Raw genomic sequence first — 117,983 nt, 5'->3', positions numbered from 1 at the left:
TGTTGAAGAAGCTTTGCGAAGGGGTGGGAATTCAACAAGTGTTTGCATCCGTCGAGCACCCTCAGACGAATGGCCAGGTGGAGTCAGCCAATCGGGTGTTGCTGAGAGGATTGAAGAGAAGGCTCGAGAAAGCCAAGGGAAGCTGGGCTGAGGAGGTACCCCGTATAGTCTGGGCGTACCACACCACCGAGCAGTCAGGGACCCATGAGACCCCGTTCAGCTTGGTCTATGGGTGTGATGCCATGATTCCAGTAGAGATCCAGGAGAGCTCGCCGAGATTCCAGAACTTCGTAGAGGAAGACTCGAATGAAGAGAGAAGGCTGAACCTGGATCTACTGGATGAAGTCAGGGAAGGGGCGAGATTGAAGGCTGAAGCGGTGAAGAGAAGGATTGAACGAAGATACAACTCGAAGGTGATGATGAGACAGTTTAGAGAAGGCGACCTGGTGATGAGGAAAGCCCACCAGTATGAGATGGAGAATAAATTGTCACCTAAGTGGACCGGACCGTTCAGAATAACCGAGGCGCTCGGGAACGGCGCCTACCACTTAGAGACATTGGAAGGAGGGGCGATTCCTCGCACCTGGAACGCCACGCACCTAAAGGTGTATTACAGTTGAGAATTTTGTAAGTAAAGATAAACACAAAGTTACATTACAATGTCTCTGTTAAAACAGTTTGAAGGGGGCACTCTTTTTTCCCTAAGGAGGGTTTTTAATGAGGCTACCCAATAAAAGAAGAGTTTTCGAAGTTCGAAGGTGTTTTAGATTGCATGATTGTTGTTTTCAGAAAGTTTTGAAGAAAGACCTTGTCACTTATACGTGATTTAAGGCAAGTAAAGATATATTACATGCTTTCTAAAAAAGTTTTAAAGTCCTCATCGTTTTTCGGCGATTGGAGGCACCAGTTAAAGTTTTAAAGTCCTCATCGTTTTTCGGCGATTGGAGGCACCAGTTAAAGTTTTAAATTCCTCATCATCTTTCGGCGATCGGAGGCACCAAGTAAAAGACCTCAACGCCCTCGCGCGTTCTGAGGCGAGATAAAGACCTCCTCGCCGTCGAGCGAGTGCAGGCGAGGAAGAGTAAAAAGTCCTCAGTGTTTCTGGGGGCGAGAAGATGTAACCCCTGGGGCAATGTAGAGGCACGATTTAAAGACCTTCTCGCCTATGAGCGGGTTCAGGCAAGATAAAATCCTTCTCGTCTCGAACGAGTTCAAGTATGGTGTAAAGGGTGGAAGAAGTTTGAAGGGTGGCTAAGGTAGGTTCGAAGAGAACGCCTAGTCACCCGGTCTTTCGTTCTGAAGTTCAGGAAGGTAGAGAAGGATCCGAAAGGCGTCTCTACCCCCAGATAAGGGAACAGTGGCCAAGGCATGAAGTTAGAAAGAAGCTGATATCACCAAGAGTCTTTGGCGACCAGGAAAAGTTCAAACAGTGGCGAGAAAGTTAAAGACCCGTTTTGATGAAGCAGATCGGGTGAAGCAATGTTTTAAGCCAGTAGTTGAGTTAAAGTTTGTTGCTTGAAGAGTAATTTTACGCTAAGGTTAATTGTCCTGAGATTACGAGTTATTAAAGCGATTGTTATTTGAAGTCGAAGTGGTTCGAAGCAGTTAAGTATATGAGCGTGCTTGCGGAATCGCTAAGTTAAATTCTTTGAAGTAAATCATGCAAGAAAGGTTAAGGGCAGACAAAGAGGTTACAAGAAGAATTGCAAAGGTAATTTCATTGAGTAAAGTATCAGCTCAAAACTACATATACAAGAAAATACGAGTTTATTTCAGAATTATATACAAGGGAAAGACACGAAGGTAGCAGATGAAGAGAATTGATTAGTCTTCAGCGGGAACCACTTTTCCATCCACTACCTCGTTATCAAGAGACACCATGCTGAGGTCCAGGTTGGGGAACAAGCAGGCGAATTGTTCCCGTGCAGCTTCGAATCCAGCAGCCAGAATTTGAGCAGAATTCAGCTTAAGTTCTTCAATTTGCTTCTGAAGTTCCTCAATCCGTTTCTTGAGCCAGTTGCTGCACCTTATGGCGGAGATCAGTGGCCTCCTTGCGCGCCAACCTGAGCTCGGTGCTCATTGCGTCTTCTACTCGGGAGTGTTCAATCTCCGCGAGTGTCAGATTGGCAGACAACTTCTCCACTTCAACTCTGATGGTGCTATTCTCAGTTTTAAGGGTGAAGAGGTCGTCTTGAAGCCTCCTGGTGGAGCTCTCCACAGCTCTGGTTATGATGGCGGGGATGTCTTCTGCTATCGTCTTCAGCTTAACAGATAAAGGCTCCCACATCCTCGTGACCTCAAGAGGGAGGTTTGCTGCTTGTAGAGGCACTGTGTGGGCCTGTTGTTGGTTTTCGTCGCCACCTTCTTTAGCTGGTTCTTCAGCAGGCACTTCTGGACGTGGTGACGACATCGGGGATTCGGGGATTCGGTGATCAGAATTGGAGAGGTATGGGCGACCTCATCCCCGATTGGAGCGACATCTGCAGCTAAGGCATTTGAAGGAGAACCCCCTCCAGTTGATACGTATGGCGTGGAGGCGCTCGGGGGGTCCTCCATGAAGTTTTGCTCGGGGGCCTCAACCGCAGGTGGCGCAGTGGCCAGCGGGATCGCTTGGACTGGTGAAACAGGAGCTTGTGGGGGTGGCGATGATGGGGGAGGAGCAGGCGTGGATGGTGGCGTTGACGTGGAAAGAGGGGGTGGTGCAGGTGGTGAAGAAGGTGCCACCCTCTTCCTCTTCGTGACAAGGCCATCTTCAGTGGCCTCGTCGTCCTCCACTTCCTCCTCGTGGATGACTTGAGGAGCTTTCCTCTTAGGCATTTTGAGGACAAGCTTTTTGCGATGCGCGGCGGGTTGGACGTCGGAGGGAGCTGGGCCCTTAGGTGGCGATCGGCCCTGTGCGACGGCGATCTCCACCACCGAATTCGGTACTGTTTGAGAGCCCGTTGCCAACCCGTGGGTTCGGGCGAGCGCCCTCAGTTCAGCGAGCATACCCTTGCCCAACATGTTATCTGCATAGAACGAAAATGCATGGGTTAACTCAGAGAGAAAATAAGTGCATAAGGCAGTATGCAGCAAAGCAGATGATCGGTGCAGAAAAATAAAACCAAAGTCTTGCGCATAACGCACAAGACGCCCAGAAACAGTTAAACAGAAGCAGTATTAAAACAACAGTTTAAATGTTCTAACCTATTCGAATTTCGAGTTGGTCCTCGTAGAATTCGAAGCAGATCAGGGTGGTGGTGAGGAAGGTGATGTTGGCATCCGCCACCCTTTTCCAAAAGAGGCAGAGATCTATGTCCAACGCTCCCATGCTATCAGGACTTCTGGGTCTCCTAAAGCAGCTTTTGGACTCTTTCTTCCCCTTGTCCACCCAGTACAAGGGGAAGCCGTCGAGTAGGGAGGCGTCCTTGTCGTTAGGGCGCACTTGGACGAACTTCCCTTTCCAGTCTTTATAGGATTGCTGGAAGATGGCGAAGATCGACCTCCCAGCAATCCCATTCAAGCTTACCCACAGGCGGTCTCCTGGGTGCTTGGCTTCAAAAAGGAACAGGAATACGTCCACTGATGCGGGCAACCCCAGATGGTCGCACATCACTTGGAACGCTCGCACAAACGTCCAGCTGTTGGGATGGAGCTGGGCGGCGGCGATGTTGAGCTCGGTAAGGAGCTCCCTTTCGAAACGGGTGAAAGGGAACTTGAGCTTCACCTTCTTGAATAAGGTTGTGTAGACGAAGCAGAAGGGCCCGTCATTGCTCGCCTTATCGTCAGCACAAACCGGCAGCTCGGGGGGGCAAGGCAGCACGGTCTTCTTCTCGTCGTGCTCCTTGTGGAATGTTTGATGAGGCTCGTCCCCCTTTGTCAGCCGCAAAACTGCCCCAGCAGTGTTCACAGAAGATGTTTCCCTCAAGAGGGTCGAGTTGGCCCAGGGGTACAGGGTTTTGAAGTCTGGTGGGGGAACGGAGGCTCCTCCGGTGGCAGACGGAGCAGCCTGGGCCGGGTTAGGGCGGGAAGGTGCAGGCCTTTCATCCTGAGAAGATGAGGCACCGCGCGCTCGCGGTGCGTTGTGTGCTTGTGAGGAGGGGTTTCGTGATGAAGGAGGTGGATTCGGGGTGATCTTGGAGCGAGTCATGGTGGAAGCTGCAAAGGAAGAAGAAAGGAAAGGGTAATCAGGACTCGCAGGGGCTGACGCTAATTATGAACGAAGGGTGAACAAACGAACGAACGGAGGTTCGTTGCAACAGAGACAAAGCCCTAAGTTACGAAGAAGGAGAAATAGCGAAAACAACCCACAACGTATGCACCAGACAGTTAAAGGATGATGCGAATCGGTTAAAATGCAGTAAAAACCAGCAGAAAAAGGAAAGGAAGTACCTTTTTATGATCAGGAAGGCGATGAAGAATGTTGGTGATTCGGGAAGTTGAAGAACGTCGAGAGCTTTTTTTCGCAGAAGAAGGTTGGAGCGTTCGAGAATACGAAGAGAAGTGATGGAACAGTAGGAACGAAAATGGGTTTAAGGGTTTTTCGAAATGGGTTTGGGAAGCGCAAACGTTAACTGAAGGTAACCGTTGATGAAGCCACGTGTCGAGCGATAGGTGAGGGGTTTGGTGGAGCGTCAGAGAAGCAGAAGGTACAACCGCTTGAAATTCCGCGCCAGTGCCACGTAGATCGGTATTGGCGTGACTCTTTTAGTCTTTTCGCTGGACAAGTCTACGCTTAAGACTGGGGGGCTTGTGTACCGCCCTGGTAGTCGGAAGTGACGACGTGGCACCAAGCTACAGTGTAGGCGTGTTGACAAGGCGCCAGATCCGCAGAAGGGAAGGAAGTCGGGGGGGCTCATGTAGTCGCCAGTTATTAAGTTGGCGTGCTCCGATCTCCAGCATGCCAGGCGATCGCCCAGTTGAAGATGAAGTCGCCAGATGTGAACTCAGGCGACCAAGTGATTAGAGATCGCCAGAGCAAGCACATCGCCGAAGATGAAGGTGGTGCAGATTATGAAGGCGGCCGGCGAGACCACAGGGAAGGTGTATGAAGGCACCCTAACTCGCCAATTCCAGTAGAGATCGCACTCCCAAGTTAGCTATGCACTGAGTAACACCATGCATAAGTAACTTAGCCAAATAAGAGATAGAAGCAACGTCCAAGTCAAGGAGGCTCCAGATGATGGCACGTGTACAGTTGGATGCGAGCCACGTGTCTAAGTCTGTAACTGCCAGGAGAGAGAAAGTGACCAGGTATATAAGAGTTCTCAACGAACTTTCGAGGTACGCGCACGTTCAGATTATACTCTTTACGTTTGCGAGTTCTTGAGCACACTATGAGAGAGAACATTGCACGGCTCCTTGAGATTTCTTGAGCGTTCTTGCTCTCAGTATTTGGTGGTTCGGTCACTGACTTGGGCGTTGGAGTGCGATCGGCCGCAGCGGCGCCGCTCTGTTCTTTTGCAGGTTCTTGAGGTGGATCTTGAAGAAGGACGGAGGTTCGAAGCGGTGCACACGTCGATCCTTTGACGAGGCAGGTTCCAGCGTCCCGGTCAACAGGCAGGATCACACCCGAACATAATGGTATTGCAGAATGTAAACACCAGCATATTCTTAATGTAATGCATGCTTTGCTTTTTCAAGCTAATTTACCTCCTATTTTTTGGCATTTCGTTGTTTTACATGTTGTTCTTCTCATCAATTGTATTCCCACTCCTTTGCTGCAAAACATGACCCCTTATGAAAAATTAAATGGTATTTTGTATGATATCTCATCTTTACGTGTTTTTGGTTGTCTTTGCTACTCTAGCACTATTACTTCTCACAGAAAGAAACTAGATGATAGGGTTGTATCTGGTATTTTTCTTGGCTTTCAACCACACACTAAAGGTTATCTTTTTCTTAATCTTCAAAATCATAAAATTGAGATCTCCAGACATACTGTTTTCTATGAACATCACTTTCCTTATAAAATGAAAGATCATCAATGAGGGTCCCAACAATTTATCTTTGCATGTTCCTCAATCTTATGTTTCCACCTATGATTTTTTCTCTGACAATAACAACACTGCCACTGAGACCATGATTCCCGCTGAAAATGCGGGACATAACTCGCCACGGAGGTCCACTCAGGTTAGGAGAACTCCTACCTACCTTGCAGATTTTCATACTGACATGTCATCTGCACATACTGTAAGTTTTAAATACCCTGTTAATAATTTTGGGTCCTATCATGCTCTATCTTCTAATTTTCAACATACTATTGCTTCTTTTTCTTCTTTAACTGAACCCCAAAATTATGAGGATGCTTCCAAACATGACTGCTGGAAAGAAGCAATGGCAGAAGAACTTACTGCTCTCTCTGCAAACAACACTTGGATATTGGTACCCCTTCCCTTGGGAAAGAAAGCCATTGGTTGTCGTTGGGTGTACAAGGTAAAGCATAGATCAAACGGTACAATTGAACGCTACAAGGCACGTCTCGTTGCAAAAGCCTATGCGCAACTTGAAGGGCTAGACTTTCTCGATACTTTTGCTCCAATTACAAAGCTAACCACCTTGCGCCTGCTTCTCGCCCTTGCTGCATCACACAAATGGTTCCTCCTGGATGTTAACAACGCTTTTCTACATGAAGACCTTCTTGAAGAGGTATACATGAAGCCACCTCCTGGAATTGATGTCCCTAATCCACACATTGTTTGCAAACTGCAACGTTCGCTCTATGGACTACGCCAAGCAAATCGGCAATGGTACGCCAAACTATCTAATTTCTTACTTACTAATGGTTATGTTTTGTCTGCTGCTGATCATTCGTTATTTATAAAAACGTACACTCACATAACTGCTCTTCTTGTGTATGTTGACAACATTGTCCTTACTGGAAATAATTCTGAGGAAATTACTCACATCACTACACTGCTGCATCAACATCTCAAAATCAAAAATCTGGGTGACCTAACTTTCTTTATGGGACTTGAAGTAGCCTGCAGCAGTACTGGTATTCACCTTTCACAACGAAAGTATACCATGGACCTCCTACATGAGACAAGGATGCTTGACTGTGCACTTGTCCTAACACCCATGGTTCATTCTTCGCAGCTTTCAAGTACTCAAGGTGATCTCCTAGCTGCTACAGAATCCTCCTCATACCGATGACTAATAGGAAGACTCATCTAATTGACCAATACCAGACCGGACATTGCTTTTAGCATGAACAAACTGAGTCAATTTGTTTCAGCACCTACAACAATTCACCGTCATGCCGCTTTTCGCATTCTTCGATATCTCAAGAATGCACCTGGTCATGGTCTATTTCTGTCAGCAACAAACACTCTTCAACTCAAAGCATATAGTGACTTAGATTGGGCCACTTGCCCTGAGACAAGAAAATCTATAACCAGCTTCTCTATTTTTCTTGGTGAATCACTCATTTCCTAGAAATCCAAGAAGCAACAAACGATCTCCAAAAGCTCTTCAGAAGCCGAATATAGAGCGTTAGCTGCAACCACTTGTGAGATCCAATGGTTAACCTACTTATTACAAGACCTCCATATTCATTTCACCCAGTTTGTCATCCTTTATTGTGACAACTAGTCTGCAATACATATTGCATCCAATCAGGTTTTCCACGAACGAACCAAACATATAGAGATCGATTGTCACCTTGTTCGGGACAAACTCAATGTTGGACTCATCAAAATACTCCCCATCTCTTCCTCAATGCAAACTGTCGACATCCTCACAAAGTCTATCCCTCCTCTACCTTCAAAGTTCTTCAATCCAAACTGGGAATGAAGAACCTGTACTCCCAGCTTGAGGGGGGTGATAAAATATAATTTCTTGTATTTTTCTTTTTGGCCCAGTTTGGATATTTCTTGTTTGGGCTATCCAACACGGTTTGTATTTCCTTTTTATACCCCTTTGTAACATACTTCACATGCATAATAATAATACATTTTTCTTCTTCTCTTTCCTTTCACGCTTCTTTTCTGTTATTCGGCTATTGGGGTTTTTCTTTTCTGGTTCCCCTGTTCTCCCTTTTCAATGAAGTGTTGCATATTTTTTTCATCTCTTTTCTCACTTTCTCAGGCGCCTACCCTATTAATTGCTCTTCACTTTAAAGAGGTTCAAAACTTGTCTCAAATAATCCAGAAGCTTCAACCAAGTTATTGACAATGTGTCACGTTGAGACCACGGTAACAGCGAGTGTTTATGCTTCTTCACAACTTTCAGATATAGAAAATTATCAATATTGTATAAGATAATTAATAGATGTATATAATGAACTATGCAAAAAGGTGACATGTTTAGTTATAAAAACTTGTCAGCCAGATACTATAGTTGTTAAGATCATTGAATCAATTAATTGTAGCGAATAACTAATAGGAAACTAGATACCTATAGAACACGCTCTGAGATTTCAATCTCAAATATATAATATGAAGAAGAGAGCTTGAAGCTACCTCAGTGCAACTGTTTACTGCATGTTCTGCAATGGCTTTCGCAAAAGATAAGCGAGTTCCAACTGTGCTTAGGATGTTTTTATCCTTAATCTGACCCTGTAAATTATAGTATCAATGCCTAATTCTTAGTATATGCTTTTAGAATTGTACAATCTAAAAGTTATCTTTTGCATGAAAGAAGAAAAGACTTCTAAATTTGAAAGTCATTTTTCATAAAAAAAAACTTTTGAACTACTAATTTGAGAATCTTTCAGATTGTAAAATCTGAAAGTTAAATTTAACTTGTAATCTGAAAATTTCTAAATTACACAATTCATAACTTTTTTTATAAAAAAAAAATACTTGTTAATTATATAATCTAAAGTATCTTTCAAATTATTTTTTCTTGAGTTTATCTATAACACAACACATTTTCTTGAGTTTATCACACAACACATACACTACAAAAAAATCATGAAATAAAAACTAATTTTTAGAAACAAAAAATAATTAGTTGCTATAGTGACTAAATTAGACAGTAACAAAATTTTAGTTTCTAAATTAATTTATATTATTGTTAAATGGTTTCTAAATTGGTATCTAATTAACAACCAAGGTTTTTGTTGATTCTAAATTTGATAGCAATTAGTAACCAATTTAGAAATCATTTAAGAATAATATAAATTAATTTAGAAAATAAAATTTTTTTAGTCTCTAAAATAATCTCTAATTTAGTTACTATAACAACTAATTAATTTTTTTCTTTAAAAATTAATTTTTATTTCATAATTTTTGATTGAAAATGATAACTTAAGGGTAAAGGAGCGAGAGCAATGAATGCAATAGTTGAAGGCAACAAGGAAAGAGTTTGATATTTTAATCACCCTATATAGGAATGTGGAAATATGGGGTACAAAAAGCAATCACCTTAAATTTAAATTTAGTGTACTCTTTTCTCTTTAAATTCAACGGCACAAGCCGAAGCACCTTGTTAATTTTTTATTAAATATTTTTTTGAGAGTTTTTCTTTTTCCTTTTATTTCTTTTAAGTCTCGTATATTAAACATTGTCAAAGTTGAACACTAAATTTAATAGTTAAAAGTATTTTTTAATTTATTTATCAAATTGTTGATTTTAGGTTATTCACATGTATTGATCTTCTTTTTCATTTCTTTTTTCTTTTTCTTACATTTAAATTTTTTTTCTCTATCTTTCTTTTTTTGCCTTTTTCTTTCTTTTACTCCAATACCAAAATGGGGTGACACTTCGTATTTTAGATTTAGTTAAATGTGAACAAGAAGAAAACCCATGTTTAGAAGATTTTTTTTTTCTTCATATATGTTTTTTTTTTATCAGCATTTCTTCATATATGTTGGTGTTAATATGAAGAAATATTTTCTCATTGTTCTGTAAGATTGGATCTACATTAGTCTTAATGTGATTAGAATAAATTGAAAAATAAAGAAAGAAATTTTATAGTTGAAAAGAAATTTTATGTTCTTGTAGTATCATGCCTTCTATCAAACATGTTTTTTTTTCTTTCATCCATTTTACATGTTTTTTTTTCAATATCTTTTATAGCATATAGGGAGTGTTGATCACCGTTAATCGTGCTTAATATAGCTTCTTTTTTATCATGGCGATAAAGGCGATAAAAAAATTAAAGATAAAACAATTATTCAGCTAGAGTGTTTTTTTATGCTGAGTTAAACCGAAACCAAAATTCTAATATCAGAAGGCAGCCCAAATTTTTTTGAATTACTACATCGTTTTGTTTATTGAACCTTATATATTTATAAAAAAAATCGGATTACTACAAATTTTTTATTTATGATAAATTTTGAACTTGTTTTATTAATATTATTTTTTGTCTTTGTCATTATTTAATAATATGACATTAGTAGTTCAATAACGACTCACGTTATTCATAGTGCATACAACAATTGTGTTTACTTCTTTTTTTTATTGACTTGGGGAGGTAACCACTGAAACAGAGACAACATTGTTTTTAATAATATCAGTCAATGTTACAAACCAGGATAGATTTTGTCGGTTGGGAACACTGCCTCTATTAGCCACAAAGCTAAACACTTACGACAAGGAAGCTTCTGAGATGCAAATTGACAGCAATTAACTACAGCTTGTTCTTGAACATCAACAAACTCATCAAGCAGATGGCAAAGGATTCTATTGTTGATTACCTATGTAAAATCCACCTAAATTCAATGGAGTAATACACAAAATAATTATACAGAAAATTTAACTCCTTCATCGTCAGTTGAAGTTCCTTTAAAGACCACAAGCTTTCCTTTCTGTTCTAATAGTTTCAGTGCACGATTCAAAATAGTTCGATCAATTCCATGAAGATCTGCCGAATATAAGAAACAATGAGAACAAACTTCAGTCAAAATAATTGCAAAGCCCAGCAGGTAAGAAATAACTACAATATATTAAGAAAAAAGAGTATGCCAAGATTGAGGAACAATATTCCTTCTTACACACAATGAGGATGAAAGGTATGGCACACACATAACATCACAGAAAAAATAATGAAAGACATGAATTTTATTTTATTTTTATCAGCAAGACATGAATTTTATTTTATTTTATTTTTATCAGCAAGACATGAATTTACTAGATTCGACACCTTGGAACAGTCTCAAAAGTATTGCATTAGATTACATCAAATTACAGGTTTTCTGAACAAATTTACACTGTTCTCGGTTATCAAGACATGCCCCTTTGACTCCACATTTCAATACTATCAACACAGATTTGCATCACCATCAACTACCAAGACACATCGCTTGACTTCTATCAAGACTTGACATAAAGATTCCCACTTGGATTGGATCCACCATCAGTTCCAATATAATCAGTCAACAAAATCATACCATTAACTTTGATACACACAAAATAATATCACAAAGAAAAAACAGAAAATGACATGATTTCAATTATGCGTCACCTCTTGCCTTCGTCCACGAAATTGTCTCAAAAGTATTCATTATATTACATCACATTACAAGTTTTCTGGACAAACTTGAGAAACTCTTCCCACTACAAATTTTCTGGGCAACCTGAGAAACCGCCCCCATTACAAAACCAACCCCTTTTGATTTAGGGTGGTGACCGCTCTCTCTTTGTTGTGTGTACCTTCTTCATTCACATGATCTATTTATATAACAAAGGTTCATGACTTCCTTCATAAATAACACTTAGTGGACCTTATCTATCCCACCTCTTCATCTATGTCTCATTATGATAATGGGATTTTCAAGAGTCAAGATACATTCACCATCCACTTTCTTGATAATGGTTCTTGGCTTTTAACTTTCTTGTATTAAAGTTAGGAAAATTTGGATTGATTTTCACAACAATCCCTCCCCCTCTAAGCTGTATAACATTTGCAAGCAAAAACTCAGCTTTTAACACGACCAATTCCATTTTATTCACCTGGGATTAAATGATTACGTAAAATCATCTCCATTGATTTATATTTAGTATTAACCAATTATATAATTCTTTTCATTTTCCAATTACTTTTTTCCTTGTTTTTGAACTTTCTGAGATTAAAACAAAATGAAGAGGTATCATCTTCCTCTTCTCTGAATTTGTCTGCACTCCCATTCTCAAGCATATTGGTCCAAGAATGCAACAACCACAGAAACCACTCTCTCCATTCCGAACAAAAACTATACTATGATATTTCACAATATTGACTGTTACAGTTGTAATAATTCATTCATAATCAACTATAAGATCATGTAAAAACCAAAGAGTTGGACCATATCTATTGAGATATTTTAGGAAGTTTCAAATTTTATTCTTATTAGTTTTAATTCTGTATTTCTTGGTTTTAATTATGCATATTTTGTTGTATCTTGTTTTTATTTCTAGCATAACAGTCCCACAATCTGAGGGATTATGTTTATTAGAGTAGGCGCTGTTTATTTCAGGAAATACCCAACTCCTGTATGTATATATCCAATGTATGTAATGAAAAATAATAAGAAAGAATTTATTCTCTTTCAAACTTGAGAATATCAGTACAAAGTCAAAAACTTCACTGCTATTACTTTGCCAACCTTTAGAATTTACAGGTTCCAATTGAAAAAACAATCATGAAACAGAAAATTGTACCAAAATTTATCAACTGGGATTCATTTGGCATAATAAACTAGATAAGGGTTGTTCAAGCACCATATATCTTTAGATATTAGAAGACATATTATGGTGGTTTACAAGAGTTCTGATTCTGAAGGGAACAATTCTAGTTTATGAGTTTTTTTAACCTCCTTAAATAGAGGAAGCTACATCCAAGGACACTATTTTCTGATTTAACAAACATCTACAGCCGTCTAAAAACACAATTCAGACTAAGAAGACAATATGTCCTTCGTTTTGTGTTTTAAAATTTTTGTTTTTCTTTTAGTTTCAACAACTTAAAAAAATATTTAAAAATAAAAATAAAAAACCATTAAGATTCAAGTTAAATCAAAGGTTGTTATTTGTTCCGTGGTCTAAACCTTTGCTTCAGTAATATCCCTATTGGTCTGAGGTTCAAGACAAGATACTTCCTTCAATCACCAGAAAGAAACTTAAATCAAAGGTTAAGACTAAATTGAATCTAAATACAGGTATAGAAATATTTATTCAAATTTCCATATATCCCTTAACTACCAGAACCACATAAATATTCAAACTGTCCGATTCAACCAGATTGATTGGAAACAAATTGAAAAGCAACAATATTATTAAAAGATACCTACCAAAAGAACAACTATTATTAAGTCCTAGAAATATACTCAACACAAGAGACAATTTGCATTGAAGCAGCATAATCATCGAACTTGTCCCATTTCTAATTATAGCTCACTACAGGAGCGTTAACAAATTACCTGTTCCCTGAGACTCGGTCCCTGATCGTATTTCTTCAATCGTGACAACACCATCTTCCAGCCCATTGTCTTTTGCCTAATCAAATATTAAATCAAATTCAATAACAAGGTAATAAGTATTACTTGCAGGCAGTGATTATCAAACTAGAAATTTAAACTTACAAATTGTATTAAAATGTCAGCCCAATCTTGAATCCGATGCCAGAGAATAAGACATTTCCTGTGTCCTTTATCCATCCATTCTGCACGGCCTGTCAAAACAGAATACACAGTTGAGACATTTTCTCTGAGCCATTACAAGAAAATAAATCCATGGACAGAAATGAAGCATACCTTCAGAAACTAACGCAGAAAGGAAAGCTTCTCTGGCCTCATGAGTAAGAGACCCTGTAAGATGAAAAATCTGAAAACAATCATACAACAAAAGCGTGGAAACAAGAAAGACCAAATACTAAAGGAACATTAATTATGGGACTTGCTGCCAACTTCACATAAATGACACAAAAGCAGGATTTTGAGCTTACTTTCAATTACATGATTGGTAAATAGAGGAAATTCTTCTTCAAGGGCAATTACAAATGTCTTTTGTGTTTTACAATAATCCAAAATAAGCTCTTTCCAGAGTTGTATCTGCTTCTCTCTTGTGTCTCTTACTGGCTGCAAACTGAAAGGTAGAACACCGGCATAATCAACAACTAGTTAGCCAGCCTTACTATCAACATTCTTATCAATAAACACTAAGCACTGAGCAATGAATATGGCAAATAAAGAGGCAAAACAATGGAACTACACAACAATAATATAATATCACAAGCAAACCGAAAGCATATCCATTACAAGCAGTAAACACGACACAGCAACTAAAAAACAATTAAGCTTTCTTCAGATAATTAAAAAAAAAATGCAAAGCATAAAATGCAAAAGACGATGATAAAAAGGTAATTTACGTGAAGTATGGTGGGTAATTGAAGAAATGTGGCAGTTTGAACTCTCCCAATTTCTGCATCTTTCAAGTGCTTCAATGCTATACACAGAGATTAACGATCTTCTCAGATTAAACAATTTTCTGCTGATTACTTGCAGAAACATAACAAAATATCGTACCGTGCACGGGGATACTGTTGATTTCTTGGGTTGTCGGGGCAAAAACCGCGAAGGAAGCTCAACGTGGATGCGAAGTGAATAAATGAAGGCAAAGTTCAATTCTGTGAACCCTAACAAGATCACGACGGAGGAAGAAGACCACCGATGAAGAAACAAATCGGGTCGCATGAAACGACTCCGTTTCGTAGATTGTGCATGTTTGTTAAATTAAATAATTTTTTTAATGTCTTCACCAACAAAATATTAATTCGTAAATTCTAATTTGATATTATTTAATTAGAATTTAAATTTCACGAGCAAATAGATATTTATGTTGTCTTTTAAAAAAATACTTATATGGTCAACTAATATCAATATTCTAATTTAAAATTTATCATATGATAATTTGTAATTGAATTATAGTTATATTGATAGTATATTTTAACTAAGTTTTTCGATTATTACATTTATATAGTATGAATAGATTCTAATTTTTGTACAATTATACTTTAACTAATTATAGATAATTGATATATAATTTTATTTTTTATAAAAAAAATTATTATATATAAAACATTAAAATTAGAAAAAATAATATAATGCAAAGGATTTATGTGATAAGTCAGACCATTTCAACCTTTTTGACAAAATATGAGTGAGGCGTGTGAAATGTGAGCATATATATTTTGCCACCCTTAATTCTCATTATTTGTAGGAAATAAATAAAGTGAAAACAATATAAAAAATAAAAAAGTGGTGAAAGTTAGCTTTTTGCACCTCATCTAGTTCTAAAATAAATATTTATCTTATCTTATATTTATTATTGGCTATAGAATAATACCAATACTCCCATTTATTTTTAAATAAAACATCTACTCCCATCTATTCCTAATCAACGAAACCCATCTCCTTTTTTTTAATAACTTTACACTCACTTCTTTTATTTATTTTTTTAAAATAATATATTATTGAACAAAACTTTAATAAAATTAAAGAAATTGAAATTGTTTTAAAATATAAAACTTTAAGGAATTTCTATAAGCAAAAAATTTGAATGATTAAATTGTGGGAAATTACATTATTAATTTTTTTATATGAAATTAACGTTTGATAATTTTAAAATACATATTATTTTTAATGTAATTAAAATAAAGGAGTACTCATATTCCTTAATCTATCTTTATTTATTTTTCTTTCAATATATTTTTTATAGGTGATTGATGCTCTGAATATATTTTTAAAGTGGTTAAAAAATTTTGTGTGGTAGAAACAAATATGAGATATGTAAATTTTGCTAGAATCTCGATAATAGTGAATTGTTATTGGGAATTGCTTCCGGCACCATAGACAAAAATACTCTTAAAAAAATTAGGTACATATAAAATTAAATTCTGAACCCCTTTTTCGGAACACAATAATCTCTTGCAGATAAATTTTTTCAGAATGTATTATTTTCAATTCTGGATTTTGATTTTTTGTTTCCAGATTTTTATATCCGGAACACAATAATCTCTTCCAGATCTACTTTTCCAGAATGTATTATTTTCAATTCCGAATTTTCATTTCCAGAATGAAGGGTATTTTCAGAATTTTTTAAATTGTGTTGGTGCACATTCAAAAGTGTTGGGTTTAGGAAGCAATTGTCATTGTTATTTCAATAAAGGTCTTCTAAGGATCCATAATCCATTAGAATGACATCATAAGAAAATCATTAAATAGAAATCAATTTTAGATATAAAAAAATAATTAATTTATATATTGACTAAATTAGATATTATTTTAAAGATTAAAAAAAATTAAAATCTAAATAATTTCACTAGTACAAAATATTTCATTAACGACACTCTTTAAAGACGGTTTGGAGAAAACCGTTGTAAAAAACAAAGCGGTGGCAATTTTGTAATTTTTTTAACTTTTTTTACACTTTTAACGACGGTTCGCCCCAGAACCGTCGTTAAAAGTGGCCGCCGAAGATACAACGACGGTTCACTCCCAGAACCGTAGTTGAAACTAAGACATTTAAAGACGGTTCTCTAAGAACCGTCGTTAAAACCTACTATAAAACCCAAAACCCCTCTTATTCTGTTTCACTTACATCCATCCTCATACTTTCTCGCTACTTTGCCAAGAATCGTCCCACTGCACTCGACCGACCGTCCACTACTTCCTGCCGACTGCGTCATGACCGACCGCTACACCCGACCGGCCGACCTCTGTCGCGCAACCCCACCACCATCCCGACCGATCACCGTACTGCGCGACTGACTGACCCATGCCGCGTCGACCCCTGCGCGCAACCCCACCGTCGCCGCGCAACCCCACCGTCGCCGCGCGACCGATCCTGCCGCCGTGCGCACCCTAAGACTACCAAACCTGTCGCCGCGCAAACCCTAAGACGACCGACCCCTACGCCGACCGCCTGTCTTACCGAACGACCGACCACCGACCTGCCATACCGCGCACCCGCCCGCGACTGCCGACCGACCGACGCAGCTACGCACGTCCGTGACCACCGTCTTGCGACGTACACCTTGCCGCAACCGCTTGTCGTGACCGCCGATCCATTTGAGGTTAGTATATTGTAGTTAAAACCTTGGTAACTAATTATATATCAATTTAGAAACTATTTATCAATAATAAAAACTAATTTAGAAACTAATACTTTTTTTTAGTTTCTAACATAGTATTTAATATAGTCAATATAGCAACTAATTATTTTTAATATCTGAAATTAGTTTCTATTTAATAAGTTTCTAGTAGTAACATAACACTCAAGAGACGATGATGGCTTAATATTTCAAGAACAAGGTGATGTGGTTTTGACCAACAGTTATCTCCTATAATCGTATTGGAACCACGACTAATGATCGATCTCTTGAAATTCGAAATGTTAAATATCAAAATTATAAATAAATATAATAATAAATTAATAAACTTGATATTATAATTTATAAATTAAGATTATGTATTTATATTAAAATAATTGCTCTCGATAATAGTTATTTTTATTTTTATTATATAATTTATTATTGAGTGAGAATACAACGCTTTTGTTTCTAGATTTTTTTTATTTTTAATTAAGCTTTAATAAATATATTACTTTTAAATGAAACGAGGAAGATAAGATTGGGGTTTCTAAGGCTATTTCGATAATTAAAGATTTAACTTGTCTAGTGGGAAATTCGTCTAAAGCTTCAATGAAGAATGATATGTTGGACTTCAACGTGATTAAGTTTTTCGGTATTAAGACTCGTAGTGGTAAAGTTCTTCGTCCTCTTCCTATTAGATGGGAATTTCCTTCACCAGGCTGGGTCAAAATTAATACTGATGGGGCTGCTAGGGGGTATCCTAGTCTTGCTACTTGTGGAGGTATTTTTCGTGGGAGTATGGGAGAATTTATTGGTGCTTTTTCAGCGTTTCTTGAAGTTCAAACTGCTTTGGTTGCTGAGTTTTATGGAGTTATACATGCTATGGAGGAAGCTCAAAAAATAGGACTTACTAATGTCTGGCTTGAATGTGATTCTGCCTTGGTTTGTGCTGCGTTTACTGCTAGGACTAATGTTCCGTGGATGCTTCAGAATCGATGGAATACTTGTCTTAATTTTTGTGAGACAATCAGGTTTAGGGTAACTCATATTTTTCGTGAAGGGAATGCATGTGCTGATAAGTTGGCTAATTTAGGATTTATTCATAGAGAATCTTTTCATTGGTATAATAGACTCCCAGCTAGTCTGTTCTTAGAATTCTTTATGAATAAGTATAATCTACCTATGTATCGTTTGTGTTAACATATGGGTTTTGGTCTAGTCCCCCCATATTTTTGTATTTTCTTTCTTTTTTCTTTTTTTAATAATATTTTTTCATGTGATGGCAGATGATTGTTGTTACTTGAGGTGTCAGCTTAGCTGAGATGTCAAGTTGCATAGTGATGCCTAACACGAAAACTTTATAAAAAAAAAATGAAACGAGGAATATGCGCATAATTTTATTAAATTTATGGGAGAGATGAATTCCTTTTTATTAAATATATTAGAAAAGTGAATGTCTATTTAAAAATCAGAAAAGAAATGAATCCCATTTATTATTATTATTATTATTATTATTATTATTATTATTATTATTATTATTATTATTATTATTATTATTATTATTATTAGAGGGTGTATGTTTATTTTAAATTTTAAATATATAAGGAACGTAGATGTTTATTTTTAAATTAAAAATGTAAGTACCATATATGTCTTGAGAGGATATATGTGTAGTTTTCTCTAAAAACAATGGAGAAAGTGTTTTTATTTTTCAAATCAAATAAAGAAGTATAAAGAAATAGAGATTGATTTTCCATCCCTTTGTCTCTTTAGGTAGTGTTTGGTCCAAGTATCTCTCAAAAGTGAAGACAAACCTTATTAATGATTTCTCCCTTAAGAAAAATTATTCAACTAGTATCAAGGTTTCATTTTTGTCTTTAATTAGGTTTACACAGTAATAGTGATGATAAGATAAAAGGTAGGTAGGAGCTACAAAACCTAACCTAAAAACTAAAATTTATTGTTGTTTGCTACAGATAAAGCCAGAAAAGTGAAAACAAGCAAATAAAGCCTATAGAATTGGTCATTTGTTTCCTACTAGTAAACCCTAAACAGCATATATATATATATGCAACAGGTTCAATCCTGCTATCTGCAAATACAACACCCCTACCCCATCCCTTCATTGGAAGAAAACAAAAAGGAAAAAACAGAAATAAAAGTGATTCTGCTAACCAACTAAAGAACATGCTATGCAATCTACCAAAACCACATAAGAAAGTATGAGAGGTAGCAGTTGTTCCTTTTGATATATATATATATATAGCTTGTCATTACAAATTATAAAAAGTACTTGGTTTATGGGATTTAATCTTGTAATATTATGCTTAAATATACTTTAACCATTAAAAAATATTTTCTTTTAATTAATCATGAATTCTAACAAAACTAATGTGTTTTAATTCCTCATTAGAAGACTGAAAGTACATTAGTTTTTGTAATGTTTAACAAAACTAATGTGTTTTAATTCCTCATTTAAGTTTTTAAAACAACTCAATGTTGCTTTTTTACTTGACTTAAGGGTAAATCAAACATGACCTGATGTTGTAAAAAGCAAAAAACATAACATAGGATATTTATTTAGATAATGATATGTTGAGATCAGTTAAAAAATATTGTACAATAGTTGTTTTTTACTATTAAATTATCAAATAAATTTTATTCTATTATTTTTCTGATAAAACTAAAGATGTACTTAAACAATCTCACAGGCCTATCCTAAGTTAATTTAATGCATTAAAGAGAACTACTTCCTAACTCCCATCTATAATTAACAATTAAAAGTTGTGGAAAGTGGTTTAGTAAACTAAATTAATATTCCTCAGGGCCCACTCCCATGTGGGGTGAAATGTTTTCAACTTGAACTTGGAATCTATTGGTTAGGGTGAAAAAGTTAGGGTTTTCACTTCTTTTTCTCATTTTAAATTTGTTTTTTCTAACTCTAATTATCAAATAGGGTTTATACTTGGAGGTTTATCTAAACATTTATTTTGAGAAGTTTATGGTTCAAACTTTGAACATGTTATTACTTCTTTACATGATAATGAAATGTTTGGAACTCACCTTGCAATTGCATACTTAACAAAGAAAACAAAGCTTGGAATATATGCAGTCCTAAATGACTAAGAATTCACATGGTCTGTGAAACCTTTCCATGCACGTGAGTTCATAGTATATATATATATATATATACACACACACACACATTTAGTAACATTAAAAATATTATTACTAAAATATGAAAAATGTTACCAATATAATTTACTATCACTTTATAAAATATTAAGTGTACTTTATATTACTAATTACTTTTAGTAATATTTATATAAACGTTACTAAAGATTTTAGTGATATTTTTTTTAATAGAAATGCAATACTTTTTAAATGTTACTAAAATTTTATAGTAATATTATTTAATAAAAAAGTAATATTATAATTTTTTTAATGTAAGGCTGTATTTTTAAAAATAATACAAAACACTTTTAATAACATTTTTTTAGTAATAAAAACAATATTATAAACATGTTACTAATGTAAATATTTTATAACATTTAAAAAATGTTGCTAAATTGTTTATTTTAACATAAAATATTTTTAATAAATTATGTAAATAAATTTTCGTTTAATAAACAAAAATTATGTCCATTGATACTAATTTTCATCACAACCTAAACTAACAATATAAAAAATAAATAAATTTTTAAGGTTAATAGTGTAATTTAATATATTTAGTTAAATTTTAATATTTTTAAAATTAATTTAAGAAGCATAATAAAAGGAATCGATTAACTATTATAAATAATTTGTGTGTGATTTTATACCCAAAGTAACTCTAACCTTTAACTAATAAAAGTTGAAATAACTCCAATCAATAAATACACAACAATCATAATGTCTCGAAATAAAATGTTAACATTAATAATCATAACACTACAAGAAAATAATTAAATAAAAACAAATTTAAAGAATAATAATAATTAATTATCATATTAACTAAATTAAATACTAGTTTAAAAACTAAAAAATATTTAATATTTAAATTATTTTCTATTATTGATAAATAATTTTTAAATTGATAATTAAATATTAGTTTATAAACTAATTTAGATACCAATAAATTGTTTAGTCTCTAAAATAGTACTAATTTAGTTAATATAACAATTAATTATAATTTTTTTTCTAAAACTAGTTTCTGTTTTTATTAATAGTGTATATAAAATTGTAACTCATAAAAATAACAAAGACATTATTGTAATAGAGGGAAATCACAAAAATAATATATATATATATATATATATATATATATCACTTTTAATCTAGATATTAACCATGTGCCATTTGTCTATTTTTTTATTAAAAAAATTGTCTCAAGAATTTACATAATTAAATATTTCAATAAAATGAAAATCGCATAAAAAGACTAGATGTGACGATGAAAAATACAAACAATAGTCTACATTCATTTTAATTTTATGATTATAAAATAATATATTTAAATTTATGAAGTTTCAACAGCGACGTCTATGGAAAAAAAACTCTATTGTCAAAACTATTAATAGTTGTTCTTTATTTGTTGTCACCATTCTCACTACTATTAATTTAAAAAACAGAGCATGTTCAAATAGAATGAATTATATTGATTTTTATCTTGTTTTAGAATCTTGTTAACTTAATGTATACAATAAAAGAATTATATAACTCTTTCATCTTATCTTATGTTGTATTTTATTGTTCTTATCATCATCCATATTTTTACTATTTTCATCATTCAAACTCTACTAAACATTTTAATTGTCCTATGTTTGTTTATTCAACATACTTTACAATAATCATAATTTTAAATTTACCTCATTTGATTTACAAGTTATTTAGCATAAATACTAATACAGACACTGATATAACATGAACACGTAGATACGTCTAATCTCTAAAATGTATGACACGTAGACACGAATCTATATATTATATAATTATGAATTATATAAATTAACAATAAAATTTTATGTCCACATGTATGTTTCAGTTCTTTCATGATTGTTAAAAAGGATTTGTTCTTCATTTTTATAATCATAATAAAAATTTATACAATAAATTTCAGTTATTTTAGAAAATTAATGTGTTTTTTCTTTTTAAAATTGTATTAAAACTGTGTTAGAATTGTTAAAAATCTAACATGTACCGGTGAGGGTCGTACTTTTGATGACATGTCTCAGTTCCCATCACTGGGCCGAACGAGGTAAAGGCCCACGTCCGTGGGACTGTTCGACAGCACAAGTCTAATTACGCTCAATCAAGGTCTACGAAGTTAATTCGCGATTAAGAGCTAAGTAATACAGTCTTAAACGTGGTCCAACTCCTTAACCCGTCCTAATAAGAAAAGCCCATCACAGGTAATATAAATAACACATATTCCAAGAATCAGATACGTCATCATATATAGTGCTTTGAGAACCGAGTTTTGCTGACTTAAGTGTCGAAGTGCCTTTTGTAGGTACCCTCCGAGTCTAGATTATGAGAAGACCGAGAGTCAAGGCTAAGAAGGAAGAGCGAGGAGTTTGCAAAGAAAATAGCTAAAGGTCGATAGATGGAAATAGAATAATCCTCTCAATAGTTCTCTAGGCCCTAACCCTCATACGAGAACATAACAAATATTTTTTGAATTAGACACTTCACTGATATGTGTCATACAGATGTCATACGAATGTCAATATTTGATTCGTGTGTCCAACACGAATACACCATTTAAGAAACATATTTGAGTTTCATAGTTTACAAGATACAAATTGCACTCACTTATAAATTTTCCATAGTAATTCTTTTTTGCAGTTTTTTTTATGAATTATAAATATTTCTTTGACTTTGGAGAAGGCATGAGAAAGATTGAAGGAGATTAATTACATTTGAAATATTCAAAGGAGGAAAATAATAGAAAACGATGAACACTTGTGTTTTTTTTCCTATCCTCGGTTTCTCTAATTATAAATATACAAGTAAAGCGTTTATTTAGCATAAACAATGTTCGAGAAGGTTATGGAAATTAACATAATTATGCACCCTTAGTTGGAGTAAATCAATAATCACGCGTTAAATATGATGATTACGTTGAGATTAAAGTGAAAAGACTTTTACATTGTGCACTGTTACGAAGCATGGCCATAGTTCAAAGACAAGCTTTCTCAACTTTGAAGCGTGCAATATTTTTCTAAATCATCCACTTTCTAATAAAAACAAATCCACTTTCTTCCATCATTCTATACTTTAGTTTCATCATCTTTGACTTTGCTTTAGTCTAAAGAAGAAAGACACAAAAATAAATAGACTTAATCTTTTATGATTATTAATTTTGCAATTTAAATATTAAACATTGACCTTTTATACCCTTTATATATTAATATTAAACACTTTTTTAATGTATTTAGTATAAAATAGTGTATTTTTAACACATTTCACAAAAACACAGATATTCAAACTTAAAAAAATAGGAAGGACAATGTTTCATTTTAAAGAGTTTTTGCTGTAAGTGTTCGTGAGACCAAATGTTACAATTCATATGGTTAAGATACACTATTTTTATGTCAATGTTCAAATTTTTAAAAAAAATATAAAAACGACAAAGTATGCTTGGTTTTAATGATTCTGTCTATCTGTTGAATGAAGTGTTTATTACTATACTAAATGTTATATTTTAAACTTGTGATCTTGATTCAAATATCAATTTATCAAACAACTATTATTATATAAAAAATTATAGTTCACATAATTAAAATATAACTCTTTCTATTTGATAATAAAAGCATAATAATAAATCAAAATATCATAATTCAATTTAACATAGGATAGAACAAACAATTGATTCACCCTATTATTAATCCCTTGCTAATTTAGGGTTTAGCAACTTACCTTGTTGTTGAAAGTTAAAATATTTAATTTTTTTTATTATATCTTTTAAATGATAAAAACATAATAGTATAATTTATGTCATCATTTATTGTAATTATTAATTATAATAAAATTATTTACCATATAAATATAATATTTCTCATAATTTATTTAATTAAAAAAATTCCTCATTTTAACCCTAACTCGCTAAAAAAAATTTAAGATTAAGTTTAAAAATTAAATACATGATTACAATTCCTCATTTCCGTAGATTCCCTATTTTCCAATTAATTAAGCTTCTATTATATTAATTCAATTACAATTATTTCTTGAGTGTATTATAGATTTGGCATGATTTTTCAATTAATTTGTAGTTGATACATTTTGATTGGTATAAAAACATTATTTATTTATTTATATTTTTTATTGATCATGATAAGAATCCTATAAGGTTACGTGGCACAAATACTTTAATTTTGACATTGTCAAAAAATTCAAAGTTTGAAACATCAATAAATGAAGTGTGGAAAATCCAATCATACTCACACCACACACGATTTGTGACGCGTGCATCATACACGCCTACTCAAGCGTTTTAAAATTACTTATACTTAAGGGTTTTATTCTTCATATAAGGTTTAACATGTAATATTTAGTGTAAATTAGAACTGATTCTAAATAATATTTTCATATAATGTTAAAAACTACTATTAAAATTAATATTTATTATACATAATAATTTTTTAAAAATATATAATTAGTTAAAAAATATTTATGAATTAAAAGTAACCATGCTTGATTAATTTTAAAAAGTTGATTTTTTTTAATTTATAAAGAAACTTACATAAATTTGTGGATATCTTAATAGATTTGGTTAACTGAATCAGATCTAAATCTTAATCTAACTTATAGGTTGTCGTATATTATAAAAATGAGCAGAACTCCAAGAAATTGGATGAATTAAAAATTAGAATAATTTATGCTACAAAACAAGAGTTTGATGGATAAAAATATCTGTGTGATGCAATGACAGTGAGTGAGGAATAGGCGCGTGGGGAATGTAGATTCTGACAATAGCCCCACGAGTTCGTTGTCTTCCTCATCACAACACGACCAGTTTTTTTTGTTTTAATTAAGAACCAACATCATATCTTATACATTCACACATCTTCATTCAAATACTCAAATTTACTTAATTATCCCCTTTTCATTTTATAAGTATAAATCAATATTTAAGCCATGTTTATGAATTTTTATTTAGTAAATGTATAATTATTATATAAGTGGAGAGACATAAGATGGTATAATACAAGAACACATACATAGATACTGAAAATCCATTATTTTTTATTCCAATATTATTATTTTAGTAATTTTTATATTATTTAAAACTGTGACATAAGATTTTACAGAAGTCTTTAGATTGTGAAAGTGTGATTTTTGAGATAGAAGATAGAGTGAGATTATTAGCATTTGGCAATGGGGGTGGTAAGTGGGACCCAGTGATTTTTCACCCTCATCTTGTTGTGCTTCTGCTTCTACTACTTCTACTGCTTCAGCTTCTACTTCTTACTTTCTGAGCCTCACCTTTCCCTTTCTCTCTTTTCCTCCTTTCCTTCAACAATGGTGGTGGTGGCTTTTGGGAAAGCTCTGTCTTTTGGCTCTTGGAGCTCAAAAGCGAGAGCACCTTAGATTTAAAGATCGGATTCTCTTTCATTGTGTCCCTTTTCTCAGGTACATTCTCATCGTCCCTTCTTTCTCTCTCTAAGCTCTCCCCCACCTCCTTTCTCTCACTATAAAGTTTGAAAGTGATGTTTTTTTCACCTTCTCTTTTTTGGCTTTTCTTTTTATTTATCCATGCCTGAAAATTCCAGCATTTGAGTCTGTTTCTAAATTGGTTTTCTTCGGGGGGCATTTATTAGCAAGTGGTTTGACTCTAGAGAGTTTTTCAACACTCCGAAGAACATAAAACTTGTGACCCGTTCTTCCCTCTTCTTTTCCTACTAACTTCTAAGCCTGATAAAGTTGAACGGTTTACACGTTCGGTTCTTGTTTTTTTCTCTATTTTTGACTGTATATATATTTCACTTTTTCATGTGTTTTTGTCTGTTGTCATGCTGAGATAACATAAGTTGAATTTGATTTAACTTCATTTCATTTTATCTTTGTTTAGCATACTTTCCTTTTTCGTTTTTTGTAATACAAATGAAACCGTTCAACTATGAAGGCGTTCACGTTTCAACGTTTGATTGCGGCTGCTTGAAGGGCCATGCCTGTGACTCATTCTATATTTGCCAAAATAAAACTCCTAAAACCCCTTCATACTGTAACATAATTCAACCTCTTCTTTTTTCCTCAAGATATATGCTGTTTTCTATGTAGTTACAAGGATCTTGGGTCTGTTGTTTTAGTGAGTAACTTACAGTAATATCTGATGCTGAAGATTAAGGAACTTACGGTTTGAAGTTTAAGGGGCGTTTGAGTTTGTGAATACGAAGAATATGGATCAAAATAGAGGAGAGAGCTGGAGGGAATTAGTGAAGAAGATGCTTCCTCCTGGTGCTTCCATTCCTGTTGATGCTTCTAATCTTGATTACTCAATAGCCATGGAATATGTTGGTCCACCAGTTTCATATGAATTGCCAAGAGTTGAGCCTCTTGATGGAAACTCAAGAGCAATTCCCACTGCTGAGCCACTCTCTGGATCACAGAGATCAAATACCCATGTGGGGTCTATGGTGATTGAACCAATCCCTCTGCCAGTGTCTCGTATTGCCGGTGTAACAAGTTCTCCTAATCAAAGTCCGAGGGTGTCAGGAAGCTCAGATTCTGTGGTTTCTGTCTTACAAAACCCAGATCTTTCTTCCGCTTCACCTTCGGCTTCACCTGCTTCAGTACATAATCCTCCACAGCCGGTGGTTAATGAAGTGAAGAGGGCACCGGTTGTCACTTTTAATACCGTTGATAGATCTCAGAGAAAAGAGGTGGAGGTTGTGAAGCCGGTTTATTCTGAATATGTTGGAGTTTTGAAGGAAAGGAAGAAGAAGAAAATAAGAGTTTGTTATAGGTGTGGAAAAGGGAAGTGGGAAACTAAGGAGTCTTGCATAGTGTGTAATGCCAAGTATTGCAGCAACTGTGTGCTAAGGGCAATGGGATCAATGCCTGAAGGGCGCAAATGTGTAACATGCATTGGTCAACCAATTGATGAATCAAAGCGTCTGAAACTGGGTAAATATTCAAGGGTGTTGTCCCGATTGTTAAGTCCTCTAGAAGTCAAGCAAATTATGAAAGCAGAGAAAGAATGTTCTGCTAATCAGCTTCGGCCGGAGCAGCTTATCGTCAATGGGTTGCCCCTGAAGCCAGATGAGATGGCAGAACTACTTGGATGTTTGTTACCTCCACGGAAGCTGAAACCTGGTAGATATTGGTATGACAAAGAGTCTGGTCTCTGGGGAAAGGTGATGGATTCATGCTTTATTACTGAAAATATTTATGCTTCCATTTTCCCTTGTACGGATTATTATTTGTCCGTTTGGTATCGGATGGAGTATCAGAATTTATATTTTCAAATTCACAGGTTATCTGAAACTATATGTCATATTTCCATTTTTCCAAGCATTTGTAGAAGTTTTGTTTTTAAATTCATCAGGTTAACTTATCAAAGTACTATATTTCAATTGGTCATTGGATAACGGGAATTAACTTCTGTCTTTATTCATTTAATAGGAAGGAGAAAAACCTGACAGAATCATAAGTTCAAACTTGAATTTCACTGGGAAACTTAGCCTCAATGCTAGTAATGGAAACACCGAGGTTTACATGAATGGTCGAGAGATCACAAAACTTGAACTGAGGGTACTCAGGGTAAGTGTTTATCTACTAAATTTTAACCACTTATAATTACTAAAGTTATCTGCAATGCCAAAGGTGAAAGTGAAAATGAAAACACTGGGGTGTCCCACCAGATTGTTCAAGATACGAACAACTGGCTGCACCTGTTTCCCAAAGCTGAGATGATTTTGGAAATGATAAAATATTCTTACATAATACCTGAGAAAAGATTTAGCCATAAGACTTTTCTAATCTTTGGATGATCCATAAGGACAATAGTAAGATATTCACAACCAGGCTGTAAATGTGTCATGAGGATCCCTTTTAATCTTTGGATGATCCGTATCATTATCATGGGATTATGGTATTACTAGAATCAATGGATTAACCTTTTTCTTTGATTTTTCAGCTGGCAAATGTGCAGTGTCCTCGTGATACACACTTTTGGGTTTATGATGATGGTCGTTATGAGGAGGAAGGTCAAAATAATATCAGAGGAAACATTTGGGAGAAGGTACTTGCCAACTAAATATTTTTTTGTGGGAACATCTCACGCTCGTAGGAGCATGCAGAATATGAATGAAAGACCTGTTTACATTTTCCTTGACAGGCCTCAACAAGATTCATATGTGCCTTATTCTCTCTACCCTTTCCCCATGGTCAGCCTCATGGGCTAAAGGATGAAACTAGTCACTATACCACAGTACCTATTTATCTGGAACAGAAAAAAACTCAGAAGCTTCTTCTTCTTGGAATTCAAGGATCCGGTACTAGCACTATATTTAAGCAGGTATGGCTTTTATTCCAATGTTTTGACCCATGTCTGAGATAAGGAATTGAGTTGTTTCAAATCAACAGTAGCAAAGATGCATGAGAACTTGATTGATAAATTTACTTTTCTTCTAGTAATGTTTTTTCTTTCCTCCCTTCTCCCCACTTTCTTGAATTCTTTTATTGGTGGATGAAAAGGTGGGATAGAGTTGATATGAGACTGAGTAGAAGATTTTGTAATCTCTTCATTTACTCTAATGGAATTAAAATAAAAACATATTTTTGGGTCCTAGTGCTTGTTACTGATTTTCTAGTAACTTAATTCTCCTGTGGCTCTCTTGCAATTGCTGAGCAGGCCAAGTTTATGTATGGGAACAAGTTTTCCGCTGAGGAGCTGCAGGATGTCAAACTGATGATCCAGAGTAACATGTATAAATATCTTAGTATTTTACTTGACGGGAGGGAGCGCTTTGAAGAGGAGGCTGTTTCTAGAATGAATGAACAAGGTTCTCCTGGTCAAACTATGGAAACAAGTAATAATTCATTCCATGATAATTTAGTTTTCAAGTTCCCACTTCATGTGTTTGCTGTTTTTCTAACAGGAAACAGGGTATGAAAAATACATTCATTTAATACCTTATCATCAACTGCATCTAGTAGAACCTATACGCTTCATTTGTTCTTGAACCAGTTAAGCTCTCTGAATTTCTTAGGCTCCCTAACCCTGAGCGTGGATGAAGGAACTTCTGTCTCTTCTTCCTGGCTTGGTTCATTAGATTGATAGGATACAGTATTTCTAAATTTTAGTTATTTTTTTATTGAAACCTGAATTTTTTTATCATTGTTTGTGCTATATTTTGGGGAAATATAGGGTAGCTAGGTAAGTTGAGCAACTGAAATTCTGTGTGAACCTTTTTTCTTAATCTCGATTTCCAAGTACACTTTCTATGTGATCAAATTATCATTTTTCTATGAAAAGGGAAATCCAAAATTAATAAGTTTCTAGAACTATTATTTAAGAACTTAGTGCAACAGCATTTTGTGGGGATGAACAAAATTTACCTTAATACCAAAAACCTCCGTTGCTAAAAGCTAGTGAAGACATTAAATTTTAAATGTATTATATGTGGAACAGCCAATCGAATGGGGTATGACTTACTACCCCATGTTTAAATTTTTTTAAGTATACCATAATGTTACAAACTAGTTCATAAAATGTGTTGCACAATTGATAATTTTGTTAATTGTAATATTTACTTTTCTAAATAAACTGTAAAGTGTTTCTGCTTATTAAGGCAGACAGCACATCTGCTGTGGTTCTTTTTACCCCTGATTTTCCAGATATTAAATCAGACTAGTTGAATTTCTGGCTCTTGGTAGTTAACACAATGTTTGCAGAAAATACTATTTAGCTGCTGCAAATGTACTGTTTCTGAATATAGATCTGAATGAAAGTTGAATCACATAGCCAACTTTTATGTTAGTCCTGTAATGGCATCATAATGCTTCCAGTATATAACCTGATTTTGATCTCTATTCAGGTAGCAACGGTGAAGGTAATACTAGTGAATGCATCTATTCCCTCAACCCAAGGCTAAAACATTTCTCTGACTGGCTCCTGGACATTATAGCCACTGGGGATTTGGATGCCTTCTTCCCTGCGGCCACACGTGAATATGCACCATTAGTTGAAGAAGTATGGAAGGATCCTGCCATACAAGAAACCTTCAAAAGAAAAGATGAACTTCACTTTCTTCCAGAAGTTGCTGAGTACTTCTTAAGCCGGGTAATTGCATAAATGTCATCCTTGAAATTGAGCTCTTTTGTTCTGTTAAAGTTATCTGATGTTTACCAAATCTTCCCTCAGCCATCTGTTCTTTTTCCTGCCATTTTTTTACTAATTTTATGTTCTGAGAGGTGTAATATTCCCAACATTTTTTATCCGTATAACGAAATATGCTATTGGTTTGCTGATTGTGTCTTCACCTATGATCTCAGTGCAATATCGATCTTGTTTGCAATTTTTATATTAGAATTTGTTGAAAGGAAAATTGTGGACCATATGAAGGTTTTAAGCCGTGTGTACTTGGGTTTGCTTTTTAGGAGCAAAATGGAAAGGTTATAATGGAGAGGAAATAAGGGACATATTCTGACTTGTTTCCTACCCTTACTAAGCAACATGATTTTTCCTCCTCATCACCGTAGTCATCTTGAAATTATGGTCTATTTTATGTGAATATTTTTTAGTCATTATTTTTTCCTGATTATTAACATCTATAGATGCTATTATAAATTAAGTCCATTGTATATGTACGATAAGTACAAATGGTTATTACTTTGCTAGCACGGTTTGCTTTTCAGCTTCAGGAAACTTTATGGTATTAGTATGTATAGATAGATAATGTACTCTTGTTTCCTTCAGGCTGTGGAGATATCTAGTAATGAATACGAACCTTCTGAAAGGGACATAGTATATGCAGAAGGGGTCACTCAGGGAAATGGTTTGGCTTTCATGGAGTTTTCACTTGATGACCGTGTTCCAAAGTCGGACACTTATTCAGATAACCTTGATGCTCAGCTGCCACCACTGACCAAGTAAGCTATGCTCATTCTCTTTGAATTCCTGTCAAGGGATGTATAGAATATAACAACAAAGTATTGTCTCATTTAGTGAGATCAGGCACATAAATCATACATTGTCATTCAGTCAGTTAAAGAGTTCTAGTGATGTTATTTATATTTATATTTATATTTATCGTAGGATCACTGAGTGATATTTAGAATGATGTCAGAAAAGTTGTTTACTCATGACATTGTTTGATCCATGTAGCTGACTCCAACCAATTGTAACATACTTTGTTGTTGTTGTTGCGGTCACCCTTCATACACCTCACACACAAAAAGAACAGAAAGTAAACTCAGACTATAATAAACCCTTCTTTTATGTCTTAGGTATCAACTCATAAGAGTAAATGCCAAGGGCCTTAATGAGGGCTGCAAGTGGGTTGAAATGTTTGAAGACGTTCGAGCTGTGGTCTTTTGCGTTTCCCTAAGTGACTATGATCAGTTGTGGCTTTCCCCAGACAGTAATGGCAGTGGAACACTTGTTCAAAACAAGATGGTACAAAGCAAGGAGCTTTTCGAGACCATGGTAAGACACCCTTGCTTCAAAGACACCCCTTTGGTTCTGGTCCTTAACAAGTATGATATCTTTGAGGAAAAGATTAGCAGGGTGTCCCTAGATACATGTGAATGGTTCAGTGATTTTTGTCCCGTGCGTGCACACCATAATAACCAGTCACTGGCCCATCAGGCCTACTTCTATGTTGCTATGAAATTCAAGGACCTTTATGCATCCCTCACGGGGAAAAAACTCTTTGTGGCACAAGCCAGGGCAAGGGAACGAGTAACTGTTGATGAGGCATTCAAGTACATAAAAGAGGTCCTCAAATGGGATGAAGAGAAGGAGGAAAATTTCTATGGTCCACCTGAAGATTCATTTTACAGCACAACAGACATAAGCTCCTCTCCCTTTGTCAGACAAGAGTGAATGAGTGTGCATAAAAAATTTCTTATTTGGCTATTGAAAAAGGGTGGAAAATGTGACATGCTGGCCAGCTTGTGCTCTGGTATTTACATATTCTGAAATGTTAAGTGAAAGTTATTGATGGTTGTGGTAGAGTTCTTTAAAGCTGAACCTTTGTAGTGTTTATCTGCATGCTTACTTTTTTCTTTGCATGTGGTGGCGCTGTTAATTGGTTCTCGTGCCTTCAGACTTTATGGAGCATTTACTTTAGCAGTAGTAGAGAATGTAGAATGGAAAACCAAGATAAAGAAAAGTGAAAAAAGAAACTAAGGTAATAAAAATATGTTGACAGCTTTAGGATTATTGAATTGTCTCAGACTGAATTTGCATTTAAAAGTCTTATTATGTATAGCATATGGCAGAAAACCAGAACAAAAAACAAGTGAAAAATTGTAACAAAAGCATTCAATCGAAGTAAGATTGTTGAAAGATTCCTAGTCTAATTAAATCAATATCAAATCAATGTACACGGCTGTATGGATTTTCTTCTACCAAATTTTGCTTCTCACGTGATGTAACAATTCTGTGCCACAGTGGAAGAAATTCCAAAAAGTGAAGTATACGCCAAAACTGTAAGCAATTATTGTTGTTTCTGTGAATGTTGGAGATAATTTTTCCCCGGTCAGATTCTTTGCCCCGAAAATTACGTCAATCAATTGACATTTTCACCACTACAAACACACACAAACGAGTACAAGACTGTTCTCAAGTCTAAAAGTTTCATATGCAAATGGCCTATTTACGGTATGTTTTGGAATTCACTACAAAAAAAAATGTTTAATGTGAGAAATTTGATCCAATTAAGTAACGGTTGGTATGTATCAAAAAGATTTATCATACAAGTACAACTCAATTTAGTGATGTATAAGTTTCAAAAAGCATAGTTATAAATGTAGAATTGAAAATCTTTTTGAACTAGGATAATCAGCATGTTACACCAAAACTCAAAAGATGAAACTCTTTAAACTTTACCCCCAGTGTGCTAAAGTTAAAGGATGCAGTAAAATTAAGTCGTAACAGAGTTGTCACATGTTTATAGCAGCTGCCATTCTCCAGAGGGTTTGTCCTTTGCATATGGTGCACCTCTGCTGCTGTTTGTGTGTCAGCATTATTGTTCTTTCATAGACTTGGTTTGCTAAATACTGAGATGCCCATGTGATATTAAACGTATCATCATTGTATATGACTATGAGCATAATAACATGCAGTCTAGTCATGTACAAAAACTGACCCATTCTTTGTTTGAGACCATTATATTCATTCTGCTCATTCCACCTACCTACCAGTCTCAACCCTGTCTCTACTCTCCTTAACTTAACCACTGCATTTAATTTACAATCCAATTGAAACAGCAATCTTTCTTCAGATCATCTCCCATCAATGCTCTGCTCAAACAATTACTACAAAAAAAATTCTTAGTAGAACTTTTCCTGTAAATTTTCTATAAAAAAATTTGTAAGAAATGAGTTTCTTATGATTTTTTTCCATAGAATTTTATGCAGAAAAGTCCTGCCAAGTGTGAAAGATTTTATCTATTTTAGCCCTCCAAAAAAAATTGCATCTAGTTACATTCTCTAAAAGTTAGTTTCATTTGTAGCAACTACTTTTGCAGATGGAGTTGGAAGTGACATTTCTTTTTGAAGAGCTAGAAAGATAGGCACAAGAAAGAAGAGCTAGAAAGATGTGTACATGACAAGCTCAAAAGTAATAATATTATTACCACAACTGAACTGCACTTTGTAAAATAAAAGTGCATTACAATATTTCTTTTGTGAATATATATTTCTTTAGTTCACCTTAATTATTTTCATCTCTCTTTCTAAAAACCATTTTTTAGATGTTATTCTCTAATAAAATTGTGAATAGGTCAAACAACAAAAAATCAACACTAAAAAACCACCCTGAAAACACTTCAAAAAATATACTTGTCTTTTAAATCCCATGCAATGGGATAAAGACTTGTAAATCCATTTAATAACAATTCAAACCTACCCAAAACCAAATGATTCAAACATAGTTCAGCAATAACGAAATCGAATCATTTATCAATTCATTAGAAAATTAAGATAATAATAAAAAAAAAGTATTGCTCTCATAATGAAAAGCACTTCGAACAAAAATTCAACTTGACGAAGTGACCAACCAGTAACGTTGTTGCTATCAAAAAACAAGAAGGGAGCGAAGAAATAAAATAACTATGTCTATTCCTTTTTGTTTCTTCACAGAAATTGGACCACAAATTAACGATAAGAATTTTTTTATTATAATAATAGCAATCAGTTATGTTATAATATGGTTATTTATTACCATACTTATGTGTTATAATGAAATATATTATTATCGTATTTTACAATATAATAATATAATTAATTATTGTTGCATTTTAGACCTAATCTATTGTGACAAACTGATATATTTGACATCATAAATTACCTTTTTACATGAATATATCAGATATTTGTATTTATAAAATATATTATATATTAAAGTAAAAGAAAGAGTACGGTAAATCTCTTGTATATATTGAACACATGGCAATTGCTTCCTGCATCCAATCAATTTTAACTCGCACCTAACGAAAATTTTAAAACTTCATTCTTTCCTTTTCACACATTTGCTGATTTCAATATCTGGAAGTCATTTTTATACATTCCGCATTTCAAAATCTGAAAGGTGATTTTCATATTTCATTTAAGCTTCCGGATGGTCATATCCGGAAGCGAGTTATGAGTTCTGGATTTTCATATCCGGAATGGTGTGTTGTAAATGGTGTTGAAGATTGAGATCCGAAACTAATTTATGTTTGCTTACGGATCTTGATATCCAGAAGGTCATTTATGCTGTCCAAATAAGCTTCTGGATGGTGAAATCCGGAAGTGACATATTAGTTCTGGATTTGTATATCCAGAACTTTGTAATTTGACTTACAGATATAAATATCCAGAAGGCAAAAATTTAAAATCATTAAGGATAAAATGGACATTTCACGGGAGTACGTTGGGTGCAAATCTGAATTGATAAGGTGCAGGGAGAATCAACCTGAACACATACGGTTATGTTTATATAGGAAAAGAAACATAGGGCTAAGCCCATTACATAAATATGAAATATGTAACAATATCTATAATATCTCATAGTATCTAATAATATCTAACATTCTCCCTTAAGTTGGTGCATATAGATTATATGTACCCAACTTGTTACAAATGTAATCAATCACATGCCTTGTAAGGGTTTAGTAAAAAATATATGCTAATTGATTATTTGACTTAACAAACTCAGTCTCGATATCTCCTGATATAATCTTTTCTCGAATGAAATGACAATCAATCTCAATATGTTTGGTCCTTTCATGAAAAAACTGGATTTGAGCTAATATGAAGAACAACTTGATTATCACATATAAGTGTCATTTGAGTGACCTCTCCAAATTGCAATTCTTTAAGTAACTGTTTAAGCCAAATAAGCTCACAAGTAGCCGAGACCATAACTCTATATTATGCTTTTGCACTATATCTTGTCACAACACTTTGTTTCTTGCTCTTCCAAGAGATCAAGTTATCACCAATGGAGACACAATAACCGGAAGTTGATCTTCTATCAGATGAAGATCCTGCCCAATCAACATCTGAATAACAAACGAATTTAGTATGATTATTATGACTATATAACAAACCTTTTCCTAAAGAGCCTTTAATGTACTTCACTATATGAATGAATGCATTCCAATGATCTTCACATGGAGAATTAAGAAATTGACTCACCACACTGACTGCAAAGGAAATATCAGGACGAATAACAGTGAGATAGTTCAATTTTCTATCTAATCTCTTGTACTTCTCATGATCTAAAAGAGGCTCCCCTAATTGGGTAGAAGCTTGACATTGGGATCCATGAGAGTATCAAAAAATTTCGAATTTATCAACCCAATTTCCTCCAAAATATCCAATGCTTATTTTCTTTGAGAGATAACAATACCAGTACTGGATTGTGCTACCTCAATCCCCAAGAAATATCTGAGTTTGCCAAGATTTTTTATATGAAAGTGTTGACAAAGATGTTGTTTTACTTGTGAGATGCCATGGTGATCACTTCCTACAAGAACAATGTCATCAACATATACTACAAGATAGATACACCCAGCACTCGAGTGACGATAAAAAACTGAATGATCTGCTTCACTGCGAGTCATACCAAATTGTTGAACAACATTGCTAAATTTTCCAAACCAAGCCCTAGGAGACTGCTTGAGGCAATATAAGGATTTGCGAAGACGACATACCAATCCAGAAGGCTTCCCCTGAGCAACAAAACCGAGAGGTTGCTTCATATAAATTTTTTCCTGCAAATCCCCATTAAGAAAAGCATTTTTAACATCCAGTTGATAAATAGGCCATTGTTGAAGAGCAGCCATAACTATGAATAAGCGAACAAAAGCCATCTTTGCCACTGGAGAAAAAGTATCACCATAGTCTAAACAAAAAAATTGGGTATAACCTTTAGCCACAAGACGAGCTTTGAGACGATCAATAGTACCACCAGGACCAACTTTGATAGCAAAAATTCACCTACAACCAACAACAAATTTTCTAGATGGTAAAGGAACAAGTTCCCAAGTTCCATTATTCTGAAGCGCATTCATTTAATCAAGCATGGCCTGACGCCAACCAGGATGAGCTAAAGCATCACCTACAAATTTTGGAATGGATACAGAAGAAATAGACGAAAGGCAAGTATAAAAGGGTTGAGATAGTCTATGCTAACTCAAAGCAGTATAATGAGGAAAGGGATTACGGGTAGAACGTATACCTTTACGAATAGCAATAGGAAGATCAGGTTCAACTGATGGACGATGAGACGTTTGACAACAACTATACACCTTAAGAGTTGGTGGCGGTGGTGAATCGTTAGGTGCACTAAGCACAACATGAAGAATATTAACTTGATTAGATGAAGACATAGAAGGAGAATGACAAGACTTAAAGTAAAGGGAAGTTTCATTGAAGGTGACATCTGCTTAAATAAAATAATGGTTTAAAGAAGGTGAGAAACATTTATATCCTTTTTATGATCTAGTGAACCCTAAAAAGATACATTTGTGTGACTTAGGAGATAATTTATCAAGACCAGGATTAAAATTATGAACAAAGCATGTGAACCCAAAAACTTTAGGAGGTAAGTAGTGGAAAGGGTCATGTGGAAATAAAATAGAATGAGGAATTTTGTCATCTAAAACTGAAGATGACATGCGATTAATGAGATAACATGCACTAAGAACAACATCACCCAAAAAACGTTGAGGAACATCACCATGACTTAAAATAGTACGAGTTGTTTCAACAAGATGTTTATTCTTGCGCTCAACTACCCCATTTTGTTGAGGTGTATAAGCACATGAAGTTTGATGAGGAATATCATGAGAAGTCATAAAATTTTTAAAAGAATGAGAAAGATACTCACGTCCATTATCACTGCGCAAAATTCGAATGAAAATCTCAAATTGATTTTTAATTTCTAACATTATATATTATTACCCGACTCTACTTTTATTTAAAAAGAAAAATCATTCCACAATCATTCTCATTTTATATAGCACAGACACATATAGCACACACTGATATGGATACTAATACATACGACACGGACACAGAGATACGTATAATCTCTAAAATATAGGACACGAGACACACACACATATATATATATATATTATAATTATTAATTGACAATAGTACACAAGTATGTTTCAGATTTTTTTTTTGAAGTAGAAAGATGTTTTTCATGACTGATTCAAAATGATTTGTTCCTTATTTTTATAATTATAATAAAGTTTATACAATAAGTTTGAGTTTTTAGAAAATTAATATATTTCTCCTTTTTAAAATTATGTTAAAATCGTATTAGAATTGTTAGAAATCAAACCAATATTTTTTGAATTGGACACTTTACCGATGTGTCCTACGAGTGTCGTATAAATGTTGATTGACACGAACACGTCATTTAAGAAAAGTGTTTCTCATTTCTACAAATTTCCAGTGAAAACTTTTAATTACCCTTTTTCTCAATGTATCCATCTTCATTTCCTCTATTTGCGTTCTCTACTATCGATTTAATTGATATTTTCTTACGGTTCACAGTTCTGATTGGACTAATAAATGTAAAACTCGTACTTGTTTTTCATTGACGAATATTGTTTTTCATACAAATGACCACTACTTATTCACACCGAAAAGCACTTCAACCAAATTTTTCCAATTAGAAATGCTAGTAACACACTAAAACATACTCTTCATACTATGATAGTAAGAATAGACACAACTTTAATTTCTAATAAATTTTAACCTACAAGGAAAAGGTATTTCAACAAAAGTGTTAAAACATTTAGCATCTCTGTCACCATTCCTGTCATTTGATTAATTTATTGCTGAAAACAGCCTCGCACAAATAAAAGAAGCTGGAACAACAGACAGAAGATTCAGCTCACAACAAGTACCACCCAGATCAAAGTGGATGAAAATTTGAACAAAAGAGCGAAGGTGAATGTTTGGGACTGTTCAATGAAAACTACTTCAAAAAGTTAATAAAAATGGCCGTATCAAAGAAAATTCCAGATACATAGTCTGTCATTACTCTAATGCGTAAAAACAGCCATGGTGGAAATGAGTTACCATGTCTGTAAGTTTGCAAGCATAGATCCAACAATTTCTAAACCGTACAAGGGGCTACTCTTTCCAGCAATCACTCAGAAAGCAGCACGCAAACCCAGATGAAGCATACAAAGTTGGCCCCATGTCACTTGGAAGTCTCCTCATCTTTTGTCGCCTTAGGATGTGTTCTTTTAACCTAAGAAATTTTTACAAAGGACAGAAAACAAATAAAAGAAAGATTAACGATCCTGATCCTGTTAGATCAGGTGTTGTGGATCAACTCGATCCCATAAGGATTGGATCTATTGAATGCTGAGAACTCTTGGTTGCACTTAGGATACGTGCACTGTGCCCTCAACTTGATCAATTATACCCTCAATTAGATGAATCAGCAAATAAAGAAATTCACAAGCTTCAAATTTTAAAACGTGATTTGCCGAAACTTCTATATGGTAATAATGAAGTTCTCAAATGCAGAGTTCATTGTTGTGATAAACATTCAGTGAAAGGAGCAAAGTAAGTATTTCTAAACCACATTAATTAACAAGACCCCTGCTTAATCACTGAAAAGGTGTAGAAATACAAGTAAAAACAGCATATTTGTTTCAATGGAAAAAAAATATCTCACGTCTAAAGCTTCAGGGGGTAATGAAAGGACAAAGAAAGCAAAACTAAAAAAAGTTAACACCACTAATTGCACTCAACCAAAAAAGCATTTCAACTTTGAACCAGGGCAAACCCTTTAGACTTTAATATGGCAAATAATCAGCTCAAGATTCCAGCATTAGAGAAATAATGCATTCAGTGCAAAATTCCCAAAAATTTATAAACCCTAGTAAAAGATGCAAATGCTCAACAAAATTTTAACCGAGTACACTTAGCACTTTATGTCAACTGAACTAAGCAAATCAACTATCTGACTTGTCTCTTTCTATCCTACTTCTTACAAAAGGATGTAGTTCATTTCCAGGTGATAAAACAGAGTTAATTGCAATGAAAAACTACAGAGAAATATCTCATAAAAAAGCCAAAATCAAAACAGACAGGCATGCTTTAAATAAAATCAAGCATCAAAAGCTATTCTGAACATCTTTGATCAGACAGGTCATACCGGTAACTTAAGACAAATCTGCCACAAGATGGGAGGTCCTTTTCGGCATAGCAAAAATACATTGGTGTTGCTTATGTATCAATTTTAGTACCTAAAGCAAAAAAAAATCAACTATTTATCTTATTTTATCATAATTCTTCAAGTGAGTAAAAGGCCATGTCAACAAGTCAAGACTCAAGAATTTAAAGAAAGATCAGTTAGATCACAGTTTATATCTCCATTCCAACACAGAATATAAGCTGAAAACACTATGGTCATACTATGATTAAATGTCAAGCCTTGGTAGAAAATAATATAAACTCTTCCTTCTTCCCCTCCCCTACTGATTTTGTTTAAGCGAATATACAATTTGAATAATTCAGAAAGAATTGCCTAATTCAAAATGTTTTGGCAGCCATTGCCATGCTATACTTGTAGATAAATAGCACAGTCCGAGATCTGCCATATCACCCAGGAGAATTTTTTTTGTCTTTTTTCAAAATGACATTTTGGGCTGTAGCTTGCCCATTTTCAAACAACCCAAAAGCCTAATTACCTAAACCCTGCGCACAACCCTCAAATTACTGTCAAAACTCGAGAGAACCCTAGTGAAACCTTTCTTAATCAGGTCTGAAATAAGCAATTTAGTTGTTTCAAATCAACAGTAGCAAAGATGTATCATGTATGAGAACTTGATTGATTATTTACTTTTCTTCTAATAATTTTTTTTTCTCTTCTCCCTTCTCCCCACTATCTTGAATTCTTTTATTGTTAGATGGAAGGGTGGGATGGAGTTGATATGCGACTGAGACAAAAATATTTTGTAGTCTCTTCATTTACTCTAATGGAACAAGTCTACTTTATGAAGTTTTATAACCTCCTTAAATAGAGGAAGCCACATCCAAGGACACTGATCCTGCCGGTTGACCTAGCGTAAGAACGATGCCTCATCACGATCTTTCCGCACCAGCTTTGACACCACGTGCTCTTCAAGTCCACTCCACAGATTGTCTCTCTTAGAACCTGAAAACACAAGATGGCGCCTCTGCGGCCGGTGGCGCTCCGATGCTCAAGTCAGTAACAAGAACACCCAAAAACTGAGAGAAAACTATGCTCTGTAGAACCGTACTAAAGTGCACTCAACCCAAAACAATGAGCCGTAATGAACGTACCTCTGCCGATTCTGTTAAGTTTACCTTTATACCTAGGTTTTTTCTCTCTCCAGGCAGTTACGCTTTGGACGCGTGGCTCGCATCCAACCCTACACGTGTCATCATCTGGGTTGGGATAACAGGTCGTACCCAACCCTACACGTGTCATCATCTGAGCTAGGATAACTTGAGCGTCATTTCTGTGTAGCATCCAACCCTACACGTGTCGTCATCTGGGTTGGGGTAACTGGTAGTACCCAACCCTACACGTGTCATCATCTGGGCGGGGGTAAATTGAGCGTCTTTTCTGTGTAGTAACCAGTCGCGCGGCCAAGTCTCCTATTCAAGGAGTAATCTAGCACGTAATACGCTCTGGAACACCACCCGACAAGGCGAGTATCGGATACAACAAAGTACACCATCTCTGTGATATCGCTTATCGCAAGTGCCACCCTCCTTATTGCTACGCCATGCATGTTCCAGCTGAGGAAACCTTGCCACCAACGAATGTCCACTTTGGGAATTCTGTCGCTGATGAGCAAGTTGTTCCCTCCAACCCACTCGACCTTCACGCCCCATGTTGGCGTAACAATCATCTTACTGAACTCACACGCTTGAACTTACTCTTCTGAGCCTCCAACAGCTTTAACTAAGTTTACTGGGAGATCCGGCGATGTGCTCCTTGTGGCGATGTCAGACCAGCTGATCTTCCATTATCTAACACGTCGATGACACACAAACCCGGCGACAACCGACTATGTACACTGCGGAACGCCACTTCTACGAACGGCGACTATGCTCACTTCTGAACCATTCGTCTTTCTCTTGCCCACGTGTTCTGCTGAGCACGCTCTACATAGTCACTTGCTAGACACGTCATCACACCCAATGACCTGGTCGGTACAGACACCATTTTCTGATTTAACAAACATCCACAGCAGTAGAAAAACACAATTCACACTAAGAAAACATTATGTCTTCTGCTTAGTGGTTTTTTTTTTTAGTTTCAACAACTTAAAAAATTATTTAAAAATTAAAAAAATTAAAAAACCATTAAGATTCAATTTAAATCAAAGGTTGTTTATTTGTTCAGTGGTCCTTTGCATCAGCAATACCCCTATTGGTCTGAGGTTCAAGACAAGATACTTCCTTCAATTCAATCACCAGAACAAAACTTAAATCAAAGGTTAAGACTATTTTACCGTTAGCCAACATAATATTTCATTATAGGTAACTAACAGTGAAATATTAAGAAGACAAAACCAAATCATAAAACTGAAACTAACTAAACTGGTTTTAGATTATGAAAATATCAAAGCATAAAATCAGTAAACCACCACATGTGTGACCTTCCGTTTTAGTTGTTTTTATATCTGTTCCATTGCTTGCACACTTTCCAATCACCCTTAAGAAAGATAAAAATAGAACATAGACTTCTTTAAATACTATTTCAAAAGCAAAAAAAATATAAAGATAAATGAAGAATTGCTGAATTCTTTTACCACAGCTCATATCCAAAAATCCTTTTTGGCATACTGCTTCTCTGGCAAGATTGCTTTCATATTCTAAATTGAATCTAAATACAGGTAAAGAAATATTTATTCAAATTTCCATCTACCCCTCAACTACCAGAACCACATAAATATTCAAAAGGTCCGATTCAACCAAATTGATTGGAAACAAAATTGAAAAGCAACAATACTATTAAAAAATACCTACCAAAAGAACGACTATTATAAGTCCTAGAAATATACTCAAACACAAGAGACAATTTGCATTGAAGAAGCATAATCATCAAGCTTGTCCTATCTCTAATTCTAGCTAACTGAATAACCTATAAGTGTTAACAAATTACCTGTTCCATAAGACTCAGTCCCTCTTTGTATTTCTTCAATCGTGACAATACCATCTTCCAGCCCATTGTCTTTTGCCTAATGAAATATTAAGGCAAACTCAATGGCAAGGTAATAAATACTAATTGCAGGCAGTGATTATCAAACTAGCAATTTAAACCTACAAATTTGTTAAAATGTCAGCCCAATCTTGAATCTGATGTCAGAGAATAAGATATTTCCTGTGTCCTTTGTCCATCCATTCTGCATGGCCTGTTAAATCAGAATATACAGTAGAGACATTTTTCTCTGAGCCATTACAAGAAAATAAATCCTTAGAGAGAAATGAAGCATACCTTCAGGAACTAACACTGAAAGGAAAGCTTCTCTAGCTTCATGAGTAAGAGACCCTGCAAGATAAAAAATCTGAAAACAATCATACATCAAAAGCGTGGAAACAAGCAAGACCAAATACTAAAGGAACATTTATGACACAAAAGCAGGATTTTGAGCTTACTTTCAATTACAAGATTTGTAAATAGAGGAAATTCTTCTTCAAGTGCAATTACAAATGTCTTCTGTATTTTACAACAATCCAAAATAAGCGGAAAATTTATCGTTGTGGTGTAATTTCTCGAAAAAATTACTAGAATAAGCAAATTACAAAATTAGGTAAGTCATACTTGAAAAGCACGACTACGATACACACGACTTTATTTCATATAAAAATAAAGTCAAGCACGACTACCCAATTTGTAATTTTCCTAAGATTTACTTATTTTGTTAATTTTTTTAAGATATTATACTAAAATGGTATTTCCAAAATAAGCTCTTTCCATAGTTGCATCTACTTCTCTCTTGTGTTTCTTAGTGGCTGCGAACTGAAAGCTAGAAGCCAAGGTCACTAGCATAATCCACTACTTGCTAAAGACAGCCTTAGTATCAACATTCTGATCAATAAACACTAAGCACTAAACAATGAATTTGGCAAATAAAGAGGTAAACAATGGAATCACACAACAATAATACAATATCAAAAGCAATCCCAAAACATATCCAATACAAGCAGGTCCAGCAACTAAAAAACAGTTAAGCTCTCTTCAGATAATTTAAAAAACAAAAACAAACGCAAAGCATAAAAATGAAAAATACGATGGTAAAAAGGTAACTTACGGGAAGTATGGTTGGTAATTGAAGAAATGTGACAGTTTGAACTCTCTCAATTTCCGCATTTTTCGAGTGCTTCAATGCTATACACAGATATAAACGATCTTCTCAGAAGCTTAAATAATTTTCTGCTGATTACTTGCAGACACGTAACAGAATGTCATACCTTGAACGTGATACTGTTGATTTCTAGGGTTATACGGACAAAAACTGTGAAGGAATATCGACATGGATGCGAAGTGAAAATGAAGGGAAACTTCAATTCTGCGAAACCTAAAAGGATCACGACAGAGGAAGAAGACCACCGATGAAGAAGCAAATTGTGTCGCGATTGTGAACGTGTTCACCAACAAAAAAATTCAATTCGTAAATTGTAGTTTGATATTATTTTATTAGAATTTAAATTTCATGAGTAAATAAATTATCTTAACACAGGTAAAATTGATAACGTGATACTAAAAATGGTTTAAAAAATCTTTTTATTAATAGCTATAAATTAAGATAGATAAATAATTTTTATAATTTTATTTTAGGTAATTTTTGTTGTTGTTGTTGTTATTATTAATAGTTAGTTAGTTAAATTTAAGAAAGAAAGTTACAAAAATTAAAGGATAAAATGGTAAGAATTTAATTACACTACAAAAGTAGTTAAAAAATTGATTATTAATATTATAAATAATAATATATACCTCAATGACAGTGCATTGTAAAAAATACTATATAGCAAATGCATTCCAGTTAAATTCTATCATGTATTATTTATTTGAAATAGAGGAGATTGAATCTATTAATAGGAAATTAAATTAAAATATAAATTTTTCTGAAAACTTTCAATTTTAGAAATGATTTTAGAGATTATTTAGAAAAATATTTAAAGATGTCTAATCATAAAATATGAGAATCTATTTCATTCTTGAAAATCAATGGTGTTATGTATAAGTTGTTTGTGGGATGGGAGTCCAAATATTGAAAATAGTACAATGAAAAATGTGCTCTTCATTCAGTTGCCTTGTGTTTCTGAAAACCAAGAACTTCTGTGACTGTCTTCTATAGCCAAAAGAAAACAAAAGTTACTCTCAAAATTTATCAATTCTCTTAAAACCATTATTCTTGACATGCTTGATAGCAACATAATTGGTAAAAAAGAGATGCTCAAGATGCCAGTGTCCAATATTATATCAATTAGTTGTCTATTTACAACAATATGACCATAATAAATGAATATTTGTGTTAAAATAGTATTATCATATTTTCAACAAATATTTTTTTGAATTTTTACACTTCATCTATACTAAGTCGTAAGTGTCACACATATACATTGTTTAAGAGATGTATCCGACTTGATAGTATGAATTTTTTATGTAATACAAGGAAAAAATACTAGTCCTATAAGAAGTCTTTATGCATAAATGTAATGAAATTCACCAATAATCTTTACATGAGCAAGTTCCATCTTTAAAATGGTGGAAGCGATTACGGTCTCTTACAGAAATTTCCCGTTCATAGATCATGGAAATGAACTTAGTGTAAGTATGACAGTCACTACACATCCTAAGATTTCTTGATATTCTTACGGGAGATCCTTCAGATGTCTGTATTAGAGCAAAAGCAATTGCCAACTTCTGACTATGATATTTCAGTCTCTGTCTCTTTTCTTCTTCATCTACATCAAGCAACACCTGTGATGTGTCTGGTGCATAGCCTTCAAATTTCAACTGCCATTCCATCTGGTGAATCATATCATAGATGGTGTCACATTGTGGTTGAGACTTGTCCTGTGAGACAAACTTGTGGACCTTCCTATTTGCTTCAACCAAACTAAAGCCAGGTGTTTGCACCAAATGTTTTTCAGCCATTTCTGTCCTGATCCTGGCCACATCAGTCCATTTTTGAGCCCTTGCATACATACTTGCTAGCACCAAATAGTCCCCAGGGTTGTGTTGATTCAACTTGAAAACATTCTCAGCTGCTACCTCCCCTATCTCCAAGTTAAGGTGAACCTTACAAGCACTAAGAAGGCTCCTCCAAATCACATCATTAGGCTTAATTTGCATGCCTTTTATGAGGTCACAGGCTTCCTTCAGCATCCCAGCTCTCCCCATAAGATCCACCATGCAACCATAGTGCTGAATTGTTGGTTTGATCTTATGCACAAGTTGCATGCTGTTGAAACATTGAAGACCCTCATTGACAAGACCAGCATGACTGCAAGCACTTAATACACCCACATAAACAACATCATCAGGTGCCAAACCTTCCTCCACCATTTCAGAGAAAACTCTTAGAGCTTCCCTTCCACGCCCGTGAAAGGCGAGCCCTGAGATCATGACAGTGTAAGAGTATCTGTTTTTCACAGCCATACTTTGGAACACACAAAGCCCTTTCTCAAGGCTCCCACATTTTACATACATATCAATTAGAGAAGTTTTGACAACAACATTGAGCTCACTAATGTTCCGCAACAAGATCCCATGTATGCACCTTCCAAGATTAGGAGACCCCAAATGAGTGCAAGCAGAAAGTGCGGTAACTAGAATGCTCTCTTCAGCCCTATGGCGTCCCTCACTGCTCATGTCTCCAAGAAGCATCAAGCAGTCTTGCCACAGTTCCACTCTAGCGTGAGCACCAATGATGGAACTCCATGAAGCCACACTCTTTTCATCCATTTGCTCAAACAAGGCACAAGCATGATTTATTTCCCCACACTTCCCGTACATGCTGATCAAGCCATTCTGCACAAAGGTATCATCCTCGAGACCAGCCTTGAAAACTTGACCATGAATTTGCACTCCCTCCTTGAGAGCACCTAATAGAGAACATGCTTTGAGTACAAACGGGTAGGTGAAGTTGTCATGTTCAATTCCTTTTTCAAGCATCTCAACATAAAGCAACAAAGCTTTTTCTAGATTCATGTTATTCACATTTCCTCTAATCATGGTATTGTACTCAAAGCTACCAGGTTCCTCAATTTGCCTGAAGATTGAGCAAGCATACTCCATGCTGCCCCATCTGGATAGAGCACAAGTGGCAACAAGATTGCTGCCACAGAAAGAATCCAAGAAAAGGCCCAATTTTAGAATTTGGGCATGAACTTGCTTGAATTCTTCCATGCTCTTGCATCTCTTGAGCAAAGACAACCATCCCTGCTCATTGAACTTTGCATTCAATTCAGAGTTTTGGGGTGGATTATTTGGAAGTGACAAAAGATGGGATTGGCAAAGAACAGATGTCCCACTCATCCTTCCATCCACACCATGTTAAACCAGCAAGCTAAGCTAAACATAAAAGAGTATGCAACGCATTATCTAGTCAATAAGATACAAATTACAATTGTCGAAATTAAATTTTCAATACAAGTAAGAATTTGACTCAAAATCTGAATACAGAAACTGGAGAGAGATGGTTATGCACCAGAAAAGGATGAACTTTATGTTCCATTATGCAAGGAAGATGGCTGCAGAGCGTTTGACAAGTGTGTATATGTATGAAACTGGGGTGTGATTATCCCATTTACTGAAATGGCATGGGGAAGAACTGTGATGAGCATTGGTGTGGTTTCGGCCTTTTGCGGCGTGACAGAGAAAAAAAATTCTTCTTTTTTTTTCAGAGGGTTTTTCAGAAGAAGTAAAAAAATGGTAATTTTCATAGGATTTGAATGTGATCCATGAAATTTGAGACAGCATTTGCGGCCACAAAAAAAAGAAAGTTGCATTATGGAACATGGCATTTCTGGATAGGATAATGTTTGGGCCCACCAGATTCTCCTTGCAAGTTCAAAGGCCTCTCATATCTCACCATGTGTATGCTTGGATTTAGTTGGGTAATTACTTTCCAACCCTTGAAAACTATAAATTTATTTTCTTAATTAATTCAACTGTTGTGATTTACTTTGTCTTCCTGGGACTGTTTCCTAATGTGATCCATAAGGACAACAGTAAAATATTCACAACCAGACTGTAAATGTGGTTTGAGGAACCCTTTCAATCTTTGGATCATTATCATGTTATCATGGGATTATGGTATTATTAGAATCATTGGATTAACCTTTTTCTTTGATTTTTCAGCTGGCAAATGTGCAGTGTCCACACTTTTGGGTTATGATGATGGTCTTTATGAGGAGGAAGGTCAAAATAATATCAGAGGAAAAATTTGGGAGAAGACAGAATATGAATGAAAAAACTGTTTACATTTTCCTTGAAAGGCCTGAACAAGATTCATATGTGCCTTATTCTCTCTACCCTTTCTCTGTGATCAGCCTCATGGGCTAAAGGATGCAACTAGTCACTATACCACAGTTCCTATTCATCTGGAACAGAAAAAAACACTCAGAAACTTCTTCTTGGAATTCATTAGGTAACTAAGATAATAAAAAGAAGAAGTATTGCTCTCATAATGAAAAGCACTTCCAACAAAAATTAAACTTGATGAAGTCAGTAACTAGATCCTACAGATTTTACAGTTTGGTCAACTACCTAGTTACAATTAATTGTTCCCAGTGAACCGGTAGAACTCAACGCTGTTGCTATCAAAGAAGCAGAAGGGAGGGAAGAAATAAAATAGTTATGTCTATCCTTTTTATTTCTTCACAAAAATTGGACCATAAATTAACGGTAACAAAGAAAATGTTGTATTACAATATAATTTATTATTATATTATTTCATAACAATCAATTATGATATAATATGATTATTTATTATTATATTTATTTGATACAGTAAATTATATTATTATTGTATTTTACAATATAATCAATTATATTATAATATAATTACTTACTCTTGCATTTTAGACATAATCTATGTAATACTGACATGAAAATCCGTACGATCTTCAAAATATAAGACACGAATTTATATATTATATAATTATGAATTATATAAATTGATAATAAATATTCATTAATGATGTTTCAGATAATTGACAATGAATTATATAAGTATGTTTCAGATTTTTTTACAACAAGAAGATGTTTTCCATTACTGATTCAAAATAATTTGTTTCTTATTTTTATAATCATAATAAAAATTTATACAATAAATTTGAGTTTTTAAAAAATTATTGTATTTATTTTTTTAAAATTGTGTTTACCATTGATACTTCATTTAACAAAAAAGTATCTAGCCTCATAGGACATAATCAATTGTGACATGATATATTTAATATCATAATTTACTTTTATATATGCCTATATCAAATATTGTATTTATAGAATATATATTATTGTCAAACCTTATTTTTTTTTAAAAAGAAAAATCATTCCTATATTCACTCTCATTTCTACACAAATTTCCACTGACTTTTAATTATCTGTTTCTCATTGCGTCCATTATCATTTCCTCCATTTGCCTTCTCTATTATCGATTTAATTGAAATTTTCTTACTGTTCACATTTTTTTATTGGACTTGTCAATGTAATAATAGTATTTGAAAAGAAATAAAAAATCCACTACAAATTCATTCTTTCTTTGAAGAGTATTTTTTTTTCATACATATGACCAAATTATTCACACCGCAAAGCAGTTAAACCAATTCTTTGTTCAACAGAGTGTTAAAACATTTAGTATTTCTGTCACCATTCGTGTCATTTGATCAATTTATTGCTGTTACAAGAAAACAGCCTCGCACAAATAACAGAAGTTGGAATAACAGACAAAAGATTCAGCTCATGGCAAGTACCACCCACATCAAAGTGGATGAAAAATTGGGCAAAAGAACGAAGGTGGAATGCTTGGGACTGTTCAATGAAAATTACTTCTAACAGTCGATAAAAATGGCCGTATCAAAGAAAATTCCAGATACATAGTCTGCAATAACTCTAATGAGTAAAAACAGCCAGGGTTGAAATGAGCTACCATGTCTGTAAGTTTGCAAGCATAGAACCAACAATTTCTAAGTGAAGTACAAGGGGCAGCTCTTTCCAGCAATCACTCAGAAAGCAGCAGGCAAACCCAAATGAAGCATACAAAGTTGGCCCCATGTCACTTGGAAGTCTCCTCATCTTTTGTCGCCTTAGGATGTGTTCTCTTTAACCTAAGAAATTGTTACAAAGGACAGAAAACAAATAAAAGAAAATTCACGATCCGATTAGATCAGGTGTTTCAGCCTCGATGGACAACAATGCAGTGTGTACTTTCCCTGTCCAACTGTCAAGTCGATCCCGTAAGGATTTGATCTGTTGAATACCCAGAACTCTTGGTTGCACCCAGGAAACATGCACTGTGCCCTCAACTTCATCAATTATACCCTCAATTAGATGAACCTGCAAATAAAGAAATTCACTTTCAAGCTTTAAATTTTAAAACGTTATTTGCCAAAACCTCTATGATAATAATGAAGTTCTCAGATGCAGAAGTTCAACTAAAGAAACTTCCATAAACAAGTACATAATGCTATAAATATTCAGAATGAAGTTGTCTTCTGTACTTGTAATAAACATTCAGTAAATAGCAAAGTATTTCTAAACCACTGCCGCAATATTCAACAAAAGCATCTGCTTAATCACTGGAAAGGTATAGAAATACAACTAAAAACAACATATTTATTGAATGGAAAAAAAGAGCCCACGTCTAAAGCAGCTTCAGGAGGTAACAACAGGACAAAATGAAAGCAAGAGTAAAGTTAACACAACACCAGTTCAAAAAAACAGTTCAACTTTGAATATAGGGTAAACCCTTTGGGCTTTAATATGGAAAATAATCGGCTCAAAATTCGAGATCAGATAAATAAAGCATTTAGTAACATTCCCAATTAAACCCCTAGTAAAAGATGCAAATGCTCAAAAAAATTTAACCAAATACATTTCTTATTAATGAATGTAGTTAATTTTCAGGTGATAAAAATAGAGTTAATTGCCAATGAAAACTACAAAGAATTATATAATAGGAAATCGAAGTCAAAACAGATTATTTGCACTGCAACCTACTATCAACAATATAGCAAGAAGTTACACATGCCTTAAATGAAACCAAGCATCAAAAGCTCTTCTAAACATGTTTGCACAGACAGGTCATACCCACTCACTTTGAGCATAGCAAAAAGATATCACTAGGTGTTGCTCATGTATCACAGTAAATAACTAAAACTAAAACATAATCAGCTATACATTTTATAAGTAATAATCAATACAACATAAATTCTTCAACTGAGTAGGGACATGTCAACAATATAGCAAGAAGTTACGCATGCCTTAAATGAAACCAAGCATCAAAAGCTCTTCTGAACATGTTTGCACAGACAGGTCATACCACTCACTTTGAGCATAGCAAAAAGATATCACTAGGTGTTGCTTATGTATCACAGTTAATAACTAAAACTCAAAAATAATCAGCTATACATTTTATAAGTAATAATCAACACAACATAAATTCTTCAACTGAGTAGAGACATGTCAACAATATAGCAAGAAGTTACGCAAGCCTTAAATGAAACCAAGCATCAAAAGCTCTTCTGAACATCTTTGCCCAGACAGGTCATACCACTCACTTTGAGCATAGCAAAAAGATATGACTAGGTGTTGCTTATGTATCACAGTTAATAACTAAAACTCAAAAGTAATCAGCTATAAATTTTATAAGTAATACTCAACACTATAAATTCTTCAACTGAGTAGGGACATGTCAGCAGCAAAAGTCAAGAATTTAAAAAATAAAAAAACAGTTAGATTACAGTTTATACCTCCCTTCCCAGACAGAATATAAGCTTAAAACACTGTGATTAATTGTCATTACAGGTCAAGCCTTTGTAGAAAATAATATAAACTAAGAAAAATGAGAAGAAACAAAAACACATCATAAGCTATTTCACATTTACAGAAATGCTTGGGTTGAAGTGCACTACTTGAAATGGTAAAGAAAATCAAACATTTTCTACATTGTTTTCCTTAGAACTTCCAAACAACTTACAGATAAGCTCTTCATTAGGAGATGTTCCACATTCTCTATAGAAAGTTTTGTCCGCTCAGCAATTACACTCAAGGGAATAGTTCGGTCTTCTGAAGGCCGACTGCAGTTTGAGTTGGAATAAAAATAAATAAGGATATTAAATACAACTCAACAGGTGACAACAGTGACAATCGAATTAAACTACACACCTGAATATAATCTCCATCAGACAGAGAATGTTGATCTTTTCCAACAACTTCTTTTCATTTTGAACCAGTGCTGGTTGGGCTCTTAAAGCAGCATTATGCACCCGACACAATTCTTGATATCGTTCTAAATCACCAGAATTGAACGCCTGCAGAATATAGTAAAGCCATTCCACTTTTGTCCCTAGAAGGCTCTTGATCTGTTTAACATATTATACGCTGTGTGAACCAACAAAGTAAAAAGATGGATGAAAGAAAGAAATTTAAAAAATATAGGTGCCCAAAATATTTTGATGTAATTACTCACTATAGGATGGGCAAGTAGCTCTCCAAAGTTGTAGATGTTGTCCCCAAGAAGGGCAGAGAGGGACAAATCAAATGCTAAATCCTAACAAATAAAAAATAGCACATTAATTCATATAAAACCTGCAGACAAATAGAAACAAAGCATAAATGAGTGCTTTAACCTATCCTTATTCCTTATAGAACATTATGCACCTAACCTAATAGTATTTATAAAACTCTGATGAAGTTTCCATTTTACTTAAAAAAATGTATCAACCTATCTTCAAACTCCTCCACATTAATCTTTCTTAGGATAACACAATAAAATTTGCAATGTCGTGACGAAGCAGCCAAATAAAAGTAAAATAAACTCAAATTTTAATATCAGCTACCTTTAATTACCACAGGACATTACCAAGTCAATACAAAGTGTACTTTAGCTACACCATACTCTCAATTTCCTAATGTAAGTCCTAAAGTGCAGGCCAATACAGGAGGAAAGCCTCAACATAAAATTGGACTCTGGCTGCCAAAATATTTGTGTCAATATATATATAAAGTAACTCTAAGCAAAATGTGATTCAAGAGAATAAAAATCAAGTGAAAATACAATTTGCATAATTCCAAATGAATTGCCATAGCAGCAACACTCACAATCAGTGTCGCCAAATTCAAAAAGATTTGGCAGCCATTGCCATCTGCTATTTGTAGATAAGGAGCTTGATGGATAGCAAAAGGAAGCAAGTTGAAAATGGAGCGGGTCAAGCTGGAACATCATCTCAAAGAGTTTCGATAAAGGAAAGGGAGGAGCTTCTGAAACTAGAAAGGGATTTTAGTTGAAGAATCGAAAAAAATAGTAGTGAAGAGGAAGAATTAGAAGAAGGATTACCAAATATTAATTTTGAAATGTTAGGAGAGGAAGCCGAAGGAGATGCCTCTTTGGATGATGAGGGGAATGATTATATAGGGTTAGAAGAGGGGATGGGGATGAGGATTTGTTTTGCAATGAGTCATTTTGTCTTAGTATTTGCCCTGTTGCTATGTTATGAAAATCATGAGATTGAGACTTAAGATGAATGTTATGAATTTTAGTTTTATTTTGTTTTTAATATATTTGTCACTCTTGCTGTTTTTTTTTTAATTTGTATGTGTGTGTATAAATATATAAACACATAGTCCGCCATGGCTTCTGCCATGAGCCGCTCAGCCAACCGCACTCTATTTATATGGTGGATTTTTTGGCTTTCTGCCTCCTCTAGCAATACATAACACAAATTGACTCAAAAGTAACCAGTGTAAGTAAATAGCCATAATTTGAGGCAACAGAAGAGGAAATTTGCAACAATTGTGATAACACACCAGCTTGAATGATTCTGATAGAGACTCCACCGATGTGTATGCCAGATAGAGAAGGGCACTTTTGTAGAACTCTGCAAATTCTTGGCGCGTCTTGTGAAATTGAGACGATACCCAGAAATAGTTAGCATATACAGATGGATCAATATCTGTCATGCTGTCAAGTGTAGTCTTCCCATCTTCTAGGAGTTTCTTGCTTTCCTTCTGGTCACCTTGCTCAAGCTTGAATATTGCTATTTGCATCTTAATGTAGAGGATAGGTTCTTCTATGCGCTGCTCTCTAGTGGCCTCCAACTTCTCAATGACTCCTCCAAGATAAGCAACAGCAGCTTCCTTTTCAGAATACTGCCGAGAAACTATAACAGCAAAATGCGCAAGCTTCAGAAGGTTGATTTTAGTCTCGAAGTCTGTGATGAAATTGTGATATAATTGAATCAACGCATCACCAGCCTGAAAATTTAAGCAATAACCATTTATAAAACAAAAGAAAATTATAAATTATAATAAGACTACAGACACACCAGAAAATTAGTACTGTTCAATAAAAGTAAACTTGATCTTACCATCTGGCTGCTTCCAGCCAAGAATGTGATATAAAAGTTAGACAGGTTAATGACCTAAAGATTTGAGAGAAAGATCCTTACTCAAAATAAACCTACCGAGCATGCAAGGAGAATTCCCATTTCAACATCTTGATAGAGGTCAACAAAATAAGATTGTATCCAGTTTAATTACCTAATCCATTAATCCAAATTTAGCAGGGCTTGCTTGATCTTTGAAATGAAACATCCACATTTCGTTAAATGTGGCTAAAGTACCATCCAAACGACACTGGCTCTGATATTCATGTTCCTTGTCTTACCAGGTCGATAAAAATCATCACTCACCACTCTCCTCCAAATCTAAATAACTAAAACCGTAAACTCCAAATCAGGTCCCCAAAAAATCAGTTTCCAGCAGAACCCTAATTTCACAAATCCCACAACTCGAAGATTTCAATCCTATAACAAGCCCGTCCACATACACCGCCCAACATCATTGATCCCTAACGAAATCCAAACGCAATCCCTGTGAAAAAGGTTCCCATCTTTCCACAGTTCCAAACACAACAACTAACAGCAGCACAATCACCCTCTTGAGACCACATCACCCCCTCACTCCCTAATCAAGCTCACACCAATAACTACACAAAAACAAATTAAACCTAAACCTAACAATTTCTGAAACAAAACAAAACAAACCGAGCTACAGTACAGCTTTCCATCAATTGCGAGTGCAGAGAGCGAAATAAAAAAGTGAAGTTAAGAAGAAAAGTGGAACCTGAAAAACAGCGAGTGCAACAAACTGCTCGAGCTTGAGGGTGAGTTGATGCCAGAGCTTCTTCTGGTACAGATCCGCGAGCGAATTGTACCATTCGGCGAGTTCAGGATGCGCGTTGCGCAGCGATTCCAGGTATTGCAGAGCAGCCATTAAGATTGACGAAAGAGAGAAACCCAAAATACGAAATAAAGAAAGTTTTATACTGTGCCCTCTTATTTCTTCTCTATTTATACCCTTCTTCTTTATTTTTAAATTTAACAGTTACCTTGCTTTTTCCTCTCTTACTTCTTCTCAAAGAAATGCATCTTGTAACCTTAGGAACAAGTTAGGCTTAATTTATGAAAGAGACAATTTCTTTTTGTACTCCCATCTTTCTACAATTTATGAAAATCTTCATTTCATCGTTTTGTTTTATAAAAACATGACTTTATAATTGTGTTTAGAAGTTAATTATTTTTAATGTTATATAAAAAAAAAATTGTTCAATTTTAGGTTCAGAAATTACTTTTTACGAAAAAAATAATAATTACACAGTTTAAAATTATTCTTTTATACAAATAAACTTTCAGACTGTATAATTTACAAGTGTGTTCACATTCAAAAATTTATTTTTTGACAGATTAAATAATTCAAATGTATATTCCTAACTAAATAATTCAAAATAAAATTATTCAAAAAATACTTTCAAAACAAACTACATGGGATTAGTTTGGTCTTTTAACTATCAATAGGACTGCACATGAAAATTATGAGGTGCTGAAAGAAATGGTCACAGTAAGAATTAAGGCCCACGGGTCATATTTTTAAATCTGTGATATACTAAAAACTGTTTCTTCCTGCAGCTCCATACCTTCTTCTCTCACCTCCATATATTTTCAAATTTTCAAAAATATTCCTCTATAATATTCTGGATTATGTAATCTGAAAGTCTTTTTCCAAATGCATGATTACTTTTTGGATTACATAATCCGGAAGTTTTATTTAGCTTCTGAATTATATAATCCAGAAGTCTTTTTTCAAATAAGTTTCCGGATTACATAATTCGGAAATTACTTTATGGATGACACAAAAAGGATAAAGATGTATTTTCATGTTGTGTATAAAGGTGAAAGAAGAAGATATGGAGGTGGAGGAAGAAACAGTCATTTTTCATTTTTCATTTGCAACCTAGTACTTTTTTTCTGTAACCCCATAAATATTAAAAGTCAATTTTATTGTGAAATACGAAAATTAATAGTACATTGTGTAATTTACAAGACATTCTTCCCAAAGTCAATTTTTAACATAAAAAAAACTTCTGATAATTTCATCACTAATATCTAAAGTCAACTATTAAAATTTTCAGAAGCAAATTTATTTTCACAGCTACCCTACTTTTCAGGTATCCAATTAATAAAGAATTATGATTTTCCTCAATAGGTTTTTACTCATAATAATATTATCGCTAATTTATTTTAAAATTTTGAAGTTTTTTTCCCTACCTCATACGTGACATTTTTTCATAATTTAACTTGTAATTTCTTTTTGTCATACCTAGATAAAAATAATTAATTTTAAATTTTTATTCAATTTATTAAAAAAATATATTCAAATAATTATACACATAATAAATAATCTAATTGATATACCCAATATGAAATATTAAAATTGGTTTTATATGAATCTAAATTATCATGTGTATTGTTTATCTGTACTCATCTTCCTCTTCAACCCTAAAACTTAAAAAAATATAATAATTCTATCTCGGATTCCTCGTGACAAATAAAGGATATGGACGCAATTATATTTTACATTCATACACATTGTTTTATTTAAAAAAATAAATAAAAAAGACACGTTTTTTACATCCAAATGAAATAAATTATTTTCAAACTATGTTTTCCTTTAAGTTAAACAAACAAAAACTTATTTAGTTAATTTTTGCAATCAATTTTAATTAGAATTAGTTTTGCAATAACTGGTATAACTAGAACCAATTTAAATTTATTATAAAACTGTAATGAATAATTATGAAAACAATTTAATTTTTACAGTTATCCAAACAAATTTCCATAGATAGATATTTGACATTTGAACATGATTTAGTGAATGTATTGAACTTTAGAACTAACTATTTTCTTGAAACTGTAAATTAAAGATCTTATGCTCATTTGGAGTGGTTTTAAGTTCTGGTTTTCAAGTATATAAATGGTTATTTAATTTGGAAACACTTTTATACTAATTTCTTAAAACCTTTTTTTGATTTAACAGCAAAGGAAAACTGCAATGATTCTTTGCTTGCTCACCATTGAAGAGAGGAAATGATACAAGACTTGAACTGAATCATATGATTGAGATGATCCAACCAAAGAAAGTGATTTTTGAAGTGTGACAACATAAAGCATCTTTATTCTGACTTTGGTGCATAATCAGTGGCAGTTACTAAACCCACCATCATCAAAACCAACCCAATCTGCAACAGTTCCACCAATCCAATTAATGCACAGTGTGGCTAATGATTTACCATGTGACTTCATAACAAAGCAAACTTATTCAACCCACAACACTCTTCTATATTAACCCCTCACTCACTCATCCAACACCACACAACACAAAAGCAAAATGGTGCACCAAGTCACATGCTTTATTCTTTTCCTTCTCTTGGCCACTTCCTTAGTCTCAGTTCACTCCAGGAACACGCTCACCCCAGAGGATCATGCTCAGGAACAGCACAAGATCTGGCACAGGAAGACATGGATGAACCATGGAAGCCACCGTGGCCCCAAGAAACACCTTCTCAATCCAACAATTCAACATCCTTTTCAGCCTCGTGAACTTCCTCTGTAGCTCTCTGCTTAATTATTTGTCTCTCATATGAATCAATTATTAAGTTCATTTTCTTAGCTTTATGATTCATTCATGCATGCCCATTTCTATGTAAGTCCCAACCATTCCAAAAATGTTGTTCCCAGTGACTTGTGTTAGTATTTTGCCACCAAAACACATTCAGTTACACCTTCCAATACTGTTTATGTTATCTATTGTTTCTGTCTATTATACATACATATATATCAGATACTGTGATTAAGGTTGTCTTTTGTGCTATGATTCTTAATTCATGTCTGATTAAGAGGGAAACCACTGATTTGGTGGAAACAGAATGAGAGGAGCATAGGGTAAAGAAAAAACTTGTGTATGATCTGGAAATGAAATGCTGCATATGGATGATGGATGAGTGTGGATCAGAATGGAATTGGTTGTTTACAGAAAGTTGGTGTTTGAGGTCAATGCTTCAATAATCGGATTGAATAGTCGTTGCAACTAATGTTTTAAAAGGCACAACTACCTTACTAATAGTGGTATGAACTGTAAAATTTTTCAAGTTGATTTTTCTTTAACAAGGTAACCAAGAAGGAATGTTTTTTTTAACCAAGTTGGTTTTCCTGCAAGTTGATTGTGCTGATTTATAATTCATCAGCCATTTTTTTTACCAATTTTATAAAAAATATATTTTACTATGGATGAGAGATACGATTCACAAGTTTCATGGTCCCAATGCTTCAAATAATTGTAAATAATCCATGAGAAAATAGGTTAATGGTTGTCAATCTATTGATTTAATTAAGAATAAATCTTAGGTGCTTAGAACAATACTAGATTACTCTTTCTCTTTTTCAATTTCGTTTGGCATTTAAATTTTAAGATCCTACAACAGAAATTTAAATATTTTGAAAATCTCAAATAAATAAAAAATATTCCTCGTATTTAGTTTTGTTTTCAAAAAATTATAGTATCCTGAAAATAATGTTTTTCGAAAATAGTTTGTTTGTCAAATTTCCCATAAAATTATTCCCGCGAAGTGATAAAAAATCTAACTTTTCTAAATTAGAATAAAAGTTTTAATACATAAAAATTGTCACTCTAATCTTATAACTTGGATAAGGCACTGAAATTGCTATACTAGTCTCCATGTTCCATTCAAGTTTTGATATAAGAATTAAAAATACATTTAATAGTTTAGATTTTATAAAAAATACATTTTTATATATATTTTGCCTTTCATGTGGACTGGATTCTCTTGACCACATTTCTTTATTTTCTCTTTAGACAGTAACATTTAATTCTTTGGCCATATTGTGAAATAAGATAAAAGTAATTTTGTAAACCGTTGCGTGAGCCAATAATGAAGCCTTTTTTCCATTCCTACTCAAACTAAGATTTACCACACAAAATATGTTCAAAATAGAACCTTTTTGCCACATGTCGTGGTTTTGAATAAAACTCTGCAAAGTTTGTCTTTATCTTCTACTTCATCTTTCATGGACAAAAGGATGTATTTAAAAAGTCAAAAGTGTTTCCAAAATTATATAGAGCTCGTTCATACATTCCCACAGTGAAAGGTGGTTGTTCAAAAAACATTTATATATTTTATCGTGATGTAACATCTCTAACCTCCTTACATCAAGATATAAACATCTCATGCGTAGAATTAGATAATTTTAAAAGTAAATTTATACAAAATTCATCTTCACAGTTCTGCTTATAAAGTGATGTTATCTTCATTTATATATTATAGATTAACATTATTTCTAGTCAAATATCAAATAGAATGAAAGAAAAGATAAGCACGAGGCATTGGATTCAGAGTTAAGCTTGTCTCCTCATATTTTTAGCCGAAATGGACTAGTAGAGAATTCTAGTCATTGTGTGCATTTTGAGCTGGAGCAATAAAAAGAACAGCAATGATATGAAGCTCTTTCCATATAAATAGGAACAGATTTAAACAAAATATCATTCATGATCATGGTTTTGAGTCTTACGACAAATCAGCTGATGATTTCAATCGTTTAATGGATTTTGGAAGCAAAGTTTTAGAATGATGAGAGGAATGTGCTAAACATAGACAGTATGAAATTGTGACAATTTTGTGCTTGACGGATTAAGAAGAAAGAAAAATAAACCTTAATTTTCAACCTTAATTCTCCATTCCTCTGATTTTAACTTCTATCATGCATGGCCTAAGTGAATTCAGGTATTCATCAAGGGTACAAACTGCAAAGGAAAGTATAAATAAGCTTATTAACAGTGGACCCAAAGTAGAAATTTGAAGCATATTACCAGAGTCTTCATATCAAGCAGCTAGAGAAAATGTGCCACACTTCACTTTAATGATTGTACATTTTGAATATACATACCCATATTTGAGCCGCATAATATATAGAAATACCAAAGAACAGCAAAAAGAGATGAAGGGGTGTCACGTTTAAGTTGACAACAAAATACAACATTGAAAACAATACCAGTTCAGATGCCTGAAGCATTACACTCTTCAAGAAGTTTTAAAAGATTATGCTCAGGAGCACTGACAGATGGTAGGATCATTCGATTAGACCGAGATGTCCGAGGCTTGATTCCAGCATCTTCAGATTCAAGTGTTCCTCCTTCCTTCATCACAGGCAGGTCCCCTCTTCTCCTCACAGTTGCAGAAACTCGTTCTTTCCATATTCTTCCATCCTAATATTGAGGAACAAAATTTCAGAGTCCTCTTATTTCCAATACATGAAACAAACAGGAAAGAAAGGCACTTATGTATATACAACCTCCCCGAGATCTCAACTACACTCTTTTTCTTTTTCAAATACAATTATGGTTTTCAAAAGGTTAACCACAATTACCAACAATTATAGTAGAAGGTAAAATTACTCATGAAGGTGTCTACTGATGATAAGTTTTGTAATGACCAACTTCCAATCATCCCTGAATCTTCAGCTTTGAAGTTAAAAGCAGCTAAAGATATAAAAAAAAATGTGACTAGTTGCACCACATTATTTTCAAACTAAGGCAACAATATGGCTGTTCTACCACCACTGTAAATTTGTCGGGGTATATGATGAACAAGAAACCCAAAGGAAAGATCAATTGATTACCAAAACCACCTTACCAAGTTAAGTGGAACCTCAGCTATCCCCTCAGGTACATTCCATACTAGAATGCATAACTGGCAGTAACTACTTCATACTTGTCAACTGTGGTGACACTAATAGGTTGCAATCATATACACATGGATCCACAGAAAAACTAAAGAAGAAAAAAATAAAGAGAACTATTGTAGGAAATAACCCAAAGAATTCTTCGAAAGTCCAAATCCATGTTTTAGCAATTATGTTAGAGCTTTGTAGATAGTTGCTGGCATATTCCAAATTGGAGAAAGAGCTTTATCTTCTGATATTTGTATTAAGTGTAGATTGAGTTCAGAAATTCTTCTGAAAGGTAACCCCAATAGTTGGTTAAGTTAGTCAGTAGCAAAGTTAGAATTTGTTCATTGAGAGCTGGAATAACTAGAGAAAAAAGCATGTTGCCTAGAAACACGAAGATGGCTAGAGAGTAGTAGCTAGTTATTTGATTGTTAGTATTGGGACTAGGGATCTTGCATATAGTAGTACTAGCTATTATAATCCCGTTTCTATCAGCTTCCCATTTGCTTGGTGTTGCGGGTGAAGGATATCCTAAGAATCTTTAGTATTTCTTGTGTAAAAACTTTAAAGGCTTGTTGCATCAATAGAGATATGCCAAAAGGCTTTGTAAGTGCTCCAAGTTTGCAGTAGGTTGGTTTATTTGGTTGTAAAGAAATGCATGAACTTTCACTGGTCAGATTCAACCCATGGATTTACTTTGAGAGAGTAGTTCAACTGGTATCTTTGAGGAGTCATACCAAAAGGTCTCTTTAAGGGGATCTCTTTGATACATATTCAGAGAGACTGGATTGCTGTTCTACACGAATGCTCTTAGCTTATGTTCTTTCCTCTTTTGCTGTACCTTTTAGCCGTAGAGGATATCTTATTCTCATATCATACCTTCTTAATTCTCTCTTTCTAAATCAAATTCACCTTACATAAAAAAAATGTTATAAATAGTCTTAGAATAATAGTTGAAATGGTGTTTTTTTCAAGTTATTTGAATATCAAGATATTTAAACAGGTAGCATGTTCGCTAATAAAAAAGGACAGCATATTGTACACTGAATATTTGCATTCAATCATCAATTGCATTAAAAGTGTAAAAACCTAACATTGACAATATATCAAAATCAAACTCAAACAATAACAACAACAATAACAATGATGATGACAATGTGCAATTTGATACCATACATCCCAACTGCTTATATTTTAAGCTGCTGCATGTAAATGGAAGCACGCCTATATTATTTCTGACCCATCGATTTTACAATGAAAATGTACCACAGTGAGAGGCATTAATTACTGTATTGTAGCGAACAGGCATGCATCATTCCAAAGTTCAAATGATCAATTTTGCCATATACCATGAGACAATCAGATATCAGTCTTACATTAAGAATAGATGGCTCTGGCAACGGGCACTGAATTGGCCTATCACTGTCAAGAGGTTCAATTGGATGTTCAACAGGCTTAAACTCCACAGCCACTTCAATTCCATGAGAAGTGGTAGTTGCAGCACTCGCCACTGCAGCAACAGCCTCTGAGTTTGAGGGCATCACTTCCCTCTCATCCTGCAACATATTAAGTCAACGCACAGGAAACAATATTAAGATCATGCCACCAATTAAAACTCCTTAGATAGTTACATGCTTAACCGAACAAATTGCATAGGCGTTTCTAATTTTCTCCAATCCAACAGCAAATCACATGAACAGTTATCTTGATTATTGCACAACGAGACAAAACAAGGTTTATAATCATTAAATTTAATGTGATTAATCAAATAGCACAAAATAAAAAAGAACTAGGCCTAACCAGCATTTATTGGTCAATCAAGTCCACCCCCAAAAAAGCAATAAAAATCATTGGATTTGGATTGCGAAAAAAGGGTTCATCAGAAGGGAAAAGAAAAACTCTTACCAAAGCACTTTGAGTACGACGGTGGACATTCCTTCCAACAGAGAATCTCGAAAATATACCCACCATGGTTTTTTTCTCCCCAACTCAAAAAGAATCAATACCCACGAAGAAAAAACGTTTCTTTTGATGTTTGGGTGATTATCTAGCCAAAGGTCTATCAGTTATTTATGTTGTTGTTTGGGTGAGGCAGAAAACGCTTGAATCAGTGGTTGCATGAGAAGGGTCCTGATCCGGGGCAAGTTTTGCAACCCGGAAGCAGGTGGTGTTGGAATTGGAAAGCAACAGAGAAAAGGAGAGAGAGAGAGAGAGAGAGAGAGAGAGAGAGAGAGAGAGAGAGAAGAGAGAGAAAGGTTGAGGTGGAGAAGAAAGGAATAGTTTACGTGCCGTGAACGATGATGGTGTTGGCTTTGTTGTGTTGTGCTGAGATGTGTTCTGAAGAGTTTCTCGTTTGGGGAAGTTAATAATAATGTAGTAATAATAATGCTTTGGAATCAGCTCAACAGACACTATCAAACTGTAAGCCATAACAAACAAACAAAATATAAATTAATTATAAATAATTGCAAAACTGAGTGAAAATTAAATTAAATACTTGTTTAGTTATTTCTCTTAAATTAAAATCTGTATATATTCTTTCTTTCAGTTATTCCTATTTGATGAAGTAATTAAAGGAAAACGAAGAATTCTGAAAAAAAAATTATAACTGTCAATCTTCATCTTCTTTGATTTTCAGCATTGACTAAAGAATATTTAAAGAAAAGAATATTAATACTTTGTACATAAACAATACTATGGCCTGTAAAAAAAATGAGTTAATGCAGAAAAAAGCATTTATAAGAATTTAAAATGTGAATGGTGGAATGAAGGTGTTATTGATTGGGCAGAGAAGGGTGTCGCAGTCGAGTGACGAGTGATGACTCCACCGCATCCACCGCCCCAACGGTGTCTTCTTCAACCACACTCAATTTTATTATTGTAAAAAACCACAAAACACAACTTTTATATTACAAAATTTTAATATTTTTAAATATTAAAATTAATTAATTTTGAATATGTTGAAAATTTCTCCTTAATTTTGTGAGAGAACATAATCAATAAATATTGATAATTGATGTATATAAATATTCTAAAATCTTGAAACTCAACTTAAAAAATTAAAAATAATATTTTTTAAGATATCTTAAAAATATGATAAACATTAATAGTTGATTATTATTTTATGAATATTTTTATTCTTTATATAATTTTTTTATAAAGAATTAAAAAATAAACAAAGGAAAAGAATAATGTAAAGATAAATAAGATAATAGACATCTACCACCATAATTTACTTTATTTTCTATTATTTATTTATTATTTTCATATATCCACATAAAAGAATAATTAATTTTGATTTTCTCAAAAGAATATAAATAAAAATACAAGAATCCTGAAAGAAAATCCAAATTCAGAAGATAGTATAATTTGTTTATATCTGCTTTTGTTTTTACTTAATTTTTTATTCATTGGTGGAGAATCCATAAACTTGGTGCCTTAGTTTATGATGCCAGCTTTTCTGACTAAACAATTACAACATGTACAATATTACCAAATTATTTTTCTTGAAAGAAATTCTATCAATTAAAAAAACATCCCTTTAACTATTTCCTTTATTCCTTTCATAAAAGCTTATTCTTCTCCTTCTCTCACCCTCTTTTCTTCATTTTCTCTCATGACTTTATGATGGTGTTCTTTGGTTGTGGTTTAAGAAACACTCAAACCCAGATTCTTTGGGTGTGGCTCTTCAAGTGCAGGGGGAACTTACCCTTTACCTTTATCTTTTACCAATTAACTGAATATTGCTTCTGATATGTCATAGTGTAGTTTAAATGTGTTAACTTGGTGGTTTAACTATCATTTTGACCATTTTATATTCATGAGTATGCTTGTTTTTTTTATGTTTTGAACTTTTTTCTAGAATTTAAAGAGAAAATATATGAAGGAAAAAATACAAAATAGTTTTTTGAGTTAAAATTAGTTTATATACTAATTAACCATGAAAATTAAAATAATAATATATCAACAAGATTCTACAAAACTAGTTGATTTATTTTTTTTCTAAGAGATGCAAACAAATCCAAAATGTTTTGTTTATTAGTCCCGATTTTCATCATGGATCTCAATCTTTAATCTAAGTAAAATACTAGTAATGATAATTCAAATTAGGAAGGAAACATTTGAAATGTTGATAGGATCATTTTAAATTACGGATGGTAAAATGAATCAATCTCGTCTGTTTTGCTCCGATTCATTCATGACCGTCAAAATTAGGACAAATCGGATTGATCCGTCTATGTTATATGGACTAAAATTGGTAACTCATGTCGCTAAAGAATGGGTTGGTCCGTCACTTTTCAATTTTTTTTTTAATTTTTTGTTTTAAACCTATTTATTTGATTGTAATCATTAATATTATTTTTTGGACAATAAAAAATACAAGGAAGAGAAATAAAAATGAACTAAACTTTTATATTATAATCAAATAAGATTTAATGTCTAATAAAATAAAATAAATGTAAAACTTCAATTAATCAAATAATGTATAAACAAATAAATATAAATAAATTTTATATAAAATATTGACAATCACTAACTTTGATTAAAAAAAGCATGATATTACTATTTAAAATTATAAAAAAAATAAAAGAGCGAGTTAGGCAACCGCCTACGGGCTGATGGGTTGGTGGATAAGGCAAAGGCTGATTCTCCCTGCACCTGATCATTTTGAACTGGCACCCAATCACATATAGGAAAAGACGAAACTACCCTTAATGAATATGAAAATACCTTAAAGTGTGATTTGCACCCATTGTCATGCATCCAACCCTATTCTTCTTCTTCTTCGTTTGTGCGAGAAGCAGCAGTTGCAGCCACCGTCGTCTCCGTTTGTTTGTTTCACCATCAGTGACCTTCATCATCGCAGGTAGAGCAGCAGCCGCCACGGTCAGCTTCAGAAGTCGAAGAAGGAACCATCGTTGAAGAAAGGTACTCTGTCATGCCTACTGGATATTTTTATCCATAATTCATTATTGATTTCCGCATATTTTTATTCGTAGTTCACTATTGCATTCCGGATATTTTTATCCGCAATTCAGGAATGACTTCCGAATATTTTTATCCACATTTGAGGAATGACTTCTGGATATTTTTATCAGCAGTATTAGTGGTTTCAGATATTTTTATCCGTAATAGGCATTTGACTTGCGGATATTTTTTTTTTCAAAATGTTGTTGTTGTTCTGTGGATATTAATATTCGTATTAGTGTTAGGTGTTGAAGATGGTTGCTGCCCCTTCAAGATTGTGTTTGATGAAGACTTATATGTACATTTCATTTGTACTTTGCTTTGCTTTAAGTATGTCTTAGGTAGTGCTTAGAGGTTGTCTAAGAGTGGGCTTTTTGCTGAGTAACTCGCCTCATAACCACTGGCCATGTGATAAGAACAAGCATAAGTTTTCTTAAACTGTTTTTCACATGTTTTACAAAAAACACATTTACTGCATAAAAATAAATCTGTTCTTTTCTAAATAAACAGATTCATTTTTACACTGATGCCTTGGCTAAGTCTTGTGAAAATTAGATTTTGTGCATCAGGTATTTTGACTAAGTCTTCTACCTTTCAAAACGACTGAGTTTTAAACAGTTAAACTTTCTCTGTTTTCGTTTTGAAAAATAAATCTGTTCATCTGTAAATGAATAGATTCTTTTTGTCTCTGGTGCCATGTCAAGCTTAAACGTTTTCAGTTTTATCTCTGTACCATAATGGTTGACTAAGTCTCCTCACTTAACAAATTCTCTAACTGTTTTTTGAAAATAAATTTGTTCATTTTATTTTCAATCTGTTCATTTTATAACAGCTTTAACTGTTTTTCAAAAATCTGTTATAAGTTGGTTTTCTATAAAATGCAAACTTGTTTCTGAGTTTAATATTGATTCAACAGTTCATACATTTGCAAAAACGAGTTTTACAGCAGAGAATCAAAAGTTTACAAAGGATTAGCATTTGTTCTTCAAAGATTTCAAAAATCACAAAGTGTTTGTTCTTGGTTTGGTTCCAAAATCTTGGTGTGAGGTGCAGCTACTGTTATAGCAATCTTGCCTACTGGTTTAAGGTAGATCTTTGTATCCTCAATCAGGTGTAGTCGTTTCACTTCTCATTTCTTGTAATAGTTTGGTTGAACACTCTTCTTGATAGGTGTTCTTGAAGAGTGGGTGTGTGTGTGCTGAAATAGGTTTTTTCAGCAAGAGTACCTAAGTTCTTGTAGGTTTCAAGAACAGTGGGAATTGTACTTGGTTGTACTGTGTGTTAGTGATTTCCACCTGGTGTTGGTGAAGACTGGATGTAGCTCAGTTGAGTGAACCAGTATAACTGCTTGTGTTCATTCTCTCTCACTCTCTGCAATTTCGTTTCTGCATAATTGATAAAACAACAAAGAAATAAATCTGTTCAATTGAAAATAAATATGTTCTTTCTGGGCGCTGTACACATTGTTCTTAATTTCTGGAAAACTGTCTGGTTTCAATAAGAACATTGATAATCTGTTAAAGGCTAATAAAACAGGTTGTATGTGATAGATTGTCTCACAAATTGTCAAAGCCCTTAACTGAACCTAAATCACATTAAGTGGAATTAAGGTTTGCTGTTTTCTGTGTTTCACTATTTTTCAATCTGATATCTGTGTGTGTGCATCTGGAAAATCTATCTGCATAATCTTGTGATTAACCTTGCTGTATTAAAAGCTTTTCAAACAAAAACAGTGCTGAAATAAATCTGTTCATTTTTACATAAATCGATTTATTTTCTGTAAAACTGTGTTAAACACTGTTTCTGCGAGAAAGTTTTAAAAGGTCAATTCACCCCCCCTCTTGAACTTTGGCACTATTAAACCCAACATTAGGTAGTTTAGGGTACTTGGCTTCTATGGAATTTTTCATTTGTTGTTTTATACTATATGTGTTATAATTTTTTTATATATGTTGGATTGAATGTTATTTTGTTATATATGTTGTAAGATGGTGCAGACTAGAGGTGGAGGTAGTTCTAATTTGGATTGCGTGCGACCAACTGCATCGGTGAGAAGAAAACATGGTGGCCTTAGTACTTCAATTCCAAATGAAAACTTTGAAGATTATATTGAACAAGAAGAAGTTGAAGTTGATGATGAAGGCTATCCAAGAGAGTCATTGGATAAGTCCTTACTCGTTAATTATGAACATCATGTAGCGAAACAGTTGTGGGATGGTTTGGTAAGTAATAAAAAATATTTTTTTTTGTATTTGGTATGTATTTATTTATTGATGATATATGTTGATTATTGTAGGATCGTGGTGAGCTGAAGGTCGTTTCACATGGGAGGAAGATAAATAAGTTAGGAGCACCTCATGAGCGCATACAGGCTGATGTAGAATTGTCTGACTTAGGTGGTCTGCTTCATGCTAGTTATGAGAGTTTAGACTGAGGACTGTTGTGTGCTTTTGTAGAGAGGGGGCATGCAGAGACAAACAACTTTCATTTACCGGTTGGGGAGATGACCATCACTCTTGATGATGTGTCAAATTTGTTGCATTTACCCATTGTCAGTCATTTTTACACGTAGGAAACCTTAGATTCAGATTCGGCGAATGATTTATTAGTAGAATCCCTCCGTGTTGACCGTGGACTTGCATCTGAAGAAACAAGACACTATTAGGGAGCTCATGTGCGCCTGAGTTGGTTAAGAGATGTGTACGAAGACGCATGCTCAAAGAGGTAGTGGACTGTGGCTGCCAGAGCTTACTTACTTCACCTTGTCGGTTGCACTATTTTTGCGGACAAGAGTGCTACATCAGTCAGTGTATTTTATCTTGGGTTTTTTGTTGATTTGAGGCTTACCGGGGGATATTCTTGGGCAGTAGCTGCCCTAACTCACATGTATGAGTAGCTAGGAGATTGTAGTTATGCAAACACTAAGCAACTAGCTGGTTATGCGACATTGTTGCAGGGGTGGATTTATGAGCACTTCCCGTCTATAGGGATGAGACGTATGCAAGCACTGTATTATGAAGACCAACCTCGGTGTAGGCTGTATGATGCTGGAAAAGGTAATTCAATTGTTGTTGTTCGATCACAGTTGGATACATTGACACTAGCTTCCATTCGGTTTTGTCCATACAATGAGCACAAGGAAGAACGTCCATTCGAGTGGATTTCCTTATTCTGTGGTTATTTGAGGCTTGGAAATTGGACACAATTGCACATGCCAGAACGTGTTCTGCGTCAGTATGGATATACACAGATCATCCCTCGCAACCCATCTGTACTTGGACATGGTCATCCGAATACAAATGAAATGGACTGTCGATGGTTACATTTCAATGATTATGTCATACATGACTATGCCATAACACCTCATCATGGCACTTATGTTGAAGATTACATGGCTTGGTTTAGATCTGTATCACATCCATATGTGATTAATACGGATCAGGATGAGCGTCCTGTACAGGTACCCTCAGATGCACGTGATCACAAAGCAGTGTCAAGTCATCCTGAGGAGTCACATCATGCTCTGGTATGCTTCTAACATTGTTAACATATTAATTTGTATTATCTTTTTCTAACAGTATGTCATTCATGCTTGTAGGGTATTTGTTGTAGAATTACACAAACATTACAACCATTACTTAATCATGACGATGTCGTGGAGGACAACCCTGTTCGGGAAGGCATACAAGCAGCCATTATGTTAGCACGATGGGCGACTGATAATAGAGTCGTATATGTCAAGAGACATGCACGTAGGAATGATTGACAATGTTTTAGGATTTCTTTTTATGTAATATTTTTATCCATGACAATGTATTTGAACTTTATCTATATGTTTCAATATGGATTTTAATATTGTTATTAACAATGTTTTCGGTTTCTGCTTCATGCTACTTACAATGTTTTAGTATTTCAGTGTATTAACCTACATCACTTCCGGACACTGACATTTGTAGGCACATCACTCACTTCCGGATATGGTTATCTGCAGGCACATTTGTGACTTCCGGATATGGTCATCTGTAAGCAACATTTTGACTTCTGGATATGGTTATCCGTAGGCACATTTGTCACTTCCGGATATGGCCATCCGCTGACACCTCACTGACTTCTGGATATGGCCATCCGTAGGCTCCTCATAATTGTGTAGGACAGCTCGCGATGACCTCAAACTCTTTATCAATTGACAACTCAGATGAAGATTGTTCAGTTGCAATGTCTTCAAAGCTTAAACGAATCCACATCACATGTACTGATTTAAGTGGTATGCTACCAACACCAAACGAAGCCAATTGACACGCACAAGGATGACCATGAGTACATGTAAGAGTACATCCACACCTACTTTTATCAAACCCCATTGATTTAACCCTATCAACCTCTTCCGGAATAAGGTTCAAAGCATATTTAGACACAAAACCTGACAATTTTTTGTAAGCTGTAACCTTAAACCGATGTCCAACCACATGCAGACTCTTTTGGGATGAAGCTTTGATTGCATTATGTTGTAAAATAATCATCTTATTGATGGAATTCCAGCAAAAACATAAATTCCCCATCGAATTCTGAAGAACTCTCTTTAGGCTCTAGTGTGTCGCCTCAACTCTGTTACTTGTTGTGTTTCCTAAGTGCATCGCCTTATCTATCCATGCCTTCACAAAATTTTCTTTATGTGGACGTAACCATGTTTCCATCACATAATCAACAAATATAGGCCATGGAGAACAGACAACTCGAAGAGCATTGACATGATTTTCAGATGCCTCAACAATATCACAATCCACAACAGATCCCCACACTTCCATTACTTGATCCCATACCTCTCTTGGATGCACCAACATTTTACATTTTGTTTTCACATTTTTATCAATGTGAAATCGACAGAGCAAATTATAAGCTTCAGGAAACACCATTCTAATTGCATTCATTAAGACAACATCTCTATCACATACCACCGCCCTAGGGCATGAATCAACTCTAAAAAACAACCCTTTAAGTTTGTCAAGGGCCCACAAAAAAATATTTTCCTTTTCTGCTGCTAGTAAACAAAATGTAATGGAGAAAGTCAAACCTGTTGACGTAATCACAACAACCTCAAGTAACGACATCCTATACTTGTTCGTCTTGTACGTACTATCCATTAATATGACAATATTAAATGAGTTCACCAGTTTTACTGAATCTGGGTGTGTCCAAAATATATCTTGCACAATATTCGAGACCTCATCACACCTACACCAATGCACATACCTGTGTCACTCTAGTAACAACATCAGTTGTTGCATTTCTGTTTTGTGACCTCGTTGTGATCTTCGGTGAACAGTCATTGCATTATAAACCTGCTTAATCGTCGTCACATTCTTCTCATTTCTCTCTTTCATGGTTAGTAAAATATTTCTTGGCTTGATCGAAGTTTTAGTCATATCCTCAACCATAACCTTTTCCTCTATACTTAACTTTCCAGCATACGGATGACCCATCATTGTCTCTACCAAGTCATGATTGTGAGAACCACAAATTAATTCAACCATCCACCCTTGACTGGTTTGCCTTGCAATCTGAAAGGACACTCACACTTCCTACTTCCCGTTCGACTGACATCTACTTCTTTTTTATATCGTTTGTATTTACCTCCTCTCTCACAACCTAACAATACGTAGGTCATCCTTCCTCGTTGGTCCGTCCATGTATCCGACCTTAATATAACAATAACAAACCCATAACTATAGCCAACACTTCTCATTCACTCTAACAGCTCATCTCGATCACGGAATACCTACAATAACATATGCCAAATTTTAAAACAAGTCATAAAAAAAACATTCACAACCCAACATTGACCATACCTCATTTGTAGAAAATGCCTCACTACACTCATGTGCCATGTGTTCATTATCTAATGCGTTATAACTTATTGACTGCTCCAGATCAACATCATCTAATCCATCCCACACATCAATCTCCCCTAAAACTCCCATGTATGACTTTGTTGTATCCATTGGGCTGCTGGAAAAAAAAATGAACACTTAGCTTCCGGATAAATAAATCCATAAGAAAAAAAAATATCAACACTTAGCTTCTGGATATATACATCCGGATTGCATAAAACAATCCCGGATATGTACATTCATAAGCCAATTTTGACCTACGGACATGGGCGTCTGGAAGCAACGAACCACACTTCCGGATGTTGACATCCGTAATTGAAAAAATTGACTTCCGGATACTAATATTCGTAATGAAAAAAACAGACTTCTGGATGCCGATATCTGGGACCAGCTGAGCTCGAACGAAACACCAGAAACGACTGAAAAATGACTAATTACCTCATTAACTTGACAAACGAAGCTTACACTGAACGTCCGTGCACAACAATGAATATAACCTCCTCTTCTGCAACTCAAAGCAAAGCTTCACCACAAGAATGAACTTTCTCTACATCACCATACACTAATTTTCAAAATGAAAAAGAGAAGACACAAATGAAAATTTTAAAAATTCGTCCGGTGCCAGTCATAATTGATGCAGGAAACAATTGCCTAAGACAAATAGTAACCTATGATTCCAAATGTTGACCCATTTCACTAAGAAGCCGACCTACCATACATGACTTACTTTGTCACTTCTATTTTAAAAGATATAAAAACATATATTTACTTTTACATGTTTATCCATCTAAATTGCTTGTATTGGATTTTTATATGTACGCACAGGTAAGAGACATATATTTTAATCATGATTTAGAATTTGAGTTTCATTTAATATTGCTAATTATTTGATTGAATTTGAATCATAAACATAAGATAATTGGATGTTGTCTTGATCAGGACGTCAAAGTGTCAAGATACAGTGTGCTCTTCTCAAGCTTTCTAGCAGTTGTCATTTCAAGTAATACACTAACTCATTTTTTAACTTATAAGTTTTGAGTTGATAAACTTATTTATTGAATTAGAAATATTTGGTAGATTATTTTTTTTACTCGAATTTGCAAAAATTATAATTTATTTAAATTAAATATTAGGTAAAAATATTACATCTTTAAACTATTCTAAAATGTTGCGAGACAATGTCTAGTGACATGACAGGAGTCGCACTAAATTTAGGATAATTAATTTTAAGTTTGTAAAAAAAAAAAATCTAGTTGAATATAATAAGAAGGAGTGACTTGGGAAATTTAAATTTAATTTAAATAAAAAAAAACAATTTTGTCATATTCCAGATAAATAAAAACCAAAAACAGTTAAAGCTTTAAATTGCCATTTTTGAGTGTTGAAAGGCTAAGAAAGACCCTAACAACCGAGAGAGTGAGTGGGTTTGAACGATGGAGAATCCAAACGACGAATTGTTCGACGAATGGAATCACGCGATGATCGAAGAGCTCTTTGTCCTCACTGCAAGCGCACCGAAACCAACCTCTAACCCTTATTCTTCTTCCTCCCCGGAGGACCACCGCTTCTTACCACCAAATCCATACTCTAACGCCGTTCCCTCAACTTCCTATCACCCTCCGCAACCGCTTCCTTCCGCCGCTTCCTTCTCGCCACCGCGAGAGCTATCTCAGAGGATCACCGCTGTCATTGTCGATTCGCCTCCTAATCCTCCTTCCGACAAAGACCTCGAGATCGAACGCTTAAAGGTAGTATTCACGAATCTCCAAATGGAAGTAAATGCACCAATCTTCCATTTTTAGGTCTTGCACTTTATATTCAAACTTGGTGTCGTTGTTTATTCTGTTTTTGTTTTTATTTACTGAAATGCCACTGTGTTACTTTACTACCACTTTCAAATATTTCTGCAGAAGAAAAAAAAAACTGTTAGGAAACAGGTTGAGAACAAGTGTCAGTTGGGTGAAAACATAAATATTTTCTCAAAGGGGCTTCCGTTTTAGTATTGGAATTTCGACGTGGAGTGTAATAGAGGGAAGTTTGGTCAGTGAAATTTTGTCATCTGATTTTAAGATATTTAAGGTGTCTATTTCAATCGTTATTCCTTGAGGTTTCTATTGGTAGTGCTCCCCTATCTGTGTTGTTGTTTGTTTTGGAAGTTACAAGGGAGGGAAAAAGGTATTTGCTATGCTGGATTGTTCCAATGTTTGTTAAAATGTTAGCTTATTTTTTTCTTGTACTAAACTTGGCATGTTGGTTGGCGGCAAGAACAGAGGGAGCTGGAACATGCAACAAAGCAGATTGCAAATCTGGTATGGCTGGGCAACTATATACACGCATTGTCTTTTTTTTTTTTTCTTTTTCTGAGGACTAGATTCTGTTTATTTGTTCACACTTCTGTTACTGCTTCAAATTTTTTATTGGGAGTCGATTAACTGTTGGAATGTCGTAACTCAATTGCATGCTTTCAGGAAAAAGAGCGTGTCAAGTTAAAGAAAGAAAGAGACAAAAAAGAAGATAAACCCAAATTCACGTCTTCTAGTAACGAAGAAGAAAGTGGTCGCGCTAAGTTTACAAAGACAAAGAGTATAAACAAGTAAGTCATTTTTTTAATAATGACTCCTTTCAGTTGCATCTCAGATTAGTCAACGAGAAAGCTTGCAGTTTAGCTCTTTAATTTATTGCAGCTTTATACCATGTTGCTTACATATATTGAATCATGTCATATGAGGTAGAAGGCACTGAAAATGATGTAATAGGATGAAAAGGGGAACTTAACTTTCTGCTATGAAGTTTATGAGCCGATGCTGAAATTAACAACTGTTGGAGTAACTGTTGGTGAATATGTCCCTATCACTGTTTGTATTACTTATGCCATTGCAAATTATGTATTGTGTGACAAATGGTTTCAGCTAAAGAAACAGTTCGCCTGAAATAGTTAATAATTAAATTGCTTGAGTAATAGAATAGTCTAGAATGACAAATAAGCATCCAGTGTAGCATATCAGGCTAGAGGTTGTCTCTTAATTTTTATCCTTACTCACTCTAATGTAATGTTGCGTCACATGTGGCATAAAGTTATTATTAACCTGGGGCAAAATTGACAGGGATTTCGGAACTCTTGATCCCAATTGTCATAACACCTCTTCAAAATTTAAAAATGGAGTCTCTTCAAACGATCCAATTGGTGAGACATGAGAAAAATATATCTCTCATTTTAAAGAATTTTCTGTTTTCTTCTTACATGTGACAACCCCTTGACTTGTTTTTGTTGTATGCCAGTTGAAACTACTTTTAAAGCTAAGGGAGTTGAAACGGACATGGTTAGTCATCAAGAATCCCAAGGTGTTCTAAGTGATGATCTCTCAGCTTATCTTGATCTCTCCCAGAAGTTGCTGGCAATATGGGGATCTCCTACTAAAAAGATGGGAAATAATGTGATATCCAAGTTGCTTGTGGGTTGTCAAAGAGATTTTCATATTCTCTTTGGCTGTATGAATATGAGTATGCCCACTGAAATAACACGAGAGTTATTTTCAGATTTAAGCTCTTCAGGAGTAGCTTTGCATTACCTCAAGGATCGTTTTCATACTCCAGAGGCAGTTAAAATTTCAAATCTCTATCTTGCATTGACAAAGGTATTATTTCAGCTCTCCTTTTTTATATATCCCCCTGTAGAACTCATATATGAAGTTGTGAATTCTGATCCAATGGAAATTCCAAGACATGAAATTGTTTGGTTTGAAGTAGTGAGTAGTGAGTGACCTTCGCTTGATCATTGCTTTTGATTTTTTTCCCAAAAAAGCAAGGTAAAGAAATTGGCATGAACTCTGATGTTTGTTTGCTGGTTTATAATTTTTTTTGCTTTCTGGGGTTCTCCTCATGGTTGTTTTAAAGCGGTTTTGTTGTTAGATATACGGATCTCTCTTCTCTTGTGCCCAGTGTTTTTATTTCTGTTAATTTGTCCATGTTAGGTGTGGTACCAGGAGGATTTCCCAGTCATCATTTTCTGCATTTGTCTTTTCTAATAGTATCATAGTTTAGTTTGGTTTTCATTTTTTATAATTTTTAGAACTGGTTCCTTTTCATGGTAACATGTTGGATATGTTAACTGTTGGTATTAAGCTGGTTCTATTGTTCAATAATGTTAGTGTAATTGTGTATCATCCAGTTATTGATGTGTTTTACAGATAGCTGATGGAACAAATGTTTTGGAAGCTTTAATTGGACCACTGCTTGATCTCTGTGGTATGGAAAATGTAAGTACGTTGTGAATTAATGTTTTATTTTCCAATTGCTTGCAAGCTTACTATTACCTGTTCTGTGGCTTATAACTTTTTCTTTTAAGTAGTAGGTTTACAGAAAGATGATTTGGTAGATATTTTAATGGATCATACAGGTTCTTAAAGATTCAATACTTTTTCTTTGTACGTAAAAGTAATAATTAATACTCATAGTTTAGGAAGAGTATAAATGAAAAAAAGGGAATTTTATTATAGAATTGAATGGAAAAAACTTGAAATAGGAGATCTATCCTTCAAGGGTATCCCATTCACAAAGGATTTCTCCTTTGAGCAAATGCTCAATCTACAAAATGATACAAGCAGTGATGAATCTTTTCCCTTATGTTTTCCTATTTATTAACTCCCTTACTGGCTAACTAACTTCTCCAACTTTTACTAACTAATCTGCTATTTCCTCTCTCCATACTCTGTAATGCTAACACATTAGCAAACAATATGTATTGGATTACAAGGTTGTCAAACAGATTCATAAAACAGTTTGCTTTAGGGTTTAGGGTAACAGGATTTGTTTGGAAAATTTGAATGTCTGCATGAACAAGGGAACCTTCAGTTAAGGGGGATGCCCATGGAGATCTCTTTCTCCTTTTCTATGCGTATATCAACTTCTCATTTCTCTTTCCTGGGCTCTAACAGAAACTAATAACGACTTCCCTCAGCATAAAGTTTCAAATATTTGAGCCTTGTATTCTATATGTGTGGCATAGATTAAAGTTCTGATATATCTGGTTTCTAGAACCAAGTTTTGACTGTATTAAATCCATCTGAAATTGTATCATAGTGGACATCTTTGCAATGCAGTTGGCTTGCTCTACCTCACTAATTGTGAGCTATGATTTTTCTAAAATGATTTTTTATTTATTCAGGGGTTATTGAGTCATTATTTGCTCACGTCATTTTATGCTTTTGATGGTATTCTAAAATTGAAAGTCTAGTGTGGGGTTTATAAGGGTTTGGGCTTGCTTTGTGGTCTGGTTCCATCAAGGTTCTTATCAGTCCTTATACTTGTCATATTGCTTTCTCAAGTTTGTGAAACTAATTTATTCAGGTGTTCTTTTTTTTTGTCTTGCTCTCTATTTTATAATCCATAAACCTTTACTGACAAAATTCCTCCCTCTTGCATAGGTTGTTATTGTCCATAGCTCTCTATGTGTACTGCATATGCTTCTGAAGCTCCTACTGGAATTGGAAAATAATGCTGGAAGGAGGTATGCATTATTTGAATAACCTTTTCCCTTGTTTTTAACAACTTTGTGTTAATTGTGTATCCTAAGGTTACCATTTGAATTGTTGATTTGGTTAAAATGCTTTGTTGTAGAAAACAATTCTTTAATATGAGGCTTTCAGAAAATGCTGCTTGGCCTTTGTGGTATAGAATATATATTTTTCTAGAGTTTAGTGATCTGTACCTTTTCACCCCTTTGGCGGCTAGACTAAGAATCCAGGATATGTTATAAGTTGGCGGACGGCTTTACTTTTTGTGAAGTCACTTCTTCTATCTTTCCTTGTTGCTGTTCCTGTTCTTATGAACTTATGATTTGATCTTTCCAGTGCACTCTGCTCAGGGACAATGTCTTCATTGAAGGACTTTGCAATGGGAAGGACCTTGTGGATTTTGGTGTAAAAGATGAAAATCTTGTCGATGAAGAAATAGAAAGCAGAAAAGAATTCCAGAACCATCAAAACTCCTTACAACCTCATGTAAATTGGGTGTATCTTTTTGAGATAATGCATCAAATTGCCATGAGGATCACTGAAGAAAGAGTGAGAGTGGAGGCAGTATCTATTATGAAGCTGCTTTTCGTGAGAAGTAATGCTTGCTTTGAGAGGGAGCAGTAAGTTTTAAGGTCCTGTTTTACTTTTAAAAATTGGCTTATGAAGATATCATGTTCATGTCAAGAGTTTGTGTGAACACAGGTTTAGCCAGAAAATAGTTTTTAAAACTATTTCAGAATTGCTAAAGAAGGATGCTGGGCTGTGTGTGAAGAAACACACTCTAAGACTTCTATACCTGGTTCTGAATTGTAAGCTTCCTCTGCTAACCAATTTATCATTTTTTTTTTCATAAAGTACTACATAGTTTGATTACTGGCACCCTTCATTTCAATTGTTTTAGCAATTGCTACATGTAGACTTATAACTCTCTTGTGTCTTTTCTTGTAGCTTTGTAGGAATGTAACAGTTTTGAAAGAAAATAAATAATTTCCTGTTTTTTTAAAAAATTGTTAAATCCAGTCTTACCATGTATATGTCAGTCGGCTTGAATGAAATTATTTTGCAATACTCCTTTTAATAGTTTCTTCTAGTCCCTAATTTAAGAACATGTGAGTTTATTTGCAAATTTGTTAAAAATCAACAAAACTTTGTTGCTTCCTTTTTGTTTCTTGTTACAATGATGGGATGGGAGGTTTGGAGTTTTATTCTCCTGCATCAATTTTATGTAATGAAATATTGGCAAAACTGACTGACAACTGTCAAATACCCGATAAAATTCATGAACTCAAACAATCTTAGTTTGACTCTCCATGTTTTGATATCTGAATTGTGAAGTTTACAAAGCAAGTGCCAGTTTACATGATATCACTTGTGTTATTATAGCAGAGTTCTGAGTTCTCTCAAATACTCAGTTTGTATCTCTAGCTCGGGTGACCTGGTGCTTGAAAGTTCTTTATTCCATAACATTTTTCTTTCTACCACTTTCTATCATTACCTCTCTTTAGTAACCACTTTTTGAGTCTTTGCCCCATATTGTGTGCTATTGGGCTTTAATACCTGTTAATCCTGAACTAACATACACCCTTATAAACAGTAGAAGGATGTGGTATTTCTAAAGTAAATTCAATACCGTGTTGCTTTTACACAAGGTCTGATACTTATTGAATAAAGGATCTTCAGACAGAACATGCCTTGAACCGCCTCATACCTGACTTCATGAGATATCTATTTTAGATTTCTAGTTTTAAATTGAGCGTTAATATCAATTTGTATGTGCTGTTGCATTCGATGCAGGTCCTAACTTTTTATTTGTATTTTTTGAATTTTTATTTTCACGCATTTAAGGTCCAAAGCTGTTGGCTGCTTTCTGCTATGGTTGTAAAGAGGGGGATGATAGCAGTGCTATGGATAAGAATGAATCGACTTCAGATTTCCAAAATTTTAAAATCATCCTTCAAGGATTGTCTGATTGTGTAACCTCTCATAGAGTTGGTTTACTGGTATGTTTGCTATCAAAGATACTTACACCGGCATACCATGCTGCAATTTGGTATATCAATTGAGATGTGATTAATTTATTATGAATTCTGTTGATATCACATTTATTGTGATATTGTCCAATTGATTGTACAGTTTCCTGCCGAAGAATCACAACTCATTAAAGACCTTGTGGATTTTTTTGGGGGTTCAAATTGAAGATAATTTATAGAATAAATGAGTTACTTAAACATTGAGAAGTGAAAAGTGTAGCCATCTTCCACACTTAATTTAACAAATACGTAAATAAATTAAGTACTCTTCTAAAACTTTTGGACAAAAAATTAAGATTTAAAGCTTTATTATTCTCTTCTATGATAAGGATGTAGTCAAGTAATTTACTTCAGTTTGGGAAAAGTAATATTATACATATTTCAAAATATTACTACCTAAAATTTAGGTCATTGCAATTTCAGGGATTGAAAGTAAGCAGAAATGTGATTCTTGTGCTGGCATTCCTTGCATCGTCTGGACAACCGGGTTTTGAAATTTTTGTTGGTCATAGGCTCTCAAGTAGAGGGGTAAACTATCTTATGTTGATTTTGCAATTACTTGTGTCAGAGATGGACCTCGAAGCTGGATCACATGAGCAGCAGACAGAAATTTTCAGGGAGAGGTAATAAAACTGACTGTTTGGATACAATCATAAAAATTGTTCATTTCTTTACTTATCCTTTTTTAGATAATGAAAAGTTAAGTGTTTGTAAATTTGTACTTTACAATTGTTTTTCTAATGGTTCGTTTAGTCCATTTGTTTTATGAAAGAAGGAGAATATGTGTGTGTGTATATATATATATATATTTCATTTCTCCATTTGTTTTATGAAAGAAGGAGAATATGTGTATATATATATATATATTCCATTTCTGTTTATATTTTGTTTCTTATCGATTTTTTGCGACTCATTTCATTTGTTGAACTGTCAGGACATTTTTGATACGGGAGATACTGATATTACTTAACAGACTAGTGTCGAATCCTTTATATTCTGGCACTGTATTGCGAGGTTTAACGACCACTAGGGATATGGCTGGTTTGGCAATTGATGTTGCAAGCAGATTATCTCGGAAGGGAAAAAAAAATGAGCAGCAGGACAGCATGGTGAAGCATATAAGAGAAACTGAAATTGTTGACCTTGCTCGCCTCTTCAAGAAAAGGGTATTCACATATTTAGGTGATGACATATCGTGAAGTCTCTTCTTCCACTTGCTCAGTTTTTGTACATATGCACGTCTGTATCATCCTACGAAGGTAAGGAACTGGTTCTGAAATTCTGCACAAGCAACAACAAATTGTCATTCAGCCCAGGATTTTTTGACTGCCATGAAGAAAGTGTTTCTTATTCAAAAGTCACGTAATCCAAATGTATTTAGTGCTCCAGATTGAGCAATGGCAGGTTTGAGAAAATGATGTACTGTTTTTGTTTTTTTATTCTGATGTACCATATTTGTAGAAGTGTGATTTCCCTTGGATTGTCCCAGTCTACCATTTTCTCTTCATTTTTTGTCTTAAAAGAGTTTTAAAAGTAAAATTCAAAATAATGCATTTAAAAGTAAAGTAGAAGTGTTATTCGGTAGGTTTTTTTTTTTTTTTTTTTTTTTTTAATTTACAAGAGAATATATAAGACGACAAGTGCAACATGGGAAAGAATGAAAAAACTAAGTGTAAATATTTACATGTGCGGATGAAAAATTATCACAGATGAATGTTAATATGATGTCACCAAATTAGACATTGAGACTACATTAGAATATATGAAGTATATTCGCAGTTATATTATATTGGTAAAATAAATATCATTATTTCATGTATATTATGACTTTAATTTAATATTGTACCATAACATTGTTCGATTTTATCTTTTTTTTTTTTTATAATTCTCATGCAATTGTAATTTTTCTAGTGTAATTGTTTCCTTTAAACTAATATATGTTTTCCCATCTTTTTACACTTGAATATCATGATTATTTTGTTACGTTAATCATAATGATTCTCTCATAAAACTTTGATTCATATGAATTTTTTAATTCATTAAATGATCTTTAATTTATATTTTAAGACGACTAGCATTGTTTTTTTTTAAGTCATAAATAAAGTAACTTTCTATAAGTTAAACCTCATTATATTTTTAAAATAAAAAGTTTAATTTTAGAATTTTAAAACAGAATACGATTTCGTTGATCCACGCTAGTATGAGTTTTGGTTGGGTTTGAAAAACAAACTGAAACCTAATAGAGCAAACCAGCAGAGAAAATATATTTCCCCTACTTAGTCTTCTGAATCAAGGTAATGGAGATAGAAGGTTTTGTCTGTCTTCCATCTGCATTAAGAGTTCATCGAGGTAATTTTGTACAACTTCTCTGTTTTTTTAATTTATTTTTCATTCAATGCTAAGCGTAGTTATATTAATTTTCATTTGCATTGATAATAAAATATAACTTGTAATAGGCACGACTGCTGATATCACATTATTTCTTTAATCATAACAAAATAGAATCAAATCTGAATATGTAATATAGGAAGAATTGTATTATACAATGTGTATTTAACAAATGGTGATTATGGAATTTATTTACATTGATCAAATTTAAACAAAGGTGAACAAAAACCTACACCTTTATTTAGAGCACTGACTTCTATACAGGAAATGAGTCTGCTCAATTTTTAAAGCACAGTTTAGGTAATCTATAGAAATTGTTACACTTCCTTGGGTGCTGTTAAAGTTGTTGTCCAATCAAAATTGAAATATCACCTCAATAACCCACACAATATCAATAAATCTGGGTATTATTAAACTGAAATTTCAATTTTGATTCAAGATCAACACATACTCTAGAATTGTACCAAATATTCCACAATTTAGAGTTACAGCTTCCACTGAATGCGAGGTTCATGACTTCTTATGAGAGTGCCTGATCTAGGAGAACAATCTCTGGTGAAAGTGTCTAGAGCATAAACATCCCAACCTCCATCTCTCCAGTAGGTAGAATAGACATCTGGTATATGTAAAACTTTACAGTAATCTTTTCCTGGACCATGTGGACATATTGTCTTCATCAGTTCATCTGGCATATCGAAAAACTCAAGGACTTTCAGCTTAGTCAAATTCTCAATGCCTGATGGAACCTTCTTCAACAATTCACAACGCCCTATGCTCAGCCTTTCTAGGAAAGTCATTGCATCCTTCCCCACTGTCACCTCTTTGAGTCCATCAAACTTGTCAAGACCTAAAACCTTGAGCTTTTTGAACTTTCCACTCCTAAAATGCATAGTGTCACCATCATAAACTTGAAGTAGTTCAAGATGTGCAAGGTTTGGCAGATCTTGCAGATACACTAGAGGATCATATTTTAAACAGCTCCATTTCAGAAATAACCTAGCTAGGCTATGAAGAGACTGTATCCAACATGGTAACTCTTGTAGACGCCCTGACAAATACAAGCGTTGAAGAAATGGAGGGGGTGAACAAAGAAATGTCAGATCAATGACTTTACTCTCACCCTCAGAAGTAACAGAGAGGGCATGAAGATTTGTTAATCTCTCAATGGACAAACAGAAAGCCATCCCATCTTCCTCTCTAAGTTTCAAGATTCCTAACCGTCTTAGTTGAGTGAGCTTCGCTAACTGCCTTATTATCATTCCACGGTCTTGGTTTGCCTCCACAAAACAAAGCTTTTGTAGTGACTTCAAATTTCCTATTTCAGTAGGGGCCTTAACACCATGTTTGGAGTGAAACTGTGCATAACCTTTGAATTTAAACTGATAGACAAGGAGATGGCGAAGCTTTTGAAGCTTGAGAATATCTACAGGCAATTCTCTGACAGAAGTCTTCTTAAGATCGAGTGTTTCTAGATTGTGCAACTTCCCTATTAGGTAACCTGGAACCATTTTCACCTTTGTGTTCCTTAAGCTTAGATATCTTAAATGATATAGATCAATAACTGCTAGTGGAAACTTCTTCAAAGGTGCATCTTGATAATCTAAAACACTAAGCAGTTTAAAACCACTTGGGAACAGTTTGCCAAGGGGTACATGTTCTCCAACGCCAAACATTAAAAAGGAACGGAGTTGAGAGACAGACCTATGTTGCTGCCGATATGGTAATGTGCCGTGCACTGAAAGCCGCCGAATCTTTTCAGGCCATGCCGCACTTTGTTCTTTGACAATGGATGCAAAGTTTTGGTCCTTAGACTTCAAAATGATGATTTCCCGTAGAAGATCATGGATTCGCAAAGTTTTGACCCTTCCATCAGATGTTGTCCCTGCTACTTGTATCAAGTTTCTGTTCAGGAGCTCCTTCAGGTAATCATCTGCTACATCTTCCTTTGTTTTCCCTTCTTTGGCTTCAATAAATCCTTCTGCTATCCATAAGCGAATCAATCTCATGCGCTGAATCAGATAGTCCTGGGGAAAGATGCTTAAGTACAAGAAACAGTATTTCAAATGGTAAGGTAAATCATTAAAACTGAGGTTGAGTACAGTTTTAAAACTATCAAGTTTGCCATTGCCGTGAATTTCTGCTCCAAGACTATGGCAAATCATATCCCACTCATCAATTCTGCGCTTGTCTTTTGTGGCTAGGACACCACTGATTGCCACAATTGCAAGGGGAAGACCCTCACATTTTTTTAAGATATATTTACAGATGTCAATCAAATATGAGGGACATGAATCACCCTGAAAGGTGTTCCTACAAAATAGATCCCAAGCCTCATCTTCTTTCAAGGGTTGCAAGTTATACACTTTACCATTGGATTCTATGCTGGAGGTAAAGGCTAAGTCAGATCTACGAGTGGTGATCATGATCCTGCTACAACAGGTATTGTTTGGCAATGCATATTTGACAGCTTCCCATTCATACATATGCCACACATCATCAAATACTACTAGATACCGCTTCCTCTGCAGCAGGTCTTTGATAATCATCTTGAGCTTATCATTACACATGCTTTCCATTCCCTCTGGAATCGGTCGCCTTATTTCAGAAAAGAGCTTCAGGGCTAAGTCTTTGAGAAGCTCCTCAATTTTACAAGATTGAGAAACAGTCACCCAAACACAGGCTTTGAAGTGTTTTTTTACGTCTGGATCATCATATACTTTCTTCACCAAAGTAGTTTTTCCTATCCCTCCCATTCCAGTAACAGAAATCACTTTTCGTCCAGGACAACCATTGATCAACCATCCTATAAACTTCTTTTTTGGCCTGTCTATGCCCACTAGATCAGTGTTGTCAAGGAGAAGAGCATCTCCTCGTTGATCGTGCCATGCGTTACCTGTTTCAGGATATGTTTATTGTTTTAGCAAAAGAAGTACATTTGTATTGTTAGAATGCAATTTGCTTACTACCACTTGCTCACTTCTTTTGCACCTTCTTGGTTACCACTATATATTATGAGTGGTCGATAGCAAGTGGTCTGATAGGACCAAAAACACTTGTTCGTTAGGATAGGCTCAAGACCCTCAAGCTCGTGCATGAGACTATATATAAACCCTCTTTAGGATAGGCTTGAGACCCTCAAACTCGTGCGTGAGACTATATATTATGAGTGGTTGACAGCGCGTGGCCTAATAAGGCAACAAACACTCGTTAAGATAAATTCTAAATAACTCTGATACCATATTAAAAAGTGGACTTTAAACCTAACTCAACCTTATAAAATCGACTTATAAGGTGAAGTTTGTATTCACCTATATACTTTGAAATGTATTTATCTCTAGTTGATGTGTGATTTTCAATACCGTATAGAGAAATATCAGCAGATAGATTTGTATTCCTTATTTTTTTAATAGTGAAATGAAAGAATGAAGAAATGAGCTCAGCAAGAAATGGTGTGGTAAATACTTCGATTGGATCAGCAGCAATTTAATGATTACTAGCACGTTCACGTTTACTAGTAAGCTAATAGGTATAGCTTCCACATCAGATTGGATTCTTTACTTCACAACACGTTTCAAAACATTCACTACAAGTATTGATACTGATCTATCTTGAACACAGGGAAAGAACACAAATAATCGCATAATTGAGTGGCTCCCCTGTACATGACCATTAGGATATTCATCATTTAAGCGTGAATAGAGTCTTTGCCAGTTAGTAGTACCTGTATTAATGGAATTTGAAGCCACTGAAGAAGTCTCCAGTTGACTGAGGAATCTCTTACGACTTGAAGAAATAGCTTTCATGCGTGAGTTGATGCTTTTTAACTCATGTGCAATCCGATAGCGAGCTTTCATATTCCTGATACGGAGATAAATAGAGAATCCATTAGTATGGTTATGTACCTGGACAAGTTCCAATTCATCAAGAAGATCTTCAGCCTCATAAACAACATCTCTGACTTGCTTAACCCAAACTTTAAGTTCCTCATCACTCTCTTCTAACGCATCTGCAACCCTTAAGAAGGCTCTTATCAGCTCCAACTGTCCTTTCAGGTATATCACTTCTGCTTGAACTTCAGTGAACAATTTCACCTTATTCTCAAGAACAGGTGCAAGCCTTTGGAGAAGAAAACGCACTGCACTCTCAGCCATGAATTTTGTGCATTTCTGCAGCAACTAGTGGAAAGAAACTTGGTTTCAAACTTGCTAGCTATATAGGAAGTGCCTTGCTTTTTGAAATTTCTTATAATATTGTTCTATTCAACCCCAAGTTGCATGATAACAAAGGAGATAGAGATGCAATACTTTTTTCTCACAAGTAGATTACTACTTACGTGTCAGAAAAGGAAACAAAACAGAAAGTGCAAGAAAAGCGTTTCCTTTAATATATGTCAAGTTGAGCTAAAAGCTTAAAAAGCTATCTTAAAATATATATGAAGAGAAAAATCACTATATAAAATTGCTGACTCACTATTAGTTAGATGATGTGAGTAAGAAACGCGTAAAGGATTTTAAAACAATATTCCTTTCAGCAATGCAAGGTGACTGATTTGGTTGAAGGCAAAATACCTCAAATTTTTCTGGACAATTTTTTTTAGGAAAGACAAGTTGTCTAGCAGTACTAAAAATAAGGCTTTAGTGAAAGGGGATGAAAGCATTTGCATATGCCAAAAAGTATAAAAAGAATGTTACCAGTGACTCGTAGCTTTGGGGGCAGAGTTAATCTAGATGGCTTTGCTTGTAGGAATTTAGCTATTATCCTAAGGTAAGAAATGCAGAACAAAGAAAACACAGATATATAGTAGTGTTTTTTTTTTCTTTTACCCTTAATTAAATTTTAAGTACTTAGTTAACCAATAAGTTAAGGGATATTGGAGAGATAGTGTAAGTTGATTGGTGAGTTAGAAACAAAAATAAAAATAGACCACTGAGTAAATATCTGTCTTCACTTATATTCGACTAATTGCATAGTTTAATGAAGAGTGGATTACTTATTTTATCTTATAAATCTAACTTAAAATATGCAAATTCCAATGGTATTTTTCATGTAAACCTTTTCAAATTATACATAAATTAAAAAAGTTTGTTGAAATTAGTTAATACTTTAATTTATAAAAATATATCTTAACTTTCCAATTTATCTTTATTTAAGATCATCCTTCCACTGTCCCTATTTTTCTAACACCATATTAATTGTAATGGTCCATCATTCTTAGGATTGTGGAAAAGCTTGCGAGTCTAGATTTTTTACTAGATTTTTAGTATTATGTCTCTGCCTTCAAAATATATTGATTTTGATTTATTAAAAAAAGTTTTTAATATATTTTAAAATGTCAAGATTAGTGTATTTTGAAGAAATACTAAGAGGACAAATACCAAAAACTATGTAGAGAATCCAAATTTAGAAAAGTACATGATAGTTAATCATGATATAATCTAATGTATTTTTTATTTTATTTATATGTAAGATATGTGTGTGTGAAAGGAGGAAAATTAATGAATTTTGAAGAAAAAAAGACCTTAAACGTATTATTAGTCGTGAAAATTTGTTGTTGATAAAAAAGAAAAGATGGTTAATATATATAATTAAATTGTTTAATATTATACATAATAGAAAAAGAATAAATATTTAATTATAGTTAAATAAATAATAAAATTATTGATTAAATATGTTTTTTTTTCCTTTATTATAGTATGAAATTGGTTTTTGTTTTTTTCAAATTTTAGACCATCCAAATGTTTGTATGAAAATGAATGAAATAAGTCTTTCTTTTGTATGAAATTGATTCAATTTGATATTCTACTTCATCAACCCATTGGAAGTAGTTATACTTGAGTATGCAATCAAAACAACAACAAATTTAAAAAAAAAAACTAATAATTTTTTAAAAAAACTAACAATCATTTCACATACACAATGACTCATTTCAATCATTTTCATATTAGAGATACTCGAATGATTTAAAATTTAAATCAAAAACAAAATTATAGTAACATGTAAAAAAAACATATTTAATCCTAAAATTATTCATCATATATAATAATAAGTTGAAACATATTAATAAAATATTAGACGGTAAAATTGCAAAAATTGATTCAAACCAATTCCTTTTGTTCTGATTAAATTGAACCTATATACTTTTCATATTTAATTTAAATATATTTTAAACTAAAATTCAAACCATATCCCCTCAATGAGCATAGGTTTGAGTTTATAAGCAACTAATTTTCTTATAAGCTAGTAAATGATTAACTTGTACACTATCACCAATATGTTAACTATAACAGCAAAATTAGAACCATACATATGGAAGATGTCTTTGCTGACTTTTTGATGAGAAAATATGAATATAATGATGCCATCAATCATACTCAGAACCTGATTTACTCAGAAATTGTATATAAATTGACACTGTCGGTTTTCCTTTGCCTTGAAACAGTGGGCACGGCAATGGTGTCATGTTGTCCACATAATGAGTTCCATGTTTGACTAAAATAAGAATCTTGGAACATCTTCAATGAATTCAAAGTGCATTTACATTCTTAATGACGACTAAATGGAAAAATAATAAAGCCTAGAAGGCCACTATCATATTACAAAAGGGAAAGTAGGTTTTTAGAAGCAAAGTCAAATACATTAAATGAACCACACAGCTAGGGCTTTTATTCAAAACCTAATTTGTGGATTAGAAAAAGTTTTGGTGTTGGGAAAAGGAGTATATTTTTTCTATGGAAACACAGAATAGTGCTAGATATTTATATTTTTTTTAATACCTTGAGCCTGTGGAAAGTATGCTAGAGAAGTGTATCATTGAAAATGTCTTTGTCGATGTAATTTTCAGAAGGACTAAGAGTTTGTAGAGTCTTGAGTACTTAGCACGCAATGTCTTCAACTATAGAAAGCAAATTTCGAACATTAAGCATATAAAAAATTGGTATTATTTTCAAAGCAAGGCTTGAGTTAACCGAAAATCAACCAAATTAGTTCAACACTACACAAGAGCTGATTTGTTTATTAATCAGAAGCAATTATTGTTATTATTGGTTATGATATGAGGAGGATTATTTTCCCTATACCTACTAGATCACACCTCAATTATCTTCAGTCACCACAGAATGAAATGACTAACTGTTGTATCAGTCCATCCATTTTTTACTTTACTTTTTTAGGGCAAGTGGTCAATATAACCTTTGTTATTATAAATTATGTTTAATGTTTTCAAATTTGGTTTACCAATAAAATGTTATGTTTGCTCTTAAAAAAATAATGACATGAATATAGTTTTTTGCATGAACTATACAGATGAAGTCAATCAAAAACTACATAGGTTAATTTTTATATGGATGTAATATATATATATATAACTGCACAGCACCACGCAGTTGTAAATCACAATCAAAACTAATACATAATTTTAATTTAAATATTAATTTATTATCCAAGAAAATAAATTGGATGTGTGAGATTAGCGCAGTTCCACTTAACTGCAGACGATCAAAATCCTTTCTTTTGAATCCCTGGTTCTAATGTCTTTAGCACATCCCTTTAAGGGGTTGGAAAAAAATGGTGGCATAATCCCTGATAATGAGCAAGATTCCTATTAAAAGAACGATGATAATTAATGATTTATTCCTCCATTTTTTTAACTGAAAATAATATTCCTTCTAACTCGCCCAATAGTGAGTCTCATTTTTTACTAAATACCAAAATTACATTGGATTAGAGTTACTACCCACATTCTCTACGATCTTGCTTTTTTTAAGATTATGAAGTAATCAAATTGTCATGCTGCTCAATTTGTAATATATATAACTGCATTACGAGTTAAACAATACCACGAGTGATCAATCCGAAAAAGGTTAATCATAGATGATAAGTCTATTTCCTCATTTTAGTACTTTTTCCCTTTTCGCAATCCCATTCTGTGTCTAATCCCAATTGTCTTCAACGAACTTTGCGAACTTTATCTTCCTCTCCTATGCCCAAGGATTTCTGGGCATTTGCAATACCTTCAGGATCTGCAACATAAACGCAAGGAAACATCAAAGATTAACAAATACCCGTTTTCCAAAATAAACATAATAGCTAATCCAATGAAGATGCAGAAATACCACCAATAACTTTTTCCCATCATAGATCATACACTTTAGTATGACACTCTACTCAAATGCCAAATAAAACATCGAGAAACTCATATAATCAATTTAGACTATAATGAAAGAGAAAGGGAAAATATGGTTTGAGATTCTTGTTCATGTATAAAGTAGTAAAGGTTAGCATCGAGAAATGGACAACTTGAAGGCTTCGCAAAAAACCGCAAGAGAAAATATTTGAAAAAAACTAGGTTTGAAGAAAAACACCAGTAGCATACATTCTAAGACACTATTTTGAACAACTATTATCATTGAAATTTATTGAAAATCACAAAAAATTTGTATCACTCATAATTTTGTAATTTCCAATCAAATATAACCAATAAACGAGAATGATATAAGAAATTTATTGAGTGACTAGCTAACATGCAAACAGTTCTCATTTTTGAATTGATGGAATGAGGTAGAATGGAAGAATATGCAGTAGAATGCTCTTAATTACCATTGCTTTGATTTTTTTTCAAAATTAACGGTGGAAAGAAATGAAACTTGATGAAATAGGTTCCATCCCACTCAAACAATGTTTCTCCCCTGATTTGGAAGCATTATGAGATGGAATCAACTTATTGTTTACTAATCCCCTTTACCATTTTGTTCACTTTCCAAATAATTGAATGGAAACTTTACTCCATCCCCAACATAAAATAATTTCATTTCGTTCTACCCAATTCCACTTCATTCCACTTGGCATTTTCAGATAAAACCTAGAGCATAGTTTCGTAATTACCACGCAAAAAACTAGGGAAAAGCAAAAATTTCAGATCTAGAGTAAAAAGAGGGGGTAAAACTTCCTAGGATATATATTTGGTCTTCTTTGTTTGTTCCAAAGAGAGATTAACAGTGATCCTTATAATAATTGGGGCAGTTTCGTTCCATAATCTCAGCTGTGGAAAAAGGTGCTGCAAATCTAACATACCAAAGAATTGGGTGAAAATGCGAGTGAAGAAGCTCAAGTTGCGAGAGACATTGTATGCCATGACAGGAGGAAGAGGTTTCACAACAGTGTCAATGCTAAAAACACGTTGAAGAAACTGCATTATACAAAAAAAACATATCAGTCCAAAACTTGGAGAAGTACATCAATGCTAATCAATCCACAAACAAGAAGGAAATCATTGTAGTGTTTGTTCAGTTATTAGTTCCATCCAACTAAACCCACATTCATTGTCCATTAGACAAAATGTTACTTCTGCACATTTCATGGTCGAAGTCGTTTATACAGAATGAGTAATACCATAAATATGAGAATATATGGAAAAGACAAAATGATAGTTATGAAGCAGTGACACATACACGAGACACAACATGCATGTCGAAGATGCAAAATAATGCCTTTTAAATTTGACACTTTACATGTCATATGTGTCGATGTTGGATATGCGTCAAACATGGGGACACACCAAAGGCAGGTCCGTGCATGTGAAAGAAGGTGGGTAGCACTAGCATAGTAGCATGTAATATACACGAATGGTGCATAAGAATGTAATAGCAAAAGCTTAATTAACTGTGAAGGAAGCCAACCTGGACATGCTGCAATTTATAGTGATATCAGTTAAAGGTCATAAACAAGGTTGTCAAACTCAACAGTTTTCTTAAACTATGAATTTACTTTGTATAAAAAATATTAAAATACCTATAACTAGCATACTAGTTCAACATTTTAATCCCGTAATAAAGCATACAAAATAGTCAATCTTGATAAGAAATTAACTATCTGGTAGTACGAGTACCAAACTCGTTAGTTCATCCGAGTTCACCCTGAGCTTATAAAAAACCATTGCTTCCAAGTTAACTCAAAACAAGGTTCTGTATTCATAAACTCACTCAACTTATGAGTTAACTCACGATTTCAATAACCATGGATCAAAGAGCATGATACTATGTTACTTACCAGTGAATTCCGCAAGCGAAACTCAGACTCTGAACAGTACATTATGAAAACAATGATCCACATCCGATAAAAAATTTCGCACTAAAATCTACTAACTAGTTGATATGTAAAAGTTTGTTCACACAGTTATAGAATCTAATATTAACATATTCAGCAATTTTGTTTAGTTTTCTTACTTAGTTTCTACTCGAATGAGTGTTTGTGGATAAATTTATCCGAACAGACCTATACCTAATTTTGAAATGAAATTCTCCTTACATAGGCCAAACATGGCGATACGTTTAAAATTAAAATAGATCGAAGAGTTTTGTTAAGAGAAAAGAAGAACCTGGAAATTGCGCTGGAAACTGTAGCGTAGTTCGGGATCAATTTCGATGGAATCTTCGTCCTGGTGAAGATGGTTGGACTTGGAAGAGGGAACGTGCATGGTCGCAGTGCCATCACCCTGCCTCGTCACTTTGAGCTTTCCCTCTTCGAACACTTCGCTCTCCTCACCTCGCCACGGCGCCGATGACATCAGTTGCTTCTTCCCCTTCTTCGCCATCTCTCAATTCACCTTATCCCAATTCTCTTCCTTCTCCTCTTATCCTCTTATATTAGGTTATCGTTATTCTTCTTTTTCTGGGAACTCTTTAAATCAAAATAAAATATGGAATAATTAAATAATAAAAAAATAACAAACTTGTAATTCTCAGGATAAATTATAAACGTGTATTTTTTATAACTAAAATTTGTAATAGATGAATATTTTTAAAAATAAATTATATTATTACAATTAAAATTTATAATAAAGAGTTTATATAGTAATACAAAATTATTAATAATTAAAAAAGTCAGTTTAAAACTATATATAAAAAAAACATGTAACAAATCTTACAAAAATATAAAAGATAAATCTTTTGCAAGAAAAAAAAGGAGAATTAAAAAATTAATGTTGAGCTGAGGATTATATAGTTATTTGTGGATAGAAATTTTACTATTATATGCATTTTATGGTATAATATAATATATATTGCTGATCAAAAAAAAAATAAAAAAAATAAAAAAAATGGTATAATATAAAGTAGTCTTGTTAAAAAACAATACCTTAAGTAGTTGCTAAAAAAGTAATATCCTTTTATTTTATATAAAAGAATAAATATAAGGTAAAGTAATCTTATTAAAAAATTACATCTAACTACAAAACAAAATGTTGTAATGCATATTATTTTGTATTGTTAAACTCTAAAAAAAAATAAAAAAATTTCAAATTTTGTGAAATCGGTTTTTTATTAAATACGTTTCAACCCACTTTATATAATGTATGTGACAGTTATTATATTTTGTTTAGAATGTGAGCTTCTTATTTTCCTGTTTAGAAGTGACAGATCACAGTGAAAGAAAGATTCAAAAGCTAAGAGATCATGTAATCGTAAACCAAAAATGTTGAACACTTTTATTCATTAACCTCAGAATACATGTTCAACAAACAAATAATGGTTGAAAGTTTAAGAATCTGCAGTGAGATGAGTGCAGAAACAAAAGAGTACATTCGCTAGCATATGCAAGGTGATGTGAAACAAAAACTTGTCATCACTCACATATGCATGTTAAAGTAGAAAAAAATATGAGTTAAACCTTCCAGAGAGTACAATTTTCAAGACTTCTCATTGCAGTACTGCGACTGAAATCAGTCTCTCGCTCCCCTAAAGTCTCTAATGAGTAGACATCCCAACCTCCATCCCTCCAATACGAGGAATAAAGTGCTGGGACATGTTGTGCTCTCAAATAATCCTCACCTCCACTTGAAAGTCTTGTGATCAATTCTCCAGGCATGTCAAAAAACTCAATTGATTTTAGTTTTGTTAGATGTTCAATGCCTAAGGGTACCTGCTTCAGTGAACCACAGCGCTGGATTATGAGCTTTTTAAGACCAGGCATTGCTCCCTCCTCCACAGTCATACATTTCAGTTCATCTAAATCATCAAGGCCTAACACCTTCAGACTTGGGAACCCTTTTGCCTTGAAATTCAATGTCTCACCTACATAAACTTGAAGAAACTCGAGATGTCTCAGATTTGGCAAATCTTGAAGATGTACCAGAGGATCCTCTCTTAGCCGACTCCATTTTAGAAACACTCGCACCAAATTCTTAAGAGAACTAATCCAGTGGGGAAAAGTGTCTAAACGTCCACTCAAGTATAACTGCTGGAGATAGGGAGGAGGCCTGAAGATGTTGTGAATATCAATGATCTCATAATCTTCAATTGCTGTGATGGACAGTGAGCGGAGATTGATCATCTTCTCAATGGATGAACACAGAGCAGCACCATCTTGTTGCCTCATCTTTCTAATGCCAAGCCTCCTGAGTTGAGTGAGTTTTCCTAGCTCAACCATCAAAGCCTGGTCTGCCTCTATAAAGCATAGCTTTTGCAAAGATTTCATGAGTCCTATAGGGGCAGCCACCTTGAAGCCGTGCCTTGAATGGAAATAAGCATAAGATTCAATCTCATAGCGATACACCAAGAGATGGCGTAATTGTTGCAGCTCCACAATTTCAACTGGCAATACAGTGACAAGGGTTTGTTTAAGATCTAGAGTCTCCAGCTGCTGCAGCTTCTTAATGGTACCTGGAATGCTTTTCACCTTTGTATTCTTCAAACTCAGATACTTGAGAAGGTAAAGGCTGAAAATTTCAGCAGGAAAAACCTCCAAAGGTGTATCCTGCAAATCTAAGACCCTGATTAACTTGTAACCAGTGGAACATAATGCACGTATAGAAAAATTATCCAGTGAATCTGATAAGTCAAACAGTAGCAGAGACCGGAGTTGGAATGAAGCTCTATTTTTTTGCACATTATGCAATGTATTTATGATTGACAGGCGTCGAACTTTGTCTGGCCAGATTATGTCTTGATCTTTGGCTATTGTTGCAAAGTTTTGATCCTTTGCCTTCAAATTCACAATCTCCCTTAGAAGATCATGCATACGACAAGTCTTCATCCTGCCATCACTGGTTTTTGCTACAACTTGCAGCAGGCTTCTGTCCAAGAGCTCCTTGAGGTAACTGTCTGCAACTTCCTCCCTTGTCTTTCCATCTTCTCCATTCACAAAACCTTCAGCAATCCACAAGCGAATTAGTCTCATGTGCTCAATTGCATGAAACTCAGGGAAGATATTTAGGTACAACAAACAGGATTTAAGATAGTAAGGCAACTCATTGAAACTTAGGGAAAGCACTTTATTCATATCCCCCAGTTTGTCATTGCCTTCAATTTCAGACCCAAAACTTCTGCAAACCATCTGCCACTCTTCAATGTTTGCCCTCCCTTTCGTAGCCAAAGCACCACCAATTGCCACAATTGCTAGTGGCAACCCACCACACATTTTTAAGATCTTCCTGCAAACCTCCTCCAGATGAGGAGGACACGAGTTACCCTGAAATGTTTTCTTGCAGAAAAGATACCAAGCTTCTTCCTCAGGTAAGAAATCAAGGTTAAAATCCTTACCCAGTTCAGCACAAGAATACAAAGCTATATCTTTTTTGCGTGTTGTAACCATCACTCTACTTCCACGGTTGCTATTAGGCAAAGCAAGTTTGACAGAGTCCCATACCCTCACATGCCACACATCATCCAGCACAATTAGGTACCTGCTGCTCTGAAGCAAGTTCTTGATCATCTCTTTGAGCCCCTCACTTTTCATTTGCCCAACTGCTTCCGGTGCTGGTTTGCCAATGACATTATGGAGCTGCTGAACCAGGTCTTTAAGGAGCTCTTGTAGCTTAAAAGACTGTGAAACATTGATCCAAGCATGAATCCTGAAACGCTTCTTCACTTTTGGATCATCATAGACCTGCTTTGCCAGGGTGGTTTTCCCCAACCCTCCCATTCCATAAATTGGAATCACAGCCCTACCCAGTTCTTCATTGAAAAGCAAATCACAAATCTGCCTTTTGGGTTTGTCAATACCCACCAGATCAGCTTCTTCTAGCAGAAGTGCATCTCCTTGGCTATCAAGCCTTGATGAAAGCCGTTGACTTGACCTCGACCCTAGCCCAGGTAACTCAGGACGTCCCTGGGATATAACGTTCACTTTGCATTTGATACTTTGCATATCTAAAGCAATTCTTCTCCGAGCTTTCATGGTCTTAAGGCCGAAAATAAACCTATGAAGAGAAGAATTGTTGCCTTGTCCATGTTGATCAACAAGGCGAAGGTTGAATTCATCTATAGCATCTTCCATGTCATGAGCAACATCTCTCACTCGTTTGACCCATGCTTTGAGTTCAGGGTCTTTGTCCTCCATAGCATCAGCCATCCTTAAGATGGCCTTGTGACGTTCAAGTTCATATTTGATGTGCTGAACATCTTCACGAACCCCTCTCTGCAGATTCACTTCTTCCTGAAGTAAAGAATCCAACTTTTCCAGTAAAAACGATACTGAACTATCTGCCATTTTTTTCTAACTCCAAGAGTTGTTGCAGAACTTTATCATGAGACTTCTGGGTCGATTTTTTATGTATAAGAATAACAATAGTGATCATGGGATTATGAATTCCTTTGTGGCTTCGATGTTGAGCTTATATGGCCATTTTCGAAGTTACGTGTCTGAATGTGTTAAAGAAAATGCGATCTTATTAGAGCCACCAAGGAAATGGTCAACTGATATGATTCGATTGAAGGCCTTATGTTTCCGCGTCACAAAACTACCACGTAGAACCATGCCTTCGACGGAAAATATGTTACCTTTTATTTTACGAAAACAAACAAAAGAAGAAGACTAGCAAACTTTTATGAGATTAATCAATCAAAATATTTTATCAAGATTTTATCTTTTACATGAAACATTAGAAAACCATCAAAATCATAAAATAAAAATCAATATTTAGAGACAAAAAATAATTAATTACTATGGTAACTAAATTAGAGACCATTTTAGATACTACATAAATTGTAGTTTCTAAATTAGTTTCTAAATTAGTTTATATTATTGTTAGATGGTTTCTAAATTGGTGTCTAATTAACAACCAAAGTTTTTGCTACCAATTATTTGGATTCTAAATTTTATAGCAAAAACCTTGGTTGCTAATTAGACACCAATTTAGAAATCATTTAACAATAATAGAAACTAATTTAAAAACAAAAAAATTTTAGTCTATAAGTGAGCCGATTTTATAGGGTTGACTTAGACTTAAAGTTCACTTTGTAATATGGTATCAGAGTCATTTAAAGTCTATCATAACGAGTGTTTGTTGGATTTATCGTGTCACTCGTTATCGGGTCGTTATCAGACCACCCATAATATGTTGTTCCACACACGAGCTGTCACTTCCGGCGTGAGAAGGGATGTGTTGGAGATCCCACTAGGGATGAAAATATTTCATTGTATACAAGTGAGTGCAAACCTCATAATATAAACTGATTTTATGAGATTGAATTAAGTTTAAAGTTCACTTCTTAATATCCTTAGGACAATAGTGAAAAATGATGACTCCTAAGGAAAAATTTGCATGAGATTCACTCACCCTACAACACGCATAGTTTAATGGGGAAGTCATATCTAAGACTATCATAGCTCTTTAGTACGCGGTTATTTCGTCTAATTGGAACATGCGAGGATGCATCCTTTGACATGGTGAACCCAAATTGCTAATCACCAGCCATTGAAGTGTATTAAAGAGCGTTGACTGAAATAAAATTCGTAATAAAAGAATAACATTCTTTTACTTAAACAAAAATACGTTGGTATAAAAAAATATTATATTTAAATGTAATAATTATTCAATATTTAAATTAAATAATTAAAAATATTTAAGAACAGACATCGAATACTTTTCAATGATTAGTTGCTTAGGTCATTTGCTACGTGCGTTCAATTTTTGGTGTTTTCTTCGTACTCAACCAAAGGTGGTAAATTTGAATGTTGACCTTACCATGCACCAGGTGAGAAACTTCTGATATAAAAAAAATGGGTCAATTTCTTAACGAGTGTTTTGTAAGGAGGAGAAACTAGGAAATAACACAAAACAAAATTTCCTTATTTGTATCTATATTTTCATATTAACTTTAAATTAACTTATGTACCATAACTTCTCATTAAGTAATTTATTAAATAAGTTTTCATGCAACATTGTTGGTTGAATAACATTAGTTTCATCCTTATTTTATTTAATTTTGGCATTTAGAATTTGTAGTGAGTTTTAATTCATACAAGCTTTCATGCAATGTGATGCAAAAATATGTAAATCTTACTTGTTTAATAAACTCTCCCATAATTTTCCAACTCGTAATTAGTTGCATCAAAAGCTAAGTATATTAATTGTCGTTTATCTTTATTTTTTACATTTTTAGTAGGCAAACTTATGGACTTCTTAGAATGTGTACCATTTTATAATGTGTCTATTTAAATTATTTAATAGTGATATCAAAGTTTGATTTTTTTTCTAAGACTTCCTTTGGAATAGCAAATGGTGAGTGAAGAATCTTTTGTGTAGCTATCAATTCTTCATTTCGGTGGTGAGCACAAATTCTTAGTTTTGATGGTCACTATGTTATTGGTGTATGTTGATGGAAAATTTTCTAAGGTCCAAGGAGTATCGGTAGGTAATTGAACATGGTGTGTCTAAAAAAATGCATTACTTAATGACGAACAACAAAAGAAATTGGATGCACTAAAGTTAGCTTCAAAACAAAACAAAAAATGATTTGTTTCAAAGTTATTGATCAGTCTATTTTATAAAACAATCTCAATAAAGAAACATATAAGGATATTTGGGATTCAATAAAGAATAAGTATCAAGAATTGACAAGAGCAAGCAGGCACTAGCTTCAAGTTCTTCGTTGTAAGTTCAAAACAATTCGGTTGAAATCTGAAAAATCAACCATGGACTACTTTGCACATGTGATGATGGTTGTCCACAAGATTGCACACATATGGTGACAAAACTGAAGAAATAAATGTTGTTGAAAAGATACTTCGATCTTTAGCACCAAAATTTAATTTTTGTTGTGTGTGTTATAAAAGAATTTAAAGACATGGATGATCTTTCACTTGATGAACTGCAACGTTCACTATTGGTGCATGAACAAAATATTAAATCGTAAAAAATTAAGAAGCAAGCATTAAATGCTTCTATCAATATTGGTTCCAACAATTTCAAACGATAGTGTAGAGATAGAGGCAAAGGGCAAGGGAGACAAGGTGCTAGAGACTTAAACAACAAAACAATTTCAGGAGTTGTAATGATCATTCTCAAGGCGTAGAGAAAAGAAGCATGAATGTTTTAAAATATTTTACATGTCTTAAATTTAGTCATTATGCTTCTAAATGTTATACCAAGTTGCCTCATGAAAAACAAAGGTCAAATCTAGCAAAGATGAAAGAGGAAGAGGAAGAGATGTTGCTAATGGTTATTCAAGATAATAAAAAATGTTAAATTAGATTTGTGGTATAAGGATACATACTACAATAACCATATAAGTGGTAGTAAATCTTCTTTTTCATTTCTAAATGAAGATTTTCAGTAAATTGTGAGCTTTGAGGATTGCTCTATGATGAAAGTAATGAGAAAAGATGGTATTAAAATAAAAATAAAATGATTTGTTGAAACAAATTATAATGTGTTATATGTTCCTAATTTGAAAAGCAATTTATTAAGTGTTGAACAATTACAAGAAAATGATTACACTATCGCCGACTAGCAAAGGTGTTTGTGAAATTTATTCAATTAAAGGTGTTATTATTGTTGTAAAAATGAGTTCAAATCACTTATTCCTCTAAAGATTGAAATCATTAAACCTATTTTAATATCCTAGGAAAATATTTTTCTTGGCTTTGACATTATTATTATGAGCATTTGCATTAAGAAGGATTAGAGTTCCACAAACATAAAAAAAATGGTAACATGTCTTTCATTGGTTTTTGTTCCTTCTCAAGTTTGTGAAGAATGTGTTGTTAGTAAATAACATAATATTAATTTCCCAATGAGTCATGAAGAGCAAATAATATTTTAGAATGGGTGCATTCAGACTTATGTGGATAATAAAATTGTCATCAAATGGAGGTAAAATATTTAATTACTTTCATTGACGATTATTCTATGAAAATATGGGTCTATTTTTATTTTATTTTTTGCAAGAGAAGTCAGAAACTTTTGGTGCATTTAAAACTTTCAAAACAAGAGTTGAAAAGAATCAAGAAAGGCCATTAAAACTTTTCAAACAAATTGGGATGAAGAATACAACTCAAATGAGTTTAATTTTTGCGTGCAAAGAACATGACATCAAGAAAAAGCTTATACCTACACACCACAACAAAATGGTGTGTTAGAGAAGAAAAATAGAACAATTCTCAAAATGGTGAGAAGTTTGCTTACACAAGAGTGTGTTCCAAAGACATTTTGTCCAAAAGCTCTAAATTGGAGTATTCATGTCTTAAATAGAAGCCTAACTTTTGTAATTCAAAACATGATACTTAAGGAGGCTTGCAGTGGAAAGAGACTAACCATAGATTATTTTAGAATATTTGAGTGTGTTGCATGTACTCATATTTCATATAAGATGAGAAAGAAGTTTGTTGACAAATGAGTAAAATATCATTTTTCTTGGTGTTATTGAACAATTGAAAGTGTAAAAATTGTACAATCCTATCACCAATAAATTGTTACTAGTAGTGATGTGGTGTTGGATGAGGATTAGTTATAAAATTGGGATGCAGACAAACTTGAACAATAACTATAAGCTAATTTTGATCGAAATAATGATTTTGATGAAGGTAGACAACAACCAACAATGAAATTACAATGAGCAACAAGCAGTTGAACCAACAAATGAATGTCCTTACTGAAATAGGAGAAGACCTACATGGATGGAGAATTTTGTGGTTGAGAAAATTAGTCATTTTGTTTTATTTTTTCATTGAGACCCCAAAATTTTTTGAGACCGCAATTAAAGAAGAAAAATGGAGAAAAGCAATGGATGATAAAAATTCCATTAAAATGAATAACACTTAAAAAGCTATGCAATCTACTTAAAGGTCAAAAAAAATATTGGTGTAAAATAAATTTCCAAAACAAAGTTAAACAAAGATGGTGGTGAAACAAGTATAAAGTTCGCTTGATAGCAAAAGAGTACAATCAACGGTATGAGATTGGTTATAAGAAAATATTTTTTTTAATTTGTTGGTTGCATTAGCAGCACAAAATTTCTGGCCAATTTTCCAATTAGATGTCAAATCAACATTCTTGCATAATTTAGAAAAACAAGTATTTATTGATCAACCACTTGGATATGTTAAGGTTGGATACCAAAATAAGGTTTGGGCAATTACTTCCTGCACCCGATCATTTGCTTCCTGCACCCAAAAAAGTTTTCAAAATCCAACCATGCCCTTGTCATCTTTAGTTTGAAAAGCTGTGAATGTTTATTTTGAAAAGCTGTGAAGGGTGCAGAGAAAATTCGTTTTCATCTTTGGTGGTGCTTTGAGTTGCGTTGGAGGTGGATTTACAGTGGTGGTGGAGGGGGTCGTTTGCACTTTGACATTGTTGTGAAGTAATAACTGATTTACGTTTTTTATGGCATTTTGTTCAAGCTCAGGTAGAGATGGATACCAAAATCTGGAAGTCTCATTTTAACCTTACGGATGCAAGCGTCCGTAAGTCAGTAACATTTTCTGCACCATATCACTGCATTACGGATATAATTATCCGGCATTTTGTTTTGTATTATGGATTTAAATATCCGTAGTAGTTTTTTGAGTTATGGATATTCATATTCATAGTTGTTTTTTTAATTATGGATATCCATATCCATAGTTGTTTTTTATCCGCAAGTCAAAATATCACTTCCGCACAAAAATATCCGTACAACAATTACATATAACGGATAAAAATATCCGCAAGTCAAATTTGACTTTCGCACAAAAGTATTATGATTACGCATAAATTTATCCGTAAGTCAAAGTATAATTCCGAACAAAAATATTCGCAAGTCACTTACCTTGTCTTCTCCGACGTTCGCTCCGGGCTTCCTCTCCGTTCAAGGGCTCCTTCGTCGTCGCTGCTGGTGCTCTGTCGTCGAAATCAAACGGAACGAAAGGGCTGCGTGTGCTTCCCTGCGAAAACCTAGAGGAAGATGGTGCAGATGAGTTGCGGTTGTGGGTTGGGTGCAGAAGTGAGGGTTGGGTGCAGATCTGTAATTGCATTGGGTGCACATTCATCACTTGACCTAATCTAAAATTCATTAAGGGCACTTTTGTCTTTTTAAGTCTATGATCGGGTGCGAGTTTGAATTGATCAGGTGCAGGGAGAATATACCTAAGGTTTGTAGATTAAGGAAAACTCTTAATGGGCTAAAACAAGCCCTATAGGCTTGTTATAATCACATTGAAACTAGATTTCTAAATATTGAATTTGTGAAATGTCTTTACGAGCAAATAATTTATGTTAAGGTGTGAAACAAAAGGAAAATGCTTATAGTATCTTATATATTGATCTTATATTCCCTGAAAAATGTACTGTCATGTTTAGTTTTAAGTTAATGATAAATGAATTTGAAATGTTGTATGGGTTTGATACATTATTTTTTAGATATAAAAGTGATTCAATCAAAATATAGGATTTTTCTATTTAAAAAAAAACATGTAGGAGAAATTTTGATTAGGCTTCAAATGAAGTTTGATAGCACATATTTGAAGCAAATTGATGACAATCTAATATAATCTTATTGCAATTATAGTTAAACATCATGTATTTTGTTTGTTTGATTAGCAATTACATAGAAAATCCTATTAAATTACATTTGTTTAATGTTAAAATAATTTTACACTATTTATAAGAAACTCGTAACGTTGGGGTATGTTTCAAGGATGAAAAATGTGATTTGATTGGATTTATACATAATAATTTACATGTGATCTAGATGATAGAAAAAAACACTGATTTTATCTTTCTGCATGAAACAAATGTTATTCCATAGCATCTTCTAAATAACAACTCATTGTTAGTTTGTTCACTATGGAACAACTATAACTTGTATTTGTCAAATCTTATGATTGAGGAAAATTCTTGAGCAAATAAAGGTTACTACAATTTCTTATAACAATAACTCAACAATTAAATTGTTAAAATATTCAAACCTACGGGGAAGAAGCAAACGTATTGATATGTAATTGTACTTTTACCCCTTGAGAAATCTTCACAAAGAAAAACTATTGATCTAGTTAGAGTAAAGATCAAGTCGCTCACATATTCAGCAAAGCTTTGGAAAAACACTTATTCTTGAAGTTGGAAGAGTTCACCAAAGCTTTGAAAAAACACTTATTGTAGAAGTTGAGAAGTTGCTTCGAATCAAGACTTTTAAGTTCATATATTAAGAGGTTGATATAGTACACCATAATGTACTATACCGTAAGTTGCAGTCTTTCATTTTGTCTATCTTCATTTTCATATTGTTAATAGGTAAACTTGTTGGTTCATTAGAAAGTTTACCGTTTTGTAATGTGCCTATTTAAAAGGATATACCATTTCTAATATATATATATAAAGCATGTTGAACAACATAATAAATTGGTGTAACAGGCTATACAACCAAAAGAAAATAGTAAATTAATTAATTAATCAATTAAAACTATAAAATGTCAAGCTCTGAAATTTAAAGACAAATCCTAGACAGCTAAAAATGTGTGAATTTAAAATTATAATCTCGTAACGAGAAGAAAAACAAAAGCTTACAAGCACACGAGTGCAAGCTACAACAGGAAAATACTCACTAACCTATATTTATAACTGAATTTTTTTATCACCTTTTAAAGTAATAAATAACTCGAACAAAAAGAGTAAGCAATGACCGAATTCACATATTCCTTCAGCCAAAGATAAACATAAGTCACCATCATTTAGTCTTCATCGTCAGAGTTGTCAAATGTTTTCTTTTGAGACTTTGGAGCATCAACAGGGATTTCCTTGAAGTGCGCCCCGTAAAGCTTGGACTCCTATAATGGATAGGAAAATTATAATTTTAACAATCAACCAAAATCAAATGTTTATCCTAGCTTTATCATAGAAAAAATATGAACTGGTGCACGGACATAAAAGGAGAAGAAAATAGACCTTTTTCTTTACATGTGTGCCAAATTTCAGGAGGGCATCGGGTACAATTTGCCCTGCTTCCCTCAAAACATTCACCAGCTCCCCAGCAAGTCCCTGAAATATTTCAATTCTTAATTGATACCAGGGTGAAAAACACAAAAGCACCAATTAATACTATAACCTAGGAGGATATGACGTTGTTGGTTAGTAATACCTTATTCTGCTGTGTGAAGAATGTATGGGCAACACCTTTCTTACCAGCTCGTCCAGTCCGCCCAATTCTATGAACATAATCTTCTGTAGTGAGAGGAAAACTATAGTTTATCACTACTTCAACATCTGGAATATCCAATCCCCGTGCAGCCACATCAGTAGCAACCTGTTCACTGAATTATGTCAGATAATTGGCCATATAAAAAAGGTATCAGTAGCATGTCCCGTTCAATAGACATAAAGCTAGTTTCTTTAGAAGCATTACCCACTAAAGGTATTAGCAGGAGCCTTTACAATAATATTAAAGTTCAAAAAAGATTGACATAATAACTTCTTTTAATCTGAACATTTTTCGTTGAGGACTAAATTAAAAAGTGGGTTTCATCCACAAGTCAGGAGTGTAAAAATACTAAAACTAGAGCTTTGAAAGGGATAAGAAACAAGTAAAGAAGAATTTGTATAAAAACATTTTCCAGAGATAGCAAGTGCAGAAAAACATATTGCAAAAATATGAAGTTAAATTGATGAGAAGAAAACAACCATTATCCAATATAGCCACAATATCATAGAGGAAACAGTCAAACATTGTTGTCATAGCAAATCATAAATTTCATTTAACTTATGAGTTGTCATACTGATACAAAAATTATCACTAATAATAAAAGTGTAAAACAAGTACCAGCAAAGGACAGGTTCCCTTCTTGAACAATGAGAGTGCCTTTGTGCGATCATGTTGAGCTTTGTCCCCGTGTATTGAAACAGCCTTCCAACCCCTGAAAATGGTATTTAACACATCCTAAGTAAGCACTAGATATTTTAACCACGAAATTATCATAAAATGTGAGATGACATACCCTTCTTGAAGCATATTTTCAACTCGTTTGGCTTCATTTTTGTACAAAACAAAGACCAATACTCGATTGCTGAGAGAAAAAGATACAATATCTTAGCAACACGTAGCAAAATAAAACTTGTAATTTTTTTTGCAGAATATACCTCTGAGATTTGTGGTACTTTTCCAGTAAAGCAACCAGGCGCCTATCCCGAGCCCGGTCATCCAAGACCTATGAATGTAGAAGGATTCAATATTAACTAAAACCATAAAAATGTATGATATATAGATTTGATCAAATTCACACCTCAACTATCTGCATGACATCATGATTGGCAGCCAAGTCTTCTGAACCTACAACAACCTATCACAAGTTTAAGCATTTCTTCGTCCAAAATATTGTATGAAAAATAGTTGAAATCTTTTTTTGAAAAAGATACATACTTTTACAGGATTGGGATCCATAAACTCCTGAGCCAAATGATGAACTGCCAAAGGCCATGTAGCACTGAACATAACCATTTGACGATCTGCAAACAAGTATAATTTTTTTATTGAGACAAAAATAATGTGGAAAAGACTGAGCAAACAAAATATCTGTTTAAGCTTCTTGGAGAATCAGTCATGTAGATCAGTTTTGACAAATCTAAGCCAGACATTAAAAACTCTAGGACAAATAAATTAATGACCAGTAATAGGGGTAACAACTGATAAAAATGCATCATACCAGAAGATGTCTGACCCAGAATAGAGCGAACTATTTGCTCAAAACCCATATCAAGCATCCGATCTGCTTCATCAAGTACCTGGAACAACAAATAAATGAAAATGTTTGGAAAAGTCTCACCATATTTTGCTTATAAACAAGCATCTACTTCTAGTTCACATATTTAAAGCCAAAGAAAAGTCAGCCAAGAAGCAAATTGTATGGTAATTGAAAATTCAATATATGTACAACAAAGAGACTCAAACTGACCTTCCCACCAATGAATGTAGTTAAAAAAATATAAGATGGGTATAACAACTTGTTTACACGGTATAAAGTGCATTAAAAAATAAGAGGGAAATTAACAACAGAATTCTGCTTGACAATTTACAGCTTACCACAAAAGATACTTCTTTGAGGCAACAGACACCCATTTCAATTAGATCCTGGATACGACCCGGAGTTCCAATGACAATGTCCTGGATGGAAAAAAGTGGTATTAGATATCCGTATGATGTTAATGAAAAAAGGACAAAATATCACTCAACATGTAAATGAACAAGCATTTAAATTCAACTGCCATTTGAGTACAAACCATTCAAAGCAACAGAAGAATTTTATAACTTACAATGCCAGATTTTAGAGAGGAGATTTGTGGGCCTTTGGAGGTTCCACCATACAAACAGATTGATTCCACACCACAAGAACTACCAGCATCACACATGACATCTGATATCTATAAACAATTAAAGAAAACTATTAGATATTATCATTCAGTAAATCAGTAATACTATCCAATATTCGTGGATGTGAAAAAGTAAGATAAAGTCGCTGTATTTTATAAGAGGAAAAAGAAACATTGGGCGGGGGGGTTGAGGTGACTGTAAAACTCACATAACTGTAGGAACCTAAAAATATTATTCTAAATAAATAGCATCAATCAATTTCCTGTTTAGACACATAGTGTTCTGATGGAGATACATATAAGCTATAAAGTGTCACGTAACACTAATATTTAACATATCACACCATTTAATTAATCAATAACAGCACGGTGATAAATTGACTGTAACCCATTGTTTCACATGTTCGAGTATACACATAAAACAATAAGGCAAGTAGAGAGTAGCAACTAAAAAATTCACGCTACAGAGCCCTTTAATTGGAATTTGAAATCCAATTAAACCTTTATTTTCAGTAACTTGAGAGAGAGATTCAAATTCTCTCATTTCAAAGGAAGTAATATAGAACTCTATTTTCAATCTGCAACTGACAAGTGCAAAACACACATGAAATTATTAAAACATCAAGTTTAAATTAAAATTAAACATATCCAAACTTCATACTTGTTGTGCTAGCTCTCTAGTAGGAGAGAGCACGAGGCAGAGAGGGTTCCGCCCCCTGGAACCTTTACCCTTCCGCTTTCCCAAAACATGCATAATCGCCGGTATCCCAAACGCCAACGTTTTCCCTGAAAGCAAAACCACCAAAATCAGAACCAATTTCAAGTCACGCGAAACACACATATACACAACAACAACGCACAACAACAACGCACCTGATCCAGTGGCAGCGATTCCAATCAAATCACGACGGTCCAATAAGAAAGGCCACGCCCGCGATTGAATCGGAGAAGGCTTCTCGAAACCCTTGCAGCACTCCAGCACATTCTCTGGAAGTCCAGAATCCGAAAAGTTTTTCAACGCCGCGTACTTCGCATCTCCGGCATTCTTGCCTGTAACAACCACAGACCTGTCCGCCACCGTTTCATCGCGATTAGCGCCGTTGTCGTTGTTCCCGTCACCGTTGGTTTCCTCTGCATTCTCTTTGGAGTCGTGGTGCTTCTTCTTTTTCTTCTTCTTCGATTCGGTGCCGTTTTGATGGTCGAGTTCGTCGAGCTTTCGTTTAGGGCTGTTTTCGCTTTCATGCTGCTTGTCTTTGTTCTTATTCTTCTTTTTCTTCTTCTTCTTCTCGGAATCGAGCTCGGGGCTGTAGGGGACTTCTTCGGCGACTGGTTCGCTGACTAAAACGGCGTCGTTTCTCCGACCCATGTTTGGAGATTGTGGAAGGTTGTAGGAGAAGGGAAGTTAACAACGCCGCGAAACAGCGAAACAGCGAAAACCAGTGCCAAAAACTGCTTGAGGTGCAAGCACGAAGATTTATAATTTTTAGGGTTTTGACTTTTGACTTTGTGGGTTGGGATTGATATCATATATCACAATTCATAATAATTATCTTAATTAATATGATAATCATTTATAATTAATTATATATAAAAAAATTATATCCATGAAGTATGTGTTTGAATGCATGTGCTATTTTAATCTTGTTAAAGATTACTCTGAGTTTTAATTGGTTGATTGTATAAAATATTTATTTAAAAACTTTAAAGAAAATAATATTTGTTTATGAGGATTTTTTTTTAAACCATGAAACACACGAAAAAAGAAAAGTTTTATCTATATCTATATATATATATAAAAAATTTCTCCTTACAACTGTTTTTTTCTACATAAATTTATTTCAATTTTATTTTTACCAATATTTTATTTTATTAATTTTTTTTAGTTATTTATCATTTTATTGTTGTCTTGGACATTTTTTTTTATATTTATTTTTATTTTTTCAATTCTATTATCTAAAAATAAAATGCACTTCCTTCAAAACTTCACACTCCCCTTCTTAATCTCATTTATCTTTTTCCACTCTTTTAATAATCAATTATACTCTTAATCAATCAAAATAAATCTCTAACAATATACTATTGCATTCATTTTCTTTATATATATTATAAGGTAAATTCCTACAAAACCTATAATATGCATCCAAAAAAATTTTAATTTCCATTTATTTCATGAAAAAAATACATTTAAAAACACAAATTTGAAATAGAATTAAAAAAATGATAAAAAAATTGTATATTATGTATTATAGTTATTTTTAATAAACAAAAAATACACATATGGTAGTGATAAAAATAAAAAATTGTAAATGTACAATAATGATAAAAATAAAAATAAATGTTAATACACATGTTAATATTTAAAACATACAAATACACATAAGTTTATGATGAATTAAAATATTACAATATGAATTTATAGTTTATTTTAATAAATACAAATACACATATGATAATGATAAAACTAAAAAAATACGGATACAAAATAATGATATAAATAAAAAAATATGGATAAATAATAATAATAATAAAAATAAAATAATAGTAAAAATAAAAAATATAGATGGACACTAAAAATATAAATAAAAAATTGGATACATAATATTAATAAAAAAATACAAATACACATTAATAATAAAAATAAAAGATGTGGATATGTAGGCACATTAGCGCATGTGTCCCCTCTTTAACTGCTCCCAATTCTTTTCATATTTTATATCTTTATATCAATATTTAGTTTATTTCAGTAGTATGGGTATTCCATCATTTCCTATAAAAAAAATTTGAATAATAAAAAGAAGGCCAAAGAAAGAGAAGCATCCTTCTTACTCTTAGTAGGAATGTTTTATTTTAATTGAAAAAACGTCTCTTTTGTAAATGCTCAACCAATACAAAATGATGCGTGTTGAGGTCGTTGGCCATGGAGAGGGAAAGAGGTTTCGTTGACTGAGGTTAAAGCCAATATAGTGTGTTATACTTTTGGTTGTTTCTTCTACTTTTGAATTTAATGTTGTTTCTCCCTCCCTCTCTCTTTGGGCACTGTAAGAGGACTCTTGCTCCTGAATTAAAGATTTTATTATTATTTATTAGCAAAAGCTTTTACTTTTGTAAAAGCCTCTACTTTGCCATATAACCCTCAAATATTATTTCATAATTCAGATTTATGGAGTATTTGATCTGTCTTCGTGTAACTGTATATAATTTTGATAACTTAAAATAGAGAATTAGCAAAGGTTGGCCACGCCGAATTGAAAATTTTCTCGGGACTCTGTTTTGCCTTTTTATGACCTGTTTGTTTTTGTCATTTGCAATCAGGTCATTTGTAATCCGAAAATGGCTATTTTCCCATTCTAAGATTGTGAAGTAATTAAGTTTATATGTATCATATTAACACTATGTATATAAATGATATAAATAAAAAATGCGGATATATAGACATGTTAATGTATGTGTGGTATATATAAAGGGGATTTCCCATTATAACTATTTTTAATGTAGACAAATTTATTTCTAATTTGTCCTTATTAATATTTTATTTTGGATATTTCAATCATTTTATTTTTATTTTTTAAGTATTTACACATAACTAATTATTATTGAAAACTAGTTTTTATTTTATTTTTAATACTAATATACTGTCATTTCGTACAAAAGTAATTATCAATATCAATATATAATCTATACATATATATATATATATATAAAAAGAGGATTCTTCTTTATAATCGTTTTTTGTTGTACATAATTTTTTTCCCGATTCTATCCTTATTTAATATATATCATTTTATTAGTACAATTGAGTATTTTGTCATTTCATAATTTTATAAGATTAAATTAGATATAATATATAAATATCTGCATTTTTTATTTTTATTATTATTATATTTATATTTTTTTGTAAATAAAAAATAAGATAGAAACATTTTCTCTCATCAGCTATGAGTTTCAACATACAATTTTAATAATTATAATTAGTTATCATACAAAATATATTAAACAAATACAAATTTATAACATAATGAACATAATTTTGATTTGTTACTAATGTAAAACTAAAACAAATGAATATAATAATATAAAGAAAAAGAAGAAGATTAAGATGTGAAACTTCTGTAACAAACCCTAAGAAAATATATATTTTCTAATCCCTTTCCTTATGGTTTACATTCATTTTCTTATGTTTCTTTTTCTTTTTATTTTTTATTCTCTTTTAGTCTCTTTTTATCACACTTCTCTCAAAGTTTTGTTTTATAGTGTGCTTTGAATTGAAAGGTGCTTTTCAAACCACCTTTCAATTCAAAGTTTTATTTAACTCATTCATTTCAAATAAATGTAGTGCGCGTCTCTCAAATAGTTTCTTTCAAATTTAATGTTAACTTTTTTGTTTGTTTTAATTTTAAGTAATTATAAAATGACAAAATAAACAAAATAAAATAATAAGAAAACAGTTATATCTCTCCTATTCTCTGGCCTATTCGGAACACATTCATCTTACCAGTTGACACCCACATCAACAATGACATCAAGATAACTTTGTACCTGTGCAAAAATCTGAATGATTTGTATTTAAGTAGCAACTTGGGATATTATACTTATTTTTTGTTTCTCTATCTTCTTCTTATATTGATTGATCAGAATGAGGAACATTAACAATTAAACAATCATAATTTCTACATGTAGTTACCTGCTACGTGCTACTTTTTACTTGTTACATGTTAGGGTGCTACCTACTACTTGCTACCTGTTACCTGTTACGTGATATTTGTTACCTAATATCTGATATCTGCTGATGTTACCTGATATTTGATATCTGCTGATGTTACCTGCTATTAGGTATCAGCTACTTGCTACCTGCTACCTCTTACCTGCTATCTGTTACATGCTACTTGCTACTTGTTACCTACTACCTGATATCTGTTATCTACTACCTGCTACCTTTTGCCTTTTACCTATAATCTATTACCTGCTACCTGCTACTTGCTACCTACATCCATCTTTCCAGTCAACACCCACACCAACAATGACTTCAAGATAACTTTGTACCCCTACAAAATTCTGAATGATTTGTATTTAACAGTTTGAGATATTTTGCTTCTCTATATTCTACCTATATTGATTGATCATAATGAGGAACATTGACAATTAAACAATCATAATTTATACAACTTGTATTGTTGCTTGCTACCTGCTACTGCTACTTGTTATTGTTACCTGTTACCTGTTACATGCTACATGCTGCCAACTATCAGCTACCAGCTACCTCCTACCTACTACCTATTACATGTTACCTGTTATATGCTACCTATTATTTATTAGCTGTTATCTACTAACTGTTACCTATTATCTACTATTTCCTACCTGTTATTTGCTATCTACTATCTGTTGCCTACTATTTACAACCTACTACATGCTATATGCTATTTGCTATCTATTATCTGCTACCTACTATTATCTGCTACCTATTACTTGCTTGGTACCTGTTGCCTGCTACCTGTTACTTGGAATGTGTTACCCGCTGCTTGTTACTTGCTACCTACTACCTACTACTTGCTACATGCTACTTGCTACCTGCTACCTGCTACTTGTTACATGCTACCAGTTACCTGTTGTCTGCTACTTAAAACGTGTTATCTGCTACTTGCTACCTGTTATTTGTTACTTGTTACTTGTTTCCTATTACTTGTTACCTAATACTTGTTACTTGCTACATGTTATTTGCTACATGTTACCCGCTACCTTTTATCTACTACCTGTTATCTGCTTCCTGTTACTTGTTACCTGTTACCTAATACTTGTCACCTATTACTTGTTACTTGTTACCTGCTACCGGTTACTTGTTACCTATTATCTGCTACCTTTTACTTGCTACTTATTACTCGTTATTTGTTAGTTGTTACCTGTTACCTGTTACGTGTTATCTATTACATGTTACCTGCTACCTATTATTGTTAATTGCTACATATTACCTGCTACATGCTATGTTACACTATGTTACATGTTTAATAAATTGTTTCACGTTTAAATAATTTTTTTCGTTCCACGTTTGACAAACTATTATACATTTAAAATTTAAAATTGATAACTACTTTTTATGAATTGACAGTATATTAATATTAAAAATAAAATAAAAAAATGTTTTCAATTAATGATAAGAAAAATTAGTTATTTAGTAAATACTTAAAAAAATAGAAAATAATTGAAATATCCAAAATAAAACAATAAAATAAAATATTAATAACTTTATGTACATAAAAACAATTATAATGAGAAATTACCTTTATATATAGGCATTATCTAAATTATTTTCTAATTTAGAAAAAATATGTGAGAACACAAAAAGAAACACTAGAAAAAAAAATCCAAAATGACAAAGGATACAATTTTTCAACAACTAAAACCCCTAAATGCTATGATAAAATTAAATTATTTTGAGTAAAAATATATACCCACCATTACCAATATGACTATAAAAAAAATTCAGTAAATGCACACAATGCATATAAATGCACACAATGCACACAAAATAGTTATTGTTGGAAACAATATTACTTTCGCTTTTACCTCCAATAGACAATGTAATCATTAAAAATCTATACTTGTTACAATTCTAGGTAGCACAAACAAAATCATTTTCCATGTGTTCTTCTCATGTTTTTTTGAAAAAAAAATTGAAAAAGAAAATTACTGAAAGAACAAAGGTTTACACGTGTCAAAAGCGGATGCTCTCTCATTCAACTTCTCTCAAAGGTGGACACGTGTCAAAAGCGAATGCTCTTTTATTTAGTTGAGATCAAATTCAAAAATCGACCCAATTCCTCTTCTCCCCAATGTTTTCCTCTGTTGCCAAAATTAGGGTTTTGTATTAGGGTTTCAGATTTCTTCTATTGGCACTGCCTTCCATTTTCCATTTGCAGGTTCGTATTGTTGCTTTGTGTTTTCTTTTGCTCGCACTGTATTTGGTCTTTCGTTTCTAGTTTTCTTTTGCTTCTTGTTTTGTTCTGCTAACACTGCATTCTATTTTGCATTATATTTGAAATGTGCATTTGATCTCTCTATTTTGTTCCAGTTTTCTTCCTCATATGGCTTTGAGAAGGTATTTCTCTTTTCGTTTATTTTCTTCTGCATATGGCTTTCATTCTATTCATCACATTTCATTCTCACTTTACTTTGGGCTTGTAGTTTTTTGCATTTGATATAAGAAAAGCTATTATGTTCATCTCATTTTGTTTCCAGTTTTGCGCATTTGATCCGACTTTGAGAAGGTAATTTTGTTTCTATTTGTTTATTATTTTTTTAATTTATTATTATCATTATTTTTTTAATTTATTATTATTATTATTATTCCACCTAAGTGGTTACTCTTCAGATATTTATAGTTTGTTTCGAATTCCATAGTCATTAATTAAGTGCAATGATGATTTCTCATTGCTATCTTCATTCTGATTGTACATGCACTCTGCACATCTCATTGATATCTTCTTTCTGATGGTACATCTCATTTAAACCTATTCTTTTCCTTTGAAGAGTTTTTTGTTTTGCATTCTAATCCCTAATTATTTTGTTCTTTTGGAGCGTTCTATTATGGCAAACTACGTCCACACATCTTGCCTTTGTTCACAAGGAAGGCCATGCAACCAAATAGGTTTGTTTGTATTTCCTTTTTTAATTTTTTTCGATGCATATTTTTGTCCTTTATCTTTTCATTAAGTTCTCTACATGCTAATATATTTTGCTTCTCAATAGTTTGTTTCTTGGGTTTTGCTTGATTTTATTTGTCCTGTTTTGTATTTTTTCACTGTGCACACTTGTCATACATTTTGTGGTATTTTATCTATACTTCCCTGCATGTTAATATGTTTATCTTCTCAATAGTCTATTTCTTGGGTTTTGCCTGATTTTACTTTTCCTATTTTGTATTTTTCCACAATGCACACTTCTTATACATTTTGTGGTATTTTATCTACAGTTCTCATCTTAATATGTTTCCTTTCTCAATAGTCTATTTTTTGGGTTTTGTCTGATTTTACTTTTCCTGTTTTGTATTTTTCCACTGTGCACACTTCTCATACATTTTGTGGTATTTTATCTACACTTCTCTGCATGTTAATATCTTTTCCTTCTCAATAGTATGTTTCTTGGGTTTTGCCATATTTTATTTTTGTTGTTCTGTATTTTTTCAATGTGCACACTTCTCATTCATTTTTTGGTGTTTTTTTTTCACACTTCTCTGCATGTTAATATTTTTTCCTTCTCAATAGTCTATTTATTTGGTTTTGGCTGATTTTATTTTTTCTGATTTTTGGGTTTTTCTGTTTTAGTACCAACTTTTCCGAATTTGGATGACACTATTCATGATGGAATCTAAGGGAAAGTTCCACCCAATGCACATCTTAGACGTGATATGCTTTCTTTTATTTCTTTTTAATTTCATATTACTGTTAATGAAGATGTAACATGTTTTTTGTTTTTGTAAAGGATCATGCTTTAGTTGATCAGGCCTTTGCCATAGAGTTTGGCAATGAACTTTGTCATACTTGATTTTTGGTGGATGACGATAACAATAGACACATTGTTAAGTGCAATATGGATTTGGTTCGGCTTGAGCTGTCTGAAGGGTGGTCGATATACAAGAATTTTATGGCCTTCGCGGAAATCACGATGTATATTTTTATTATGTAGGAAATAGCTGTTTTAAGTTTATTGTGTTTAAGGGAAAATCAAATTATGCATCTGTATACAAATTTTATGAACGTATCCATAATCGTGACCCACTCATTCATGGTCCGTATGTTCATTTTACTATCATACTATCACGCTATCAGTGCAATTCAAACCACCTGATAAATTTTCTTTTCATAATATCTTTACTTTATATTACTTCATTCAATTATTTATACACGTGTTTGTTTGCAGGATCTTCTTATTGCATTTGCTAGCTACATTCGGGAAAGCAGTTTAAAGTATACTCACCTGCATGGACCTAAAAGTGAAGTAAAGTGCAAAATTCTCATAAGGACACCTTCCAAACCTTCTGTTAAATTTAGTTATGGATGGAGAGAGTTTTGTCAGATCCATGCACTTCGTGAAGGTGATAAGTTGATATTTGAGGCTAATAGTGATGTATCCCCGATGGAGTTGTTAGCACTTTAAAACAATGTAATTTTTAATGTAATTTGCCAAGCACATCTTTTTTGTGAATTTAATGTTTTGCTTATTTTAAACAATGTTCTGCTTATTTTAATAGTACAAGTTTAGTTTTGTTTTCTTATGTTATGTGTTTCATTTTAAATATTACGTTACAAGTTTCACATACATATTAATTTAAAAGTATTTTAAGGACTTATTGTTACAAATTAAAATTAATATAATATACATATAAAATTAATATAATATACATAATAATTTAAAAGTATTTTTAGAACTTACGGTTACAAATTAAAATTAATATAGTGTATATTTTTAAGAATACTTTAACGTATAAATTATTGAAATTATTTAATTATCTTCTGATTATTTGTTATATTAAGTAGGACATTATAATATTTATACAAATGTTATATTAAGTAGGATATTAAGTAATTTAGTATTTATATTTATTAAGTAATTTATGATTTATATTTGTTTAGAAATTTGAATAATTTACAAAATCTATTTATTTGAGTAGAATGTCAATATAATGTGGACTTAAAAAAAAATGTACTGCAGCTTAAAGTTTGAATGCCTATATATAACAATGTAGGAAATGTAACCTAAGTATAAAGTATAATTCTAAATGCACGTTATAGGGTGTTGTCTAAAATTAATAATTCCATACCAAAAATGTGTGTTGTAGGCAATATGTATTCAGAGCATTCAACCAAGGTTCACAATTCAAGAAGATCAATTCCCTAGATTAAAAAATGTGCTTTCATATTACCTGAATGGTGTTCCAATTGGTTTGACCAAATTTTGTTGACAATGTTGAAATAAGCAAGTTTTTGAATGATGTTAACAAAAATGTTTGCTGCAATTTAAACTCACACTCATAAAAAAATTGAAAGTGAATTATGGAAATTCATGTGGCACCAAATAGAAACTTCATTATGGAAAGTATCACAAAAACAACACTAACTTTGACTTGATTTATAACATTGTTTGAATGGGGTTTGTATTATGACAGCAATGCACATTGATGAATGTTTTATGCAATAATGTATAAAGTTGAAGAAGCCATCCCAAATGTGTCAAAAGTATGTGCAGAATTATTGTTTCCTGCAATTGAATCCTACGCTTAAAAAAATTTGTTCTATAGTTATATGAAGTTCATAATTGCATTCAGAAATCTATATCATAGGGTGTTGTAGGCAAGATATGTTTACAACAGTCAACCCAGTCTTCCAATTCAAAGTTCAGTTTCAATTGAAAGGTGCTCCAATTGTTCTGATTAATGAAAAGTGAATGTACAATAAGAGCTTATATAAACACATAATATAATACAAAATGATGTTGCCTATGAAGTGAACATGTTGCCAGAACTATCAATACAAAAAGAAAACTGATTGCATTTTGGCTGCATTTATAACATTGTTTATGCTTTTATGAGAGCAGTGCACATTAATCAATGTTTGCACATCTGTATATAATGCAACCTGATGTTTTGCATGAAGTAAACCAATTGTCAAAGCTGCAAATCCTATGAAGTTTTGAGTGATAGAGCAAAAGGTCTGGTTTGGGCTTTCCCCAACGTTGTCGAAATTGACTGGTAAATAAAAAGTGGATTATGGGAAGTATCACAAAAACTGCACTAATTTTGTCTGGATTCGTAACATTGTTTGAATGAGGTTTAGGACAGCAGTGCACGTTAATCAATATTTTATGCAATAGTCTAAAAAGTATGTGCAAAATTGTTTTACTATATAACAAACTTATTGTAGGCAATGTGATGTAGCTATGAATTGTGTGCTCTAAAAAAGTTGTGTGTTTGGTTTACCTTAATTGTGTTAAAAGTTGGTTGGCACATTCAAAGTTCAATATGGAAAGCGTAAGAAGAAGTGGATTTGAAGGTGTGCTCTATAGGTAGGCAATGTAGACACTATTTAAATGAACTTCAGTATTGTGCTCTCTCAGTAAAACTTTTTTCTCTATACATTATGTCTATATTGAAATTAGATCAAACAATCAATGTTTTAGATGACGTCAATTCAACAGAAGAGTCATGGAATGTGGTTGTTGGAGTCTTACGGTTATGGTGTGTGCAAGATTTCACCAAACAGAAAATCCCTTTTTCACTGGAGATGGTGCTACTGGATGAACAAGTAAGTTTTTCATAAAACTCTAACTTCTGATACACATATGTTTTATATGTGTTGCTTTTGAACATGATTTGATATGGGTTTTTTCAGGGAGTACGAATCCATGCATTCGTGAGGAGGACACTTATATATAAATTCCAGAGTCAGATATGTAAAGGTCATGTGTATTCCATCCAATCGTTTAGTGCGACATCCAATTTAGGATCTTACAGAACAACCAAACATGCTTATAAGATTAACTTTCAATATGGAACGAAGGTATGTTTAATGGCTATTGAAGTGGTACTACAAACTAAACCACATTACACAACTCTTTCACTACTTTTTGCTCCAGGCTTTGAATGTTTATGAAGAGATCATATCATCAGTTGTTTATGAAAATAGTGGTTTCTTCTTTCTATATGGTTATTGTG

General features: G+C 33.6%; 12 protein-coding genes across 35 annotated transcripts; 3 read left to right on the top strand and 9 right to left on the bottom strand.

Annotated features, from left to right (window-relative positions):
- Positions 1-10,363: 10,363 nt before the first annotated feature.
- On the bottom strand, positions 10,364-14,641 carry VPS25 (E2F/DP family winged-helix DNA-binding domain-containing protein). Of its 4 annotated transcripts, none has more exons than XM_068612850.2 (7): positions 14,426-14,641; positions 14,269-14,345; positions 13,846-13,985; positions 13,655-13,708; positions 13,484-13,572; positions 13,322-13,397; positions 10,364-10,788 (listed from the first exon to the last, which is right to left on the bottom strand). In XM_068612850.2, the coding sequence occupies exons 2-7, from the start codon at positions 14,325-14,327 to the stop codon at positions 10,667-10,669; spliced, it is 540 nt and encodes a 179-aa protein (XP_068468951.1). In that variant the 5' UTR covers positions 14,328-14,345; positions 14,426-14,641; the 3' UTR covers positions 10,364-10,666. The 4 variants fall into 4 exon arrangements, with proteins under 4 accessions (XP_068468951.1, XP_090154608.1, XP_090154610.1 ...); XM_090298482.1 differs by having other exon boundaries at positions 13,655-13,724; positions 14,426-14,609; XM_090298484.1 differs by lacking the exon at positions 14,269-14,345 and having other exon boundaries at positions 13,655-13,724; positions 14,426-14,609.
- A 10,364-nt stretch (positions 14,642-25,005) lies between these two features.
- Positions 25,006-32,164, top strand: LOC137811204 (extra-large guanine nucleotide-binding protein 3). Of its 5 annotated transcripts, none has more exons than XM_068612845.2 (9): positions 25,006-25,605; positions 26,254-27,329; positions 27,598-27,735; positions 28,112-28,216; positions 28,313-28,492; positions 28,829-29,006; positions 30,015-30,259; positions 30,896-31,068; positions 31,426-32,164. In XM_068612845.2, exons 2-9 carry the CDS (start codon positions 26,373-26,375, stop codon positions 32,021-32,023), a joined length of 2,574 nt encoding a protein of 857 aa, XP_068468946.2. In that variant the 5' UTR covers positions 25,006-25,605; positions 26,254-26,372; the 3' UTR covers positions 32,024-32,164. The 5 variants fall into 5 exon arrangements, with proteins under 5 accessions (XP_068468946.2, XP_068468947.2, XP_090154606.1 ...); XM_068612846.2 differs by having other exon boundaries at positions 25,286-25,605; positions 26,283-27,329; XM_090298480.1 differs by having other exon boundaries at positions 25,421-25,605; positions 26,344-27,329.
- A 6,467-nt stretch (positions 32,165-38,631) lies between these two features.
- LOC150029087 (vacuolar protein sorting-associated protein 25-like) lies at positions 38,632-44,321 on the bottom strand. Of its 13 annotated transcripts, none has more exons than XM_090298479.1 (7): positions 44,113-44,321; positions 43,953-44,029; positions 43,297-43,357; positions 43,136-43,205; positions 42,965-43,052; positions 42,803-42,878; positions 38,632-41,840 (listed from the first exon to the last, which is right to left on the bottom strand). In XM_090298479.1, exons 1-4 carry the CDS (start codon positions 44,174-44,176, stop codon positions 43,174-43,176), a joined length of 234 nt encoding a protein of 77 aa, XP_090154605.1. In that variant the 5' UTR covers positions 44,177-44,321; the 3' UTR covers positions 38,632-41,840; positions 42,803-42,878; positions 42,965-43,052; positions 43,136-43,173. The 13 variants fall into 13 exon arrangements, 8 of the variants coding, with proteins under 8 accessions (XP_090154605.1, XP_090154602.1, XP_090154599.1 ...); XM_090298476.1 differs by having other exon boundaries at positions 38,632-38,902; positions 39,818-39,908; positions 42,803-43,052; positions 43,136-43,189; XM_090298473.1 differs by having other exon boundaries at positions 43,136-43,189.
- A 1,023-nt stretch (positions 44,322-45,344) lies between these two features.
- On the bottom strand, positions 45,345-47,641 carry LOC137811201 (Tetratricopeptide repeat (TPR)-like superfamily protein). 2 transcript variants are annotated; one of them, XM_068612840.2, is made up of 2 exons: positions 47,358-47,641; positions 45,345-47,221 (listed from the first exon to the last, which is right to left on the bottom strand). In XM_068612840.2, exon 2 carries the CDS (start codon positions 47,183-47,185, stop codon positions 45,368-45,370), a length of 1,818 nt encoding a protein of 605 aa, XP_068468941.1. In that variant the 5' UTR covers positions 47,186-47,221; positions 47,358-47,641; the 3' UTR covers positions 45,345-45,367. The 2 variants fall into 2 exon arrangements, with proteins under 2 accessions (XP_068468941.1, XP_068468942.1); XM_068612841.2 differs by having other exon boundaries at positions 45,345-47,216; positions 47,358-47,630.
- A 2,041-nt stretch (positions 47,642-49,682) lies between these two features.
- Positions 49,683-55,304, bottom strand: LOC137811202 (26S proteasome non-ATPase regulatory subunit 13 homolog B). Its single transcript, XM_068612842.2, has 6 exons — positions 54,995-55,304; positions 53,678-54,124; positions 52,341-52,421; positions 52,037-52,233; positions 51,849-51,948; positions 49,683-50,206 (listed from the first exon to the last, which is right to left on the bottom strand). Exons 1-6 carry the CDS (start codon positions 55,142-55,144, stop codon positions 50,021-50,023), a joined length of 1,161 nt encoding a protein of 386 aa, XP_068468943.1. The 5' UTR covers positions 55,145-55,304; the 3' UTR covers positions 49,683-50,020.
- A 4,766-nt stretch (positions 55,305-60,070) lies between these two features.
- On the bottom strand, positions 60,071-63,365 carry LOC137811200 (cystic fibrosis transmembrane conductance regulator). Its single transcript, XM_068612839.2, has 3 exons — positions 62,854-63,365; positions 62,325-62,504; positions 60,071-60,487 (listed from the first exon to the last, which is right to left on the bottom strand). Exons 1-3 carry the CDS (start codon positions 62,917-62,919, stop codon positions 60,278-60,280), a joined length of 456 nt encoding a protein of 151 aa, XP_068468940.1. The 5' UTR covers positions 62,920-63,365; the 3' UTR covers positions 60,071-60,277.
- A 4,539-nt stretch (positions 63,366-67,904) lies between these two features.
- LOC150029086 (uncharacterized) lies at positions 67,905-69,977 on the top strand. The gene is made up of 6 exons (XM_090297930.1): positions 67,905-68,138; positions 68,213-68,315; positions 68,373-68,467; positions 68,873-69,442; positions 69,515-69,646; positions 69,873-69,977. The coding sequence occupies exons 1-6, from the start codon at positions 67,905-67,907 to the stop codon at positions 69,975-69,977; spliced, it is 1,239 nt and encodes a 412-aa protein (XP_090154056.1).
- Positions 69,978-73,123: 3,146 nt separating this feature from the next.
- On the top strand, positions 73,124-80,854 carry SUV2 (protein dimerization). 2 transcript variants are annotated; one of them, XR_016518594.1, is made up of 12 exons: positions 73,124-73,552; positions 74,075-74,113; positions 74,273-74,397; positions 74,909-74,988; positions 75,084-75,439; positions 75,992-76,060; positions 77,228-77,310; positions 77,654-77,937; positions 78,020-78,126; positions 79,163-79,317; positions 79,771-79,970; positions 80,282-80,854. XR_016518594.1 is itself a non-coding variant. In XM_068612838.2 (12 exons), exons 1-12 carry the CDS (start codon positions 73,238-73,240, stop codon positions 80,544-80,546), a joined length of 2,064 nt encoding a protein of 687 aa, XP_068468939.2. In that variant the 5' UTR covers positions 73,167-73,237; the 3' UTR covers positions 80,547-80,854. The 2 variants fall into 2 exon arrangements, 1 of the variants encoding a protein (XP_068468939.2); XM_068612838.2 differs by having other exon boundaries at positions 73,167-73,552; positions 77,668-77,937.
- Positions 80,855-81,840: 986 nt separating this feature from the next.
- LOC137811198 (disease resistance protein RPM1) lies at positions 81,841-86,158 on the bottom strand. 2 transcript variants are annotated; one of them, XM_068612837.2, is made up of 3 exons: positions 85,457-85,595; positions 84,724-84,920; positions 81,841-84,628 (listed from the first exon to the last, which is right to left on the bottom strand). In XM_068612837.2, the coding sequence occupies exons 2-3, from the start codon at positions 84,827-84,829 to the stop codon at positions 82,221-82,223; spliced, it is 2,514 nt and encodes an 837-aa protein (XP_068468938.2). In that variant the 5' UTR covers positions 84,830-84,920; positions 85,457-85,595; the 3' UTR covers positions 81,841-82,220. The 2 variants fall into 2 exon arrangements, with proteins under 2 accessions (XP_068468938.2, XP_068468936.2); XM_068612835.2 differs by lacking the exon at positions 84,724-84,920 and having other exon boundaries at positions 85,457-86,158.
- Positions 86,159-89,300: 3,142 nt separating this feature from the next.
- LOC137811205 (zinc finger/BTB domain protein) lies at positions 89,301-92,409 on the bottom strand. The gene is made up of 3 exons (XM_068612849.2): positions 92,108-92,409; positions 90,805-90,919; positions 89,301-89,753 (listed from the first exon to the last, which is right to left on the bottom strand). The coding sequence occupies exons 1-3, from the start codon at positions 92,321-92,323 to the stop codon at positions 89,680-89,682; spliced, it is 405 nt and encodes a 134-aa protein (XP_068468950.1). The 5' UTR covers positions 92,324-92,409; the 3' UTR covers positions 89,301-89,679.
- Positions 92,410-93,191: 782 nt separating this feature from the next.
- Positions 93,192-96,405, bottom strand: LOC137811197 (disease resistance protein RPM1). Its single transcript, XM_068612834.2, has one exon. The coding sequence runs from the start codon at positions 96,214-96,216 to the stop codon at positions 93,391-93,393; it is 2,826 nt and encodes a 941-aa protein (XP_068468935.1). The 5' UTR covers positions 96,217-96,405; the 3' UTR covers positions 93,192-93,390.
- Positions 96,406-103,340: 6,935 nt separating this feature from the next.
- Positions 103,341-107,795, bottom strand: STRS1 (DEA(D/H)-box RNA helicase family protein). 2 transcript variants are annotated; one of them, XR_016518593.1, is made up of 13 exons: positions 107,156-107,795; positions 106,944-107,068; positions 106,226-106,333; positions 105,996-106,076; positions 105,619-105,697; positions 105,336-105,421; positions 105,199-105,245; positions 105,056-105,123; positions 104,914-104,982; positions 104,739-104,832; positions 104,061-104,225; positions 103,868-103,960; positions 103,341-103,749 (listed from the first exon to the last, which is right to left on the bottom strand). XR_016518593.1 is itself a non-coding variant. In XM_068612833.2 (13 exons), exons 1-13 carry the CDS (start codon positions 107,646-107,648, stop codon positions 103,654-103,656), a joined length of 1,614 nt encoding a protein of 537 aa, XP_068468934.2. In that variant the 5' UTR covers positions 107,649-107,795; the 3' UTR covers positions 103,341-103,653. The 2 variants fall into 2 exon arrangements, 1 of the variants encoding a protein (XP_068468934.2); XM_068612833.2 differs by having other exon boundaries at positions 105,199-105,255.
- Between the last annotated feature and the right edge of the window lie 10,188 nt (positions 107,796-117,983).

Source organism: Phaseolus vulgaris, chromosome 2, assembly GCF_051622355.1.
Source record: "Phaseolus vulgaris cultivar YP4 chromosome 2, ASM5162235v1, whole genome shotgun sequence".
In the NCBI taxonomy this organism is placed as follows: Eukaryota; Viridiplantae; Streptophyta; class Magnoliopsida; order Fabales; family Fabaceae; genus Phaseolus; species Phaseolus vulgaris.
This window is presented reverse-complemented; position numbering and strand designations above follow the sequence as displayed.

Coding starts and splice junctions, on each gene's coding strand:
- LOC137811197 (XM_068612834.2), bottom strand. CDS start 96,216: ATGGCAGATAGTTCAGTATCGTTTTTACTGGAAAAGTTGGATTCTTTA.
- LOC150029087 (XM_090298472.1), bottom strand. CDS start 44,176: ATGTCGATATTCCTTCACAGTTTTTGTCCGTATAACCCTAGAAATCAA. Junction 44,030..44,112: donor TCAACAGTATCACGTTCAAG/GTATGACATTCT, acceptor ATCTGTGTATAG/CATTGAAGCACTCGAAAAAT. Junction 43,190..43,296: donor TACAAATCTTGTAATTGAAA/GTAAGCTCAAAA, acceptor TTTATCTTGCAG/GGTCTCTTACTCATGAAGCT.
- LOC137811200 (XM_068612839.2), bottom strand. CDS start 62,919: ATGGTGGGTATATTTTCGAGATTCTCTGTTGGAAGGAATGTCCACCGT. Junction 62,505..62,853: donor GTCGTACTCAAAGTGCTTTG/GTAAGAGTTTTT, acceptor AATATGTTGCAG/GATGAGAGGGAAGTGATGCC. Junction 60,488..62,324: donor CAGAGCCATCTATTCTTAAT/GTAAGACTGATA, acceptor CCTCAATATTAG/GATGGAAGAATATGGAAAGA.
- LOC137811205 (XM_068612849.2), bottom strand. CDS start 92,323: ATGGCGAAGAAGGGGAAGAAGCAACTGATGTCATCGGCGCCGTGGCGA. Junction 90,920..92,107: donor GTTTCCAGCGCAATTTCCAG/GTTCTTCTTTTC, acceptor TGTATAATGCAG/TTTCTTCAACGTGTTTTTAG. Junction 89,754..90,804: donor CATTTTCACCCAATTCTTTG/GTATGTTAGATT, acceptor TTTATGTTGCAG/ATCCTGAAGGTATTGCAAAT.
- LOC150029086 (XM_090297930.1), top strand. CDS start 67,905: ATGGTGCAGACTAGAGGTGGAGGTAGTTCTAATTTGGATTGCGTGCGA. Junction 68,316..68,372: donor AGAATTGTCTGACTTAGGTG/GTCTGCTTCATG, acceptor GTGCTTTTGTAG/AGAGGGGGCATGCAGAGACA. Junction 68,468..68,872: donor ATTTGTTGCATTTACCCATT/GTCAGTCATTTT, acceptor ACATTGTTGCAG/GGGTGGATTTATGAGCACTT.
- LOC137811202 (XM_068612842.2), bottom strand. CDS start 55,144: ATGGCTGCTCTGCAATACCTGGAATCGCTGCGCAACGCGCATCCTGAA. Junction 54,125..54,994: donor TTGCACTCGCTGTTTTTCAG/GTTCCACTTTTC, acceptor TTAAATTTTCAG/GCTGGTGATGCGTTGATTCA. Junction 52,234..52,340: donor AGCTACTTGCCCATCCTATA/GTGAGTAATTAC, acceptor TATGTTAAACAG/ATCAAGAGCCTTCTAGGGAC.
- LOC137811201 (XM_068612840.2), bottom strand. CDS start 47,185: ATGAGTGGGACATCTGTTCTTTGCCAATCCCATCTTTTGTCACTTCCA.
- VPS25 (XM_068612850.2), bottom strand. CDS start 14,327: ATGCAGAAATTGGGAGAGTTCAAACTGCCACATTTCTTCAATTACCCA. Junction 13,986..14,268: donor AATTACCCACCATACTTCAC/GTAAATTACCTT, acceptor TCTACCTTTCAG/TTTGCAGCCAGTAAGAGACA. Junction 10,789..13,321: donor GACCGAGTCTCAGGGAACAG/GTAATTTGTTAA, acceptor TATATTCGGCAG/ATCTTCATGGAATTGATCGA.
- LOC137811198 (XM_068612835.2), bottom strand. CDS start 85,886: ATGGCTGAGAGTGCAGTGCGTTTTCTTCTCCAAAGGCTTGCACCTGTT. Junction 84,629..85,456: donor TTCAAATTCCATTAATACAG/GTACTACTAACT, acceptor ATCCTGAAACAG/GTAACGCATGGCACGATCAA.
- STRS1 (XM_068612833.2), bottom strand. CDS start 107,648: ATGGGTCGGAGAAACGACGCCGTTTTAGTCAGCGAACCAGTCGCCGAA. Junction 106,077..106,225: donor CCTCTCTAAAATCTGGCATT/GTAAGTTATAAA, acceptor TTTTCCATCCAG/GACATTGTCATTGGAACTCC. Junction 103,750..103,867: donor GCACACATGTAAAGAAAAAG/GTCTATTTTCTT, acceptor TATCCATTATAG/GAGTCCAAGCTTTACGGGGC.
- SUV2 (XM_068612838.2), top strand. CDS start 73,238: ATGGAGAATCCAAACGACGAATTGTTCGACGAATGGAATCACGCGATG. Junction 74,989..75,083: donor CTCTTCAAACGATCCAATTG/GTGAGACATGAG, acceptor GTTGTATGCCAG/TTGAAACTACTTTTAAAGCT. Junction 77,311..77,667: donor GAAAATAATGCTGGAAGGAG/GTATGCATTATT, acceptor CACTCTGCTCAG/GGACAATGTCTTCATTGAAG.
- LOC137811204 (XM_068612845.2), top strand. CDS start 26,373: ATGGATCAAAATAGAGGAGAGAGCTGGAGGGAATTAGTGAAGAAGATG. Junction 27,330..27,597: donor AGTCTGGTCTCTGGGGAAAG/GTGATGGATTCA, acceptor TTCATTTAATAG/GAAGGAGAAAAACCTGACAG. Junction 28,217..28,312: donor GAGGAAACATTTGGGAGAAG/GTACTTGCCAAC, acceptor TTTCCTTGACAG/GCCTCAACAAGATTCATATG.